The sequence below is a fragment of the Dreissena polymorpha genome, unplaced genomic scaffold, assembly GCF_020536995.1.
Source record: "Dreissena polymorpha isolate Duluth1 unplaced genomic scaffold, UMN_Dpol_1.0 chrUn053, whole genome shotgun sequence".
Classification (NCBI taxonomy): Eukaryota; Metazoa; Mollusca; class Bivalvia; order Myida; family Dreissenidae; genus Dreissena; species Dreissena polymorpha.
Window position 1 is genome coordinate 8,401 of NW_026273367.1, and position 114,320 is coordinate 122,720.

At 37.6% G+C, this 114,320-nt stretch overlaps 2 protein-coding genes and 2 long non-coding RNA genes across 8 annotated transcripts; 2 read left to right on the top strand and 2 right to left on the bottom strand.

Annotated features, from left to right (window-relative positions):
* The first annotated feature begins 23,122 nt into the window (after positions 1 to 23,122).
* LOC127863880 (uncharacterized) lies at positions 23,123 to 30,394 on the top strand. Of its 5 annotated transcripts, none has more exons than XR_008041226.1 (5): positions 23,123 to 23,374; positions 24,514 to 24,644; positions 24,968 to 25,178; positions 26,771 to 26,851; positions 28,655 to 30,394. XR_008041226.1 is itself a non-coding variant. In XM_052403565.1 (5 exons), exons 1-5 carry the CDS (start codon positions 23,588 to 23,590, stop codon positions 28,697 to 28,699), a joined length of 408 nt encoding a protein of 135 aa, XP_052259525.1. In that variant the 5' UTR covers positions 23,123 to 23,587; the 3' UTR covers positions 28,700 to 30,394. The 5 variants fall into 5 exon arrangements, 1 of the variants encoding a protein (XP_052259525.1); XR_008041229.1 differs by having other exon boundaries at positions 24,968 to 25,146; XR_008041228.1 differs by having other exon boundaries at positions 24,973 to 25,178.
* Positions 30,395 to 33,168: 2,774 nt separating this feature from the next.
* On the bottom strand, positions 33,169 to 38,020 carry LOC127863878 (uncharacterized). The gene is made up of 2 exons (XR_008041225.1): positions 35,903 to 38,020; positions 33,169 to 35,067 (listed from the first exon to the last, which is right to left on the bottom strand). It is a non-coding gene; the product is annotated as an uncharacterized LOC127863878 (long non-coding RNA).
* A 3,522-nt stretch (positions 38,021 to 41,542) lies between these two features.
* On the bottom strand, positions 41,543 to 101,114 carry LOC127863883 (protein OS-9-like). The gene is made up of 17 exons (XM_052403568.1): positions 101,041 to 101,114; positions 99,062 to 99,241; positions 94,565 to 94,631; positions 93,564 to 93,640; positions 72,058 to 72,159; positions 70,775 to 70,976; positions 69,467 to 69,604; positions 67,234 to 67,368; positions 66,093 to 66,170; positions 64,742 to 64,901; positions 63,479 to 63,540; positions 61,670 to 61,779; positions 60,046 to 60,172; positions 52,169 to 52,306; positions 43,967 to 44,137; positions 43,094 to 43,206; positions 41,543 to 41,819 (listed from the first exon to the last, which is right to left on the bottom strand). The coding sequence occupies exons 1-17, from the start codon at positions 101,092 to 101,094 to the stop codon at positions 41,565 to 41,567; spliced, it is 2,169 nt and encodes a 722-aa protein (XP_052259528.1). The 5' UTR covers positions 101,095 to 101,114; the 3' UTR covers positions 41,543 to 41,564.
* On the top strand, positions 52,736 to 55,281 carry LOC127863881 (uncharacterized). Its single transcript, XR_008041230.1, has 3 exons — positions 52,736 to 53,128; positions 53,582 to 53,682; positions 55,187 to 55,281. It is a non-coding gene; the product is annotated as an uncharacterized LOC127863881 (long non-coding RNA).
* Positions 101,115 to 114,320: the final 13,206 nt, after the last annotated feature.

Genomic DNA, 114,320 nt, shown 5'->3' on the forward strand with positions numbered 1-114,320 from the left:
TGACCGGCTGTTGGAAAGCACAAAGCGTCTCTACTGCTATTGGTAAGCGGTGACCGGCTGTTGGAAAGCACAAAGCGTCTCTACTGCTATTGGTAAGCGGTGACCGGCTGTTGGAAAGCACAAAGCGTCTCTACTGCTATTGGTAAGCGGTGACCGGCTGTTGGAAAGCACAAAGCGTCTCTACTGCTATTGGTAAGCGGTGACCGGCTGTTGGAAAGCACAAAGCGTCTCTACTGCTATTGGTAAGCGGTGACCGGCTGTTGGAAAGCACAAAGCGTCTCTACTGCTATTGGTAAGCGGTGACCGGCTGTTGGAAAGCACAAAGCGTCTCTACTGCTATTGGTAAGCGGTGACCGGCTGTTGGAAAGCACAAAGCGTCTCTACTGCTATTGGTAAGCGGTGACCGGCTGTTGGAAAGCACAAAGCGTCTCTACTGCTATTGGTAAGCGGTGACCGGCTGTTGGAAAGCACAAAGCGTCTCTACTGCTATTGGTAAGCGGTGACCGGCTGTTGGAAAGCACAAAGCGTCTCTACTGCTATTGGTAAGCGGTGACCGGCTGTTGGAAAGCACAAAGCGTCTCTACTGCTATTGGTAAGCGGTGACCGGCTGTTGGAAAGCACAAAGCGTCTCTACTGCTATTGGTAAGCGGTGACCGGCTGTTGGAAAGCACAAAGCGTCTCTACTGCTATTGGTAAGCGGTGACCGGCTGTTGGAAAGCACAAAGCGTCTCTACTGCTATTGGTAAGCGGTGACCGGCTGTTGGAAAGCACAAAGCGTCTCTACTGCTATTGGTAAGCGGTGACCGGCTGTTGGAAAGCACAAAGCGTCTCTACTGCTATTGGTAAGCGGTGACCGGCTGTTGGAAAGCACAAAGCGTCTCTACTGCTATTGGTAAGCGGTGACCGGCTGTTGGAAAGCACCAAAGCGTCTCTACTGCTATTGGTAAGCGGTGACCGGCTGTTGGAAAGCACAAAGCGTCTCTACTGCTATTGGTAAGCGGTGACCGGCTGTTGGAAAGCACAAAGCGTTCTCTACTGCTATTGGTAAGCGGTGACCGGCTGTTGGAAAGCACAAAGCGTCTCTACTGCTATTGGTAAGCGGTGACCGGCTGTTGGAAAGCACAAAGCGTCTCTACTGCTATTGGTAAGCGGTGACCGGCTGTTGGAAAGCACAAAGCGTCTCTCCTGCTATTGGTAAGTGGTGACCCGGCTGTTGGAAAGCACAAAGCGTCTCTACTGCTATTGGTAAGCGGTGACCGGCTGTTGGAAAGCACAAAGCGTCTCTACTGCTATTGGTAAGCGGTGACCGGCTGTTGGAAAGCACAAAGCGTCTCTACTGCTATTGGTAAGCGGTGACCGGCTGTTGGAAAGCACAAAGCGTCTCTACTGCTATTGGTAAGCGGTGACCGGCTGTTGGAAAGCACAAAGCGTCTCTACTGCTATTGGTAAGCGGTGACCGGCTGTTGGAAAGCACAAAGCGTCTCTACTGCTATTGGTAAGCGGTGACCGGCTGTTGGAAAGCACAAAGCGTCTCTACTGCTATTGGTAAGCGGTGACCGGCTGTTGGAAAGCACAAAGCGTCTCTACTGCTATTGGTAAGCGGTGACCGGCTGTTGGAAAGCACAAAGCGTCTCTACTGCTATTGGTAAGCGGTGACCGGCTGTTGGAAAGCACAAAGCGTCTCTACTGCTATTGGTAAGCGGTGACCGGCTGTTGGAAAGCACAAAGCGTCTCTTCTGCTATTGGTAAGCGGTGACCGGCTGTTGGAAAGCACAAAGCGTCTCTACTGCTATTGGTAAGCGGTGACCGGCTGTTGGAAAGCACAAAGCGTCTCTACTGCTATTGGTAAGCGGTGACCGGCTGTTGGAAAGCACAAAGCGTCTCTACTGCTATTGGTAAGCGGTGACCGGCTGTTGGAAAGCACAAAGCGTCTCTACTGCTATTGGTAAGCGGTGACCGGCTGTTGGAAAGCACAAAGCGTCTCTACTGCTATTGGTAAGCGGTGACCGGCTGTTGGAAAGCACAAAGCGTCTCTACTGCTATTGGTAAGCGGTGACCGGCTGTTGGAAAGCACAAAGCGTCTCTACTGCTATTGGTAAGTGGTGACCGGCTGTTGGAAAGCACAAAGCGTCTCTACTGCTATTGGTAAGCGGTGACCGGCTGTTGGAAAGCACAAAGCGTCTCTACTGCTATTGGTAAGCGGTGACCGGCTGTTGGAAAGCACAAAGCGTCTCTACTGCTATTGGTAAGCGGTGACCGGCTGTTGGAAAGCACAAAGCGTCTCTACTGCTATTGGTAAGCGGTGACCGGCTGTTGGAAAGCACAAAGCGTCTCTACTGCTATTGGTAAGCGGTGACCGGCTGTTGGAAAGCACAAAGCGTCTCTACTGCTATTGGTAAGCGGTGACCGGCTGTTGGAAAGCACAAAGCGTCTCTACTGCTATTGGTAAGCGGTGACCGGCTGTTGGAAAGCACAAAGCGTCTCTACTGCTATTGGTAAGCGGTGACCGGCTGTTGGAAAGCACAAAGCGTCTCTACTGCTATTGGTAAGCGGTGACCGGCTGTTGGAAAGCACAAAGCGTCTCAACTGCTATTGGTAAGCGGTGACCGGCTGTTGGAAAGCACAAAGCGTCTCTACTGCTATTGGTAAGCGGTGACCGGCTGTTGGAAAGCACAAAGCGTCTCTACTGCTATTGGTAAGCGGTGACCGGCTGTTGGAAAGCACAAAGCGTCTCTACTGCTATTGGTAAGCGGTGACCGGCTGTTGGAAAGCACAAAGCGTCTCTACTGCTATTGGTAAGCGGTGACCGGCTGTTGGAAAGCACAAAGCGTCTCTACTGCTATTGGTAAGCGGTGACCGGCTGTTGGAAAGCACATAGCGTCTCTACTGCTATTGGTAAGCGGTGACCGGCTGTTGGAAAGCACAAAGCGTCTCTACTGCTATTGGTAAGCGGTGACCGGCTGTTGGAAAGCACAAAGCGTCTCTACTGCTATTGGTAAGCGGTGACCGGCTGTTGGAAAGCACAAAGCGTCTCTACTGCTATTGGTAAGCGGTGACCGGCTGTTGGAAAGCACAAAGCGTCTCTACTGCTATTGGTAAGCGGTGACCGGCTGTTGGAAAGCACAAAGCGTCTCTACTGCTATTGGTAAGCGGTGACCGGCTGTTGGAAAGCACAAAGCGTCTCTACTGCTATTGGTAAGCGGTGACCGGCTGTTGGAAAGCACAAAGCGTCTCTACTGCTATTGGTAAGCGGTGACCGGCTGTTGGAAAGCACAAAGCGTCTCTACTGCTATTGGTAAGCGGTGACCGGCTGTTGGAAAGCACAAAGCGTCTCTACTGCTATTGGTAAGCGGTGACCGGCTGTTGGAAAGCACAAAGCGTCTCTACTGCTATTGGTAAGCGGTCACCAATAGCGGGCTGTTGGTAAGACAAAGACAATGGTACCAGTATGCAGCATTTTATACTGAGACAAGGTACAAGGACATAGCATGTAAGACAGAGATAATAGTACCAGTATGCAGCATTTAATATTAAGACAAGGTACCAGGACATATCATGTAAGACAGAGACAATGGTACCACTACGGAGCATTTTATACTGAGACAAGGTACCAGGACATAGCATGTAAGACAGGGACAATGGTACCAGTACGCAGCATTTTATACTGAGACAAGGTACCAGGACATAGCATATAAGACAGGAACAATAGTACCAGTACGCAGCATTTAAATACTCAAACAAGCTACCAGGACATAGCATGTAAGACAGGGATAATAGTACCAGTACACAGCATTTTATACTAAGGCACGGTACCAGGACAAATCATGTAAGACAGAGACAATGGTACCAGTATGTAGCATTTTATACTGAGACAAGGTACCAGGACAAAGCATGTAAGACAGGGACAATGGTACCAGTACGCAGCATTTTATACTGAGACAAGGTACCAGGACAAAGCATGTTAGACACGGACAATGGTACCAGTACGCAGCATTTGATACTGAGACATAGTACCAGTACATAGCATGTAAGATAGGGACAATAGTACCAGTACGCAGCATTTTATACTGAGACAAGGTACCAGAACATAGCATGTAAGAGAGAGACAATGGTACCAGTATGCAGCATTTTATACTGAGACAAGGTACCAGAACATAGCATGTAAGAGAGAGACAATGGTACCAGTACGCAGCATTTTATACTGAGACAAGGTACCAGGACATAGCATGTAAGACAGGGACAATGATACCAGTACGCAGCATTTTATACTGAGACAAGGTACCAAGACCTAGCATGTAAGACAGGGACAATGGTACCAGTACGCAGCATTTTATACTGAGACAAGGTACCAGGACATAGCATGTAAGACAGGAACAATGGTACCAGCACCAGCATTTTATACTGCAACAAGGTACCAGGACAAAGCATGTAAGACAGGGACAATGGTACCAGTATGCAGCATTTTATACTGAGACAAGGTACCAGGACATAGCATGTAAGACAGGGACAATGGTACCACTACGCAGCATTTTAAACTGAAACAAGGTTCCAGGACATAGCATTAAGAAAGGGATAATAGTACCAGTACGCAGCATTTTATACTAAGACAAGGTACCAGGACATAGCATGTAAGACAGGGACAATGGTACCAGCACCAGCATTTTATACTGCAACAAGGTACCAGGACATAGCATGTAAGACAGGGACAATGAAACCAGTACGCAGCATTTTATACTGAGACAAGGTACAAGGACATAGCATGTAAGACAGGGACAATGGTACCAGTACGCAGCATTTTATACTGAGACAAGGTACCAGGACATAGCATGTAAGACAGAAACAATGGTACTAGTACGCAGAATTTATATACTGAGACGAGGTACCAGGACATAGAATGTAAGACAGAGACAATGGTACCAGTATGCAGCATTTTATACTGAGACAAGGTACAAGGACATAGCATGTAAGACAGGGATAATAGTACCAGTACGCAGCATTTTATATTAAGACAAGGTACCAGGATAGCATGTAAGACAGAGACAATGGTACCAGTACGTATCATTTTATACTGAGACAAGGTACCAGGACATAGCATGTAAGACAGGGACAATGGTACCAGTACGCAGCATTTTATACTGAGACAAGGTACCAAGACATAGCATGTAAGACAGGAACAATGGTACCAGATGCAGCATTTTATACTGAAACAAGGTTCCAGGACATAGCATGTAAGACAGACACAATGGAAGCAGTACGCAGCATTTTATACTGAGACAAGGTACCAAGATATGGCATGTAAGACAGGGACAATGGTACCGGAATGCAGCATTTTATACTGAGACAAGGTACCAGGACATAGCATGTAAGACAGAGACAATGGTACCAGTACGCAGCATTTTATACTGAGACAAGGTACCAGGAAATAACATGTTAGACAGGGACAATGGTACCAGTACGCAGCATTTTATACTAAGACAAGGTACCAGGACATAGCATTTTATACTAAGACAATGGTACCAGTTTGCAGCATTTTATACTGAGACAAGGTACCAGGACATAGCATGTAACACAGGAACAATGGTACCAGTATGCAGCATTTTATACTGAGACAAGGTACCAGGACATAGCATGTAAGACAGGAACAATGGTATCAGTAGACAGCATTTTATACTGAGACAATGAACCAGGACATAGCATGTAAGACCGGGACAATGATACCAGTACGCAGCATTTTATACTGAGACAAGGTACCAGCACATAGCATGTAAGACAGATTCAATAGTACCAGTACGCAGCATTTTATACTGAGAGAAGGTACCAGGACATAGCATGTAAGACAGGGACAATGGAACCAGTACGCAGCATTTTATACTGAGACAAGGTACCAGGACATAGTATGTAAGACAGGGACAATGGTACCAGTACACAGCATTTTATACTGAGACAAGGTACCAAGACATAGCATGTAAGACAGGGACAATGGTACCAGTACGCAGCATTTGATACTGAGACATAGTTCCAGTACATAGCATGTAAGATAGGGACAATGGTACCAATACGCAGCATTTTATACTGAGACAAGGTACCAGAACATAGCATGTAAGAGAGAGACAATGGTACCAGTATGCAGCATTTTATACTGAGACAAGGTACCAGAACATAGCATGTAAGAGAGAGACAATGGTACCAGTACGCAGCATTTTATATTGAGACAAGGTACCAAGACATAGCATGTAAGACAGGGACAATGGTACCAGTACACAGCATTTTATACTGAGACAAGGTACCAAGACATAGCATGTAAGACAGGGACAATGATACCAGTACCCAGCATTTGATACTGAGACATAGTACCAGTACATAGCATGTAAGATAGGGACAATGGTACCATACGCAGCAGTTTATACTGAGACAAGGTACCAGGACATAGCATGTAAGACAGGGACAATGGTACCAGTACGCAGCATTTTTATACTGAGACAAGGTACCAGGACATAGCATGTAAGAGAGAGACAATGGTACCAGTATGCAGCATTTTATACTGAGACAAGGTACCAGAACATAGCATGTAAGAGAGAGATAATGGTACCAGTACGCAGCATTTTATACTGAGACAAGGTACCAGGACATAGCATGTAAGACAGGGACAATGGTACCAGTACGCAGCATTTTATACTGAGACAAGGTACCAGGACATAGCATGTAAGACAGGGACAATGGTACCAGCACCAGCATTTTATACTGCAACAAGGTACCAGGACATAGCATGTAAGACAGGGACAATGAAACCAGTACGCAGCATTTTATACTGAGACAAGGTACAAGGACATAGCATGTAAGACAGGGACAATGATACCAGTACGCAGCATTTTATACTGAGACAAGGTACCAGGACATAGCATGTAAGACAGGAACAATGGTACCAGTACGCAGCATTTTATACTGAAACAAGGTACCAGGATATAGCATGTAAGACAGGGATAATAGTACCAGTACGCAGCATTTTATAATAAGACAAGGTACCAGGACATAGCATGTTAGACAGAGACAATGGTAGCAGTACGCAGCATTTTATACTGAGACAAGGTACCAGGACATAGCATGTAAGACAGGGACAATGGTACCAGAAGGCAGCATTTTATACTGAGACAAGGTACCAGGACCTAGCATGTAAGACAGGGACAATGGTACCAGTACGCAGCATTTTATACTGAGACAAGGTACCAGGACATAGCATGTATGACAGGGACAATGGTACCAGTACGCAGCATTTTATACTGAGACAAGGTACCAAGACATAGCATGTAAGACAGGAACAATGGTACCAGTACCCAGCATTTTATACTGAAACAGGGTACCAGGACATATCATGTAAGACAGGGATAATAGTACCTGTACACAGAATTTTATACTAAGACAAGGTACCAGGACATAGCATGTAAGACAGAGACAATGGTAGCAGTACGCAGCATTTTATACTGAGACAAGGTACCAGGACATAGCATGTAAGACAGGGACAGCGGTACCAGAACACAGCATTTTATACTGAGACAAGGACCAGGACATAGCATGTAAGACAGAGACAATGGTACCAGTACGCAGCATTTTATACTGAGACAAGGTACCAGGACATAGAATGTAAGACAGAGACAATGGTACCAGTATGCAGCATTTTATACTGAGACAAGGTACAAGGACATAGCATGTAAGACAGGGACAATGGTACCAGTATGCAGCATTTTATACTGCAACAAGGTACCAGGACATAGCATGTAAGACAGGGACAATGGTACCAGTACGCAGCATTTTATACTGAGACAAGGTACCAGGACATAGTATGTAAGACAGGGACAATGGTACCAGTACGCAGCATTTTATACTGAGACATAGTACCAGTACCTAGCATGTAACACAGGGACAATGGTACCAGTACGCAACGTTTTATACTGAGACAAGGTACTAGTACTTAGCATGTAAGACAGAGACAATGGTACCAGTACGCAGTATTTTATACTGAAAAAAGGTACCAGGACATAGCATGTAAGACAGGGACAATGGTACCAGTACGCAGCATTTTATACTGAGACAAGGTACCAGGACATAGCATGTAAGACAGGGACAATGGTACCAGTAGGCAGCATTTTATACTGAGACAAGGTACCAGGACATAGCATGTAAGACAGGGACAATGGTACCAGTACGCATCATTTTATACTGAAACAAGGTACCAAGACATAGCATGTAAGACAGAGACAATGTTACCAGTACACAGCATTTTATACTAAGACAGGGTACCAGGACATAGGATGTAAGACAGGGACAATGGTACCAGTATGCAGCATTTTATACTGAGACAAGGTACCAGGACATAGCATGTAAGACAGGAACAATGGTACCAGTACGCAGCATTTTATACTGACACAAGGTACCAGGACATAACATGTAAGACAGAGACAATGGTACCAGTACGCAGCATTTTATACTGAGACAAGGTACCAGGAAATAGCATGTAAGACAGGGACAATGGTACCAAAACACAGCATTTTATACTGAGACAAGGTACCAGGACATAGCATGTAAGACAGAGACAATGGTAGCAGTATGCAGCATTTTATACTGAGACAAGGTACCAGGACATACCATGTGAGACAGGGACAATGGTACCAGTACGCAGCATTTTATACTGAGACAAGGTACCAGGAATAACATGTAAGACAGAGACAATGGTTCCAGTAGGCAGCATTTTATACTGAGACAAGGTACCAGGACATAGCATGTAAGACAGAGACAATGGTACAAATACGCAGCATTTTATACTAAGACATGGTACCAGGAAATAGCATGGAAGACAGGGACAATGGTACCAGTACACAGCATTTTATACTGAGAAAAGATACCAGGACATAGCATGTAGGACAGGGACAATGGTACCAGTACGCAGCATTTTATACCGAGACAAGGTACAAGGACATAGCATGTAAGACAGGGACAATGGTACCAGTACGCAGCATTTTATACTGAGACAAGGTACCAGGACATAGCATGTAAGACAGGAACAATGGTACCAGTACACATCATTTTATACTGATACAAGGTACCAGGACATGGCATGTAAGACAGAGACAATGGTACCAGTATGCAGCATTTTATACTGAGACATGGTATCAGTACCTAACATGTAAGACAGAGACAATGGAACCAGTACTCAGCATTTTATACTGAGAGAAGGTACCAGGACATAGCATGTAAGACAGGGACAATGGTACCAGTACGCAGCATTTTATACTAAAACAAGGTACCAGGACATAGCATGTTAGACAGGGAAAATGGTACCAGTACATAACATTTTATACCGAGACAAGGTACCAGGACATAGCATGTAAGACAGAGACAATGGTACCAATACGCAGCATTTTATACTGAGACAAGGTACCAGGACATAGCATGTAAAGACAGGACAATGGTACCAGTACGCAGCATTTTATACTGAGACAAGGTACCAGTACTTAGCATGTAAGACAGGGACAATGGTACCAGTATGCAGCATTTATACTGAGACAAGGTACCAGGACAAAGCATGGAAGACTGGGACAATGGTATTAGTACGCAGCATTTTATACTAAGACAAGGTACCAGGACATAGCATGTAAGACAGAGACAATGGTACCAGTACGCAGCATTTTAGACTGAGACATAGTTATAGGACATAGCATGTAAGACAGAGACAATGGTACCAGTATGCAGCATTTTATACTGAGGCAAGGTACTAGTACCTAGCATGTAAGACAGAGACAATGGTACCAGTATGCAGCATTTATACTGAGACAAGGTACCAGGACATAGTGTGTAAGACAGGGACAATGGTATCAGTGTGTAGCATGTTGGAATATGACTATGGTACTAGGGCGAAGCATGTTGGACTATGTCTATGGTACCAGTGTATAGCATGTTGGACTATGACATGATACCAGTGCAAAGCATTTTGAACTGTGACAATGGTACCAGTGTGTTTCATGTTTGACTGTGACAATGGTACCAGTGGGTAGCATGTTGGACTGTGACTATGGTACCAGTGCAAAGCATGATTGACTGTGACAATGGTATTACATATGTAGTGTGTACCATGATGAACTGTGACTATGGTACCAGTGCGTAGCATGATGGACTGTGACTATGGTACCAGTGCGTAGCATGATGGACTGTGACAATTGTATCAGTGCGTAGCATATTGGACTGTGACTATGGTACCAGTGCGCAGCATGTTGGACTGTTACTATGGTACCAGTGTGTAGCATGAACGACTGAGACAATCATACCAGTGTGTAGCATAATGAACTGTGACTACCGGTATAGTACCAGTGTGTAGCATGTTGGACTGTGACAATGGTACCAGTGTGTGGCATGTTGGACTGTGACTATAATGGTACAAGTGCGTAGCATGTTGAACAATGACAATTGTACCAGTGTGTAGCATGTTGGGCTCTGACTATGGTACCAGTGCGTAGCATGTTTGGCTCTGACTATGGTACCAGTGTGTAGCATGATGGACTGTGACTATGGTACCAGTGCATAGGATGATGGACTGTGACTTTGGTACAAGTGCGTAGCATGTTGGACTGTGATTATGGTACCAGTGCCTAGAATGTTGGACTGTGACTATGGTACCAGTGCGTAGCATGTCAGACTGAGACAATGGTACCAGTCAGTAGCATGTCAGAGTTAGACAATGGAACCAGTCAGTAGCGTGTCAAGACTTAGACAATGGCACCAGTCAGTAGCATGTCTGAGTGAGACAATGGTACCATTACCTTGTACATCAGATAGAGACAATAATACAAATACATAGCATGTTAGACTGTTACAATGTTACCAAAGCGTGGCATGTTTGACATAGCTTGTTATATGTGACACTGATACCATTACTTAACATGTTAGACTGTAACAATGATACCAGTGCGTAGCATTTCAGACTGAGACAAAGGACAAGTATGTATATGATTTGTAAATCAAACTTGATTGTTCAATTATACTTGTCTTATTTTCAAAGTTATATATTTTTAGGTAATACCTTCATCAAAATTCTATTTTTAAATGATTTTTGTTTTATTTTTCTATGCTGTATGTTTTGACAGAATTTGTTAATCAAAATTCCTTTGTTAAATGATTTTCTTTTTCTTTTCTTTGTTGTATGTTTTTATGTGAAACATTATTCAAAATTTGATTGTTAAATAATATTTGTCATCTTTTCCATTTTGTTTGTTTATATGTTATATGTAAATCATAGTTTGATTGTTAAAAAATATTTTGTTTTATATTCTATATTGTGAGATTTTACATGATATGTAAATCAAAATTTAATTATTAAATTCAATTTGTTTTTCTTTTCTTTGTAGTTTTTGTTAGCTTGATATGTTAATCAAAATTTGATTGTTACATTTTTTTATTTCTATGTTTTAAGTTAATACATGATATATTAATCAAAATTCAATTGTTAAATTAATTTTTCTTTTTTTTTCTATATTGCATGTTTTTACATGATAAGTTAGTAGAAATTTGATTGTTTAATTGTGTTTGTTTTCATTTACATGTTGTATGTTTTTTCATGATATATAAGTCAAAATCCGATTGTTAAATTACATTTGTTTTCTTTGACATGATGTATGATTTTATGTATTTTGTTTCAAAATAATAGATTGTTAAATTGTATTTGTTTTTTCTTACATTTTATTTTTTTACTTGATAGACTAATCAAAATTAGATTATTGAATTACCGGCAAATTAGTTTTCTTTTCGATGTGATATTTTTAATGTGATGCATTAATCAAAATTTGATTTTTAAATATTTGTTTTCTTTTCTATGTTGCATATTTTTACTTGATACATTAATCAAAATATGCAATAATTATTAAATTATATTTGTTTTCTTTTCTAAGTTGTATGTTTTTACGTGATACATTTATCAAAATTTGATTGTTAAATAATATTTGTTATTTTTACTGTGTTGTATGCGATACATGTATGTTTATCAAAATTTGATTTATAAATTATTTTTGTTTTCTTTTATATGTTGTATGTTTTTACGTGATACATTAATCAAAATTCGCTTGTTAAATTGTTTTTCTTTTCTATGTTGTATGTTTTTAAGTTGTAAGTTAATCAAAATTTGACCGTTATATGTGTAAATTGATGTTCATCAATATTGATATGTTACATGGAATAATTTTTTTTTATGACACAAGGATTCTATTACTTATAAAAAAAAGCTTAGAATCCACACACTATGGTAAGTAGTGACCGGCTGTTGGAAAGCACAAAGCGTCTCTACTGCTATTGGTAAGCGGTGACCGGCTGTTGGAAAGCACAAAGCGTCTCTACTGCTATTGGTAAGCGGTGACCCGCTGTTGGAAAGCACAAAGCGTCTCTACTGCTATTGGTAAGCGGTGACCGGCTGTTGGAAAGCACAAAGCGTCTCTACTGCTATTGGTAAGCGGTGACCGGCTGTTGGAAAGCACAAAGCGTCTCTACTGCTATTGGTAAGCGGTGACCGGCTGTTGGAAAGCACAAAGCGTCTCTACTGCTATTGGTAAGCGGTGACCGGCTGTTGGAAAGCACAAAGCGTCTCTACTGCTATTGGTAAGCGGTGACCGGCTGTTGGAAAGCACAAAGCGTCTCTACTGCTATTGGTAAGCGGTGACCGGCTGTTGGAAAGCACAAAGCGTCTCTACTGCTATTGGTAAGCGGTGACCGGCTGTTGGAAAGCACAAAGCGTCTCTACTGCTATTGGTAAGCGGTGACCGGCTGTTGGAAAGCACAAAGCGTCTCTACTGCTATTGGTAAGCGGTGACCGGCTGTTGGAAAGCACAAAGCGTCTCTACTGCTATTGGTAAGCGGTGACCGGCTGTTGGAAAGCACAAAGCGTCTCTACTGCTATTGGTAAGCGGTGACCGGCTGTTGGAAAGCACAAAGCGTCTCTACTGCTATTGGTAAGCGGTGACCGGCTGTTGGAAAGCACAAAGCGTCTCTACTGCTATTGGTAAGCGGTGACCGGCTGTTGGAAAGCACAAAGCGTCTCTACTGCTATTGGTAAGCGGTGACCGGCTGTTGGAAAGCACAAAGCGTCTCTACTGCTATTGGTAAGCGGTGACCGGCTGTTGGAAAGCACAAAGCGTCTCTACTGCTATTGGTAAGCGGTGACCGGCTGTTGGAAAGCACAAAGCGTCTCTACTGCTATTGGTAAGCGGTGACCGGCTGTTGGAAAGCACAAAGCGTCTCTACTGCTATTGGTAAGCGGTGACCTGCTGTTGGAAAGCACAAAGCGTCTCTACTGCTATTGGTAAGCGGTGACCGGCTGTTGGAAAGCACAAAGCGTCTCTACTGCTATTGGTAAGCGGTGACCGGCTGTTGGAAAGCACAAAGCGTCTCTACTGCTATTGGTAAGCGGTGACCGGCTGTTGGAAAGCACAAAGCGTCTCTACTGCTATTGGTAAGCGGTGACCGGCTGTTGGAAAGCACAAAGCGTCTCTACTGCTATTGGTAAGCGGTGACCGGCTGTTGGAAAGCACAAAGCGTCTCTACTGCTATTGGTAAGCGGTGACCGGCTGTTGGAAAGCACAAAGCGTCTCTACTGCTATTGGTAAGCGGTGACCGGCTGTTGGAAAGCACAAAGCGTCTCTACTGCTATTGGTAAGCGGTGACCGGCTGTTGGAAAGCACAAAGCGTCTCTACTGCTATTGGTAAGCGGTGACCGGCTGTTGGAAAGCACAAAGCGTCTCTACTGCTATTGGTAAGCGGTGACCGGCTGTTGGAAAGCACAAAGCGTCTCTACTGCTATTGGTAAGCGGTGACCGGCTGTTGGAAAGCACAAAGCGTCTCTACTGCTATTGGTAAGCGGTGACCGGCTGTTGGAAAGCACAAAGCGTCTCTACTGCTATTGGTAAGCGGTGACCGGCTGTTGGAAAGCACAAAGCGTCTCTACTGCTATTGGTAAGCGGTGACCGGCTGTTGGAAAGCACAAAGCGTCTCTACTGCTATTGGTAAGCGGTGACCGGCTGTTGGAAAGCACAAAGCGTCTCTACTGCTATTGGTAAGCGGTGACCGGCTGTTGGAAAGCACAAAGCGTCTCTACTGCTATTGGTAAGCGGTGACCGGCTGTTGGAAAGCACAAAGCGTCTCTACTGCTATTGGTAAGCGGTGACCGGCTGTTGGAAAGCACAAAGCGTCTCTACTGCTATTGGTAAGCGGTGACCGGCTGTTGGAAAGCACAAAGCGTCTCTACTGCTATTGGTAAGCGGTGACCGGCTGTTGGAAAGCACAAAGCGTCTCTACTGCTATTGGTAAGCGGTGACCGGCTGTTGGAAAGCACAAAGCGTCTCTACTGCTATTGGTAAGCGGTGACCGGCTGTTGGAAAGCACAAAGCGTCTCTACTGCTATTGGTAAGCGGTGACCGGCTGTTGGAAAGCACAAAGCGTCTCTACTGCTATTGGTAAGCGGTGACCGGCTGTTGGAAAGCACAAAGCGTCTCTACTGCTATTGGTAAGCGGTGACCGGCTGTTGGAAAGCACAAAGCGTCTCTACTGCTATTGGTAAGCGGTGACCGGCTGTTGGAAAGCACAAAGCGTCTCTACTGCTATTGGTAAGCGGTGACCGGCTGTTGGAAAGCACAAAGCGTCTCTACTGCTATTGGTAAGCGGTGACCGGCTGTTGGAAAGCACAAAGCGTCTCTACTGCTATTGGTAAGCGGTGACCGGCTGTTGGAAAGCACAAAGCGTCTCTACTGCTATTGGTAAGCGGTGACCGGCTGTTGGAAAGCACAAAGCGTCTCTACTGCTATTGGTAAGCGGTGACCGGCTGTTGGAAAGCACAAAGCGTCTCTACTGCTATTGGTAAGCGGTGACCGGCTGTTGGAAAGCACAAAGCGTCTCTACTGCTATTGGTAAGCGGTGACCGGCTGTTGGAAAGCACAAAGCGTCTCTACTGCTATTGGTAAGCGGTGACCGGCTGTTGGAAAGCACAAAGCGTCTCTACTGCTATTGGTAAGCGGTGACCGGCTGTTGGAAAGCACAAAGCGTCTCTACTGCTATTGGTAAGCGGTGACCGGCTGTTGGAAAGCACAAAGCGTCTCTACTGCTATTGGTAAGCGGTGACCGGCTGTTGGAAAGCACCAAAGCGTCTCTACTGCTATTGGTAAGCGGTGACCCGGCTGTTGGAAAGCACAAAGCGTCTCTACTGCTATTGGTAAGCGGTGACCGGCTGTTTGGAAAGCACAAAGCGTCTCTACTGCTATTGGTAAGCGGTGACCGGCTGTTGGAAAGCACAAAGCGTCTCTACTGCTATTGGTAAGCGGTGACCGGCTGTTGGAAAGCACAAAGCGTCTCTACTGCTATTGGTAAGCGGTGACCGGCTGTTGGAAAGCACAAAGCGTCTCTACTGCTATTGGTAAGCGGTGACCGGCTGTTGGAAAGCACAAAGCGTCTCTACTGCTATTGGTAAGCGGTGACCGGCTGTTGGAAAGCACAAAGCGTCTCTACTGCTATTGGTAAGCGGTGACCGGCTGTTGGAAAGCACAAAGCGTCTCTACTGCTATTGGTAAGCGGTGACCGGCTGTTGGAAAGCACAAAGCGTCTCTACTGCTATTGGTAAGCGGTGACCGGCTGTTGGAAAGCACAAAGCGTCTCTACTGCTATTGGTAAGCGGTGACCGGCTGTTGGAAAGCACAAAGCGTCTCTACTGCTATTGGTAAGCGGTGACCGGCTGTTGGAAAGCACAAAGCGTCTCTACTGCTATTGGTAAGCGGTGACCGGCTGTTGGAAAGCACAAAGCGTCTCTACTGCTATTGGTAAGCGGTGACCGGCTGTTGGAAAGCACAAAGCGTCTCTACTGCTATTGGTAAGCGGTGACCGGCTGTTGGAAAGCACAAAGCGTCTCTACTGCTATTGGTAAGCGGTGACCGGCTGTTGGAAAGCACAAAGCGTCTCTACTGCTATTGGTAAGCGGTGACCGGCTGTTGGAAAGCACAAAGCGTCTCTACTGCTATTGGTAAGCGGTGACCGGCTGTTGGAAAGCACAAAGCGTCTCTACTGCTATTGGTAAGCGGTGACCGGCTGTTGGAAAGCACAAAGCGTCTCTACTGCTATTGGTAAGCGGTGACCGGCTGTTGGAAAGCACAAAGCGTCTCTACTGCTATTGGTAAGCGGTGACCGGCTGTTGGAAAGCACAAAGCGTCTCTACTGCTATTGGTAAGCGGTGACCGGCTGTTGGAAAGCACAAAGCGTCTCTACTGCTATTGGTAAGCGGTGACCGGCTGTTGGAAAGCACAAAGCGTCTCTACTGCTATTGGTAAGCGGTGACCGGCTGTTGGAACGCACAAAGCGTCTCTACTGCTATTGGTAAGCGGTGACCGGCTGTTGGAAAGCACAAAGCGTCTCTACTGCTATTGGTAAGCGGTGACCGGCTGTTGGAAAGCACAAAGCGTCTCTACTGCTATTGGTAAGCGGTGACCGGCTGTTGGAAAGCACAAAGCGTCTCTACTGCTATTGGTAAGCGGTGACCGGCTGTTGGAAAGCACAAAGCGTCTCTACTGCTATTGGTAAGCGGTGACCGGCTGTTGGAAAGCACAAAGCGTCTCTACTGCTATTGGTAAGCGGTGACCGGCTGTTGGAAAGCACAAAGCGTCTCTACTGCTATTGGTAAGCGGTGACCGGCTGTTGGAAAGCACAAAGCGTCTCTACTGCTATTGGTAAGCGGTGACCGGCTGTTGGAAAGCACAAAGCGTCTCTACTGCTATTGGTAAGCGGTGACCGGCTGTTGGAAAGCACAAAGCGTCTCTACTGCTATTGGTAAGCGGTGACCGGCTGTTGGAAAGCACAAAGCGTCTCTACTGCTATTGGTAAGCGGTGACCGGCTGTTGGAAAGCACAAAGCGTCTCTACTGCTATTGGTAAGCGGTGACCGGCTGTTGGAAAGCACAAAGCGTCTCTACTGCTATTGGTAAGCGGTGACCGGCTGTTGGAAAGCACAAAGCGTCTCTACTGCTATTGGTAAGCGGTGACCGGCTGTTGGAAAGCACAAAGCGTCTCTACTGCTATTGGTAAGCGGTGACCGGCTGTTGGAAAGCACAAAGCGTCTCTACTGCTATTGGTAAGCGGTGACCGGCTGTTGGAAAGCACAAAGCGTCTCTACTGCTATTGGTAAGCGGTGACCGGCTGTTGGAAAGCACAAAGCGTCTCTACTGCTATTGGTAAGCGGTGACCGGCTGTTGGAAAGCACAAAGCGTCTCTACTGCTATTGGTAAGCGGTGACCGGCTGTTGGAAAGCACAAAGCGTCTCTACTGCTATTGGTAAGCGGTGACCGGCTGTTGGAAAGCACAAAGCGTCTCTACCTGCTATTGGTAAGCGGTGACCGGCTGTTGGAAAGCACAAAGCGTCTCTACTGCTATTGGTAAGCGGTGGACCGGCTGTTGGAAAGCACAAAGCGTCTCTACTGCTATTGGTAAGCGGTGACCGGCTGTTGGAAAGCACAAAGCGTCTCTACTGCTATTGGTAAGCGGTGACCGGCTGTTGGAAAGCACAAAGCGTCTCTACTGCTATTGGTAAGCGGTGACCGGCTGTTGGAAAGCACAAAGCGTCTCTACTGCTATTGGTAAGCGGTGACCGGCTGTTGGAAAGCACAAAGCGTCTCTACTGCTATTGGTACGCGGTGACCGGCTGTTGGAAAGCACAAAGCGTCTCTACATGCTATTGGTAAGCGGTGACCGGCTGTTGGAAAGCACAAAGCGTCTCTACTGCTATTGGTAAGCGGTGACCGGCTGTTGGAAAGCACAAAGCGTCTCTACTGCTATTGGTAAGCGGTGACCGGCTGTTGGAAAGCACAAAGCGTCTCTACTGCTATTGGTAAGCGGTGACCGGCTGTTGGAAAGCACAAAGCGTCTCTACTGCTATTGGTAAGCGGTGACCGGCTGTTGGAAAGCACAAAGCGTCTCTACTGCTATTGGTAAGCGGTGACCGGCTGTTGGAAAGCACAAAGCGTCTCTACTGCTATTGGTAAGCGGTGACCGGCTGTTGGAAAGCACAAAGCGTCTCTACTGCTATTGGTAAGCGGTGACCGGCTGTTGAAAGCACAAAGCGTCTCTACTGCTATTGGTAAGCGGTGACCGGCTGTTGGAAAGCACAAAGCGTCTCTACTGCTATTGGTAAGCGGTGACCGGCTGTTGGAAAGCACAAAGCGTCTCTACTGCTATTGGTAAGCGGTGACCGGCTGTTGGAAAGCACAAAGCGTCTCTACTGCTATTGGTAAGCGGTGACCGGCTGTTGGAAAGCACAAAGCGTCTCTACTGCTATTGGTAAGCGGTGACCGGCTGTTGGAAAGCACAAAGCGTCTCTACTGCTATTGGTAAGCGGTGACCGGCTGTTGGAAAGCACAAAGCGTCTCTACTGCTATTGGTAAGCGGTGACCGGCTGTTGGAAAAGCACAAAGCGTCTCTACTGCTATTGGTAAGCGGTGACCGGCTGTTGGAAAGCACAAAGCGTCTCTACTGCTATTGGTAAGCGGTGACCGGCTGTTGGAAAGCACAAAGCGTCTCTACTGCTATTGGTAAGCGGTGACCGGCTGTTGGAAAGCACAAAGCGTCTCTACTGCTATTGGTAAGGGGTGACCGGCTGTTGGAAAGCACAAAGCGTCTCTACTGCTATTGGTAAGCGGTGACCGGCTGTTGGAAAGCACAAAGCGTCTCTACTGCTATTGGTAAGCGGTGACCGGCTTTTGGAAAGCACAAAGCGTTCTCTACTGCTATTGGTAAGCGGTGACCGGCTTTTGGAAAGCACAAAGCGTCTCTACTGCTATTGGTAAGCGGTGACCGGCTGTTGGGAAAGCACAAAGCGTCTCTACTGCTATTGGTAAGCGGTGACCGGCTGTTGGAAAGCACAAAGCGTCTCTACTGCTATTGGTAAGCGGTGACCGGCTGTTGGAAAGCACAAAGCGTCTCTACTGCTATTGGTAAGCGGTGACCGGCTGTTGGAAAGCACAAAGCGTCTCTACTGCTATTGGTAAGCGGTGACCGGCAGTTGGAAAGCACAAAGCATTCCCCTATACCTTGTTTCCCTACATGACTCTTTACTTTGTTTTCTAACATGACCCGTCATTTTGATTCAAAACAATGCTGTAAACATCTTTTCCTGATGTGACTCTAAATATTGTTTTCTAACATTACCCTTAACAGTGTTTCCTTATATGACCCTTAAAATTGTTTCCTAACATAACTCTTAACCTAGTTTTTTAACATGACTCTTAACATTGTATACTAACATGATCATTAACATTGTTTCCTTACATGACCCTCAACATCATTTCCTAACATGACCCTTAATACTGTTCCCTAACCTGACCCTAAACATAATTATTCCCTAGCATGACCCTTAACATCGTTTTCTCACATGACCCTTGTTATCATTGTTTTCTAAAATGATGCTTTACATCCTTTCCTTACATGACTCTTAACATTGTTCCTAAAATGACGCTTAACATCCTTTCCTAACATGACTCTTAATATAGTTTTCTAACATGACCCGTGACATTGTTTGCTAAATGACCCTAAATAATTGTTTCCTTACATGACTCTTAACATACTTTTCTAACATGACCCTTCACATCGTTTCCTAACATGACGCTTAACCCTGTTTCCTAACATGACTCTTAACATTGTTGCCTAACATGAATTTAAGCATTGTTTTCTTACATGACATAACTCTTAACCTAGTTTTTTAACATGACTCTTAACATTGTATACTAACATGATCATTAACATTGTTTCCTAACATGACTCTTAACATTGTTTCCTAACATGACACTTAACATTGTTTTATATCCTGACTCTTAACATTGTTTCCTAACATGACTCTCAACATCTTTTCCTAACATGACACTTAACATTGTTTCCTAACATGACTCTTAACATTGTTTCCTCACATCGTTTCCTAACATGACTCTTAACATTGTTTCCTAACATGACTCTTAACATTGTTTCCTCACATGACTCTTAACATCGTTTCCTAACATGACTCTTAACATCATTTCCTAACATGACTCTAAACATTGTTTCCTAACATGACTTTTAACATTGTTTCCTAACATGACTCTAAATATCGTTTCCTTACATGACTCTTAACATTGTTTCCTAACATGACTCTCAACATCGTTTCCTAACATGACACTTAACATTGTTTCCTAACATGACTCTTAACATTGTTTCCTCACATGACTCTTAACATCGTTTCCTAACATGACTCTTAACATTGCTTCCTAACATGACTCTTAACATTGTTTCCTCACATGACTCTTAACATCGTTTCCTAACATGACTCTTAACATCATTTCCTAACATGACTCTAAACATTGTTTCCTAACATGACTTTTAACATTGTTTCCTAACATGACTCTAAATATTGTTTCCTAACATGACTCTTAACATTGTTTCCTAACATGACCCTTAACATTGTTTCCTGACATGAATCTCAACGTCGTTTCCTAACATGACACTTAACATTGTTTCCTAACATGACTCTTAACATTGTTTCCTAACATGACCCTTAACATTGTTTCCTAACATGACCCTTAACATTGTTTCCTAACATGAATCTCAACGTCGTTTCCTAACCTGACACTTAACATTGTTTCCTAACATGACTCTCTACATCGTTTCCTAACATGACTCTTAACATTGTTTCCTAACATGACTCTTAACATTGTTTCCTAACATGACTCTTAACATTGTTTCCTAACATGACTCTTAACATCGTTTCCTAACATGACTCTTAATATCGTTTCCTAACATGACTCTTAACATCGTTTCCTAACATGACTCTTAACATCGTTTCCTAACATGACTCTTAACATCGTTTCCTAACATGACTCTTAACATTGTTTCCTAACATGACTCTTAACATCGTTTCCTAACATGACTCTTAACATCGTTTCCTAACATGACTCTTAACATCGTTTCCTAACATGACTCTTAACATTGTTTCCTAACATGACTCTTAACATCGTTTCCTAACATGACTCTTAACATCGTTTCCTAACATGACTCTTAACAACGTTTCCTAACATGACTCTTACACATTGTTTCCTAACATGACTCTTAACATTGTTTCCTAACATGACTCTTAACATCGTTTCCTAACATGACTCTTAACATTGTTTCCTAACATGACTCTTAACATCGTTTCCTAACATGACTCTTAACATCGTTTCCTAACATGACTCTTAACATTGTTTCCTAACATGACTCTTAACATCGTTTCCTAACATGACTCTTAACATTTTTCCTAACATGACTCTTAACATTCTTTCATAACATGACTCTTAACATTGTTTCCTAACATGACTCTCAACATCGTTTCCTAACATGACTCTTAACATTTTTTCCTAACATGACTCTTAACATCGTTTCCTAACATGACTCTTAACATTGTTTCCTAACATGACTCTTAACATCGTTTCCTAACATGACTCTTAACATTGTTTCCTCTTATGACTCTTAACATCGTTTCCTAACATGACTCTCAACATCGTTTCCTAACATGACTCTTAAACATTGTTTCCTTACATGACTCTCAACATCGTTTCCTAACATGACTCTTAACATCGTTTCCTAACATGACTCTTAACATTGTTTCCTAACATGACTCTTAACATCGTTTCCTAACATATCTCTTAACATCGTTTCCTAACATGACCCTAAACATTGTTTCCTAACATGACCCTAAACATTGTTTCCTAACATGACCCTTAACATCGTTTCCTAACATGACTCTTAACATTGTTTCCTAACATGACCCTTAACATTGTTTCCTAACATGACCCCTTAACATTGTTTCCTAACATGACCCTTAACATTGTTTCCTAACATGACCCTTAACATTGTTTCCTAACATGACTCTTAACATTGTTTCCTAACATGACTCTTAACATTGTTTTCTAACATGACTCTTAACATTGTTTCCTAACATGACCTTAACATTGTTTCCTAACATTACTCTTAACATTGTTTCCTAACATGACTCTTAACATTGTTTCCTAACATGACCCTTAACATTGTTTCCTAACATGACCCTTAAAATTGTTTCCTAACATGACCCTAAACATTGTTTCCTAACATTACTCTTAACATTGTTTCCTAACATGACTCTTAACATTGTTTTCTAACATGACTCTGTACATTGTTTCCTAACATGACCTTAACATTGTTTCCTAACATTACTCTTAACATTGTTTCCTAACATGACTCTTAACATTGTTTCCTAACATGACCTTAACATTGTTTCCTAACATTACTCTTAACATTGTTTCCTAACATGACTCTTAACATTGTTACCTAACATGACCCTCAACATTGTTTCCTAACATAAACCTATTTTGGCCTATAAAAGACCTAAGAATATACGTAACAGCCTTGTAAGATGTTCAGTGTCTTATAACAGTACTGATATTCATTTATCGGGTCAATGTAACCGACCAAGATGTACATATTGCAATAATATAAACATATGTTCAAGTTTAAATAGAAGTGTTACTGGTTTATCGTATGATTTACACTATGATGTTGATTGTACTTCGCGCAATGTTATATATCTTATTACATGTAAAAATTGTAATAAACAATACGTTGGACAAACTAATCAGAATGTTTCCCGCAGAATGAATAGCCATAGATTTGATATCAGAAATTGTTCAATAAATCCTATTTCACATGTTGCTACACATTTTGGATCTACTGACAATGATTGCACTTTATTAGATTTCTCCTTTGTACCTATTGATGTTGTTCAAAACAATCTAGACCGTTTATGTAAAGAAACATATTGGATACACAAATTAAAAACTATGATTCCTAACGGTCTAAATAATAAACTGCTGTATGACATATAGAACATAAACATAATTTAGATATACATTTGATGTTTGTCTATTACTATGTTTTTTATAAATTATATTATTACTAATAGACTGTTGTATCAGCAATGATCCATCTTTGTATTATGTATTATGTAATATTATGTACTATATATTTTTCCGCCAAACGACGTTACGTTATTGTATTGACGTTGACGTCACTTCCTTTGTATTTGTTTATATTAATGTACTACTGATGGAGGCTACGGCCGAAACATGTTTAGTACCAGAAACATTTAAATAAACAGTGACGTGTTTGTACGATTTATTTAATTTCATAAACTTTGTACAAATATTACGGCCGCACTAGAGGTTACACAATACTAATTCAAATCAAACTCGGTACGTACGGAAACGCATTCTTATAGCAGAGTTGTCGTTCGTGCCTCAACATACATGAATGCAATGAACCGCAGAGTGAGGGAAACGGTATAACTAAAACGACCGAGAATTTTCGTCTATCTTCATGATCGTTTTTGAATGATCTTTTTTATGCCCCCGGATCGACAGATCGGGGGTATATTGTTTTGGGCCTGTCTTTCTGTCATTCTGTCCCAAAACTTTAATATTACAGTAACGTTTTGCAATAACTTTTGAAATATTGAACATAGCAACTTCATATTTGGCATACATTTGTATCTCATGGAGCTGCACATTTTGAGTGGTGAAAGGTCAAGGTCATCCTTCAAGATCAAAGGTAAAAAAATAAATTAATAATACAGTAAAGTTTTGCAATAACTTTTGAAATATTGAACATAGCAACTTCATATTTGACATGCATGTGTATCTCATAGAGCTGCACATTTTGAGTGGTGAAAGGTCAAGGTCATCCTTCAAGGTCAAAGGTCAACAAAAAACAAGCGGTACATTAGGGGGCATTGTGTTTCTGACAAACCCATCTCTTGTTTTAAAATCTTTTTCAGTCTAATACAAATCGTAAAACCGATATAAGCTATCCTTATCCATTAAATTTTCATTATTATCTTACTATTTTTAGTATCCAACATTAAGAAGGCTTATCCTGTGACTAAATTTTAACATTAGATCTATTGCTGTATTGCATATTAATATATACATTTTTATATATATATAAATATATATATATATATTAATACATAGTGCCAGTTACGCGGTCTCGGTAGTTTTCAGACTATACTTACGAGGTCAATATAAAAAACAGGGTCTGTATACAACCCCGCGTTCTAGGCACCTTTAATTACTATGAGTGGGGTGTAGGGGAGGTAATGCAATCAAATATCACAATACGGTCTTAAATAAAAAAACACAATCACGTCTGAAATTGAAATTTTATATACATCGCAATTAATGTCGCTATATATATCCTTGTATAAGACGTCAAATAAATTACGTATTTATATATAATAATATATTAGGTACCCCTATATACCTTAATTGGTGTTTATATCGGAAAAAAAGGGTATGGAGATACATGTGTTTAAAGTGGGAACCCCGTGACCTATTTATATATATATATATTATATATTCATATGTTGTTTTATATACATAATCCATACACTTAAATGTAGCTATCACATTATCACATTCAGGTTTTTCCCATTCAAAGTCATGGTACCTGAGCTATTGGCAAAAACAGTGGAAGAAATGGAAATGGAAAAAAGATCTGATACAAGATCTCCAAGACAGAAGGAATAGACTGCCAAATGGAGATTCCTATAAAGTATGTACAAACATGCATAATAGCATAATGAGAATTAATTCCCAGTGTTAAAAAACAATGAATTAACTTCACCGAAGACCACATTATAACAAACGTGGTTAACATGGTATCTTTTTACCGAAAATGTAATTTTTATTTATAATTAACACATTGTACATGTCTATGTATTTACATCTTTTATCCTCAAACCAGTTTAATTTTATCATAAAAGCAACAACATCCAGGTATACCCAAACAAAAAGTAAAACTTTGGTTATAATTAAAGACCATTGTGTTTATTTGTGGCTCATATATATATTATAATTAATATGTATTGCAAAAAGTTTAGAGGAACTGAAGTCCCAAGAGATGGAATTTTAACCAATCATAGTCAGCGAGGAGTTTGACTACAGTCAGAAGGTTTACTGGGACCCAGGACAGAGACTTCCACTGTTTCAGGGGGTATCAGGAACAGAATGGCGTGTGTGCAGGTGGTATCCGGAACAGAATGGCATGTGTGCAGGTGGTAACACCCTTCAAACTGGAAGGCAGGGAGTGAGTGGAAAATGAACTAAGACTAACTGGGAAAACGGGGCTGATTTCATGTGCATAAATTCTGCACATGCTTATCATGCACGATTCTTTGCTTTTATATTTTTATATTTTTACTTTTAACCCTTTGCATGCTGGGAAATTTGTGGTCTGCTAAAATGTTGTCTGCTAAATTTCTAAAATTAGCCTTTTCTTTGATTTTTTTTCAAAAAATACTATCAGAATAGCAAACAGTTTGGATCCTGATGAGACGCCACGTTCTGTGGCGTCTCATCTGGATCCAAACTGTTTGCAAAGGCCTTCAAAATTCGGTTCCCGCACTGAAAGAGTTAAAGAAGACTTTTAGCAAAAATCCAGTTTAGGCAGAAAGTATTGAGGACTGCACATGCTAGCCTTGTACGACACTTTAGGCACATGTATTAAGCCCTGTTTTCCCAGAGCGAGACTCAAATAAACTTTGTTGACAACACTTTTACAGTCATTGAAATCAGCAGCATGGCTATGCGACAAAGCCATAATTAAACTCCATAAACATTATAAGGATGGAAATTCTTGTAGTGTTTTGTCGTTTAAAAAAGTAACTGAATACCTGAAAAGTACAAGACAGTTCATACAAATTCTTATTAATTTAGCTCATATTTGAATACTTAAAATGTTTTCATCTGTCTTTTGTGAATACCGGGCCTTATGAATTCTGATTTATGTCATACAACTATATGGTGTACTTATGATATGAATATTGTGGATTAATGATGATGAACAAAAAGTTAAAATGAAAATTCTTTGTAATGTTGTGAATGAAGACAAAGGTTATCTTTCAAATTCCAGGAACAAGAAACACTGGTAGAGGAGGAAAATTTATAAAACAAAACTGCCTGTTTATTCAAAATTTTGAGTCTGACAATAACTTGGTTTAATATTTTGCAGTACACCTGGTTGTTTTTATGATGCTGTCCAAATTGATAAAATAAAAAGTTAGCCTTGCTCTGAAAAATGGGGCTTAATGCAACTAAAGTGTTGTCTAAAGATAAGCCACTGCAGTGACCCCACAGGCTAATTAGGAATGACACTTTTTGCTTTAACTGGATTTACGCATAGGAGCAATTTCTTTCTAAATTACTGCAGAGACTAATCTGGGACGACACTTTACGCACATGCATTAAACTTTAGCCGCTCCGAAGCAAAGTGAAAATGGCTTTGTACAAACAGCATAAAACCAGAACAGCCTGCAAGTAACTCACAGTCTGTTCAGGTTGTATGCTGTTTGCTGCTCATCAGTATCTAAGGTTTGGAGATGAAGCCTTAAAAAGTTGAATCTAGTTAGAAAGGTCTTAAATTAAATATAACTTTCTAAAGGGACTACAAATGGGTGAAAATACGTTTCTTAGTGGTAAAGGGTTAAACCATTTTTTCCCAGAGCTCAATTATAAATATTTCCATGGTTTATTTGAATGTTAACTTGCAATTTTAGTAAGATATTTTGCAAAAGATTACGGTCCGTATCAAATAAAAAAGAATTACGTTAAAAAATTATAATATATTTATATCGCTCATTCTTGACTATAAGTGCAAACGTTCATGGTCTCACTTTCCAGTTAATAATACAAGATGAAGTGAATAGAGGCTGGTACATTCAGTTTGAGTCCACATCCGGAAAGCATCAACAAGAAGGAATAGTAAGTGTAACATGTTATAAATAGTACAATCCATAGGATTGTCCGAACCCATGTTTGCTTTTCTTTATGCTTCTTGAGTGACTTTCGTGTGTTTCTCTAGCAAATTTGTGTTTGTATGAATCAGGGGTTTCGTTGTGTCTGTGTCAATTTAGCATAGAAATTTACCAGGTAAACAATAAAACTCACGTATTAAAGCAGTTGCAATTTTATATACTGTGTTGTGTTGATGGTTATTTCATCAATAAGAAACAGATTTCTATACTTCACTTGAAGAGTATTTCTAAGTTTTATGTTATTTCATTTTTGAATGAAATGACTTTCTGCCAATCAGATTTCCCATCTAATGCCTTGATCACTGAAAAGAGGAAGTTTTGACCATCATTAAAAGTCTGGTCATTTATTAAGTATATTTCTACATGGGAACGAAAAAGGTCATATTCAAAAGGCATACTAGTCTTTAAAAAATTAGAATAAAAGAACAAAATTGTTCTATTATTATTATGTAAAGAAGGTACAAATAAAACCATTATGAAGTAAATGTATTTTCTCTAGTTTGATGTCAGGTTTATGGTAGAGTAGAGCTTGTTGGTCAACTCAGATTTGATCAGCTTTTTTTCAGTATTCAGTGTTTTTCATCTTCCTTTTCTTTGAATTTAACATCCCTAATTTCGGCCACATCTTACAAAAATGGGTCTACTGCCATATAGGGCGGGCGTAGCTCCAAACCAGCCTGCGAAACGGCTCATTTAATGCACACAATTAAATAGCATGAATTGCTCAGTTATTTGCGAAAATTAAAGCACTTTCTATGTTGTATGTTGCAAAATAATAGTGTTTTATATGCGAAAGCACACATACACGCACACACACATGCATTTTCTCATTATATACCATTGTCTTTTCACAAGAACTTCACATTTGAAATCTCACGACATAAATTTGATGACTAAAATACTGTTGTTACTGGCGCAATAATCCAAACAAGCAAGTCATGCATACGATATTATTTAAAGTCTTAAGCTAATCACAATTAAAATAATGATTTAAACGCATTTAAATGGTCTTTTAGTTGTACGCAGTGTATAATGTTTGTCTTTTTTTATGCGAGTCATGTCAAGCAAAAATGGGTCTTATGCCATAAGTGGCATAGCTCCTAACAAGCCTGCTCAATAGGGCAGTCTGGTCAGGGGCTCAGCTGTCTGTAGGGCAGTCTGGTCAGGGGCTCAGCTGTCTACTTATGAGACTACAAAACCTTGCTTGACTTTATTACAGACATGGTAGCTCCTGACCAGACTTTACAATTGCGCACCACAATATACCACTTATGGTAAAAGACCCATTTTTGCATGATGCCACCTATTTAATGTACACAATTAAACACCATGAATTGCTAATTTATCTGCAAAATTAAAAGCCCATCTTATGTTTTCTGTTGCAAATGTTTTTCCATATGTGTACACACACACCTATGTAATTGTTATCCTTGCATACAAGGGTCTTTTGACAAAAGCAAAATAATCCAAACAAGTAATTCATAATGTATCACATAATTGAATGTTTTAAAACTAACAACATAAAGAATATTCAGTTAAACGCCAGCAACTCTGACGCACTAATAAAACTTCAGTAAATAAGTGAGTTAAACCAACTATTCTAAAACACCAACTTAATAATAGTTGAGAAATTGGGTCCTTGGCTTATTCTATTCCCTTTTGTTGGTCCTAATTCAGACTTAAGTCCATATGCGTTATTGATGTAAATGCCCCGGTGCTGTGAATGGTGGTGTTGTATTTTCTTATTCAGATTGTGTGCCTCAGTGTTGTCAATGCTGGTCCTGCAGGGACATGAAGGTCACCTGGAAGGAGGGGGAGTTGAACCATGAAAGGGGAGACAAGACTCAGTTGACATCTGACTGTAAACATGACTTATTTGAATGCTCAACAGTCATAATCATTATCAACAGCAGTCATTGTCAATGTTAGAGTGAAACTATGTATGTTATTGTCCCCTATATTATTGGATATTTGGATATTCAAGTTAGTCTGCTAAAGCCTTAAATAATGTTATTTTGTTTATTAAGTCATACTTGTACAAGTGTAAAATGAATAAATGCATTCCAAGCATAACAGGAGCAAAGATATACACTAAGTATGAATATGATAACTTGAGAAAAATATCGATTTCACACAATAAGTTAGACTCCTTTGACAGTGAGTGGGAACAATTTAATGCTATGTCCTCAATACTTAGAATTTAAATTTGATGACTGTTGTAGTTTAAAGCACTTTTTACAAATACTATTTAAAGCGTATCGTTATTCAAATAAAATGTAGGACCTAGGTCAGTCAGTCTGTCCATCATTCTGTCAGTCACACTTTTTTGGATCCTGCCATAACTTTAAAAGTTCTTCATATTTTTTAATGAAACTTAAAATATGGATAGATGGCAATATGGAGATTATGCACATCATTTCATTTTGTTCCTACATCAATAATTGTGGTTGCTATGGCAACAAATATAAAAAAATATATAAAAAATTCTGACAATGGTGGAGTTTCACCGGTAGGGGACCATATTGCTTGGCAATGTCTTGTTTCATCCGCTATAACAATGTACACATTCTTTGCTGTTCTTTCAAACTGGACGATGTTTTTTTTTTCTCTATATGTACTTTGTACATGTTTTCTTTCTTTCCAACACTGAACTCTATATGTGCTAGTAATTGTAAAGTTTTCAAGACACTTCACTTACTTGTTAGTTTTTGTCTGTTGTTGACTACTACTATACATAACTTAAGATACGAGTTGGTTGCATAACATGCTTGTTTTTTTGTTGTTGTGTCATATTTCAAATCATTATTGTTACAATTTATATTGTATATGTACTTGTTTGCAATTGGAAATAAAATGTGTTGGGATAAAAAAAATCTACTAATCAGTTGGTTCCTATATTACTGAATATGTTTAAATGCTAAATGTATGCTAGTACTGAAAATGCTGAATTGTATTTGTATATAAGATCTATTTTGAAGAATCAAAATTTGTTTTATAGTAATAAAAAAAAAAAAATGTTATTGTCCCCTACCGGTGAAACCGGAGGGCAATTATAGTTTGCGCTCAGAGCGTCAGTCAGTCAGTCTGTCTGTCACATTTTTCTGGATCCGGCGAATCTTCATTTTTTTTCATGAAACTTGAAACACGGACAGATGGCAATATGGAGATTATGCATATCATTTCATTTTGTTTCCACGGCAAGAATTCTGGTTGCTATGGCAACAAATAAAAAATAAAAATAATCTGACAATTATGGTGTTTCACCAGTAGGGGACCATATTGCTTGGCAATCTCTTGTTAATTAGTAACCTCTTTGTTAAATTCTATCATTACCTATTTTTCATAATTCTTATAATCCTTTTATTACACTTGTGATTTTTTTTCTTTCTTTGGCTTGAAGGCAATTGCATGCTGATTTGCTACTAAATGTTGTTGTTGTTGTTGCTATGGTTGTTTCACTGTGAAATAAAGAGCATTCTGCAGAAAAATAGTTTTTTGTTGAGTTAACTTCTTTAAGTACACATTGTAGGAGGTATGGCATCAATATCTTATTTGATAATCAAAGTTATGTAAAAGTTAAAATGATATATTATTGAATATTTATAAAATGCAACTAATGACATTTTTATAAACAAACATTAATGCTTAAAACAATAAAGTTTTGATATAAATACATTTTTTTGTTTGCATTATAAACCAGATGCACGGAATGCCATTAAAGTCACTATTTGGATGCAGACTATTTTTTGAAATGCAAAGGAATATAAACTAAGTACACACAAAGATCTCACGCCTGGCGCATTGAACTACGTCATAATGAAGATCTGAAGACGGCTATGAATACCACCGTGATATCATTTGTCCCTTTCAGATAATTACTTTAGTTTTTACATAAACAAGAAATGTGTTTGTCAGAAACACTATGTCCCCTTCCGCGCCGCTTTTTTTTTTTACCTTTGACCTTGAAGGATGACCTTGACCATGACCTTTCACCACTCAAAATGTGCGGCTCCATGAGATACACATGCATGCCAAATATCAAGTTGCTATCTTCAATATTGCAAAAGTATTTATAAAATTAGCGATTTTGGCCACATATATTTGACCTCTGACCTTGAAGGATGACATTGACCTTGACCATTCACCACTCAAAATGTGCAGCTCCATGAGATACATATGCATGCCAAATATCAAGTTGCTATCTTCAATATTGCAAAAGTTATTGCAAATATTAAAGTTGGCGCAAACCAACCAACCAACAGACAGGGCAAAAACAATATGTCCCCTACTATAGTGGATGGGGAACATAAAAATAACTAACAAATCGTTCTATGATGGTGGTAAGACAATAGGTTTTATAATGGCCTGAAAAAATATTAAATAACAAATCCCATCGTCTACAAAATAAGGTTCCTTAACGTAAAACCCCGGGTCTCAATCAGAGCAAGGTAGCTGGCCCTTGGAGCACCCTGTAGCCTCTCTACTACTTGGGTAGGTTTATCCACTAACAACATCTGCTGGAGGGCACTCCATGTTCATCACGTTATACCGCCTTGACTTGTTAGACTTACCATTGTAGCCATTCCTCTGAGCAGAGGCACAAGCAGACTGAACGTAATTGAACATTTAAATTGTGCTGATTGTGTCTGTTACAAAAGTGGTTATCTGATAACTGACATTCATACTTCCTCATTGTCATGATGGCACTGACAGAACCACGCTTCTGCATGCTCAGTGGCGTGCACAGAGGGTAGATCCCGAAAGCCTTGATGGCTAGCATGCACATCAGTACATACAGATCTCTAGGGATAGGAGGATTACTTAAAACAGGCAGTTTGAAACAGGAGGATTATTTTTAACAAGAGGATTATGAAAACGACAGGAGTATTGTTTGAACCAGATTGATAATTGGAAACAGGCAGGGTTGCGTAGCCTCCTTGGGACTTACCCCAGATAGCGCCTCGTTCGCTCGTAAATGTTCGGATATCTTTGCGGGAAATTCACATGGAATAATATACTGTCACACAAAAATAAAAACGTGCATTTAGTATCTCGTCAAATCTACGTTGCCACACAACATCTTGCATTCCAATATTTCCTATTTCTATAAGGAACACTGATTTTTTATGGGTTAACTTTATCTTACTAAATATTTTACGAAATATTCTTTGATTTTGAGTAATTATGGTATTTATTCATCAACGTCCAATGTATTTAGGCAAATCTAGTTTACACAGTCTTTCTTGGACTAGCTGAGAAACCTCAATTATTTGGTTTATTTTTCTTAACCCTTGACTTTGGACACATAATATCCTAACATTTGGAAATACGCCAAGAAACACAAGAAAACCAAAGTTTCGTATTACAGTTCTAACACCTCAATCGTACTGCATAAAAAAGAAACAATATAAGCCGCGCTATGGTTATATATGGATGTAATGCATGTGCGTAAAGTGTTGTCCCAGATTAGCTTGTGCAGTCCACACAGGCTTATCAGGGACAAAACTTTCCGCGTTTATGGAAATCTCCATTGAAAGAAAGTGTTTAGTAAAAATTCGCTTAAGGATAGTTAAGAAGCCAGGCTCATATATTTGGCGTGTTTTATTTGAAGTGATCAATCAAAAGCTTGACGGTATCTAGGGTGACTGGCAATCCTGGAAGGGGTGCTCGGCCACCTGTAGTTGTCATCTGCTAAAATGTCGTCTGCTGAATTTCTAAAATTAGCATTTTCTTCGATTTTTTTCAAAGAATACAATCAGAATAGCAAATAGTTTGGATCCTGATGAGACGCCACGTTCTGTGGCGTCTCATCAGGATCCAAACTGTTTGCAAAGGCCTTTAAAATTCGGTTCCAGCGCTGAAAGGGTTAAGAACGTGTTTTTGCCAGAGCGAGGCTCATATATAACTACAAACGTTCTTGCAACATAGTCTGTCCCACACAAGAACGTCTGTCGGACGTAGGCGCTGGGTTGTCGCATACATTTTCAAAATAATAAAACTTTCTTCAAAACTTAAAGTAATATAATCTTGTTTTTTTATTTAAAATGTTTATCTACTAGAGATATTTAAACAAGTAGTAGTATAATGTTTTTGTTTGACATTTGGTAAAAGGCTAAAAACACACTCCAGCTTAAAACATAACACGGCTAGGCTAGCGACGCACATATTTTAGTTCATTAATTTGTATTTACAATAATTATAATAATATTAATTTTGATGCAACTTAAGTTTCCCTTTATATATATATATTACATAAACCCATGATCACATATTGCAAATCTTTATTATTTAAAATCGTTCATTACTTATGTAATCCTGATTGCACAAGAAGACAATATTTTTATATATAGAAAAACTACTTTTATCATTTATTTTTCCAATAACCATCTGGAATATCAACGTCATGAAATTGACAGTGTTATCAACGTGATATACAACATTTCAGAGACGTACAAGAGAAAAGACTTATATCTGACACATCAAATAAAGTATCAACAACATGAACTATAAGAGAATGGAGACGTTTTACAATATGCACTGTACACCATAAAATAATCATTTGAACCCATAACGTATGACACAATGGTTTGACTAGAATTAAAAATAGAAACACAAAGATATGTAATGTTTTTTGAAACTTCAATTTTAGAAACAGGCTTAAAAGTAGAAATATTATTAGAACCTTTAGTTCGATTAAAATGGCCATACTACAAGAATTTTTTTATTAATAGAGATTATTCAGTATATGTCATATTTTCTCAAAATATAGCTTTGTCCAGTAAATATATTGTAACACGAAAGAACAAGTCGTCTACTGAATGTAATAACTAGGGTAACTGACATTTTGTGAATTGTTCAGGAAAGCATATAAAGCAAAATACAGTAAGAGCACTTATGTTATTTTTTGCGCTCAAAATATTTCAGTGTTGAAATTATGGTAACTGCTCCTTTCTTAATTTTTTATTGTTTTAAAAAAGACATATCAATTTGCAGTTTTGTTTCGTTTTTCAACTGTTATTATAATACTTATCCGAAAATTTGAATACAGAAAAATGTTTATTATTTAAATAAAACATATTTTTGCTCCTCCTGAAAATTTTACAAAATGTCAGTTACGCTACTTTTTACATTCAGAAAATGACATGCGCTTGTTATGTCAATTTCGAAAATTTGATAAAAACATATATTTTTACCAAAAAGGTTGACTTAATATTTTAACAGTTGATGTATGTCACCTTAATAAACACAAAAATGGAAAAAAGTAGAAATGTATTAAAATGTCAGTTACATGACTTATTACATTCAGTAGGCGAAGTGTTAAACAAATCATTCAATTTGAGAAAATGTTGAAGAATGTATGGATATTCAATGTCTCCATGAACATTTCCAATTTCAGTTATCAATAAGTATAACCCTACTATATTAGCAAAATTGGCAACAGTTTCTGTTGATGGAGAAGTAAATAGTACTGTATCAAAATTTAAAAGAAAAAAACAGTAACAAACAATACACTTATACTTATTTAATGAACACAATATTTACCAATATCTCCAATAGAACATTTTGTACACATGGGCATTAAAGGAATTAATCGAGCAATCACAGATTAGAAAAACAGGGGGAAAACAGCAGTATTAGACACTAAAGATATTGAAAAAATATATCAATAATAATTAATTACAGCATTATCTTCAATTGAAATAGCTAATATTGATAAGCAACACAACTATAAGCCTAGTATAAATCTGTCAACAAGTCCCTTTTAACATCCATATAAGTTGACTCCATTACAAACTAAGTATGTCTATTTTCAGTAAAAAAAACAACAATGAAGAGACCTAGAATGCCAACAGTCAAGGCATATAATTACATGAGCAAATACATGTTGCAAGTGAAGGAAAATGGAAAATATAACAAGATGTGTTTGAGAAACACAATGTCCCCTATATATGACCTTGACCCTGTGAAGGATGACCTTGACCTTGTGAAGGATGACCTTGACCTTTCACCACTCAAAATGTGCAGCTCCATGAGATACACATGCATGCCAAATATCAAGTTGCTATCTTCAATATTGCAAAAGTATCCATAAAATAAGCGATTTGGGCCACATATATTTGATCTCTGACCTTGAAGGATGACCTTGACCTTGACCTTTCACCACTCAAAATGTGCAGCTCCATGAGATACACATGCATGCCAAATATCAAGTTGCTATCTTCAATATTGCAAAAGTATTCATAAAATAAGCGATTTGGGCCACATATATTTGACCTCTGACCTTGAAGGATGACCTTGACCTTGACCTTTCAACACTCAAAATGTGCAGCTCCATAAGATACACATGCATGCCAAATATCAAGTTGCTATCTTCAATATTGCAAAAGTATTCATAAAAATATTGCAAAAGTATTCATAAAATGAGCGATTTTGGCCACATATAATTGACCTCTGACCTTGAAGGATGACCTTGACCTTTCACCACTCAAAATGTGAAGCTCCATGAGATACACATGCATGCCAAATATCAAGTTGCTATCTTCAATATTGCAAAAGTATTCATAAAATGAGCAATTTTGGCCACATATATTTGACCTCTGACCTTGAAGGATGACCTTGACCTTTCACCACTCAAAATGTGCAGCTTCATGAGATACACATGCATGCCAAATATGAAGTTGCTATCTTCAATATAGCAAAAGTTATTGCAAAATGTTAATGTTGGCGCAAACAGACAGACCAACAGACCAACAGACCAACAGACAGACCAACAGACAGGGCAAAAACAATATGTCCCCCACTACTATAGTGGGGGACATAAAAAAAATCAATAATAATTGAATTATATGCACCAATTTAAGAATTTTGCGTTGTTTGATAATGCAATTGCAATATTAATGGTGATCACACTTTGAAGATGGTAGAAAAAAATCGGTGTTAAGTTTCATGGTAAGTTTTTTTCAGCATCTTGGTCAACATTTATAGATACGACCATGACACGAAAATGAATAAACTTTAATTCTACAAAGAAATAACAGCATGTGAAAACATGAACAAAGATGAACCCACAACCTAATAAAAAATTTGTTAAAACTGTGTACATTGTTATTTTTTATATCAGCTAATATTATTCTATGATTAGAGAAGAATCAATCTGTGGCCGATCCATTAAAGAAAATTATTCTTTTTTTGTCAACATTTAAGCTCGATTGGTCATTCTCCGCTCGTGTACTACTTACATGCACCCCGGGTATGGTAAATATACTAAAGCATACCCAGGAATTTTGACGCTAAATCGGTCGTTGTGGGCTATTTTTTAAAAATTAATTATGTTCACATTTATGTCTATTTTCTGTTAAATGGCCTCTATATTATCGCAACTCATACCTAAAAGGCATGTTGATGCAGTTGTTTTTTTAAAGAGATTTGTTTAAGATAAAAAATATCGTTTAACGGTAATCAGTAGCGCGTTTTACGACATCGGATTTTGGGCGGGAAGACAACTTGGGTACAGTCTAATATCAACCGGGTACGTTTAAGAATATTTACCGTACCCGGGGAACATGTAAGTATACTTAAGAGTACCCGGGGTACATGTAAGTAGTACCCGAGCCGACAATGACCAATCGGGCAACATTTAATATTGAATCCTTGACATCAATGATTTACTCATCTACAGACAAATGTGATTAACTTCAAACAATTTTTGGTAAAGAAAGTGCAAAATGTAAAAAACTAATAAATAAATACAAGTGGTATGATTTATATCTAGTGCATCAAACTGTGTACATCAAACATGAATCAGGCTACGTGAAAATGGTGGAATGTTAAGAAAATGTGAGTAAAACAAATTTGCAGCAACACTATCCTTAAAAAGAACATACTGTTGTTGAAAACTTAAAAGTATAAATGATATAATGATATGGAATAACAACTATTAAGATGACCTTTGAACAATTTTCTGAACCAAAACAAAACAAGTGTTTCAATGTCAACATTTGATTTTCAAAACACAATTCGTGTTAAAGTTTGATAATATAACTCAAGATTATTTAACCTCTTGCCCACTACTGCAGGCTTATGTAGTAGCATATTTAGATTTTGAAAGTGATTTGGCCCACCTCATAAATCAAATACAACTTATTGTGTAATAAACATAAAAACTGACATCTTCATTAGAAATGTGTTAATGTATTTGCAAGAATAAAATGGCTATTTACAATGAAAAAAATTTGCTATTAGCAACCAACTGTAAAGTCCTGACAAAATTTTAATAAAGTTTTTATATTTTAAACACTGTGCATGAAAACAATTTTCCAATGGTGAACTATATATGCAAAATAATACACATTGTAGTTCATAATACATTATTTAAATATATACAGATTATACAAACTTAATAAACTTCAGTTGATTCTGTCGATAAAGACACAACTTAACAGACAAACAGACAATTGCTACTGGGGATATAACAAACAATAGAACACAGTATGCTGTTCTCCTTTCTGGCACATAAATACAAACACAATGCTCTCAGCAAAAGTTATAATGAACCTCACAGTAAAATATGAAGTACCGGTAACTTTTTATTTAACCGTTTATCTCTGGCTAGAATAAATATGTAACTTTTTTCAAATAAAAGTCAATATTTTATTGTAAACATACCTCTTAATTAATCAAAAAACCTTTCTTATAAATAAAGAATATAAATGTACACCCATGTGTGTGTGCGTGTTTGGCCTGTTATAACTGATTTTTAGTGTATTTGAATATATACTACATAAGGTTTAATTTAGTCTCTAACATAATAACAAAGATTGCACGTTAGAATATATAGGATAAAAGATAGAAACCTACTTCAACAAGGGATGTTTGTAAAACATGCATGCCCCCCATATGGGCTGTCAGTTGTAGTGGCAGCCATTGTGTGAATACGTTTTTTGTCACTGTGACCTTGACCTTTGACCTAATGTAAGTTATCATCCGGAAACCATTGTACTATTTCGAGTCACTGTGACCTTGACCTTTGACCTAGTGACCTGAAAATCAATAGGGGTCATCTGCCAGTCATGATCAAGGGGGGAGTGAGAGGGGGGTATAATGTGGGGTGTGGTAATTTATTACATGTCTAAAAAAAAAAAAAAATTTTTTGGAGGGGGTGGGGGTGAGAGGGGGGTATAATGTGGGGTGGGGTAATTTATTACATGTTTAAAAAAAAAAATTGGGGGGGTTGGGGGGGTGGGGGGAGTGAGAGGGGGGTAAAATGTGATGTGTGGTAATTTATTAGATGTTTAAAAAAAAAATTGGGGGGGTGGGGGGTGGGGGGGGGGGGGGGGGGGGGGGGGGTGCGGGGGGTCTCCTGTGGGGTGTGGTTATTTATAATATGTTTAACAAAAAAAAAAATTGGGGGGGTGGGGGGTAGGGGGGGTGGGGAGGTGAGAGGGGGTCAAAATGTGGGGTGTGGTAATTTATTAGATGTTTAAAAAAAAACATTATTTTGGGGGGGGGGGTGGGGGGTAGGGGGGTGGGGGTGAGAGGGGGTAATAATGTGGGGTGGGGTTATTTATTAGATGTTTAAAAAAAAATTTGGGTGGGGGTGGGGGGGTAGGGGGGAGTGAGAGGGGTATCCTGTGGGGTGTGGTAATTTATTAGATGTTAAAAAAAAATTGGGGGGTGGGGGTGGGGGGGGGGGGGGGGGGGTGGGGAGGGGGGGGTCTCCTGTGGGGTGTGGTCCTTTATAAGATGTTTCCCCCCCTTGGGGGGTGGAGGGGTGGGGGCTAGGGGGGGCGTGCGCCGGGGGTAAAATGTGGGGTGTGGTTATTTCTTAGATGTTTCCCCCAAAAATTGGGGGGTGGGGTGGGGGGGGGGTGGGTGGGGGTGGGGGTGGGGGGGGGTCGGGGGGGTGGGGGTGAGAGGGGGGTCTCCTCTGGGGTGTGCTCCTTTCTCCGCTGTTTCCCCCCCTGCGGGGGGTGGGGGGGTAGGGGGGGTGGGGGTTAGCGGGGGGTCCTCCTGTGGGGTGGGGTCCTTTCTTCGCTGTTTCCCCCCCTGGGGGGGGTGGGGGGTTGGGGGGTTGTGGGGGGTCGGGGGGGGGGGGGGGGGGGGGGTCTAATGTGGGGTGTGGGTCCTTTCTTCGCTTTTTCCCCCAATGGGGGGTGGGGGGTCGGGGGTGTGAGCGGGGGGTCTCCTGTGGGGTGGGGTTCTTTATTCGCCTTTTTTTGGGGGGGTTGGGGGGTAGGGGGGGTGAGAGGGGGGTTTAATGTGGGGTGTGGTTATTTATTTGATGATGTTTAAAAAAAAATGGGGGGGGGGTGATATCCTCTATTCATTAAACATGAAATTTTAACTTATTGCATTTGTTTCCCCTGTATATAAGAAAGATATAATAGTGTATTACCTCCCCTGTCCTGCTTATATTTATATTAATCAACAAAATTAAACATTAACACAATATTTAATATACAAAATATACAAAAAAAAATCATATTCTGATAATATTTTTACTGATCCACTTTATTTTACTCAAAGGATGATGTTTCATTGGACTGATAATTATAGATTTAGGATTACAGACCAGTTGCTTCAGTTATATTGTTCAGAGTTCGCCCTGTTGACCGTGTATGCATTCTTGAGTTACCATCCAAAAACCATTTTACTATTTCGGGTCACCGTGACCTTGACCTTTGACCTAGTGACCTGAAAATCAATAGGGGTCATCTGCGAGTCATGATCAATGTACCTATGAAGTTTCATGATCCTAGGCCCAAGCGTTCTTGAGTAATCATCTGACAACCACCTGGTGGACGGACCGACAGACCGACATACCGACAGACGGACCGACAGACCGACATGAGCAAAGCAATATACCCCCTCTTCTTCGAAGGGGGGCATAATTAAGAGGCATGATTTATTCACAAGAATTATCAGTTACTTCAATAAAAAGAAACCCTTCTGCGTAAAAATGATTTCAAATCTACACACTATTTAATTTTTGGATTTCCAAATATATCTACACGAGGGTTTTTAATGCTTTTTTATTATTGTCTGATCCATTGATATTAAGTTCCAGCCAATGGTAGACACCATGACAAATGAACACCAGTGAGACTCCAAATTCTATCAGACTTTATATATAAACAGGTAAGTTTGCCCTTTGATTTTTATTTTGCAATGGCAACCAGAGATTGCATTTAGTAACATAACATAAAAAATGAAAAAGAAAGACAATCAACAAAACTTCCAACAACATTCATAACCGAGATGTGATTACAAGCAAATATTAAAACCATAGCACTCAGCAAATGAACACAAAGGAAATCAATTTACCGTAATTACTCTATGTTTTCGGACACTTAAAAATAAAAAAAAATTTCGTGTCCGAAAAACTTAGATACGACAAATATTCACAAAATACAGGTGTCCAAAAACTTAGAGTAGAAAATTGAAGTGTCCGAAAAATAGCGTCAATTGTATCAACGACTACCGAAATAGCACGTGCTTGTAAAATACCATGCTGTATAGAATGAATTACAGTTATATATGTTTGCACTGCATTTTAAATAATTTTAAATGCTTAATTTATTTGAAAGAAAGTTACTACAAGGTTCTACTTTGACCAACGAGTTAGAAGATTAGCATGTAATGTACTGATACTCGCTAGTATGAATCTGTCTAACACCTTCAATTGTTCATAAAACTTGCAATAGGGTGCATCACACTTTGAAGCGTTTTGTATTTGTCACAGTTATTTTACTGAGAAGGGGTAGTACCATTGCGGTACATAACTGAACTGTTAATTGGCACTATAAAACCCCTGGTAATTGTCATAACGCTGATGCTATCGGGCCAAACCATTGTTAAATACCGGTTTACAAGGTTATTTACCCAATAACGCCAATGTAATGGTCCGTTGCCCTCAGGCATGCACCTGCTATGTTTTATGATGTTAATTGGGTTGTAAAACCCCATGACCGAAGTGTCATAAGATATCAAAAACAGAACCGAAACATGGTTAAATAGCGATGTAAAATATACTGTCCGAAAACTTAGTGACATTAATTATGGACGAAAACTTGTGTGTCCGAAAATTAAGAGTCACGAAAAATGATTATTTTTGCTAAAAAAGAGGTGTCCAAAAACTTAAAGTGTCCGAAAACATAGAGTTATTACGGTAGTTATTCACATGTAACACCAATTTCAAACATGGACATGCAACTAAAACAAGAGATGTGTTTGTCAGAAACACAATGCCCCTTACTGCGCCGCTTTGATACATTTTTTTTTTACCTTTGATCTTGAAGGATGACCTTTCACCACTCAAAATGTGCAGCTTCATGAGATGCACGTGCATGCCAAATATCAAGTTGCTATGCGAAGGGACATAAAAGTTATGAGCATTTTTCAAAACCAAAATGCGAAACCTAAACGCAAAGTGTGACGGAAGGACGGACAGACGGATGGTCTGATCACTATATGCCCTCCTTGGGGGGGCATACAAATCAACAACTTATCTTGAACAGAATAACACCAATATGAATTAAACATTTTCACCATTTACAGAATGGAATTCAATAACCACATAGGCTGTGATACTTACAAACAAAGTTTGATTATCATTGATTTCTTCAAAGAATCATTAAACACTGATTATATTTTTATTTTCTTTAAACAGTCTTTGGAAGATCAGTTTCTTTGCTTTCTTCTGCCTGGGCTCTAGAATTTGTACTGTCGGCATATGCATCACTGTATGTAGAAGGTTCTAACACTATTCGTTTCTCAGCCTCACCCTCACCCTCACCAATGCCACTGTCTTTAGGCTGCACTACCGCAGAATTTGTCTCGCTACCCCACACAAAACTGTAGTTTTCTTCCAGCTGGTCATGCCTAGCTTGCTCACGATCAACTTCTGATGTTCCGCCCTATTAATTAACAATACATTCGTCATAAGAATATATTAAATATCATTTAACTGGATATCGGTAGTAAATGCTAAACCTGGATTACATTAAGCATTGCACCTTGAAAAACTACATGTACCGGTACATCACAATCCTGTGCGTTTTTTCTCTTATTAATATACATTGTGTTTAAATTTCAAACATGACAGTTTAATAGAGCTAACAAAAACAATATACAAGACCCTGCACAAGACCCTACATGATATTTTATTTTATTCAAATAATATAATAAATATATTTATACACACATATGATAACAGTATTTGGCATGGTAAAGTATAAGCATCTATATTCAAATCATCTACAAAGTCCCATTATGTTTATGATTTGACTAACAGAGATCTAAGTGTTCTGGCCAATACATTGTTTTTGTCTACAATCATGAAAGTGTGTGACAGAAGTATGCAAAGAAACAAGAGGGACAATGGACCCTTGGGCTCTCACCTGAGACCCTTAGGAACTAAGGAACTAAACTGTTATCACAAGGTGGAGATCAAAATAATGAAAGTACTTTATGAAACATAAATATTTAATATCTAGTATATAAACATGTATATAAACCATGGTGACCATGGTTTTCAAAGGACTGAAACCTATTTTAACTCTGCCCAGATATCATTAAAACAAATGTTCTGACTAAGTTTCATGAAGATTGGGCACAAAATGTGACTTCACAAGGTTTTACTACAGCTTATTAAGGGAAACTGCCCCGCCTTCTGGCGGCCATGTTTTCCAGGGAACCAGAACCAGTTTTGAACTAAGCCAAGATATCAATAGAACATATGTTCTGACCAAGTTTCATGAACATTGGGCCATACATTTGACTTCTAGAGTGTTAACAAGGTTTCACTATTTCCTATATACTATAAGGGTAAAACTCCCCCTCCCCTATCTGGCGGCTATGTTTTTTAACGAATTGGAACCATTTCAAGATATCATTAGAACAAATGTTCTGACCAAAGTTTTAACAAGATTTTACTATTGTATAGCCATATAAGGAAACTTCCATGCCCCATGTCATCCATTTCTTTCAATGGACCTGAACCAGTTTTGAGCTCAGCTGAGATATCATTGAGACAAATGGTCTGACCCAGTTTCATGAAGATTGGAAATAAATGTGGCCTATAGTGTTTTAAAAGATAAATGTTGCACATCCAACAAAAAGTTATCAAAAAAGCTCACAGTGAGCATATTGTGCTCAGGTGTGCTAAAAATAAATGCTATGAGGCACTTACTATCATGTCAACGATCATATTTCTAAAGGCCTCCGATTCTTGATCTGAGAGGACATGTAGAGTATCATCGTTACTGTCATAGGCAGTGGTGATAATCTTCACCTGGATCTTGTCTGAAATTTGTCAAAAGCAGGCAATATATGAGCCGCATTCTGAGAAAAGTGCGCAAAATAAATATGCGAAGATTTGTCCCAGATTAGCCTATGCAATCTGCACAGGCTAATCATCAAGGATTCTTTTTTGGTTCATGGAATATTTGGGAAATGCACAGGCTAATCTGGGACAATACTTTAAACACATGCATTAAGCATTTTCCCAGAACAAAGCTTGCATAAATAATAAAAACAATTTCATATGCTCATATTTGAACTAAAAGAATTATTGAGTAGCTTCTCACTGTGCAATTACCAGCTAACATGTTTTCTTCATACAGATATGGCAAACAGGAAATAAGTGTTCCAGTCCTCTATTTAAAGCATTCTTTGGAGAGAACATAATGCTACTGTTGCCATTAATAAAAGACAGGAATGTGATCTTCAAAATATGTGAGGAAAAAAATGGGTTCACCATGTAATTAAACATATAGTGTTATGTATAAAACTATTTGTTAAACAATCTAGGCATTCAAAATATTAAAATCAGCTGAACTAAGAAGGAATCCCAACCCTGAAAAGAATATATGTTCTATATATGATATTTTTTTGGTCTTTTTCGTTTTTAGGATATCTATTCTTAGCAAAAATCCATTTTAAGGCAAAAATTATTGTCCCTGATTAGCCTGTGAAGACTGCACAGTCTTATCTGGGATCACACTTTAAGCAAATGCATTTAGCCCAGTTTTCCCAGAACTAGGGTCATACAGTAAGAGCTCACCTCCATTTCCAAATCCAGCCTTCTCAAGCTCTTGTTTAACACTCTGTTCCAGTGCCTCAGTGTGCTTGTTACCAAGAGCGCTGGCCATGGCTTTTGTCATTTGACCTTTGGGAATTTTGCTGACCTTGACCTTTATCTCCTCAGTCTGACCTTCAACTTTCACCTCAGGTCCTATGGCAAATCAGTAGTGAAATATAAAAACATGAAACATTCAATGCTGAGTTCTCATAACATTAAGTGAAAAAGAATCATCAACAGCGAAGTTTGAAAAATCATGTTTGAAAAGCAATGAAAAGAAATGCTATAACATATTCAACATTTAATGTGCATATAAATAAAAAAAGTCATTTAAAACAGATTTTGCAACGGTTAAGTGAATAAGATTCATCTTTGTAACATGATAGGCAATCATAATACGCAATCTACAACAACTGCTATTATATAATCTTAAAATCCCATCAAAGTTGAATAGATTTGTAAATAATTAAATTTGCACATACAATTAGAAAAGTTGATTATCATAAAGGAGCATGTATTTCCAACAGACCAGTTTTCCCACATTAATTGTGAGTAAACCATGTATCTTGGCAGTAAAATTAAATTGGTTTTAATGCAGAAAGTGAGCCTGAATCATGAAGAAACAAAGTTATAACTAACATGAACTTAACCCTGCTATCCAACTCAATTTAGAAGATCACATTCTCTGTAAGATTAAATATTTCTTCAAAGGGTCTTATGCAAGGACGTTTTTTACACTGCTCATCAAACAAACAGGCCAATAAGCCTCCTACACCATCAAAGGTTTATTCAAGTTGCTATGACGCATGCAGGCTGTGGATGCTAATTCACATCTTCTCCAAACATGCAAACCATATAACATGCCATTATACTTGATTAAACTGACATCTAATAAAAAAGCACTGATGTGGGATAATCATTTCTAATTTCAACTTGCAGATACACACAGCCACATTAACCCTTTCAGTGCGGGAACCGAATTTTAAAGGCCTTTGCAAACAGTTTGGATCCAGATGAGACGCCACAGAACGTGGCGTCTCATCTGGATCCAAACTGTTTGCTATTCTGGTAGTATTCTTTGAAAAAAAATTAAGAAAATGCTTATTTTATAAATTCAGCAGACGACATTTTAGCAGACGACAAATTTCCCAGCATGCAAAGGGTTAAAAACACAATAGCATTTAATTTTAAAAAGAGGTGGATATGGTGTCCGCCTAGTGACCAGAATGTCATGGGTTTGATCTCCCCTGTTCTAATCCCAGGAAATGGACTCAAGAACGCTTCAAATAAGCGTTAGGCTTTCTATGCAATCGAGCTAAAATAAATAGGTTTTAAGTAAAGAATGTGTTCTGAGTACTTATGGAATCTAGCAATGCAGTGAAAAAAATGTAGCACTTTTACTCTGGAGATTATGAGAGTGCACAATTTAATAAATCTTTCACTGATTGCCATTGAAATAAATAATAACCAAAACCATCAATCATAATAACAAGGCAATTTATTATCATAAGTCACTTTTACAACAATCCAACAACAATCATGGATAGAGCATAACACTGTATTAGCTACCTATACTAGTTCTATCTGGGCCTATATTCAACACCCTTTCTCAGATTTTTTTAAAGACTTAACCATATGTTTAACTATTCTATCATAACAGCTAATTAATTTGAACCATACTTGGTAATCAGCCCACACAACTACACACATTTAGAATATCTTACTCAATCTCAAACTCAAATTGAGACACAAAAATGACTCTTGAGTTTAAGACTGATATTCTTAATTTTATCAGTCCAGCGGGCCAGTATCTCTAAGTGCCAGATTTCTAATACTGAATGAATTCTCAATACAGCCTAAAATTTCTGGACTAACATTTATATAGTAAAGGACTGTCTTTTTGAATCTCAAAGGATATATTAGTGATAAATGTTCAGATATCAGTTTAACTTCACCTAACAGTTTCACTCCTTCAAATTTTTTTATTCACACCTGATTAAACAAGCATTTATTTAAATTCCACAATTTTTTGTTTCAATGGCCCTGGTTGGTATTTCAACACATCAAAAGTTATTATGGTGTATACATCTTAATAAAAGTTAAAAACAAAACTTTAAAACTAAAAATCTTGGTGTATTACTGAAACGAGATTATAATTGAGCTGTGTTCAGGGAAAAACAGGATTCAGGGTTATGCCTTATGAAATATTTGCGCTTAAAGGAAGTCTGCTCAATTGTGTTTAATGCAATTTCTTATAAAGTACTTCAGCAATTAATTATTGCAATGGATTTTAAACATAATTTCTTGGGCCTGCTACTGAAGCTACCACTAAGCATTAAGACTATATGAACCTCTTTTAAATGTCAAACATTTTAGCTCTAGAGTGCAAGAGTGTTCTGCAATGGCTTGCTTATTTAAAGGTATAAAGTGTAGTCTATTTATTTTTAAATGTTAACATTATTAATATGGAAAGGTGATTTAAAAAAAAAGCAAAACAGGATTGTGGATAATTTAACACTGAGCTAAAAATTGGATTACACAAGTATTTAGGATGTTTTTTACACCTTTGTACCAAGTCTGATGAGTTTTATCAACATCTTCCATAAATTGTCTGTTAGTCAACAAATTTTATTGAGGAAACCCCAAATCAATCATAATTATCAGGAAAGGCATTATATAATCTTCATATTGTCACATTTGAAATAGAGTGTAAGTATTTGTGACTTAAAACACTACTATCAACATGTACTTCTAATTGTCTTAGTGTTTTTAATAAAGTACTTTTTAAAACAGTGACATATCATGCATCAAAACTAGATTTGAAATTAGATTGAAAACTAACAAGAGCTGTCAGAGGACAGCCCGCTCCACTATTCGAGTGCTTGACAGTATAACGTAAGCCATCATGGGGAAATTGTTCATATTTAATAAGGTAAAGGTAATATAGTCTATATTCTAAGTGGAAGACGACCATAATTGAAACATATTGATCGCTTATGTTCTAAAGAAGTTGTACTTTGTTGACGATTCTGAGTTCAGGTATATTTTCCACAATCTCTTGAACGTTTGTTAAGACATAAAACAAACTAATAAGATTTTATTTCAAGTTTGATAGCAATAGCTTGGGTGGGATGGTTGGACGATCCTTCAAAAATAATGTAAATAAATATTTGTTGATTTTTTAAAACCATGTTTCAAAGAAAAAAAAATCTGTTTGGGTGGGTGGGGGGTTTGGGTGGGGATGGAGAGGGGATATAATGTTGGGGTGTGGTCATTTATAAAATGATCTTTAAAAAATAAAACAAGAGGGCCTGAAAGGCCCAAAGTCGCTCACCTGAGATAACAAGATATTATTGGGACACTTCTTCTGACCAAGTTTCATGAAGATCGGAAAATAATTGTGGCCTCTAGAGTGTTAACAAGGTTTTACTATAGCCATATAAGGCAAAATGCCCCACCCCCTGGGAGACATGTTTTTCAACCAACGGGCATCATTTTTAAACTCGTCTAAGATATTATCGGGAAGAATCTTCTGACCAAGTTTCATGAAGAGCGACAGTAAATGTGGCCTCTAGAGTGTTAACAAGATTTTACGATAGCCATAAAAGGAAAAATGCCCCACCCCTTGGAAGCCATGTTTTTCAAGCAAACATAATTATTTTCGAACTCATCCAAGATATCATTGAGACCAATCTTCTGACCAAATTTCATGAAGATTGGACAATAAATGTGGCCTCTTGAGTGTTAACAAGGTTTTTCTATAGCCGTTTAATTAAGAAAAAATGCCCCGCCCCTGGTGGCCATGTTTTTAAAGCAACCAAAACCATTTTCAAACTCATCCAAGATATCATTGGGACAAATCTTCTGAACAAGTTTCATGATGATCGGAAAATAAATGTGGCCTCTAGGGTGTTAATAAGGTTTTACTATAGCCATATAAGGAAAAATGCCCAGCCCCCGTGGTGGCCATGTTTTTCAACCAAGCATCATCATTTTTGAACTCGTCCAAGATATTATTGGGATGAATCTTTTGGCTGAGTTTCATGAAGATCGGACAATAAATGTGACCTCTAGAGTGTTAACAAGATTTTACTATAGCTATATATATAGCAATATAAGGAAAAATGCCCGCCCCTTGGCAGCCATGTTTTTCAAGCAAACGTAACCATTTTTGAACTCATCCAAGATATCACTGGGACAAATCTTCTGACCAAGTTTCATGTAGATCAGAAAATAAATGTGGCCTCTAAAGTGTTAACAAGATTTTACTATAGCCATATAAGGAAAAATGCTCTGCCCCCTGGAGGCCATGTTTTTCAACCAACCGGCATCATTTTCGAACGCGTCAAAGATATTATTGGGATAAATCTTCTGACCAAGTTTTATGAAGATTGGAAATAAATGTGGCCTCTAGAGTGTTAACAAGATTTTACTAAAGCCATATAAGGAAATATGCCCTGCCCCTTGAGAGCAAGCAAAGGTTACCATTTTTGAACTCGTCCAAGATATCATTGGGACAAATCTTCTGAGCAAGTTTCATGAAGATCGGAAAATAAAAGTGGCCTCTATAGTGTTAACAAGGTTTTACTGTAGCCATATAAGGAAATATGCCCTGCCCCTTGGCGGCCATGTTTTTCAACCAACAGGCATCATTTTCGAACTCTTCCAAGATATTATTATGATGAATCTTCTGACCGAATTTCATGAAGATCAGACAATAAATGCGGCCTCTAGAGTGCTAACAAGATTTTACTTTAGCCATTTATAGCCATATAAGGAAAAAAGCCCCGCCCCTTGGCAGCCATGTTTTTTAAGCAAACGTAACTATTTTTGAACTCATCAAAGACATTATTGAAACCAATCTTCTGACTAAATTTCATGAAGATTGGACAATAAATGTGGCCTCTAGAGAGTTAACAAGGCAAATGTTGACGCCACACAATGGACAATGGACAACACACGACAGACAAAAGGCGATCACAAAAGCTCACCATGAGCACGTTGTGCTCAGGTGAGCTAAAAAAAAGCAAAATTTTTGTCTTTTTTTTTTTATTTTCTTGGGAAGGGGGGGCAGGATTCTAGGGTGGGGCGTGGGGGATGGTTTGGGTGGAGTCCATTGTGGTATGTCAGGTAAGTGTTGTTATGACAAAGTATGAATCAAATCTGATCATAAATAAAGAAGTTATGAAAAATTTATTAAAATTTATTAATTTGACCTTGAGAGTCAAGGTCATTCAAAGGTCAAGGTCAAATTCAACTTGCCAGGTACAGTACCCTCATGATAGTAAGAAAGTATTTGAAGTTTGAAAGCCTTGATACTTAAGAAGTAAAGTGGATCTTTACACAAACTTTAACAAAATATTCAAAGTTACTAAGACAAAAAGGGCCATAATTCCATTAAAATACCAACCAGAGTTATGCAACTTGCCCTGTACAGTCCCTTACGATAGTTAGTAAGTGTTGCAAGTATGAAAGCAATAGCTTTGATACTTTAGAAATAAAGTGAATCTAAACACAAAACTTAACCAAATTTTCAATTTTCTAGGTATAAAAAGGGAACATAATTCTTACAAAATGCTTGATACAGTTGTCTGCTCTTGTTTATAGATTGTGCTCATGTTGGTCAAGAAGTATGCAGATAAATAAGCAATATGACATGGTACATTGAAAATATTTGGGGTGGTACGCAAACTTTAACATAGATTTATAAATATAGAGCATATTTTAAGTAGAAAAAGGGCCATAATCCTTACAAAATGCTTGTTACAGTCGTCTGCTCCTGTTTAAAGATTGGGGTCATGTTGGTAAAGAAGTATACAAAATATGAAAGCAATATGTCAAGGGACATACAAAATATTTGAGGTGGTACGCAAACTTTAACATAGATTTATCAATAATATGCATATTCTAAGTGAAAAAAGGGCCATAATTTTTACAAAATGCTTAATACAGTTGTCTGCTCTTGTTGATAGGTTGGAGTCATGTTGGTAAAGAAATATGCAAAATATAAAAGCAATATGACAAGGGACATAGGAAATATTTGAGGTGGTACGTAAACTTTAACATTCCAACGCTCACTGGAACGGGAACGCCGACGCCGGGGTGAGTAGGATAGCTCCACTATATATATTTCATATATAATAGTCGAGCTAAAAAGTAGTCCCTACACAGGTGACTGTAAACAATATTTGGCATTTTTAGTTACCTTAATTATTTTCAATATTTCATCACTAGGCATTCAATAAATTAAACAAGAGGGCCAATATGGCCCTAGTTCGCTCACCTGAGAGGAGTAGGTTCATTCAATCTTTACCAAATGTCAAACTAGATATTGTCCATACAAACATCCTGGTCAAGTTTCATCATTATTTCATCTGCGAGTCACGATCAATGTACCTATGAAGTTTCATGATCCTAGGCGTAAGCATTCTTGAGTTATCATCCGGAAACCATTTTTCTAAGTTGAGTCACCGTGACCTTGACAGCGATTGTGTGAATACGTTTTTTGGCACTGTGACCTTTGACCTAGTGACCTGATAATCAATAGGGTAATCTGCGAGTCATGATCAATATACCTATGAAGTTTCATGAACCTAGGCATAAGCGTTCTTGAGTTATCATCCAGAAACCATTTTACTATTTCAGGTCACCGTGACCTTGACCTTTGACCTAAGGACCTGAAAATCAATAGGGGTCATCTGCGAGTCATTATCAATGTACCTATGAAGTTTCATGATCCTAGGCCTAAGCGTTCTTGAGTTATCATCCAGAAACCATTTTACTATTTCGGGTCATCGTGACCTTGACCTTTGACCTAGTGACCTGAAAATCAATAGGGGTTATTCGGAGTCATGATCAATGTATCTATGAAGTTTCATGATCCTAGGCATAAGCGTTCTTGAGTTATCATCCGGAAACCATTTTACTGTTTTGGGTCACTGTGACCTTGACCTTTGACCTAGTGACCTGAAAATCAATAGGGGTCATCTGTGAGTCATGATCAATGTATCTATGAAGTTTCATGATCCTAGGCATAAGCGTTCTTGAGTTATCATCCGGAAACCATTTTACTATTTCGGGTCATCATGACCTTGACCTTTGACCTAGTGACCTGAAAATCAATAGGGGTCATCTGCGAGTCATGATCAATGTACCTATGAAGTTTCATGATCCTTGGCATAAGCACTCTTGAGTTATCATCCGGAAACCATCTGCTGGACGGACGGACCGACATGAGCAAACAATATACCCCCTCTTCTTCGAAAGGGGGGGGGGGCATAATGAGAAAACTGCCCCCCTCCATGCAGCCATGTTATTCAACTGACTGGAACCATTTTTAAACTCAACTCTCGTATCAAGGAAACAAATGTTCTGAGCAAATTTCATGCAAATTGGACCAAAAATGTGACTTCTACTGTGTTCACATGTTTTTACTATATACATATAGAGAAAAATGCCCCGCCCACTGGCGGCCATGTTTTTTTCACCGATCCCGACCATTTTCAGACTCATCCGAGATATCAATAAAACCAATGTTTTGACCAACTTTCATGATGATTGGGCAAAAATTGTGACTTCTAGAGTGTTAACATGGTTTCTCTATAGCCAAATAGGCAGAAAAATGCCCCGCCCACTGGCGGCCATGTTTTTTCACCGATCTCGACCATTTTCGAACTCGTCCGAGGCATCAATTGAACCAATATTTTGACCAACTTTCATGATGATTGGGCAAAAATTGTGACTTCTAGAGTGTTTACAAGGTTTCTCTATAGCCAAATAAGGAAAACTGCCCCTCCCACTGGCGGCCATGTTTTTCAACGGGTCGGAACCACTTTTGAACTCAACCAAGATATCATTAAGACAAACATTTTGACAAAGTTACATGAAGATTGGGCATGAAATGTGACTTCAACAGTGTTTACAAGGTTTTTCTTTTTTTGACCTAGTGACCTAGTTTTTGACCCGGCACAACCCAGTTTCGAACTCGGCTGAGATTTCATTGGGACAAAGCTTCTGACCAAGTTTCATGAAGATGGGACAAGAAATGTGGCCTCTAGAGTGTTTACGAGCAAATATTAACGGACGGACGGACAAAGACAGGGCACAAAAGCAAAACCTGAGCAATCAGGTGAGCTGAAAAGCATGTATGATAAATCCGCCATTACAAAAAACAATCTTATTCACCTGTGGGCTCAGAGAGTGTTGCCTGTTTAGGTGGAGTGGGTGGGGTATCATCCCTGACGGGAGGTATGGATTTCACGTCTCTCTCTGCCTCATCATACTCTGCAAACTGCTCCAACTCCTTGTTCACTGCATTGATATCTAAACAGAAATAGCACTTTGGGTAAGAAATGTTAAAGGGGCAATGGAATTTTGTTGCAATAACGTTTGTAACAAGACTGATATCTCAATAGCAAAAATATCAATTACAGGAGGGGGACAAACTATATTTGTATCACCATCATAATAGACTATGGCTGCACACCACACTTTTTAGCCACCAATGCGAATTGGCCCCGGTCAAATTTCTAAATAAAGAGAACATTGCTCAAGTAAGCACCATTTTGAGTGTCTTAATAATAATGAATGTCAGGTTTGAGTTGTGGTGATTTTTCTTGGATGTTTGTAAGTTACCAAAACATTGGTATTTTAACTATAGCTGCATACAGGAAGTAGAATTAATGCAATTCGAAAACAGGTGTAATGCTGGCTCCGGTCAGTATTTCTGTTGAAAATTTGAAAGGGCGTACGGACATTGAACTATTACAAAAAATCTAATCCTTTGACCCCCAATTTTCTCCATTGCTGTTTAGTACTTGGTAAGTTACCAATGTAAAAACATGGTTTCCAGGCACCTTGCTTCTGCAGGAAAGTGGCAGTTTGTTGTTGAAACTGGCTTAAAAAGGCTCGGAAACACACATAATTCTGATGTTTTGATTTGAAATAATCAATACTAAAACATTTTGCCCCAACTCATTTGATTTGAATGTTACTGATTTTTCAGAAGGCACAGCCTCAACCATTCTGGCAATGTGCTTGGTTTATTTTCAGATTTGCGAGGTGACCAGTTTCCAGACATTGGTTCGCTCCTGCTTGTGTACGCGATTGGCCGAGACTAAAAAAACTGTAGTGTGCCACCTTAAGGTAAAACGACAAATTTCCAAAATGATCAAACACCCATGAAACATGCTTTTGCTTAATTATATATTCCTAAGGTTTTGTTTTTTAACAGAGTGTTTGCCCATAACACTATTGTATGACCAATACTGTTCGTAAATCAAGGGAGGTAATTCAGAATCATGTTTACTGGTTTCTGCAATTCTCAAACAGTTCTGTATGAAGAATGTGTTCAATTTGTAGCCGGTATGGACAACTTACTACTCTGTGGTGAAGAAGGGCTTTATATTCATATAATGTCAAAAATTATAGCAAACAATATAAGAATCCAATCAAAACAATGATTCAAAATGGCCGTTTGGGCAGAATTTAGTACGGTTAAGGACCTATGGCCTGGTAACAATCTTGTTAACATTGTTTCCATGTTAACATTGTGCATGCTTTCGCATTGAAATCAGTGTGGAATGTCATTTATTTCAGGTTTTAGTCGTTTGCTTGTAAGGCAAGATGGTCCCTGGAGAAGAACTAAAATACGTCAACAGCCTTGTCAGCGGAAAGACACTCCGTTGCAGTAACTGAAGGTAAAACGACATCTTCAGTGGGCTAGGTAAATGTTGGCATGTTTGTCGGAATGTGTTTCCTGGTCTATACCGAAATGTCCTGGGTGCTTTGTTTAATCTATAACTGCGCCATAACTTACTTTTAGCCATTGTGCGCAATTCAACTGATGATATTTATAAGCAAATAAAAAGTTATTGTGAAGAAGTGACTCTTGCAAGTGCCTCACATTGTTGTATGCCTTTTAACAATGATCTGAGCTTACTAGAAGTTTTACTTTTTCTGTTTCCAAGAAATATGGATTAATATTTATCTCAGATGTCAATTTTTAGGCAATCATTAGTGTCATATCAGGGGTATTTCCTCAATATGTCAGCCCCAATTATTTATGCTATGATTGGGTTATCTCCCTTGCATGGGCCTGTTTAAGGGATTACTTCACAGGGGCCTTAAATGGTGTGTTTTTACAACAGATTAAAGGTACAAATGCTTAACTTGCCTTTCAAGATCATGCTAAGCATGCAATTTATTTATATTTTTATTACTTTAAGCAAAAACATGTGCATTTGTTGTGAGAGCTGTAAAAATCTAAGCAACGCCAAGTATTTATTGGCCCAAAACTGCGTGTTTTTGTGTTGCTTCTTTGATAAAGTTATGATTTAAAGGCTGACCAAGTCACCTGCACTACCATTTGTCATCTCAATGTGATTAAGACTTCATTTAATTGTTGCAATATGTTTCTGTGAGGTAGCTTTTCACTACCATGACTTCTACAATGACCCTGAAAATGGCATAGAAAAAAAAGGGAAAACAGGGGTCGGATTAAACGCTTTATAAATAACAAACAAGCCTTCAGACTTGGTCAAAAATGTATTATATTTGCTTGTTTTTGTCCAAATTTCAAGAAAACAAGTCCATATTTTGCAGTTCTAAGACTTTGCTGGCCCTTAAGGCTGCACACCACACTTTTTAGCCACCAATGCGAATTGGCCCCGGTCAAATTTCTAAATAAAGAGAACATTGCTCAAGTAAGCACCATTTTGAGTGTCTTAATAATAATGAATGTCAGGTTTGAGTTGTGGTGATTTTTCTTGGATGTTTGTAAGTTACCAAAACATTGGTATTTTAACTATAGCTGCATACAGGAAGTAGAATTAATGCAATTCGAAAACAGGTGTAATGCTGGCTCCGGTCAGTATTTCTGTTGAAAATTTGAAAGGGCGTACGGACATTGAACTATTACAAAAAATCTAATCCTTTGACCCCCAATTTTCTCCATTGCTGTTTAGTACTTGGTAAGTTACCAATGTAAAAACATGGTTTCCAGGCACCTTGCTTCTGCAGGAAAGTGGCAGTTTGTTGTTGAAACTGGCTTAAAAAGGCTCGGAAACACACATAATTCTGATGTTTTGATTTGAAATAATCAATACTAAAACATTTTGCCCCAACTCATTTGATTTGAATGTTACTGATTTTTCAGAAGGCACAGCCTCAACCATTCTGGCAATGTGCTTGGTTTATTTTCAGATTTGCGAGGTGACCAGTTTCCAGACATTGGTTCGCTCCTGCTTGTGTACGCGATTGGCCGAGACTAAAAAAACTGTAGTGTGCCACCTATATATCTCATTAGAAATAGCAAAAGGTCATAACTGTGTAACAAGAGAATAAGACCTGTGTTGTTATCACCTTGGAAATGGTGATCAGAAAGATTTTGCAATTATCAAAATAAGTAAACATTTTGACATCTCAGTAGATTTAGTAAGGGGTCATAACTGTTTGATTACCTTAGAAACATAATTGATATCTCAGCAGCAATAGCAGTGGAGATAAGATCTGTGTGCTTATAACCTTAGTAGCAGGCTTGTCATTTCAGTAGCAATAGCAAGGGGCAATAAACCTTTTTTGTTATCTTTGTGGTTATCACCTTAGTAATAGGCTTGATATATCAGCAGCAATAGCAGGGTCAATAGAACGGTGTGGTTATCACCTTAGTAACAGGCTTGATATATCAGTAGCAATAGCAGGGTCAATAGAACGGTGTGGTTATCACCTTAGTAACAGGTACTTGTTCTGACTTATCCAGCTTGTCAAGCAGTCTGTCTATGGCCTTGGTGAGGTGTCTAATGGCCTCCCTGCTGTTATTACCTTGTTCTGACTTATCCAGCTTGTCGAGCATTCTGTCTATGGCCTTTGTGAGGTGTCTTATGGCCTCCCTGTTCTTACCTTGTTCTGTTTTATCCAGCTTGTCAAGCAGTCCGTCTATGGACTTGGTGAGGTGTCTTATGGCCTCCCTGTTCTTACCTTGTTCTGTCTTATCCAGCTTGTCACGCAGTCCGTCTATGACCTTGGTGAGGTGTCTAATGGCCTCCCTGTTCTTACCTTGTTCTGTCTTATCCAGCTTGTCACGCAGTCCGTCTATGGCCTTGGTGAGGTGTCTTTTCTCCTTACCTTGTTCCGTCTTATCCAGCTTGTCGAGCAGTCCGTCTTTGGCCTTGGTGAGGTGTCTTATGGCCTCCCTGTTCTTACCTTGTTCTGTCTTATCCAGCTTGTCAAGCAGTCCGTCCATGACCTTGGTGAGGTGTCTAATGGCCTCCCTGTTCTTACCTTGTTCTGTCTTATCCAGCTTGTCAAGCAGTCCGTCTATGGCCTTGGTGAGGCGTCTTATGGCCTCCCTGTTCTTACCTTGTTCTGTCTTATCAAGCTTGTTGAGGAGTCTGTCTATGGCCTTGGTGAGGTGTCTTATGGCCTCCCTGTTCTTACCTCGTTCTGTCTTATCCAGCTTGTCAAGGAGTCTGTCTATAGCCTTGGTGAGGTGTCTAATGGCCTCCCTGTTCTTACCTTGTTCTGACTTATCCAGCTTGTCAAGCAGTCCGTCTTTGGCCTTGGTGAGGTGTCTAAGGGCCTAGGGCCTCCCTGTTCTTACCTTGTTCTGTCTTATCCAGCTTGTCAAGCAGTTTGTCTATGGCCTTGGTGAGATGTCTTATGGCCTCCCTGTTCTTATCTTGTTCTGTCTGATCCAGCTTGTCAAGAAGTCCGTCTATGGCCTTGGTGAGATGTCTTATGGCCTCTCTGTTCTTACCTTGTTCTGTTTTATCCAGCTTGTCAAGCAGTCCGTCTATGGCCTTGGTGAGGTGTCTAATGGCCTCCCTGTTCTTACCTTGTTCTGTCTTATCCAGCTTGTCAAGCAGTCCGTCTATGGCCTTGGTGAGATGTCTTATGGCCTCCCTGTTCTTATCTTGTTCTGTCTGATCCAGCTTGTCAAGCAGTCTGTTTATGGCCTTGGTGAGGTGTCTAATGGCCTCCCTGTTCTTACCTTGTTCTGTCTTATCCAGCTTGTCAAGCAGTCCGTCTATGGCCTTGGTGAGATGTCTTATGGCCTCCCTATTCTTATCTTGTTCTGTCTGATCCAGCTTGTTGAGGAGTCTGTCTATGGCCTTGGTGAGATGTCTAATGGCCTCCTTGTTCTTACCTTGTTCTGTCTTATCCAGCTTGTCAAGCAGTCTGTTTATGGCCTTGGTGAGGTGTCTAATGGCCTCCCTGTTCTTACCTTGTTCTGTCTTATCCAGCTTGTCAAGCAGTCCGTCTATGGCCTTGGTGAGATGTCTTATGACCCCCCTGTTCTTATCTTGTTCTGTCTGATCCAGCTTGTCAAGCAGTCTGTTTATGGCCTTGGTGAGGTGTCTAATGGCCTCCCTGTTCTTACCTTGTTCTGTCTTATCCAGCTTGTCAAGCAGTCCGTCTATGGCCTTGGTGAGATGTCTTATGGCCTCCCTGTTCTTATCTTGTTCTGTCTGATCCAGCTTGTTGAGGAGTCTGTCTATGGCCTTGGTGAGGTGTCTAATGGCCTCCCTGTTCTTACCTTGTTCTGTCTTATCCAGCTTGTCAAGCAGTCTGTTTATGGCCTTGGTGAGGTGTCTAATGGCCTCCCTGTTCTTACCTTGTTCTGTCTTATCCAGCTTGTCAAGCAGTCCGTTTATGGCCTTGGTGAGGTGTCTTATGGCCTCCATGTTCTTACCTTGTTCTGTCTTATCCAGCTTGTCAAGCAGTCTGTTTATGGCCTTGGTGAGGTGTCTAATGGCCTCCCTGTTTTTACCTTGTTTTGTCTTATCCAGCTTGTCAAGAGTCCGTCTATGGCCTTGGTGAGGTGTCTAATGGCCTCCCTGTTCTTACCTTGTTCTGTCTTATCCAGCTTGTATATGGCCTTGGTGAGGTGTCTTATGGCCTCCCTGTTCTTACCTTATTCTGTCTCATCAAGCTTGTCAAGCAGTCTGTCTATGGCCTTGGTGAGGTGTCTTATGGCCTCCCTGTTCTTACCTTGTTCTGTCTTATCCAGCTTGTTAAGCAGTCCGACTATGGCCTTGGTGAGGTTTCTTACCTTGTTCTGTCTTATTCAGCTTGTCAAGCAGTCTGTCTATGGCCTTGGTGAGGTTTCTTATGGCCTCCCTGTTCTTACCTTGTTCTGTCTTATCCAGCTTGTCAAGCAGTCCGCCCATGGCCTTGGTGTGATGTCTAATGGCCTCCCTGTTCTTACCTTGTTCTGTCTTATCCAGCTTGTCAAGCAGTCCGCGTATGGCCTTGGTGAGGTGTCTGATAGCCTCCCTGTTCTTACCTTGTTCTGTCTTATCCAGCTTGTCAAGCAGTCGGTCTATGGCCTTGGTGAGGTGTCTGATGGCCTCCCTGTTGTTACCTTGTTCTGACTTATATCCAGCTTGTCAAGCAGTCCGTATATGGCCTTGTTGAGGTGTCTAATGGCCTCCCTGTTCTTACCTTGTTCTGTCTTATCCAGCTTGTCAAGCAGTCCGTCTATGGCCTTGATGAGGTGTCTAATTGCCTCCCTGTTCTAACCTTGTTCTGTCTTATCCAGCTTGTCAAATAGTCCGTCTATGGCCTTGGTGAGGTGTCTTATGGCCTCCATGTTCTTACCTTGTTCTGTCTTATCCAGCTTGTCAAGTAGTCCGTCTATGGCCTTGGTGAGGTGTCTAATGGCCTCCCTGTTCTTACCTTGTTCTGTTTTATCCAGCTTGTCAAGCAGTCTGTCTATGGCCTTGGTGAGGTGTCTTATGGCCTCCCTGTTCTTACCTTGTTCTGTCTTATCCAGCTTGTCCAGCAGTCTGTCTATGACCTTGGTAAGGTGTCTAATGGCCTCCCTGTTCTTACCTTGTTCTGTCTTATCCAGCTTGTCAAGCATTCTGTCTATGGCCTTGGTGAGGTGTCTAATGGCCTCCCTGTTCTTACCTTGTTCTGTCTTATCCAGCTTGTCTATGGCCTTGGTGAGGTGTCTTATGGCCTCCCTGTTCTTACCTTATTCTGTCTCATCAAGCTTGTCAAGCAGTCTGTCTATGGCCTTGGTGAGGTGTCTTATGGCCTCCCTGTTCTTACCTTGTTCTGTCTTATCCAGCTTGTTAAGCAGTCCGACTATGGCCTTGGTGAGGTTTCTTACCTTGTTCTGTCTTATTCAGCTTGTCAAGCAGTCTGTCTATGGCCTTGGTGAGGTTTCTTATGGCCTCCCTGTTCTTACCTTGTTCTGTCTTATCCAGCTTGTCAAGCAGTCCGTCCATGGCCTTGGTGTGATGTCTAATGGCCTCCCTGTTCTTACCTTGTTCTGTCTTATCCAGCTTGTCGAGCAGTCCGCGTATGGCCTTGGTGAGGTGTCTGATAGCCTCCCTGTTCTTACCTTGTTCTGTCTTATCCAGCTTGCCAGCTTGTCAAGCAGTCGGTCTATGGCCTTGGTGAGGTGTCTGATGGCCTCCCTGTTCTTACCTTGTTCTGACTTATATCCAGCTTGTCAAGCAGTCCGTATATGGCCTTGTTGAGGTGTCTAATGGCCTCCCTGTTCTTACCTTGTTCTGTCTTATCCAGCTTGTCAAGCAGTCCGTCTATGGCCTTGATGAGGTGTCTAATTGCCTCCCTGTTCTTACCTTGTTCTGTCTTATCCAGCTTGTCAAGTAGTCCGTCTATGGCCTTGGTGAGGTGTCTAATGGCCTCCCTGTTCTTACCTTGTTCTGTTTTATCCAGCTTGTCAAGCAGTCCGTCTATGGCCTTGGTGAGGTGTCTTATGGCCTCCCTGTTCTTACCTTGTTCTGTCTTATCCAGCTTGTCCAGCAGTCTGTCTATGACCTTGGTAAGGTGTCTAATGGCCTCCCTGTTCTTACCTTGTTCTGTCTTATCCAGCTTGTCAAGCATTCTGTCTATGGCCTTGGTGAGGTGTCTAATGGCCTCCCTGTTCTTACCATGTTCTGTCTTATCCAGCTTGTCAAGTAGTCCGTCTATGGCCTTGGTGAGGTGTCTTATGGCCTCCCTGTTCTTACCTTGTTCTGTCTTATCCAGCTTGTCAAGCAGTCCGTCTATGGCCTTGGTGAGGTGTCTAATGGCCTCCCTGTTCTTACCTTGTTCTGTCTTATCCAGCTTGTCAAGCAGTCCGTCTATGGCCTTGGTGAGGTGTCTGATGGCCTCCCTGTTCTGCTGAGTCTCTAGGTCAGTCTCTATACCTTCCTGGGCAAGCTCCTCCTGGGCCTAAAAATAGTTAAACAAAATAATAATTTAACAAGAAGCATGGCAGTACCATCCAACCTGGTTTTCAATGTTTTTCAAATTAAATCATCATCATTATTCTTTTTGCTGGTCTGTGGTCTGGTTTTGGGGGAAAATGAGGGACCACGACACAGAGGTAACTCCTCCAGTCAGGTCTGCTGCAGGCTGATGAGAGTAGCTCATCCATGGAGAGAGACATCTACTCTTTCATATTGTCCAGCGAGCTTTTTTTGTGCAGTCACGATGCAACCTGCCTCTATGTGGGCTGGAGTCATGCCTGGTGACATGTCCAAAACAAATCAGCATTTACTCTGATGTTCGCCAGGAAGGCCTCTTGTGCATAAATACGTGCTACTGTCACGTTCTAGAGGTCAACAATTAATTATCTTATATTTAATCATAAGAATTTCTTCCTAGGTCTTCAAGTTAAATACAAACACACATTCAGGAAACTACCTTCATCCAACTTCTAGTTATTGATTGGAAAGCAATTTTCTAAGAAATAGTGAACTTGATGTTGATCTGCCTGGCCTGAAATGCAATCCAAAGCTATGTCTACTTGTCAGCTACCTACCGGTACACACACACACAATTTCTGTGTGGGTCCTTTCAGTCTCAGTCAAAACCTTGACACAAAATCAAGAATTTGACAAGAAACAATATTCATTTATAAACCATGACTCTGAACAAGACAAATGGCAAATACAATCCCAATCTACGTAGCCATGCAGCAAAGCTTGTTGTATCCAAAGTTTCATTGAGATCAATACAAACTTAAGATATTTGACATGAAATGAATTGTTTCATACTGCCATCCTTCTGTCTGAACGCCTGACTTACCCATGTTTAATAAGTAGGATTTTATCAAATTTGTTGAAACCTGGTTAACAGAAAAGTCTTAATTTTAAATAAATTATATGAAAATTAAGGTAACTACCATCAATATCTACTTCTTCCAAAACTTGAAAATGGCAAAACATCAAATGGAACAGGACAAGATTGGCTTTTCCTGACCGTCTGAACATTGTCACGCTTGAGAAATAACAAGAGATGTGTTTGTCAGAAACACAATGCCCCCTATTGCGTCGCTTTTAAGCCATAAATTTGACCTTTGACCTTGAAGGATGACCTTGACCTTGATGTTTCAACACTCAAAATGTGCAGCTCCATCAGATACACATGCATGCCAAATATAAAGTTTGCTATCTTCAATATTGCAAAAGTTATGACCAAGGTTAAAGTTTTGACGCCGCTTTGAAGCCATATATTTGACCTTTGACCTTGAAGGATGACCTTGACCTGTCACCACTCAAAGTGCAGCTCCATGAGATACACATTCATGCCAAATATCAAGTTGCTATCTTCAATATTGCAAAACTTTAACCAAGGTTTAAGTTTTCCACAGAATGACAGACAGACAGAAAGGCCAAAAACAATATACCCCTGCTCATTCGATCCTGGGGCATACAATTTTTTTACCTCTTTGATAATGGCTTCATACTGCTGCGCCATACTTGATTTCACTTTTTGCTTGTATTCCGTAAGTTTCTGTTTTCTGGTTTTGTACTTTTCTTTAAGTGTATTGATTTCTGAAAAGGAAATCCATATCACAATTCATCATATAGAAAAAGCATTAATCTTCTATACAGGGTGCTATATTTGTTAATATTCTGATTCAAACTCTGTCATGATTTCATGCAATAAACGGTTCCGTTATGCGTATTTGGACCTGTTAAATGCACCTTGCATGATTTTGTTATGAAAGTTCCACCAATTTTGATCCCATTGAGACTGTGTGCCAGAATGTTAACACACACAAACACACACACACATTTGCACACTGTCTAAGGAGAGAATTCAGTCTTTAAATTAACTGGCTATCATGTCTTTGGAATAATAAAGACAACAAATTGTGGCTTATGCACACCAATCATAAATTGTTACACAAGAGGGGTTATTTGCATTTGCACCTATACTGCCTTGGAGCCGTAAAGCATGTGCAATGTTTAAATAACTATTAAAATCATAAATTTAAGAAGATATTTTTGAAACTACATCAGCATCAGACCTGCACAAATGGAAAACAGATCCCTACTTCTTCATCATACCTGATGCAACTGGCAATTATTGATAACTTTGATAATCGAGGTTCCATAAATCATCTTACTGTCACACAATTTTGAGAACCTATTATTCCACATATATAATGGTGTAATATTGTGTTTATATGGACATTTGTAAGATAAACAAATTACTGTACAATTTATTTCTCCTTACGCTCTAGCCAACATCTGTAATTCCTTTCTTTAAATGAATACCGTAATTACTCAATGTTTTCGGACACTTAAAAATAATTATTTTATTTCGTGTCCGAAAACTGAGATACGAAAAATATTAACAAAATACAGGTGTCCGAAAACTTAGAGTCGAAAATGGAAGTGTCCGAAAATAGCGTAAATTGTATCAGCGACTACCGGTTATAGCACGCCCTTGTAAAATACCATGCCTTATAGTATAAATTACAGTTATACATGTTTGCACTGCATTTTAAATAATTGTAAATGCTTAATTTATTTGACAGAAAGTTACTTCAATGCTGTACTTTGACCAACGAGTTCAAAAATGAGCATGTGATGTACCGATACACGCTTGTATGAACCTGTAATTAACGCAATAAAAAAAGCAAACTATGAATTCTTTGTTTGTTCATTTCCAATAGTTGTTGTGTAACACCTTCCATTGTTCGTAAAACTTGTAATAGGGTGCATCACAATTTGAAACATTTAGTATTTGTCACAGTTATTTTACTGAGAAGGGGTAGTACCATTGCGGTAGATTTTTGAACTGTTAATTGGCACTACCCCTGGTAATTGTCATAACGCTTATGCTATCGGGTGAAACCATTGTTTAATACCGGTTTACAAGGTTATTTACCAAATAACGCAAATGAAATGGTCCATTGCCCTCTGGCATGCACCGCAATGTTTTATGATGTTAATCTGGTTGTAAAACCCCATGATTGAACTGTCATTAGATGTCGAAATTTGGTAAAATAGCGCTATAAAATATACTGTCCGAAAACTTAGAGACATAAAAAACGGACGAAAACTCGTGTGTCCGAAAATAAAGAGTCACGAAAAATAATTATTTTTGCTAAAAAAGAGGGTGTCCGAAAACTTATAGTGTCCGAAAACATAGAGTAATTACGGTATGCGCAATTATTATTATGTTTTCCTAAAGGGGAAGTACTATACAAAGATTATCCATTTTTACTACAGAGTTACCTACCTTGGTCCAACTCTTCAAGTTCTGGGTCTTCAAGTCCACTGTCTGCCTCCTTCTCACCCATTCTGAATAGTTTGAAAAACATCCTTTTGATATCAAACTCCCAGCAAAATTGTGTTTATATACCAAAAATGCCTCAAATGTTATTTCTACACATTATAACATTGACATAAACAGTAAAAGTAATGATTAATCAATCAAGTTAAACATGAACATTAAACAAACTTTGTCATTGAAAGATATCTTTTCAGAATGATCCTACAAGTAAATTTTCCCTTGTTGTCTTTGTTTTAGTGGTACGTATGAATAGGAATACCAGGTATTCTATAAGCCTTAATGTGGTAATTAATGCTCTCAAATACCAACAAACAAACTGCCCCCAAATAGGATTCTATGTTTTATGCATTTAAAAGGCCCTTGGAACTTCAGTATTCCAAAAACCTATTATGTTTTAATGATATCATTAGTTAATACAAACCAAACAAAATTACTATACACTCATATGTAACATTTTGTTGTCACTTAAATATAGAAAATCCATTTTTCATATAAGGAACTAGGGATACGTTCAGCAAAGCAACCATTGCATGAAGGTTGATTAACTGATACTTCTACCATAAGATGCAGCTATTTTACCATAGACAAAGAGGGAAATCAACCATGGATTATTTTGCATCAAATTCAAGCCTTTTGTTTTGTTTCTTTGTTTGATTGTTGAACTTTTCTCTGTTTTCAACCATACTTCAGTCATAACAAGGTGATCAGTTTAGCCACTCACACAATTCCTGGATTTCCTAGTTTACCTGTACTAGCATACACTGGTTCCAGTGACAACTGCCCTACTTAAATCAGAGGTAGGGGAGAATGGCTGTAGAAAGGATGCATGACCAATCATTAAACAATGGGAGCAAACAGCTATCCTCAGTTTCTAGTCCATCACTCTACCCAGATTCCCATGCTTTAACCATGAAAGCACAATTTTGGCAAACTTATCATTTTTGCATTATAACGAGCGATACAACTAATAATACATTAATTTTCTCACCAGTATATTTTGTTTTAAGCGCTTAAGTGAAGGTATTTGACGGAAAAGGGTGGAGAAAGGATAACTACTTTTTATGACGCAATTGCCAGTCTGGGTGACTGAGGTGTGATTGTACAAGTACTTTTTATGCAATTAGCTAAGACTATTGACAGTTCATACATTTAACAACAGTTTGTAACCATGCCATTACCAGCTTTCAAAATGAAAAGGAATGTTCTTACTTTTTAAGACCAGGGTGTTCATCATTCTTGTCAACAGCTGGTGGTATATTCCTAAGCCTATCCTTGACTTCTTCATTTTCCTCCTCTTTATCTCCCTTTCCTGAGATTTGCGCATCTTTTGCTTCTTTGGTGTTAAGCTTTTTCACCTGCTCCATAGCCTCTATTTTACAAAATAAAAAACAATTGAAAAAAATGAACGAACAAAAATCTTCACAGGATCCAGATTTAAAAAAAAAACAATTATTGAATGAAAGACAAACAAGCAGGCACAACTGAAATAAAATGCAATCGTCCCATACAGCACTCTATCCATATACCAAGTTTCATCAATGTAGCTCTTTAAGAGTTATCAAAGAATGAAACTAACTATTTTCTGCTCTGCAAGTTTTATGTTTTCAGAGGAAGAACAGAATCTGCTCTTGCATTGCATGTAACCACTTTCTGAGTTGTTGCACGATACAGATTTTAGTTCCCACTTAGTTCTTTAACCATAGCAAGCACAATTTTGTGTAACAAAAAACTAAATAAGTGCAAATTCCCCATATGGCCTTCTATCCACATACTGAATGTAATCAACTAGTTTTTTAAGTTATTTTCAGTTACTAGTATTGCAGAATCCATATTTTCTGGACAAACAGACAAAACTGAAACACCTTCATAGTCTTCATACGGCCCTCTATCCACAAGCCAAGATAAATCAAGCTAAGTGCTTTTTGAGTCACTGCTAAATCCGGATTTGTACTGACAGACAAACACACCAACAGACAAATGGACCAGGAGTCCCCTTCGGTTACACCAGAACTAACAAGAGCACCGCATAATGGGTGCCACGCTCCGCTGCAGGTGCATTTTTGATCAAATAAAAGCTTGTCAGAAATTTTTCTTGGATTCCTAATATTAATGTTTGTTGTTATTTTGTTATTGATATTCAATTCATCTTGGCATATCCAAACAAGCAAACAGTTATGGTGCAATGAATGTTAAAGTAATTTACCATGAAGCTTTAACAAATATATTAATTTCATTCTCAATTGATCGCGCTTTCAAATGAATCCCCCCCCCTGGCCAAATCGACCCTGGTCGGCTGAAATCCGGATTTCCGGAATAATCCGGATAATTGACACCCCTGGTCAACACAAGTTTGCTTTATGCTAAGTCTGTGAAGGCACTTTTCACATTTCAGAGCATTTCAGGTTAAAGGAGACTTGCTAAGAAAATACTAAACATTAAAGCTGAAAGTTGCATCTCTGATTAGCCCATGTTGAGTCAGACTATCTGGCTAAACACTTAAAGCAAGGTTTTCAAGCAACATGCCTGATGTACTTGTATTCTTATACATAACATTGATTACCTTTGAAGAATTCTTTGAATTCCTCTGGGGAAGTGATAACCTTGAACACTGAATTGGACTCTGGCATGGCATCATCACCTGGCACAATACAGAAAAGTACATGTTAGCCGCACTCTTAGAAAAACAGGGTGTAATGCATGTCAGTAAAGGGTTGCCCAAAAATGGCCTGTGCAGCCTGCATAGACTAATAAGGGATATCACTTTCTGCATAAACTGTACTTTTGTTAATGTAAGACATCTTTTAAATAAAACAAAGAATTCAATAAAACGGCTAGTGTTGTTTTTGATTAGCCTATGAGGACTGCACAGGCTATTCTGGGATGACACTTCATGCCCATACATAAAGCCCTATTTTTTTTCTTACAGCAAGGCTCATATTTATATAAATCAACAGAGCTTGATACACAATGCAGTAGATTTAACCCTTAAAGCGCTGGAGCTAAATTTTAAAGGCCTTTGCAAACAGTTTGGATCCAGATGAGACGCCACATAACGTGGCGTCTCATCAGGATCCAAACTGTTTGCTATTCTGATAGTATTTTTTGAAAAAAAATCGAAGAAAATGCTAATTTTAGAAATTCTGCAGACGACATTTTAGCAGACGACAAATTTCCCAGCATGCAAAGGGTTAACAAATCTAGAATTTTACCAGAGAAGTAACAATTGGCCAACAGTTTTAGTATGTGCCTAGGTAGGGTAGAACAAAATGTTTTCAAATATTAGAATGTCATAGTCAGCTTTGGTGATGTTTACTATCTCCCATTAGAGACCTTATGAACCTAGTCACTATACATGCAGTCTCAATCATGATCTTGGGAAAATGTATCTATAGATGTAGTTTTCCTACAATTAAGTCTTTTTAAAATTTAATGTATGATTTGAAATTGGGTCGTGCTTTGTGAAAAGGGGGTCTAATGCATGTGTGTTAAGTGTTGCCCCAGATTAGCCTGTGCAGTCTGCAGTCAGTCTAATCAGGGACGACACTTTCCACTTTTAAGATATTTTCTGTTTAAGGAAAGTATCTTCTTAGCAAAAATCCAGTTTAGGCGGAAAGTGTTTGTGTGGACTACACAGGCTTATCTAGGATGACACTTTAACCAAATTTCCTCCGATAATCCTCAAGATACTTATCAGTAATTACCAGTGTCTCTTGAAGCCTTGAGAATGCTGTTCCACTGTTCACTTAAATCGGGTTCCTCTCCACTATTTATCTCCCCTGCTACATCAGTCTCCACATCAGGTGAACCCTCCACTTCTACTGTGCTATCTTGAGTACCTGCAAGGGAGAGAATCACTGATATCATATACATTGGTGCAACCTGTCATTTATGTCCCCTACTACATCAGACTTCACATCAGGCAAACCCTCCACATATACTAAACTTGTCCAATTATCTTTAAGGGAAATAACCACACATATCCCAGTGAAACCCCATTGATTATCTGCCTTTCAACATGAGACACCACATCATGTGAACATTTCACTTTACTCTGCCTTTAAGAGTATAAGCAAAGAGAGACAATCACTGATGCCATATATCTAGATCTCATCAGTTATCTCCCTTACTACATCAGACCACCAAACCGTAGGTAAAGGCCATTTTTTATTTGCATACGAGACAATTGGTGGTACTATATCAGTCCAAACTTCAGGTGAAACTGCAACTTCTACTGTGCATTCCAAACTATTTGCTATTGAGACAATCTGTTGCAACCCTTCCATTTCAATGACTATAGGAAATTTCATAACTAAACTTCATCTGTTAGTAATGTAGTTAGACTCACATACCAAAAATCAGCTCATTATCTGAAAGCTTTGCGTAAAACAAACTCTGGAAAACTGTTGGAATACAGATAATAGTCCAAGGCCCATAACTTTGCCAAAAATCAACGGGAACAAATTGCACACTTCATCTGTAGGGCATGAAGATAGACCCACATACCAAAACTCAGCTCAATATCTGAAAGAATTGCGTTAAAAAAAAACTCCAGACAACGGTTATTATGGTGAACAATTCTACATCCGATGCCCATTACTTTGTAAATGGACCAGAACAAATTTCACATTTCGTCTGCAACTCATGTAGGTAGACTCTCGGACCAAAAATGAGCTCAATATCTAAAAGAGTTGTGTAAAAATATGTTACCTCTCATTCCAAAAGTCAGCTCAAAATCTGAAAGTGTTGCATAAAAAGCATCTGGAAAACAGTTATTATAGAGAAAAATTATCTATCCACTTTTGTCTCAAATTTCCAAGTCTTTAACTTTCTGTTTATCAAAGTCTTTACCTTGGGTTATAGCCCTTTAAAAAAATATTGCTACCCTTGTCTAAAAAGAATTTGTACTAGCCAAATGTTAAATAAAAAAATTATCTCCCTTTAAAGCTTATTACTTAAAGCAAAAATTTAGATCAGTCAAAGGCCCATACTTTCTTAATAAATAGCGGACCAGACCAATTTTTACACTTCATCTGTAGGTCATGTAGGTAGGTGCACATACCAAAAATCAGCTCAATATATTAAAGCTTTGCGGAAAAAACTCCTGAACACAGAATGCTGGACAGACAGACAAAAAGATGGACAGTGTGACTGCTATATGCCACCCTACCTGGAGCAACAAAAATTATTTATTTTGAAAGAAAGCTTTATATCACTATTGATTTCCAATTGCTTTTGTTTGTGTTTCATAAGCCAATACATTTTTAATTGTTTCCACAAATTGTTGCCCTGATCAAGTGAATTATTAAATAGATTCTATTCATAAAAGTCAACAGCACAGATCAAATTATACACATGTACAAATGTAGTGCCCACATAAAATCTTATTAAAAATTCAAGCCATATGTTACAGGATATTTTGCACCCTGTTTTGTGATTGGAACAGCCCTTCTGGGACTGTGTTCTAGGACAATGTTTATGTAAGATTTGATGTCAATATCCAGAATAAAGTATCAAATCTTGACCTGTAAACATGGGTCATATTTAGTATGTGTATATTGAAAATAAAATGTAACTGCTGAATTGTAAACTTAATGATGTCTTGGTATAGAATTTTTACAACATAAAATCAAAATTAATGTACTCAACCATGGAACACTCAGATACCCACCTTGTAGTCCCTAAGAAAATCAAATTACATTTAAGACCTTCATTTCCAAACCTAAACTACCAATGAGCATCAAACAGCACAAAACCTGAACAGACAGCAAGTGCCACATTTAAGACCTTCATTTCCAAACCTAAACTACCAATGAGCATCAGACAGCACAAAACCTGAACAGACAGCAAGTGCCTTTCAGGCTATTTTGGTTTTATGCTGATTGCATAAGCCTATATCACACTTTGCTTCATAGTGGGAAAAGTTTTAAACCATACCATCCACAATCTGGTTTTCTCGAAAGTATTTAGCCTTCTCCCCTGCCAGTCTCCGCCTCTCGTCTAGCTCCGCCTCAGCCTTCTGTCTCTGTAACTCCGCCTCCTTTTCACGCTCCGCCTTCTCAGCTGCCTCCTTAGCTGCATCACAAAAAACAAAGATACTGATTTTCAAAACAAGACAACAAAAACAAAGACTGTCTTCAAAAATAAGATAACAAAGTCAAAGACTTCTTGAACAACAAGATAACAAAAACAAAGACTGTTTTGAAAAATAAGATTACAAAACCAAAGACTGTCTTGAAGAACATGATTTAAGGTGTGTTGCCTTTATTCAACAACAAATTCTTAAACATAGAATAATGAAGAGACTAAGACCCAGGAAAACATGTGCTTTTGTATTTTTTTTTTCTCAATGAAGAATGAATTACTTATAGGTGTGAAATGCCATGCTAGACTTAACTTTTAAGTTGTTATAAAACATTACAGTTTTAAGAATAGTCAATACACAAACGGCTAATTATGGAAGCAAAGTTATGGCTCTTGTGCACTGCACAAATCATCAATGTGTGCATAATAGATATGGGCTGTGCTCTGTGAAAAGGGGGTTTAATGCATGTACATAAAGTGTCATACCAAATTAGTCCGGACAGACTACACTTTCCCCTTTGATGATATTTTTCTTTCAAAGAAAGTTTCTTCTTAGCAAAACTGCAATTTAGGCAGAAAGTGTCTTCCTTGATTAGCCTGTGCAGACTGCATCGACTAATCTGGGACAACACTTTTCACACATACAATCCCCTTGTCACAGAGCACTACCCATATTTAGTTTCATATTGATACCTCTTATACATATCTTTTATTTAAAATATGACCAGCACAAAACATCCACCAGCAGAATAGATGGCCTGAATAACAAACTGATTCCAGAATACCCGCAACCCCCCCCCCCCCCCCCCTGCCCTGTTTCAGCTCTGTATATATATATGCATGTGCGTAAAGTGTCGTCCTTGATTAACCTATCCAGTCTGCACAGGCAGATAAGGGGCGACAATTTCAACATTAATAGAATGCTTGGTCTAAAGGAAGTCTCTCCTTAACAAAAAATCCAGTGAAGGCAAATATTGTTGTCCCTGATTAGCCAGTACCTAATGCACAGGCTAATCTGGGACACCACTTTACACAAATTCATATATCCTAGATTTCCCAGAATTAGGTTCTAATATTCGCCACCACACTACAGAGCTGTTAGAGGGTTATACTTGAATCAGTCAAATGAAAGAAAACCCACTTAAATATCACACAACCCACCCTCAAGTTGCTGCAGATAGTCCCTGTACTGAGTCTCAGACAGCAGGGGGTTGCAAGTGATGGACACTGACTGAGAGGGTGTGGGGGGCTTCATGAACGGGTGGTGGCAGATGAGCATGGTGTGGATGGTCATGATGTAGGAGCACGTCTCAGGCTCGTCTAGCCTGTGTATGTAGTCCGCTGTACCTTCCTCACACACAAACTGCAGCAGCAGAACACAAGACCATTGTCAGCAGCAGAGCAGACCACAAGCCTTGTTTGCATTTTCTGCTCCTATGGATTACTAGGACTCATTTTCTTAGTTTAAACCAATTTATTTTCGCTTGATGGAAATCAAAAGCCAAAGGCTTATTGAGAGGCTCTTGAGTCAGGAGTTGGTAGAACAAGTACTTAAGTACAAGTGTCTTAAAGGGGAGATCGAAAAAAAAAATCAACAATGGTGATCCAACTTTTGACCTCCTGGTTGCTAGCCGCACATCATAATCACTGCGCCACAGTGACCTTATAAAAGGTGACTTGTTTTCTTCTACAGTAAGGTTACTAATAAGAGGTTTCTCAACAAAAATTATTTAAACTAACAAAAAAAACTCCTCTAATTGATTTTAACCAGCAATGCTTGAACTTTCATTCTTTTGCTATGTAAATATTTTCAAACACAATTATTATAACAAATCTATTTATCCAATCATGTGTGAAATGAAAAAAAAAGCTAGGACTTCATCAATTATGCAATATAGGATAATTGTTTATTTCAGTGCAAGATCATACAAACACTTCATGAGCAGTAATATAATACATCTTTTAATAAGCAGCAGAGCCACAAGTAAAAATATATATTTAACATAACAAAAATGAAAAGTTAATACCATATTACACTGTTTTTTTGTCATAAATATTATGTGATTTATAACGCTATTGTTACTTAACTGCTTTAGTAGGAAAATTGTGCTTTAGTCTCTACAAAATTGTCATTTAAATACATAGTACTTAATTTTAATAAATTTAGCAACTGTTACCATGACTTTATTTGTGTATCTTCTTCAATTAGGCTCCAGGACCTAGTTGTTCATGGATTAAAGCTTACCATGGTTAATTTTGTACATACATTGATTTGATAATCAAATCTCAATGCATCACTGTCTGACATCAGCATTTAGTTTTAACTAATCCTGTAGAATTTAGCCATTCTAGCGAAAAAATTTGTCTCTAAAATTAACCTGCGCTTAATGTAACCAAAGTAAAACATATTGATGAACTCATAGTGGGATGGATCCCTTACTCACCCGCACTTCAGTCTTGCGAAGTTTCTGGTTCAGTTCACACTTGGTTCCATTGACATACTGCTGGGTGTGGTAGCGTTGTAATGAACTTGCTTTACTCTCAGACTGAAAAAAGATTATAATGTGAATTTATACAGTGAGAATATGATATATTTTATACACTTAAACCATACATCTTTGCGAACGTGTTCCCTTTTCATACAGCAAAGTGTTGCCTACACATATTAAAACAAGAGATGTGTTTGTCAGAAACACAATGCCCCCTTCTGCGCCGCTTTGAAGCCATATATTTGACTTTTGATCTTGAAGGATGACCTTGACCTTTCATCACTCAAAATGTGCAGCTCCATGAGATACACATGCATGCCAAACATCAAGTTGCTATCTGAAGCGACATAGAAGTTATGAGCATTTTTCGAAAACCTAAATGTGAAATCTAAATTCAAAGTGTGACGGAAAGACAGACAGACAGATGGTCCGATCACTATATGCCCTCCTTCAGGGCATAAAAATCTGTAGGACAATGTTAGTTCATAAGTACATATCATTATGTGAATAAGACAGAAAACCAGGGTAGAATCCACAAAGTTTAAAAGAAATATTCATTTATCTATTTATCTTTTCTTTGTGAGTGATTATTTAAAAAAAATACTGCTAACTGTTGGTTATATTGTGTAATAACCAAAGGTCTTGGACTTCTGATGCATAAGGATTAAACCGCATGGGCAATAGTCCGAGTAGTTTGATAACAAGTATCACAATGACAAACTGTAAATTATTACTCAATAACTAAGACTCATCTGTAACTTATTTCCATTCTACCACAAAAGTATATAATATCTCTGCGCAAGATTGTAACTATTTTAATCTATACCCTTTTCAACAAAATCGTTCACACAACCATTTAAATGACATAAATACACCATTACATGAAATTAACATTCAAGCATGGAACTAACATTAAAGCATGAGGATATAACTGAAGAATTGCTTGGAGTTTTTAGAACCACTTTCACCATAATGCTCTGCCCATAGTTTGTTGCAGAATAATGCACAATTATTTTTCTTCTTTGTCTATAAAAAAGCATTTAATATACGTAAAATAAGTGACATCTCATGATTGTTTACGGCTGGTGGCTAGCTCAGTTAGTACAGCGCTGGACTACAAATCTGAGGATCTTCAATCAATCATTGGCCCCACAACATTTATAACTTCTGCGGTGATTGATCCCTATTTCTACGACCAATTCCCCCCCCCTCCCACCTAAATTACCCACATAATTGTGTGCATTAATCCCAGGATGATGAATTAATAAACTGACTGTTAAAATATGACTGAAAAACTGTTGAAAACAGCAAAAAAAACAAAAAACATACACACTTAATTGCTTATCAGAACAAAGCAATTTAAAACAGATTCACTTACAACAAAGCATTCCATGACATTAGGAGTCTTATGAATCTAAAGCTAATTGATGCTTCAAGATTTTTTGGCTCATTTCCCCAATATCCCTCTATAAGGCTATTCAAAACATAAATCTCATAATTTGAACTATTCTATACAGATTTTCACTAATTCAGGCTCAAAGTATTGTTTATAATACAAATGTACACGAACTTGAACAGGCATACTGTACATAATATCCAACAAATTTGTAAAGAATCCAGGTCATCGTCATTGTTTATTATTTGGTTTTGTTTTTGTTTCTTAATGTAGATCTATCTGCTGTTAGTTATGATTGCATTAAATGTAAACTTAAAACAAAGGGCCTTTTTGATTCAACAATAAGTCAAGCTATCCATTCTGCTTCAAATTTCCAGAGCAAATAAAAATTGCATAGGTAATGGCAATTTTAATAGCTACGTGTCACTCTAGTATTGATCTGTGACAGGAGTTTATCAACTACATGGATAGATACAGCCGACTGAAATTTTAAATTACTGAATATAAACAATAGCGTAATTGAGTGCGGCCATAAAACAAGAAATCCGACTATAGTAAGGCAAAGAGAGGCCTTATAAATAATGAAGGCTTCATTTTATCCTTGTCGCACTTGATCCCTCGGGTACCAACATAGGCATGTGGTGAGCCACAGTGGGCCATGCAAGAGTTACCACAGAACTTCTGGATTTCAATGTTAACTTATTGACATACTACAACAGTAGTGAAGTTCTGAATAACACTTTAATCATTTCATTTACGATCATTTAGTTTACACACAATTATATCAGGATCAGAAGTGGCATTCATTTGCATAACACAGGTATGTAGCTTTATATATTTATTTATCCAGTTTTCTAAATGCCATTTTTACCATATTTACAAAAAAGATTTACAGTTTTTTTTTCCATATGATTCTTTGTGAAGATAAGTGTTAAATGTGCATATATTATATGCAATATTATATAGTTTGTTGTATTGTTGATTTTTTTTCTGTACAGTGTAATTTTTTTTTTTTTCAAATTATAAAGTCATAACAAGAGGGTCATATGCCCAAATGCGCTCATCTGAGATCACAAGGAACTAAACTGTTTCGAACAGGTAGTGTTCTTAAGGTTACACAATAAAACCAATACCAGACAGCCATGATTTGAACAAACCTCAATCATTTTTGTACTCAGCCCGAATATCATAACAAAATTTTTACTTTTCTCAGCAAGTTTAATTATGAGTGGGTTACAAATGTGTAGCAAGAGAGAAAATCTGACCCACATCATGGTACTATATGTTTTTAATGGACAGGAATCATATCACACTCAGTGGAGAAATCATTAGGCCTTAAGCTTTTTCCTGAATTCCACCAAGTGAATTAGTTTTTGACAACATGTCATCCAGTCACAAATTCGGTCAAGATATATTTGACGCAAAAGTTGTAACCAAGTTTCATGAAGATTAGGAAGTTCAATGTAGCCTATATAGAGTGCTCACAAGCTTTTTCTATAATTTGACATACAAAACCTAGTTTTTGACCCCTAAAGGAACCAGTTTTGAACTCATTTCAAATGTAATTGAAACAAACCTTCTTACCAAGTTTCAGAAAGGTTTTAAAGTAAATGTGGTTCATATGGTTTCACGTTTGCTATAAAGAAACAACTTCCCTGCCCCTTGGTGGCATGATGTTTTTCAATGGAAAAAACAAACATTTTCAAACCCAGCCATGCTGTCAAGCACGTTCATGATGATTGGATGAAAATTGAGACATAAAGAGTGTTCAAAAGCTTTTTCTTTTAGTTGACCTAAAGTCCTCGTTTTTAACTGCATAGGACCCAGTTTCAAACTCAGAAAATATATAATTCAGAGAATGTTTTGAAAAAGTTTCATACAGATTGGGCGATAAATGTGAACTCTTTAGTATCCTCAAGATAAATGTTAAAGACACGCCATGGATGACAACTGACCAACAAAAGGCAATTACAAAAGCTCACCATGAGTATGTTGTGGGCAAGTTAAAACAGAAACATCAGATTATCAAAACAATACTTCAAAAGTACTCTTTTACAAGTTTATTTTTTGCTCCACATATCCAAAGAGATGTGTCTGGGTGATAAATCTTTCATAGAAAAAAAATTCCATGAACTCAACAACAAAAAACAACAAAGCACGAAAAACTGTAAACATGTTGACAACAACATCTGGGAAGGCAGAATGCTGTACAGACACTAGGAGTGACTAATTGTTGTGTACTTTATTTTTGAGGTATCATCCATGAAATGAGGAACTATCTACAAAAATTTACCAATATAGTAACAGTGATGATGTTATCATCTATGAAATGAGAATTTAAAATTTGCCAATATAGTAACAGAGATGGTTTGTAAGTCACCAGGTGCTCATTGATTATTCACAAGCCTTGTTCCATGTGAGTGACATTAGTTGTAGCAGATCAGAGTCATTAGATGTAAATATGAAACCCCTCATGTCTAATAAATAAAAAGGCAATACGCATTAAGGATGTAATTAGTCATTGTTTTGATAACAATCAGAGGTCACAACCTTTTACAATACAGTGCAAGCTTGTTGTTGTTTTGTTTTTCTCAAATAGTTTACACGGCAATTAGGTTATTCAGTCTTTTATTTTGAAATATGATGTGCAACAAGGGATGCTTTTTTACTTGAAATGTAAGTGGTTTCCCATATGATTACAGAATATAATATAAAATAATAAAATAATTCTTTACATGAAGGAAATTTGTGTGTTACCTTGCAAAATATAGTATAGTGTGTGCAATTAAACAAATTTTTATCAGTAAAGAAATTATTTAAAAAACAGTACTGATACAGTTCTAGAGTTTTTTGTTAAGTACATCTTTACATTATTAACATCGCAACTTTAAATATTGCTGAAAAGTATAAAAAAGCTGAAAGTCTCTTACACTTTTTTAGTTTTAAATTGCTTTTATGTAATCAGGTAACAGCTGCAGGTTTGAAAGACACGTAGAAATGTTTCAGAATACATGAATGAACTGTATGATACATATCACCTGCGTCATGCAAAATTGGTATTATGCCATATGCGGCAATCATAGCTCCAAACCAGATCGTGCAATTGCATATTCTGGTCAGGAGCTATGCCATACTCTACAAAGTCATGCAAGGTTTCAATGTTTTGTTTCCCGACAATATAGTTATGCTGGCTGCATATTGCATAATGTCCATTTTCACATGACCTGGTTCATATACTACATTATTTTATTTCTAGCTCAAAACATGTTTCTTGTACAACTTTGTCTTTATTTATAAAAAAAATATTCATGAGCATTTAATCACATATGTATTCATAACCTGTTTAATGTACACCTTTGCACAACAGTTCTTAAATTTAAACATGCAAGAATAGTAATGACTTTCACACTTTGGAATCAATACCCCCATCAACAGAATTGTGACTGTCTGCAATTAGTTTTTTTACATTATCTCACAACGACAAAGCAGGTATAAACGATTTTGTCAAATATTCATGAATTTATATCAAATGTGTAAAAAACTTATTATATATGTATTTCAATATATATTAAAATAAAAGTTAAGAAGAACATGTGTCCAAAAATGCGAAATAAGCCAGATATTTAATTCTGAAATTGAAAACGGCTGTACAGCCGAATTCGCCAGCATGTATACCATACATGTACGATGTGCATCTAAACTTAGTTTAACCGTTTATTTGAATTCCTGCAACGATATCTATTCATACGACACACGAACACTAACTCCGATCCTAATACAAAGACGAATGCTTCGGTTATTGTAGGAAAATATGTACTTCACAATCGGCTCGGGGCGCTATATAATTTGTCTTTGCTGCATTTTATGAAATTCGGTTTTAATGTATAATTTTTCTTGCCCATTTTATGTTATTGTAACATATTTTATCAATATATTACAATTATCAATATGTGCAATCCGCACAGGCTAATTAGGGACGACACTTTCCGCCTTAACTTGATTTTCTGTAAGGAAGAACTTCCTTGAAACTAAAAATACCATAAAAGCAAAAAGTGTCTTCCCTGATTAGCCTGTGCAGACTGCACAGGCTAATCTGGGACGACACTTTACGCACATGCATTATGCCCAGTTTTCCCTGAACACGACTCAATTGATTCTTTTTTTTTAACAAGCTGATGCTTAATGCTGGTTAACTGAAGTTTACACAATTATTTTTAGTATCAATCCAAGGGCAGATTGTTCAAACACACTCACAATATGGTTTCTACACAATGCTCTGTCTAAATGAGCATGTACTATTGGAAGATTCACAAATTGAACACTAGAGAATACTCATAAACTGCAGTATATAGACTTAAAACAATATGGTAAACACTAATGTTATTGAATATGCCAATTAACATATTTATCTTTCTTAACAAAATCTCAAAACAATACTAAAACATAATCAGAATGCAATTTAAATAAAGTCATACAGGGTTAAATTAATGAAACGGATAATGTTTACACGAACTTTTAATAACCTATCATGGAATCATTTCAGGATGACCAACTATAGTTATCTGTAGATCAACAACCAAACACTCATGGCAAGTGTGCTGGTGGATTTAGAAGATATTGCATATATAGATGACATTGGCAACAGTTTAGAGCACCTGGAAGAACTGGACACAGACAACAATAGACTGGGCCACAGAACACACCCGTTCTTTAATGACATTCTAGCACTGAATGTGAACCATCCACTGATTACAGAACTAAGGAGAGAGAGGCAAGAGAGAAAACTGCTGGCTGCAAAAGGTTCCAAGAGTAGGCAAGTGGAGAAGGACTACAATAAACTGATCACATGCATAGATCAAGAGGTTACACTAAAGGAACTTCGTGAGGACAGAGCTACGCTATTAGCTAGGACTGGTGAAAGTGAACAAACAGAGGACAAAGCTAAGCTTCTAGCTGGGACATGTGACAGTGAAGAAATCATTCCTGAGGCAAAAGTAAACCTGTTATCTAGGACTAGTGAAATTGAAAAATCAGATGACATGCCTAGCCATACCAAGAGTGACAAGCAGGTTCTGATGAAATCTGGGCAGAATCAATTGAATGAACTGGAAGGTAAAAAGGATGATTCAATAGATTATGATGAACTTCAACCTGATACAGAAAGGATCATTCCAAAAGGAATTTGCAAGGAAGCTGAAAATACAAATGCTAAAACAAATGTGTACCTTCAGGAAATCAAAGCAAATGTATTTACTGTTGATGAACCAAAGAGCTTTACAGATGTACCACATGACAAGACAGAATCTAGATACCAGAAACTTTCAGAAAGCTCAACCTCTGAAAGCATGTCACAAGAGTCCTCAAAGGGAAGTAAGAAAAGAAGCAGGAAGAAAAATCTCTATAATGTTGACCTCAATGCACTTCTAGAAAAACCAGGCCCAAGTCATATCAATGCTGAAATTAAAATAGTGGTTACAAATGAGGAAGGCCAAGAGAATGAAGACCAAATAGTAGGTAAAGGAAAGGGAAGTAAGGGTTTAAAACACCATACGTCCAGTTTGGGTTACACCACCAATGATTCAACAACAATGACATCAGATTCACCAAAGACCTCCATAAACTACTTACGAAAATTGTCTGAAGATAAGTCAGAGGAAACAAAAGTAAACAGTTTATTGCTGAAGCAAGAACTATACAAACTGAATAAGGCTAAACCATTCCAACAGCTTACAAAAACAAAACTTGGAAAATATGAGGCAGGAATTGAAGGGGACAACAGAAAGAGTTACATCAAAAGCATGACAATGCTACCTGACAAGAGATTTATTCTGTTTGACAAGCATAACAGATGCTTGAAAATGTTTGACGATGCTTTTAACCCCTTAGACAGACTCGTCATCAACGTCAAACACTGCGCACTTGCAGCAGTGTACAGCAACTGCATAGCTGCATCGCTGCCCAAACTTTCTCGTATACAGCTGTACCACTGCGGCCGGTTGCAAAACAGACTCAGAAAAGAACAAACGCTCCCCATTGAGGGCGAGTTCTTCTCGCTGGCGCACTATGACAAGAAACTTTACATGATAGAGCGGAAGCGGCGTCAGAATCTGACGGAAAACCACCAATGGTTCGTGAAGGCGTTGGACTTGAAGAACATGGGCCATGAACCTGAAGTGTTGCGCATCTTTAGCACTGGTCACAAGGACTGCAGCATCCTGGTCAATGGAAATGGGGTGTATGTAACCAACAGGCTGGAGAATGAGGTCATACTGCTGAAACATGATGGAACATTTGCCTACAGGCACAAGGTAACATAGTTTGGACCTATTTATGTAACTAAAGCTTGATTGCAGCAATAGCCTATTGTTTATTGAAACGCTCCGAGTCTGTTTCATTGGTATCTTTAGGGGTAACCTAAACAACTCTGCAACAGTGGAGATCAAACCTATGACCCAACAGTCACCATACTCACTATGCCACAACGAACTCAAAAGGCATCATAATGGTTGTGATTTTGGAAACAGGGTAACAAAATAAACCATGGTTACTGGGGTTCATGAAGAATCTTAAATTTTAGCAGATTCATTAAAGTTAAGAAGTTATAACAATTTGTGAAGGAATATCGATTCTCAAATGGAGGAAATAAGCTGAAAAGAGGAGAAATCACATCTCTGTAACATTCTGCTTGGCCCAACATAAGTTCATCCAACCCAATACATGAAAGCTTTGAACATTCGCTGTAGCTCAATAAATAAACACTATAAATTGCATTATATAAAGCTTTATATTTCAGGTTGAGATGTCACTCCCTGTGGGCATAACGTCAGATCGCTATGGTAACATCTACGTTTGTGGAGGGTCATTGACATCTTTCATCGAGGCAATCAAGCCTGACATGCGTAAATACAGGATCATCTTTAATAAAACCTCCAGTCATCCCGTGGCCATGTGCTTCGACCATGAATGCAACCTATTGTATGTGTCAGATAAAGTCCGAAGCCATATTATCTGCTATCAGTTGCAAAATAACAGCACTATCCAAGGGGGCTTGCAGTTAATGGAAGCAACCTTGCATCAACTTTGAACTTTGGATTTTGCAATTCTGTATTATTTATTGAATGCTCAATGCTGATTTTGGTTTTTATTGTGTGGTTAGTTTGGCAAACCATTTCTATACATGTATCAATATATTCTGTTTCTACTTAGAAGTGTGTATAACATTAGTTACATGATTAGACTAGATTTTATTACTTTCTAACAAATCATACTTGTAAGATGAAAAAAAAAAGAAACTGATAACTAAACAACTTTAATTATAAGAATGATACATGCTAATATCATACATAACATAATGTGGTACATGTAATCTGGGACTTGCAAAACAATATATGAGCCACGCTCTGTGAAAAGGAGGTTAAATGCAAGTGCGTAGAGTGTTGTCCAAGATTAGCCTGTGCAGTCTGAGCAGGGACAACACTTTCAGCTTCTATGATATTTTATGTTTACAGAAAGTCTCTTTTAAGCAAAAATCAAGTTTAGGCGCAAGTTGTTGTCCCTGATTAGCCTGAGGGAACTGCAAAGGCTAATCTGGAAAGACAATTTATGCAGATGCATTATACCCCCTTTTCACAGAGCATGACTCATATATTTTTACTATTGCATACTGGACCAGTTTTCTGATATAACAAGAGCACCACATAATGAGTGCCAACGCTCGGCTGCGGGTGCAGTTTTAAATAAATGAAAGATTGTCAGAATTTTTTTATTTTTTTTTAGAGGTCACAGTGACCTTGACCTTTGAGATAGTGACCCAAAAATGGGTATGGCGTGTACAGCTCATCAAGGTGCATCTACATATGAAGTTTCAAAGTCGTATGTGGAAGCACTTTGATTTTAGAGATAAAGTCAAGGTTTTAGCACGCCGCGGACGGCAGACGCTGGACGGTGGACAACGAGCTGGCTTTGACAATACCTCGGGTTTTCTCCGAAAACAGCCGAGCTAAAAATAACTGAGCAACCATTCAGTATTTACATTGTGTTTATTAATTCAGACAGCTTAAACTTAATTTGTTTCATGACACTGGATTTAAAGAAAAACATTTTCTTTTTGACAGGTTTTTGTAATTCCATTTGATTGTTAATTGTTTCAGCATAATATTATGCTGGGCTTTGGATACCACTTTCTGTAAATCAGTGTAGACTCGCTGAATGATTATGCCCATCAACCATTTTAACTCTTCACAGGCAAGTTAAATATTTGTCTACATTAAGCAATACTATATTACAAACAAATGTGTGTGTTTTTGCATTATTCTTGGTGTTGTGCATACTAAACAAGCCTCAACTGGTAACACTGTACATACAGTCATGGGTATTGTCAACTCTTCCAGCTTGGTCAAATACAAGCACTGGCATTGACAAATCTTGTAGCTTTGCACTTTTAACAAAGGCCGACCATATTCACAATTCAAACATATTATAAACAAGGGCTGTTTGTAAAACATGCATGCCCCTCATATGGGCTGTCCGTTGTAGTGGCAGCCATTGTGTGAATACAATTGTCACTGTGACCTTGACCTTTGACCTAGTGACCTGAAAATCAATAGGGGTCATCTGCGGGTCACGATCAATGTACCTATGAAGTGTCATGATCCTAGGCAAAAGCGTTCTTGAGTTATCATCCAAAAATCATTTTACTATTTCGGGTCACCGTGACCTTGACCTTTGACGTTGTGACCTCAAAATCAATAGGGGTCATCTGCAAGTCATGATCAATCTACCTATGAAGTTTCATGATCCTAGGCGTATGCGTTCTTGAGTTATCATCCGGAAACCATTTTACTATTTCGGGTCACCGTGACCTTGACCTTTGACATAGTGACCTCAAAATCAATAGGGGTCATCAGCAAGTCATGTTCAATCTACCCATGAAGTTTCATGATCCTAGGCGTATGCGTTCTTGAGTTATCATTCAAAAACCATTTTACTATTTCAGGTCACCGTGACCTTGACCTTTGACCTAGTGACCTCAAAATCAATAGGGGTCATCTGCGAGTCATGATCAATGTACCTATGAAGTTTCATGATCCTAGGCCCAAGCGTTCTTGAGTTATCGTTTGACAACCACCTGGTGGACGGACCGACAGACCGACCGACCGACAGACCGACCAACAGACCAACATGAGCAAAGCAATATACCCCCTCTTCTTCGAAGGGGGGCATAAATATAAACACTCATAATTTATTTATGTCCATATGGAATCAAAGTTTAAACCATGAGTGTGGTCTCAGTAAAATATAATTATTTTCATAACAAAAAAAAGCATTAATATCTATAGAAAACCATTTTAATATTTAACAAGAGATGTGTTCGTCAGAAACACAATATTATTATTGCGCCGCTTTGAAATATTAAAAAAATTTGACCTTTGACCTTGAACGATGACCTTGACCTTCCACCACTCAAAATGTGCAGCTTCATGAGAACACCGCTTTGATTTTTTTTTTTTTAACTTTGACCTTGAAGGATGACCTTGAAGGATGACCTTGACCTTGAACTTCCACCACACACAATGTGCAGCTTCATGAGAACGCCGCTTTGAAATATAATTTTTTTTACCTTTGACCTTGAAGGATGACCTTGACCTTGAAGGATGACCTTGACCTTGAAAGATGACCTTGACCTTGAACTTCCACCACTCACAATGTGCAGCTTCATAAGAACGCTGCTTTGAATTTTTTAAATTATTTTTTTACCTTTGACCTTGAAGGATGACCTGGACCTTGAAGGATGACCTTGTCCTTGAAGGATGACCTTGACCTTGAACTTCTACCACTCACAATGTGCAGCTTCATAAGAACGCCGCTTTGAAAAAAAAGACCTTTGACCTTGAAGGATAACCTTGACCTTGAGGGATAACCTTGACCTTGAACTTCCAACACTCACAATGTGCAGCTTCATGAGAACACCACATTAATTTAATTTTTTTTACCTTTGACCTTGAAGGATGACCTTGACCTTGAACTTCCATCACTCAAAATGTGCAGCTTAACGAGATACACATGCATGCCAAATATCAAGTTGCTATCTTCAATATTGAAAAAGTTATGGCCAATGTTAAAGTTGTCGGACGGACAGACGCCATATATTTGACCTTTGACCATGAAGGATGACCTTGACCTTCACCTTTCACCACTCAAAATGTTAAGCTGCGTGAGATGCACATGCATGCCACATATCAAGATGCTATCTTCAATAGTGAAAAAGTTATGGCCAATGTTAAAGTTTTTGGACGGACGGACAGACGCCATATATTTGACATTTGACCTTGAAGGATGACCTTGACCTCCATCTTTCACCACTCAAAATGTGCAGGTCCATGAGATGCAATTGCATGCCAAATATCAAGTTTCTATCTTTAATAATGAAAAAGTTATGGCCAACGTTAAAGTTTTTTTAGGACGGACGGACAGACTGACACACATACTGACATACTGACTGACTGACTGACGGACAGTTCAACTGCTACATGTATATGCCACCCTACCGGGGGCATAAAAAGTTCCTATCATATTCTAAAATAGTTCACTAAGGTCTGATAAATATTGCAAAGCTATAATAGTTTTAAAACACTAAAAGACACAGATTAAAAGCTCAACTCATATTTATTTCTTCATGGTATTATCTTTGTACATTTAAATTTTGTATTCATATAAATTAACAGTTATGTTTTGAAGATGTCTGACTTGAATCACAATAATTATAATACTCCCATATGAAATAAATGTCCGTATTAAAGGGCCGTATGCAGGAATGTTTGACTGGGGTAGCCCAACCGGGGAGGGTGCAGGAGAGGTCTACCCTACCTAATTTTTTTTTAATTTGTCATTTTTCAAGGTGAATTTTAATGCTTAAAAAACTTACAATGTAATATAAATTTATGGAATATATCAAGTAAATCAGCACCTTTATGAAGTCTAAAGCTTTAAACATTGCTGCGAAATTCACACCAATGTTTAAAGCATTAGATTTCAGAAATGTATGATGTTTGATAAAAAAGGAAAGTAAACTTTCACAATCAAAACCTTTCTTAAGAAATGTATCATAAATTATAACTCACATACATTAAACCATAATACTATTTTCTCCTTGACTTCAAACCTCCTATTAAGTTTCAAAGTAAATTCCTAATAAAATGTTTATCATCTACTACACAGTTTAACTTTCGACATCATCAACACAGATGAACCATCAAAATCATCTACATCTGGGACATTAGATTGGACCTTGAACTTTTTTCTATAAGAACCGTTTTCTGTAGTTTTTTTACGGAACTATTTTAAGATATTGAGCGGATTTTTGGTATGTAAGTCTACCTGCATGACCAACAGATAAAGTGTGAAATTCGTTCCGGCAATATCTGACCAAGGTATGGGCCTTGGACTTACGGTTTTTTTTAAGTTTTTTTTTCACAACTCTATCCGATATTGAGCTGATTATTATGCCCCGGTGGGATGGCATCATAATAGCGGTTGTCCGGCATTTCATTTTCAGGACTTTTTTAAAAACACTTTAAGATATTGACCTGATATTTGGTGTGTGAGTCTACCAACATGACTTTTTTGGATGAAGTATGACTTTCGTTCCGGTCATTTGTTTAAACATTCTTAAACAAGAGGGCCTGAAAGGCCCAAAGTTGCTCACCTGAGATAAAAAGAAATGACCTGTTCTTTGCAGCCCAAGATATCAATGGAACAAAATTAATGTTCTAACCATGTATCATGAAGAATGAACAACAAATGGCCCCTTTGCGGCCATGTTTTTTTAACAGACCTGAACCATTTTTTAACTCTTCCAAGATATGTCCAAATTTCATGAAGATTGGGACAAAAATGTGTCTTCTAGACTGTTCACATGTTGTCACTGTATACATATAAAGAAAACTGCCCCACTCCCTGGCGGCCATGTTTTTTCACTGATCATGACCATATTTAAACTCGTCTGAGACATCCACATAACTAATGTTTTGACAAATTTCCTGATGATTAGGCAAAACATGTGACTTCTAGAGTGTTCACAAGCTTTTTGCTATATAAATATAAGAAAAAAGCCCCCCCCCCCCTCTGGCGGCCATGTTTTTTTACCAATCCAAACCATTATCGAACTCAACTGTCCTAGGTGTGGTAGTGCGGTCTCCTTCGCTTACGCAAATGAACCGGTCACAGGACGGTTACCAGTTATGTAACTTTGTGAGCACTTATGTAATGCGAAATTATTTATATGACAAACTCTTATTTCCGGTAAGGATGACAATACTGACTGGTTGTAATTCAATTAACTAAAGGCGTTCAGTCAGGGATGCTAAAATACACTCAAAGAATTTATTTATAAGTGAAAACCAAGGCAGCTTTAACAAAAATAACTAATTTTTATTCCAAGAACTCAGAAAATGAAGAACAATGACAGAAAATTAAGAACAGGTACAAGCCAAGTCTAAAGAATCTAAGTATCGTTACAAAAATGAACAACATAAAGCAAAGACCTTAATGAATGTAAAAAGAAGTTCAAAATCTGTCAAAAAAACTGATATAAATATAAGTTACTGTAAGTCTAGAAAGTGCTTCAAAAATCTAGTTTACAAAATAAATAGGTCTAATTTAATCTAAAGAACAATATTTATGGAGATTAGGAAACTTCAGTGAATCAAATGTAAAAATAAGAAAAATTTACTTAAGTTTTTGAAATAGAATAAAGTCTTTCTAATTTAGAAAATGCCAAATAAAAATAATCTAAATAATAAGAATAATTTTGAAAATAATGCCAAAATGTCTTGATGCTGGTGTTTAAAATAATTTTGAGTTTAATTATTTCAAAATTCCAACCTTTTTCAAGAGCTGTTAACTTTTCAAGAAAGCATCAAGAGGTGTTTAATCAGCCAAAACAGCTTATTTTATACAGTTCAGAAGAGATCAATGGTAGAGTAGTCAATTTTCATTCTGTGTTATGAAAAATTACATAATACAGTTAATGTCACATAATATTGACATAATAATACTTTACTACACAGGAAACAAATGTTCTGACAAAATTTCATGAAGATTGAGCAAACTAGAAAGTTAACAAGATTTTACTATTGCCATATATAGCCATATAAGGAAAATTGCCCCGCCCCTTGGCAGCCATGTTTTTCAAGCCAAGGTTACCTTTTTTTAACACACCCAAGATATCATTGGGACAAATCATCTGAGCAAGTTACATGAAGATCGGAAAATAAATGTGGCCTCTAGAGTGTTAACAAGGTTTTACTATAGCCATATAAGGAAAAATGCCCCGCCCCCTGGCGGCCATGTTTTTCAATCAACGGACATCATTTTCGAACTCGTCCAAGATATCATTGGGATGAATCTTCTGACCAAGTTTCATGAGGATCGGACAATAAATGTGGCCTCTAGAGTGTTAACAAGATTTTGCTATAGCCATTTAAGGAAAAATGCCCCGCCCCTTGGCAGCCATGTTTTTCAAGCAAACGTAACCATTTTCAAACTCATCCAAGATATTATTGAAACCAATCTTCTGACCAAATTTCATGAAGATTGGACAATAAATGTGGCCTCTAGAGAGTGAACAAGGCAAATGTTGACGTCGCACAACGGACAACACACGACACACAACGGACGACGGACAAAAGGCGATCACAAAAGCTCACCATGAGCACGTTGTGCTCAGGTGAGCTAAAAACAATCTAACTTGAAAACCAGCTGGGGGGGGCCTGGGCCCCCGGGCCTAGAGCCTGCATACAGGCCTGATTATTATGGGAATGCAAGAAGTGGTGGGCATATGGAAAGATCAGACTTTGTCAGGGGGAAAACAAAATGTCCACTTGTTGGACTTTTTTAACATTTTTTGTATTTTCACAGATCTCAGATGAAATCAGCAAGAAGATAAAGCAATCATGATTGGCTTGTGATTCTAAAAAAATGAACAAGCCAGTTACGTATTTTACCAGTCTAACTAATGCTAATTTCAATATTTATTTATTTTTTTAAATACAAAACATGGCCACAAGTTTTGCAGGGAAGAAACCATTTGGTTACTTCAATAAACAAGAGGGTCTAAATGCCCTAGGTTGTTAACCATGTAAAAACGTAACTGTTATGTGCAGATGTGTAATGTTCGTGTTATAGCTGCAGCTTTTATCTACATGTATTTGTTTATTCTGCATGACACAGATTTGATATGGTATGACAAAATATATACGAATAAATAAAAGTTTTCAATACAAATATACCGTAATTATTCTAAGTTTTTGGACACTTAAAATAATATTAAAAAATTGTGTCCGAAAATTTAGATACGAGAAATATTCAAAAAATTACCAGTGTTCGAAAATTTTGATACATACATGTTATGGTTGTTTGTCAATAATTATAATGAAATAAAACCAATTAAAAAATGTGCAATAATTTTTATTGTGTTGTACTCTTCTTTGCCTGCTTTAAATAAAGTACAACTTCACTTATTTGCAATCTCTTACCTGAAATAGTATATAAAAAACGTCATAAAAAACAACCATACTGCTTCCTGAATACCATTTCATTTCGAATGCTGTTGGGTGAAACCATTGTTTATTTTACAGGTATACATGGTAATCTACCCAATAACGCAATTGTAATGGTCCATTGCCCTCAGGGCCTTCTATGCCAGGTTTTATTACATTAATCGGGTTGTAAAACTTCATGATCAAAGGGTCCCAGATAAGCGAAAACAGGGAAGAAATCTAGTAAACTAGCGCTGTAAAATATACTGTCCGAAAATTTGGAGTCATTAATTATGTATGAAAATCCGTATGTCCGCAAATATAGAGTCACGACAAATAATTAATTTGGCTAAAAAAGAGGTTGTCCAAAAACTTAGAGTGTCTGAAAACTTAGAGTAATTACGGTATATACATATACAAAAAAAGATAATGGTAGGGTGGGGGAAGTTTTAACTCAAGGGCCTGGATTTGAAAAGACTCATCAAACAGTTATTATAGGACCAACATTATGATGTTGCACCACAAACAGTACTTGCACTTTTAGAAAAAAGATATAAAAAGTTATATACTAAAAACAAGTCTATGTAAGTCATGTGTCCCCTGGCCCTGAGGCATGGTAAGTTTTATCCCTGACAGGGGCATGATTTGAACAATTTAGTAGAGGAACTATACCATGTAACACACCAAATATTAATCCCCTGACGCTTGTGCTTTTAGTGAAGATCTTTGAAGTTATTTATCATACAAGTCTATATATCATTTGACCTCTTGGGCATGGCACGTTACTACTACAGATGCATAATTTGGACAAACTAAGCAGAAAACCACTTAAAGATTTTATATGCAAAATAAAAAAACTTTGGACCTTGCAATTTCAGAGTTATAATCTAAATATAAGGAAAATTAGTCACCAATAGGGAGGAGACAATTTTGACGCCATGACTAGCAAAATCTTGGTAGAGGAACACTATACCATGTTGCATGCAAAATACCATATCTCTCTGCCTTGCAGTTTAAGAGAAAAGTTATAAAGTTTTTACTATATATATATTAGGAAAACAAATAACACCCCATGGCAAAGACAATTTTTGCCTCAATGGCATTATTTATATAAAAAAAACTTGAAGAGGACCATACACCAAATGTTAAGCCCCTGACCTGTGCGGTTTCATAGAAGTAATTATAAGGCATTTGATCTATGGGGCGTGACATTTGTGGTTTTAGAGAAGAAAATGTTTGAAGTTGTTATTGTTAAAAGCTATTTTTGTTCTGGTAACTTACACGTGCGACACACTGGAACAATATTAACTACTTAAGGGTCACCTATGGATCATTCTTGTGAAGTTTTGTTAAAATCTGTCATGGGCTTAAGCATAAGTTGTTAAAAGAAATAAATACACATCACACCCATGCAATAATGGACAACAGACATCATGGTATCCTAAAAGCTTCCCTGTCTGCTCACATGTGATTATAAAAAAAGCTTTGTTGCAATTCCATGAAAACAATTATGTATCAAATAAGCCAAAGACCATATGAATTCCATGCGCACAATCCAGGGGACATATTACATTAGTAACCTGTATCCGACAAGTATAACTTTACTTCAAAGATGGTCTTTCAACTGTGATATGACATTATCAAATATGTAAGCTGACTTCAACAATCCACAATGTAACATCATTAAACTGTAAATTGACCCCCATACAAAAGAACAAGTTGTTTGACAGCTCTATGACCAAAAACTTTAATCAATAATTTAATTTTTAACAGGTTTTAAACATGAGATGAATTAATGTGCTTGCAATATCATTCAACAAACAGTATTAGGCAATATATTAAATAAAACATTCAGCTAAGTGTTCCACTGCATCAGAGATATCTTTCTTGCTAATCCTGTTCCCTGGATGAAAACCTCTTATCATAGATGTATATCTCATGCCAAGATTTTGTTGTTGATAGCATTTTGTAAGATTTAGGTAAGACACTGATTTGCTGCATTAATAAAAGAAGGACATTTCATCCTTTAAGCATTTACGATAATGATATGTTCCGGTGTTCAAAGTATAATTTGAAGTTTTCAGTGTTTTCACATGAAAAATTAATAAACAACATCTTTTCAGTATTTGTCTAACAATGCACTGAAAACAATTCTTTGATAAACCTGGGGACAGGGTCACAATCCAACATGACTGTACAGCTTAGAATAGTGTGATGATACCTTTATCAAATATCAAGTTTACATGCTACTGACTGAAAATCAATTGGACAAATAACAATGCACAACATTGGATACTTGATCTATTCAGTGAGGCAGAAACAATTTAATTAGTTCTGTTTCAACATATTTTATAAGACATGCTAGTAGAGTCAACATATCCAAAATCAAATGAAAACCTGCCTAAAAAGTCAAGCCAAGCAAAATGTGTGTAATTAAAAATAATGAATAATTTATAATACTTGTAATTTCACTTATTTATCATAACATAACATATGAACATGCAAATCTTGACACTACTTTCATTGCTTTGTACACATTCTGTTAAATAAAAGGTTAAAAACCTCACATAAAGCTAGTTTGGCACAATATCAAGCACCAGTTCATATTCATATATTCAAAGAGATAAGAAGAGCAGTGTCTAAGTTGGTCTTGTGCCAAAGTTAGAGACTGAGTCTGCGGGGCACATTACATTTTCCGTTCAGTGTAATTTTGCAGAAACTGAAACTTGCCATTATTTAGATCATAGCAATAATTAAAAAATCACCAAATTTTTAGAGCCCATTTACTATCCTCTGTAAATTACACGTATCTCTTTAACTAGCTAAAGGTCCCCTAAAGGGGAATCGTCGTTGCATTTGAAAACCAATATTGGCCAATTAGAGCGCACACTTTGAATGAGCGACAGCACTCATAGGTAGCAATACCTACAGTAAAATCATGCAGATGACATGTGACATAATTGACATAAATGTGTGTTTTTTTGTGGCAGTTTGTTGGCTTTGTTATACCTACAAAACTCATTAGTTATTACAGCGAACACTTCCACAATGAAATCTTGGCCAGTTACTCAGAGGACTGATGATGGCAATCATGTGTAATCCTCATGGACATTGTGCATTTCATGCATAATACTGTCAAAATATTTATTCGACTCATAAAGCGTTTTAACAAATTATCATTGCCTTCATTACACGTAAATTCAAATCTTAATATTTTGTTAAAATATATCAAATGAGCACAGTTAAATTTCTTATCCAAAACACACTTTAAAATTGTAATCTATTTCATCAAATCCTTAAATATTCACATATGCCAAATTAATTTTATACTTAAGAAAAATGGCAAATGTCTGTGTTTATAAAATTCTTGAGCACTTTTATCGTCAATATTAACCACAATTCGCATTTAAAATGGAATATTTGGGATTATCAGTAAATGATTCGAAACAGCAAAAATAGTAAGTATGCAGTAATTGATAGTCAGGTTGATACGGCTGTATTGCCTATTGTGGAATTGTTTGAATTGGGATTATACGTATCAGTGTGAAAAAGAGTCACAACAATTAAACAAATATATCATTATCAATGACTGTATAGCTGTTTTTTCTTGAAGAGTCATACAGCACCAAATGATTTAATTGAACACTACAAATGTAAAAAAAAACAAGGGCTGTTTGTAAAACATGCATGCCGCCCATATGGGCTCTCAGTTGTAGTGACAGCCATTGTGTGAATATGTTTTTTGTCACTGTGACCTTGACCATTGTTTCAGTGACCTGAAAATCAATAGGGGTCATCTGCCAGTCATGATCAATGTACCTATGAAGTTTCATGATCCTAGGCATAAGCGTTCTTGAGTTATGATCCGGAAACCATTTTACTATTTCCGGTCACCATGACCTTGACCTTTGACCTAGTGACCTGAAAATCAATAGGGGTCATCTGTGAGTCATGATCAATGAACCTATGAAGTTTTATGATCCTAGGCATAAGCGTTCTTGAGTCATCATCCGGAAACCATTTTATTATTTCGGGTCACCGTGACCTTGACCTTTGACCTAGTGACCTGAAAATCAATAGATGTCATCTGTGAGTCATGATCAATCTACCTATCAAGCTTCATGATCCTAGGCATTAGCGTTCTTGAGTTATCATCCGGAAACCATTTTACTATTTCGGGTCACCGTGACCTTGACCTTTGACCTAGTGACCTGAAAATCAATAGGGGTCATCTGCGAGTCATGGTCAATCTACCTATCAAGTTTCATGATCCTTGGCATAAGCGTCCTTGAGTTATCATCCGGAAACAATTTTACAATTTCGGGTCACTGTGACCTTGACCTTTGACCTAGTGACCTGAAAATCAATAGGGGTCATCTGCGAGTCATGATCAATCTACCTATGAAGTTTCATGATCCTAGGCCTAAGCGTTCTTGAGTTATCATCCGGAAACCATTTTACTGTTTCGGGTCACCGTGACCTTTGACCTAGTGACCTGAAAATCAATAGGGGTCATCTGCGAGTCATGATCAATGTATCTATGAAGTTTCATGATCATAGCCCCAAGCGTTTTTGAGTTATTATCCGGAAACCACCTGGTGGACGGACTGACCAACCGACCGACATACCGACAGACCGACGGACATGTGCAAACCAATATACCCCCTCTTCTTCGAAGGGGGGCATAATTAGATGGGGGGCAGCCCTTCTGCACTCATCTCTACAGACCACGGACATATGAAAAAAAATCCTGTGGACAGCGCAGACTAGAACCTAAGAGTTGTCACCCTTTTGTATTAATCTACCAGTTGTAACATGTACTCCAGTTACTTTTCCAATGAAACCAACACAAAGGGTAGACACACATGAACTCTGAACTGCAAAAATGCAGCAATTTCTTGTTTAAAAGTTACAATACATACCTTAGGAATCATAAATATTGTACTCTGGTAATGCAGGTAATTGCACTGCCTTTGAAAATACTTGAAAGAGAAATTTGAAGAATGACCTACAAAGTGAAATTACACTGCTTTCTATAACCTGGAATAGGTCACAAAATGTATAAGTCAAGAACTACAATAACACTGTCTGTAAATATGACAAATCCATGACTGGCCACAAGTTCTGTTACCAGTAATCTGTTTATTAAAACTGACCTGAACACCAAGCCAAAAAATCAGACTGCAAGTAAAAACCTGTGTTTTGAACCAGCCACAACAGACATTAATTTGGTGGGTTGTTTTGTTGTTTAGTTCTCGACCTAGTAGTTTCCCTTGTTGCCAGAGAGCTCAGAGAAATGACTTATCCGAGAATTTGGTGTATTTCGTAAAGCCCCATTAATCTTTAGAAGCAAATAAACCTGACCCTATTTTTTTTCGAATCCTTTGAAAATCATGTACCATATAAACTGTCTGTATCTGGAGAGTACTGGATTTCAAAGTACTACTTTATACCAAGGAGTGGCTTTTTTGTTGACTTTATATCACACTAGGGAAAATACAGTAATGAATAAAAGCAGTTTCACTGACCTGACTTGAGTCCCCATCATAACTGTAGTCAGACTCAAAGTAACCGAGCAGGACAACCTCCCCCTCAATTCGTCCATCTGTAATACATCAAACGTTGAAATGCAGTGTTTTTTGTTATGAATTGGTTTTTTCCTTCACTACTTAGATACCCACTTTGACGCATTTGTAGTCACTTAAAAAATCAAATGAAATTAAAGTTTTTCTAATTAAGTTCAAGTTTTAAAGGCTTCATGTCCAACCCTAAGATACTGGTTAAAAGCAAACAGCATAAAACCTGAACAGACTACAAGTTACTCGCAGGCTGTTATGCTAGTTGCATATGGCAATTTTCACTTTGCTTCTGAGATGGAAGCGGTTGATCAACACTGTTTCATTTGCAAGAACATAACATGTCATAAGATATAAGGTAAAACACTTGTTTTATAAATTGAGAATTGACATTATACAATGGCATTTGGTGATACAAAAGAATCTTAATTTTCAATGTTTTTATTAACTTAAAAAGAAAGGCTTATATGCTGACATTTTTATGATAAGTTACGTTTATTTATATAAAGAGTTAAATATTAATGTGAATGAGTTGTTTATTGTTTAACTAAAAGGATCAATAGTGCCAGCATGCTTCACGTCAATCAATAAAATTCTAATAAAAAATAGCTTTACAAATTATATATCTCTTATTTCATGTTTGAAGGTGGCATCATACAAACAACACCATCATTATATATGTCATCTGTTCTGGCCACATCTGTATTGGCAAGTTGTTTTCAACACAAAAAGTAGTGATGAAACAGCTTAATGTATAACTCACCATGAATTAATTCCTCTGACACAGACATAGTTAGTATTTATTCAATATTTTGTTTGTTTATTACAAGAAATGACTGCAGTCAGGCATATAGCAATTCTTTATGTTATTCATAAAAATAAAGTATTAAACAAATAACTTGAAACTTGATACAAACAACATTGATGCACCCGCTTGAGTCAGATGCACTTACCCTCCGCCAGATGGAACTGTTTGATATACTTCCCATAGCAGAACTCATAACTCCACCAGTCCTTTGTCTGTAATATAACACCACAGGTAAAAAATAAATGTAAACACATACAAGAGACTATTGCTGGGAAAATGGGGTTTAATGCATGTGAATAAAGTGTCATCCCAGACAAGCAGTCTGTGCAGGCTCCTCAAGAATGATACTTTCCACGTAAGCTGGATTCTTGCTATCATGAATAGAGCTGTAAGGATACATTCGAATATTCGAATTACTCTAATACAGCTATGGACGAATCGTATTCGTTATTCGCCAACTCCCGAACAGAATATTTGACGAATACAAACGTGGTTTCAAGTTTGAAAGTTTAATCATCTCATCTTACCATACAAATGAAGGTTCATACAATAACCCCCTATATTTAAATGTTCTTCTCCTTATTCCGGCGTTTTTTATCATGTTTATCCCACCCACTATGTTACACAGTGAGATTATCAACAAAAAAGGCGGTCATCGGTGGAATATTTGAGTTGTGGTCAGTATTTATGGGGTAATGAAAACTATTTCTTGTTCAATACTTTTTTTATTGTCACACTGTTTTTATTCAATATATCAAATGAGCATATGTCAGATAGGTGACATTGAAATATCATATACATCACCTATCTGGCATATGTTCATTAAAAAAATGTGAATGGGTACTGTCACTAATGTGTCAACTGTTGACTCTTAATTGTTCTACTCAAGGATTTTATTGGTACTAGTGATGTTTTCAAAACTAAGTTCAAAGTTTAAGCAGTTCTAGTCAGTGTTTTGTGATTTCAAAGTGTTATATTTCATATTTTCAGTATGCCATGATACTCAATTAATCAAAATGTTGACAAATACTCATAGTTTCATACTATATAATGTCATGTCAAGTTGTCAGTATTACTTTTGTTCATTGAAATTCATATTCGCGAATAAATATTCGTATTCGCCACGCTGTATTCGTGATACGTATCGTATTCGTCACCTATTGTATTTGTTACAGCCCTAATGATGAAACTACTTTTAAGCAAACAATTCCATCAAAGCAGACAGTTTCATCCTTAATTGACCAGTCGCCAAATTATCGATCGCTCCGCCCACATAGTCACGTGGTCTAGTGATTAGAAAACTCCGACAAGCAGATCGCAATTATAGCGCATTACGTGCGTGAAATACTATACTTGTAACGATGTATCATGCTCTTTTTATTAAAGCCGCACACTAAACTAAACTGCTTTGTACAACTTTAATACAATCATAAATGCTTTAGAGAGAAATGGCGTAATCAAAATTAATGAGTTAACTATCAGAAACGTTTCTGATACATATTATAGGAAGTTGATGAAAAAATAGTGGTAAAAATGAGCATTTATTTCATATTGATTTTGAACTTGTATTAAAATCGTCTGGCAGTGAATCCGGTTGCTATTCATATATAATTTTGAAAATATTTTTATTAAATGCAAATGACACATCCATATCATGATGGGTTTTTGTTTATTAAAAATATTTAGATCTTTGTTTTATTGTGTTATTTTTAAAAAGACACCGATTTTTTAAATTTAGATATAAATTAAATTTTGATTGTAACCATAATATAATACAGGCCTTATTTCGTGGTTTCATTAATAGATCTAATATGCATTTTTATTTCATTTATGTTTAATGGGAATCTGCTACATTTCACTATCGAAAAATGAAATTTTGGTATTACGGTGCTGTTCACGAACATTAGAATTGAATACATTTAGCATATCATGCATTTGTTTATTTATAGCAAGATGGCCCTTATATGTTAATTGCAATTTTCACATTTCTCCCCGTATCAATATAGGCCTATGTTGCATTAGAAATGTTGTTGTTGATGTTGTTGTTAGGCCTTACATTTTACACTTGAAGTCGCTTTAAGCTAGCTAAGCCGTGTTGAAATCAGCTTTTTGTTGTTTTAACTTTAGATAAAACAATATTCAAGTTAACAATTTATAATGATTTCCATTGTTTATGATCCACAGAAAATAAATATATAATTGGAAATCATTTAAGTAATTAAATATTTCTTTTCTTCTGTACAGTACCTAACAATGTCTTAATGTTCATTCATTCTGAGATCCACGCAACATACTGTTATTTATTAATCATCGACAATTACGCTGAGATTAATAAGCACGTGTGGCAATTATTATGTTGCCCAAACTGCTTAACAATATTGTGCATCAAACGGTATAACACGTTTTATAGAACACACACCTGGTGTGGTTAAACTATGTATTGTGTTTGTTTTCTCATTACTCGTTCATATGTTCAAGAAATAAACATAAAATAATAACCTTTTATCAAGTTTGTATAGCACCTACAATTTTGAATAATGATTGAACAGTAATGATCATGCATTTGATATAAAATCTGTGTAAACTCTTAAAAATTACGTCCATTCCATATGTACAACACGCTTTGTTTGTCGGACAAAATGGCGGCCAGATAAGCGTTGCTGAGGGGTGTGTGAAAATTCGATATCTGATTGGCTGAACGACAAAATGTGGGCGGAGTTGGCGACTGGTCAATTAGCCCGTGATGACTGTCTGGGATGACACACAAGCATTAAACCTTTCAGTGCGGGAACCGAATATTAAAGGCCTTTGCAAACAGTTTAGATCCATATGAGACGCCACAGAACGTCTCATCAGGATCCAAACTGTTTGCTATTCTGATAGTATTCTTTGAAAAAAAACACGAAGAAATGCTAATTTTAGAAATTCAGCAGACGACATTTTAGCATGCAAAGGGTTAAGCCCAGTTTTTCCAGAGCACGACTCATGTAATGTCATACTGAGATAAATTGCTACACCAGCTTTTTAAAAATCTACTTCAACCAATTGTCATTTTTCTTTGCCCTTACTTTATGTAACAATATTTTTTAGGTATGATCTAATAGATTTCCTTTAAATTGAATATAAAGTTTTCTGGATGGGTTGAGACAGAAAATTGAAACATGACCAATTGACATAAATTTTCATTTTCATCATGTTCAACTATAAACATACAGTTGCACAACAATTACCAGGTATAGGACGTACTCTTGTCATTTTTAAAATAATACTTTATATGAGCATGTGATTAGCTAAACCTTTGTCTTCAAACCCCATTAAACATTAGAAGACTTTCAAACTTTTACTGAAAATTAAGCATAATACGTTTTCTAGCAAATGGGAGCTTTTAGTCCTTTTTATTTCTACTGCTTGCAGAAAACCACATTATAAGCCAAAATCTTCTATGTTCAAAAAGGATGTCTATCAATAAAACTACTGAATGTCCTTTGATATTAATTATTTTAAGCACATTTTTAAAATTCGCCCGGCAAGGTTAGCCACATAAAAGTTCCCCATAGAAGGTCCCCAGCCCCATTCCTTAGGAGTTTTGAACATGCCCTGGTAGTTTGTTTTCAACCTATTTTCCCAGGCTCAATTGCATTAAACATTTAAGGCTTATTCAAACGCTCTCAACTCTGTTTCCTGGGCAAAAAGCAGTACTTGGTATCTATTTAGGAGATCTAAACAACGCTCCTACAGTGGGGTTAGAACCAGTGACCTCCCAGTTGCAAGGAAAACTTGTTTGAGAAGATCAGGGGAAATGTTAGTAACATATCAGCGCATCACTTTACTAAGGCAAGGACTTTACTCCATTGGTTTGAGCAGGCCAGGGAAATGATAGTAACATATCAGCGCATCACTTTTCTAAGGCAAGGACTTTACTCCATTGGTTTGAGCAGGCCAGGGAAATGATAGTAACATATCAGCGCATCACCTTTCTAAGACAAGGACTTTACTCCATTGGTTTGAGCAGGCCAGGGAAATGATAGTAACATATCAGCTGATTACTTTTCTAAGGCAAGGACTTTACTCCATTGGTTTGAGCAGGCCAGGGAAATGATAGTAACATATCAGCTGATTACTTTTCTAAGGCAAGAACTTTACTCGATTTGTTTGAGCTGGCCAGGGAACATGATAGTAACATATCAGCTGATTACTTTTCTAAGGCAAGGACTTTACTCCATTGGTTTGAGCAGGCCAGGGAAATGATAGTAACATATCAGCGCATCACTTTTCTAAGGCAAGGACTTTACTCCATTGGTTTGAGCAGGCCAGGGAAATGATAGTAACATATCAGCTAATTACTTTTCTAAGGCAAGGACTTTATCCCATTGGTTTGAGCAGGCCAGGAAAATGATAGTAACATATCAGCTGATTACTTTTCTAAAGCAAGGACTTGACTCCATATGTTTTTGGGCAGATCAGGAGAAATGTAAGTTACATATCAGGCCATAACTTTTCTACAACATAAAATCAACTTCCTTGCGAGCAAATCAAGCAAAATGTTTGTTACATATAAGCCCTTTATTTTTCTAAGACATCGACTCAAATCCATTGGTTTAAGAAGATCAGGGAAAATGTAAGTAACATATCAGCCCCTTACTTTTCTAAGACATGGACTTGACTCCATTGGTTTGAGCAGATCAGGAATGCCGGTCTCCATGGCGACCTTCTCCGCCTCCTCTTTCAGCTTCTCCTGGTCCACTGCATTGGGAAACGTGCACTGGTACACCTGGCCATACTTAGATGTGAGACGAACGCTGCTAGTGTCCTCTGCAGCTACCTGTAATTAATAATAATAGTGTTAATTATAAGGAGAATTCCCACAAGAACACGAGCTTTGAAGCAACCCAAAAGCTATATCCCTTATTGATAACATGATGAAATTATTGTCAATTGATATTTGACAAAGTTACAGGCCTTGGACAGTATCTAAAAGTGTTCTTGAAAAAATTCAGAAAGTGTTATTTTAAAGAAAATTCCCAAGTCCAAAGCCTGTAAGTGTAACTTCCTAAAAAAATCAATGGACTGGAACTAAACTCACACTGCATCTGTAAATCATATTAAAAATCATCTACATATCTGAAAGTGTTTGGTACAACAACTCAAGAAAACAGAAATTGTCTAAGTACAAAACCCATTACTTCCTAAAAAATCAATGGACTGGAACGAAACACTTCATCTGTACATGTAGGTCATGTATACGTAGACTCACATACTAAAGATCAGCTACATTCATGAAAGCACTTCGTCAAAAAATTCAAACTGAAGTCCAAGGCCCATATCTTTGTCAAAAATCAATGAACCAAAATGAAACTCACACTTCATCTGTAAGTCATCATAAGTCATGTTGGTAGGCTACCATACCACCAGCTACATGAAAGCATTTCTTAAAAAACCTCCTGAAAACGGAAAATCTCTAAGTCCAAGGCCAATTCCAAGGAAATTAAAACAATATTTGTTCTCAAATGATCATGCACTCGAACGACTTTTCCTTTACCCACCCCATCTTAAAAACAACTAATCAGAATTTAATTGATCTCAAAACCAACCCTTGAAGGCTAAAAAAACGGATTTCTGAAATAATCCGGACACTTGGCACCCCTATCAGACAGGAAAATGGACAGAAGCCTTCAGTGGTCTGAACTTTGTTTTATTTTTTAGATTCAATCTGAACCAATTTATGTAAAATAAAATAAACAAGACTATTGCCAAGAAATAAAAGTCCCCTACCGGCTCCACCATTGTCAGAAATTCCACGATTGTCAGAATATTTTTTTATTTGTTGCCATAGCAACCAGAATTTTTGACGTAGGAACAAAATGAAATAACATGCATAATGTCCATATTGCCATCTATCCATACTTCAAGTTTCATGAAAAAATATTAAAAACTTTGTAAGTTATCGCAGGATCCAGAAAAAAACACCATTTTCAGCAGTATTTCTAGTCTATTTGTTGCCATAGCAACCAGAATTTTTGACGTAGGAACAAAATGACATGCATAATGTCCATATTGCCATCTATCCATGTTTCAAGTTTCATGAAAAAATATTAAGAACTTTTAAAGTTATCGTAGGATCCAGAAAAAAACACCATTTTCAGCAGTATTTCTAGTCTATTTGTTGCCATAGCAACCAGAATTTTTTATGTAGGAACAAAATGAAATGACATGCATAATGTCCATATTGCCATCTATCCATATTTCAAGTTTCATGAAAAAATATTAAGAACTTTTAAAGTTATCGCAAGATCCAGAAAAGTGTGACGGACGGACGGATATAAAAACCATAAGTCCCCTCCGGTGAAACCGATAGGAGACTAAAAATGGTTTTATTTGTGTTAATGCATCTGTTTTCATTAAATTCAAGGAAATATTTTACAGCGCTGATTTTACAAAAGATTCATGAGTTACAGTACATCTGAAAAGTTTAGTCAGTCATATGTTGACAACAATCACACTAAATATATTATACGGATCACAAACTATGCCCTTTCGTGTCAAAAAACATGAAATATCAAAACGCTTCAGTCCGAAATATTACTCTTCTTTTTCTAGCCTGAAAAAAGCGGAAAATCTTACATGTTCTTTCATGCTAACGGGTTCATTTTTTATGTCTATGCCATAGCGCATCATCTTGAACTCTTCTATATCAAGAAAACAAACTGAAGATTTCAAACACAACAGGAAAACTAAAAAATATTGGATTGTTGACATTTGTTTCATTTTACCATCGTCAGCCTTTAAAATAATGTGTTGTTGCAATCGCACATATTAAGGTCAGAAACCATAAAATCGAATGTCAGACAATCTTTTCACGTTCTGATAAATTGACCAAATAGAAAAAATCGTTTCAGATATGAACATTTTCGTTGTATTTATGTGTTTGTTTGTTTTTGCAAAGAATCATTAAAGCTTAACATTTGCCATGCTCTAAATTATCCATAACATGCGTCTTTTAATACATGAAATTATAAACCGTTAAAACGCGAAACGATGGTATACTTTGGAAATTGTGTTTTTATTGTTATAGTTTTGTGATGTTGCGATGATTGCTTTTATAAACTTTAAAATACATCAAGTATCATGTCACCATGGATGGTCGAGTGGTATAATCGGAAGACCTTTACTCCAAGGATCAGTGGTTCGAACCCAGGTGAGGATGATAAATGTCAAAACATGCCAAACATTTGTGAACAGGTCGCTTTATCGAAAGAATTTCATAATAAACGTTCATTACCTAAGTGTATTGTCCTTACTATGAAGAAGAGACGTAATTATAGAATCTACGTGGAATCAATTTTCAAATTTTATCAAAGAGTTTTACCTGAAGAATACCTCTGATTTGACTATACAGTACTCAGTATTTTGTACAAATTGTCAATAATCTGAACATATATTTTCACGAATTACATTATTTTCAAACTATTTATTTAGAATGTTAACGGACCTGTTCACACAGATTTTGGAATGTTTTGAAATTTGTCAGTAAATGCTATAAATTGATACCGTAATTACTCTAAGTTTTCAGACACTTAAAGGAGCCTTTTCACGTTTGGGTTAATTGACAAAATTGAGAAAAGTTGTTTCAGATTCGTAAATTTTCGTTTTAGTTATGATATTTGTGAGGAAACAGTAATACTGAACATGTACCATGCTCTGAAAATAATAGCCATTATATGCATCTTTCGACGATTTAAAAACTTCAATATTATAAAGCGTTGCAACGCGAAACGAATTAATAATTTGGAGAGTTCTGCTGTTGTCGCTATATTTTGTAGAACTACGAGGATTACTTATATAGAGTATAAAAAAACACTTGTCATAGTATAAGGAAGGATGGGCGAGTGGTCTTGGTCGTAGACTTTTTACTCCAGGACCCCAGGGGTCAGTGGTTCGAGCCCTGCTGAGGTTTACTGTTGTTTTTTGTTGTTGTTTTTTATTCTTGATTTTTTGCTGGAGCTTATTAGATCGAATGTTTACATTTATCAAAATAAAGCATTTAATGACAAACTTCAAAATATGCCAAAATCTGTGAAAAGGTCCCTTTAAAATAATATTTTTTCTCGTGTCCGAAAATTTAGATACGAAAATTATTCAAAAAGTACAAATGGCCGAAAATTAATTGACATATATGTTATGTATGTTTTTCACTTATTTTATTGAAATAAAACCAATTAATAAATGTGCAATAATTGTATTGTGTTGTTAGTCTCCTTTCTCTGCGTTAAATAAAATCAGAGACGTAGATAACTACGTGTTATCTACGTCTCTGATAAAATACAACTTCACTTAGTTGCAATCTCTTTCCTGAAATTGTATATAAAACATTATAAAAAACATACTGCTTCCTGAATAAGATATCATTTCAAATGCTGTTGGGTGAAACAATTGTTTATGATCGGCATCCATGGTAAACTACACAATAACGCAGTTGTTATGGTCCATTGCCCTCATGGCATTCTGTGCCAGGTTTTATTACATTAATTCGGTTGTAAAACAACGTGATCGAAGGGTCCCAGATAAGCAAAAACAGAGCGTAATATATAGTAAAATAGCGTTGTAAAATATACTCGTCCGAAAAATTAGACTAATTAATTATGGACGAAAACCCGTATGTCAAGCAAAATAATTATTTGGGCTTAAAAGATGGGTGTCCGAAAACTTACAGTGTCCGAAAACTTTAAGTAATTACTGTAAATGAAAACATCGGATCTTATTATTATTATTATTATTATTATTATTATTATTATTATTATTTTTATTATTATTATTATTATTAAGAAAAAAAAGTTGAGACCCCTTTCTCTTGTTGCTTTATCAGTATTTATAATTCTTGTTTCTGCCGCGTTCCAAACAGCGTGCAATTGTGGGCGAAATTAAAGGCCCGTTTTAAAATAGCAGCATATGTAATGTAAAAAAATAAAATGCGACCAAACACTGGTCGAAACTGCTGCTGCATTCGAAATATTGTGAACATACCCGTAGCCGGGGGGGGGGGTGCGTTGGGTGCGTACATTTTTCGACGAGTAAAAAATATTTGTACTATAAGTTGCACAAAACTTTCCCGGAATCCAGTGAGTCTTCGTATTTAAGCGTTACAACAATGTTGAATTCAATAGGCTACCGACCGGTCACCCTATAATTAATATCTAGATGAAGTCATTTCCAAGATGCATCAACATGATTTGGGCGACCGTGGACAAACAGGCCTCTGATAGCGCGTGATTTTTGGCCTGGGGCGTAGCCCTAAGGTACGGTGGCATAGAGGCGACATTCACATCTCTTTTTTTTAAATTGCCCTCCTCTTGTTTCTATCTCGTGGCCACGAGTTAGTTATGTCGTGGCCACGAGATAGAAAAAACAGGAGTGCAAAACTAAATTCAACCGGAGTGCAATTAAAACAAGAGCGGTGCAGTAAATAAAGGCAGAGTGCATTAAACAAAAGAGGAGAGAATTTTCGCTATCTCGAGATCCCGAGTTAGTCAGCCAATCAAATTTTGCGTAACATGTGTAAATATTATGTACGCATATATATAGCTGATCAAAGCAGGTAAGGCTCTGATATAACATAAAATACTACTATTAGTACTACTATTACTACTACTACTACTACTACTACTACTGCTGCTGTTGTTGTTGTTGCTGCTGTTACTACTACTACTACTACTACTACTACTACTACAATAGCTACTACTACTACTACTACTACTACTACTACTTCTACTACTACTACTACTACTACTATTACTACTACTACTACTGCTACTACTACTACTACTACTACTACTACAATAGCTACTACTACTACTACTACTACTACTACTACTACTACTACTACTACTACTACTACTACTACTACTACTACTACTACTACTACTACTTCTACTACTACTACTACTCATCCCGGTCCTCGCCGGACGAGCGGCATTAGCAAACCGGGATGGACCTACCGGCATAAGTGAGACTTGGGCTTTAGTGGATTTTCTTTTGTATACACATTACAAAGGAAGTATGAGTGTTTTCCTGGTCTGTTTATTAGTATTATGTAATAGAAAGCTATTTTAGGCTTATGAAAGTGATTTATTTGACGCGAACAATAACAGTTTTCTGCGGTCATGTTGTTGTTGTTGTATATCTTCACCACCTATCTAGACGAACCTCTATCAGATCAGAGTTGAACAAAAGGTTATCGTTCCCACAACCAGTATTGTTTTGTCCCCCACCGTCTATGTACACTGTAGTATATACACAGCTATTGTCTTGTCTTGCAGTCTCTGAGCTTCTGCACTCAGCCGCTAGGGTCAATCCGTATCAATTCGGACAAAGAGGGAAATTTGGACAAACATCGTAAATGCATTTTACGTCACACTAAACCTAGCCCCAGGCCTTCAGTGCCTACAGCGCTTTGATTATTAACAAGTTAACACACTGAGGTGTCTGCACCACTACCAGCGTGCGTCTATGACAAATATATAGTCGCCTGTCTTCATTGGCACTTGTAAATATCCACTATGGATTCCAGCACACCTTGCCCGACACAATATCGCAAAATTCCCACCTACATACCCGCGAAATGGAATTAGAATATTTGTTATAAATATACATGTGTTTTCTGTTAAATGAAAAATTATTAACCTGGCACTCTAATCCGTATAAGATCGAAATTCAATTAAATATATTTGATACTAAATGATTGTTTTGTAGCCTTCGTCATCGTTATTAATGTCTGTTAAAGCTATAACTGTAATAGATTGCATATGGTAATGATGAAGCCTTATTATTGTTAGTTGAACTATCAGTCCAATAACCTATTTCGACAATCATCTAAATGGTTGGAAAAACTATTTGATTAATTTGAATAAATAATCCTTTAAAAAAGAAAGTACATTTGAGATCATTATTAACGGAATGTTATGACAGCTTCCAAAATGTCTGAAATCAAAAGGACACAAATATCAACCATTGCGGAAGACCAATGAGTCACTGGTTAATAATTTTGCATTATACCACGATTTATAACAATTAAAAATTGTGTACAGTATTTCGATAGACTGCGTTGTCTTTTTGTTTTGTCCTCGTACAACCATTTTCGGATCAACTAAAGAGTTTTCCAGCAAAGAATATATCAGCTATGCTCAAGACAGGTTAACTTTTTTGTTGTGTGGCAAGAAAACAGATCATTTTTACAAATCAATGTAGCTTTTTTTGTAGTTTACTAACACTAAATGGCATCTGTTCTGCTCCACATACATAACATTCCACAATGTATTAATTATGTCAAACTTGACACTAGGAAATATGTCATACTCTTAAACAGATGTTTTACTTGATTTAAAACGTTATAACATGTGATCAGATGGACGTGAACGTTCAATGTTCATTAACCATGTGATAACTAAAACGAATCTTGAGCAAAATGGGCAAATAAGTCCATCTTTTTTCTTCAACGTCCTGGTATACATTGATAAGGACTTTGAGACCATAGGGACAGTAGTTTGTGGTGTAGGGTCTTATACCTTAGCCTTAATTGTTATATGTTTCTGAAATTCGTTATAAAAAGATAACTAATTTGTTAAAAATTGTTTAATAAAAATAAAAGTAACCAGTTATACCATTTTATTTTCTGTTTAGTATTGATGCAGATTAGGGAAGTCCCAGTTTTGTTAATCAGTGTTTGTTGTACAATACACTATAAGCACGTTTAGAGCAGTGCAAGGCCTCTGGTATTATCCATAGTAGCAGACAAACAATTGTTTTGAAAAAAGGCAAATATTTCCTTTTATTTTTTCTTGATTTATGAATGGCAGAATTTTGGAATGGTAAAGTACGTCAATTTCATCAAGATACAAATAAATAATGATATTTTATACCGTTCTTATTGTTGATTGTACATTCTACAAAAATTTATTGCATAATGTAAACAAACTGTGTGCGCGCATACCAGTGTCGGATTAAACACCGTATAACATAATGTATATCCGTGACTGATCATAAAAAGGTGGGTTTAAAAAAAAACGGTATTGGGGAATACATGTATGTTATATAATATTCATGTCGATCAGTCACAGAGTATAGTCATCACCTCCCGCACTTACCCCCTTCGCCACTTCGTCGCTCAATAACAATCGTTGATGGGAAAATTCGCACCCTCTTTTCAAAACCCTGGCTACGGGCCTGTGTAAAAGACCGTTCTCCTGTCCGGACAGTGTTTTTTTTTTAATTATATAGAATTGCTTTGATGGAAAAAAACAAGGAACGCAAAATGTTTAAGGGCCATGGGACTTGGTGGGGATCAGTGTTCACAACGGACAATACAGTCTTGCTTTGGTTTGATATATTGTTGGAGGCGGTCAGCGTCTCGAGGACTCATGTCAAATATACTCGCATCAACTTGATCAATAACTGGATTAGGTCGGTTCGGACGTCAGGCATACCAGCACCCCACATTAGAACCATTAAGATGTAAGCGCAATCAACCTTGAGGGACATATTTATTTATATGCATAGCTTGCTCCAATATGACAATAAGGTGTGTTAGCATTTTTGGTTGGTTAATATAAGAGAATGAGGTAACGGTTAAATAACGCATAGAACTGAAACTATAAGTTCTTAACACAATGCACACTGTCAGATAAACATCCCGAAAAGGGAAATACAAGAAATTATCTACATATGGGCCATGCTCTGTGAAAAAATGAGTTTAACCCATTTATGCCTAGTGGACTCTCCCATCCTTCTAAATTGGATCAATTTATTTCAAAAATTAGGGATGTCTAGTATACTTATTTCTATATTTAGAATATTTCTTACAGAAATTCCTTTAAGCAAACAGCGCAGACCTTGGGTCTAGGCTGTTTGCCAATGCCTTTTTTCTAGACGCTATGCATAAATGGGTTAATGCATGTGCGCTAAGTGTCATCCCAGATTAGCCTGTGCAGTCCGGACAAGCTCTTCAGTGACGAAACTTTCCGCTTTTATTGCATTTTTTATTTCAAGGAAGACTTGATTAGCCTGTACGGTCTGCAACCCCCTTATCACAGAGCACGGACCATATATAAAACAGCTTTATCGGAAGAGTTCTACACTTGTGTGATTGACAAGTATGCCATTCAGAAGTGATTGCTCCATCCATTTTAATTTGTATCGAACAACTGTGCATGCGAATTCGTTCTTTTCCATTGAAACCCGCAAAGATACAATCGAGTCATCTGTTTAACCCATAACCCGAATAGCAGCTAACGTTATTGTCACGATGTATTGGAGAAAGGAGATTATTGTCTGAACAAATACATGTATTAAACAAAAAATCCGATACCATCATACTTGTAATCTTTAATACTGAAATCCATTTGACGTTGAAGAGGATTTAACAAACGCTTTTAATAGTTAGTACTGTGCGGCTATACTTACACGAATGTAATTCAGACGGGTTTAGAAAAAATGACAGCTATATCTGCTTTTGCTTCCATTGTAAGCACTACCACTAGTTCTATCCCGGGCCTACCACTAATGTCCGTACCAATTTTGCCACCAAAATAAATCGTAACTTCTGGCAAGTTGACACCTACGGTACCTCCAGGAGTAACCATATCGGGTGGTATTTAATCAGTTTGCCTTTCGTTTGCATTGCCCATTGGATAGTCATGTCTAAATGTTTTGTAACACTTAAATCTTTGTTGCAAGTACATTCGTTCATTTCGATTTCTAACTTTCTACTTATCAAAATGATCAGGCCCCGTGTTCACAAAACAGTTTTTTTTTTTGCAATCGAAAATCGATTTTGCTTGTCATTAAAAATGGATTTCCATTGTAGTTGATAGGCAAAAATGAAAATCGATGTCAGTTAGAATCTTGGCTTGATGATTTGTGGTGTCATTCACTGAGTTGATTCTGATTATAAAAAGATGAAATCCGCTTGCCAAATACAAATGAATTCGTGAAATTCTTCAGTTTGATCTACTTCTGAGATAAGAACATTTAACTTCAGTCGGACAACGAGCTACTGAAAGGTGTAAATATCTAAGCACGAATAGAAATACATATAGTCCCATCAGCATGGGGCTATCATATATATGGGTATGTGCCACAATTCGAGCCCTCGTGCAAATTTCTGCGGACATACGTACGAGGCACGTGGATCTCGCCTTTCAGGAGATCGTTGACCGACTGATGAACCATATACTCTTCTCACAGGTGAGTCATCGGATTTCATTTCTAGATCATTACTGGTAGGTTTGGTCTGTCTCGAAGAAATACTAGTAGGTGTCGCTATTCCCCGTTAAGGGGTTGACGCGTATACAGGCGTATCACAATACTGTCATCACATGAAAGATAAATTTCCCTTTTAATGATTTGATAGTTTTCAACGTACATACGTAAACTAAAGTCTATACAGAACACGCACACGTTCAATAAAAAAAACCAACAAGATGCTACTATACCGGGTATTTTAGTTATATAAGATACCAACTTAGTTAAAAAGTCAGCAACCTCAATACATCAGATTGTATCCAAAGATATTTACCCAAAATATGTAATAATTAACGAAATCCAATAAATTAATACCATCATTCTTACAAAGTGTATATGTACAACAGTGTTTTTATACAGTAAGACAACTCGCGATTTAAGATGTGATTTCTTCTTAAAACAATGAGTGTTTTTTTCCACAATAATTCTTATGCTTAATTCACTAAAAAAATCACGATTCAAGAATCTTAATTAGGCCAACACTATTTGTTTGTTTCCACTAACATTTCCATAAGATAAGGTAAGGTCGGTCTTTTTTCGTTATCATATATTTATTCTACTCATTTTTGCAGTTAAAAAGTTTACATATATTTCACTGGCATAATAAGTCAAGATCTCTTTGCAACACATGTTTCTGCATGATCTTGCATCATGTTGAACAAATTAAGAAAACGATAGTAACATCCACCTGAAAAAAACCCACACAAAAAGTGTATGCTTGGCATCGAAAATAAACGTAATTACATCGCATGCTCCAATTTCGTTTTTTTTTTCTATTACACGGAAGATGGTAACCCTATAATAAAGAAAATGAACTTACTTATGTGTAATTCAGAGTTTATTTACAGGTCGTCTCCGAGTCTTCACGACTACAGTATATACGGACCTGTCCATGTGGACTTTTAGGGAAAGACATTATATTTGGAGCCAAAGTATGTCAAATTTGCACCAGGTATTTGCCAAAGAAATAAATTTGATCCAAATCAGTGCATGGTAGCCGATGAGGGTGACTCTCGCATCGGTCTTGACGTGCACGCTCCAGCTGCTGACCGGGCTTGCACGGTTCTTCAGATATTAAGATATTAACGGCCGTATATATGTAATGCCCTTTGTTGATAAGGTGATTTTGATAATGATTGGTCATTTCAAACTTAAAATTTACTGGGCCTCAAAAGTTGATGGAGAGTAAGATGGTTCTTTTTTCCTTGTTCCTTATTCAAGCTTAACATGTTTGATACAACGTTTTAAAGAAAATCATGCATACAATTTTTAAGTAAATCAAAACAAACTAACTCTTATATTTTTACTTTATATATTACGTTACAAATTTACGTTTCTTCTTCGCTCTTGCATAAATCTTGTTTAAACCGAACAGGCATTTTCTACTTCAAATGCTAATTCACATCAACAAAACCTAAAGCCTATAACATGATTTTATATTTGTTGTGATTTAAAAATGCAATCTAGTACATTTCAACATGTTATATATTTTTTTTAATCTAATTCCTTTTACGTGGCTGAATAAGGAAAACAGGGATCAGTTCCTTATTAAAGCCGAATAAGAAACTGGCATTTGCTTACTCAAACATCAGTGTTATTGATCCAAAGTGTACCACATATACAAAATATCATTGTATTTATAGGCAATATATTTTTTTTAAATGCTGCAATTTATTTCTACTTAATTTAACTTCATGATTACCCAGTTCCTTATTTAATGAACCAACTGAGACAAATACATCAATACAAATCATTATAAATGTAAGTTGGGTATCAAACACATTTACTGCAGTACATTCTTACTTGGTTGCATTAAATGATAACGCAGTTCTTTAGTCGGTTTGGAAAAGAAATAAGGAACTGGTTCCTTATTTTCATTATTTAAATCGAACACAGTACTGACATTTTATTACCAAAATTTAAATTAAAATAACCAAAAAGACAATGGAATAAATGAAAATCATCCTTATTCCTTGTTCAACTCGAATAAGGAGCTGGCCTTTTCTTTCTAAAAAATAACTTTAATGAACCAAAAGACCAATAAATAAATGCAAATCATTGTAAATGTAAGTTGGGTATCACAATATGTATTACAGTAAATGTTTATGTATGGTAGTTTTATTTAATTGAAAACACAGTTCCGTTTTCGCGACTGAATAAGAAAAAAGTAGTCAGCTGCACTTACTTCGGAAAAAAATTGATTGGTTGCCACCGAGACCATTGCTATTGTTTGGGTTCCCACGACCTTTGATCGTACGCAAATGTTGAAGGTCGCCGGATGTACCGTTTGCATCCAATAACGAAAACACGCGATCGAAGATAACAAACTATTTTAAGAAAAACACATAATTTCAGCAGTATACGACTTGTTTTTTTTTTTGTAATTAAAAACATAAAACAGTGGCATCTCGACGGAACTGTCTAGTCTTCTAACGGAACTTTGGTCGCTGCTTCCTGTACCGTCTCGCCTTTATGGTGACGTAAGTGACGTCGCACTGACGACACCACTGTCCTAAATAGTGGCATTCGGTACGAAAACAGAGCGCAACTGTTTCACATCGGCGAAGGACTGTTACCTTCGAGGTCATCGCCGTTTTGTAGATCCCACGGTCAATAATCGTGGGCCGAGGGTGAAGTTCACAGGATGAACCGTTGGCCTGCATGAGCGAGACAACGCGTATTCGCACTCAAACAAATCTATGAAGAAAACACACTAGTACAGCCAGTATGCGCGCGGGTGTTTGAATTGTAAAATGAAATAAAATATTGAGGCATATTGATTAAACTTCTAAGACGTCTACTTGAGGCACCTGGACCGCTGCTTCCGGTGCAGTCTTGCTTTTATTGTGACGCATTGAAATCGCTTTGCAGCCTTAATCATATCCCCTCGTAACAGTTTACGTATGAAAACGGAATGGGATAGCTAAAACATGTTTAGTATTCAGCTATCGGAAAGTCTTCTACAGAGGTTAGGGTCAGATAAAACTTCAAGAACTGTATCAGAGAGATAAATAACAATTCTTATTTAAAACACCGCCAATAATAACAAATATAAAGATGCGCTATGCGAGATTAATCCGAATTTAAGTATCGAAATTATGGCCTCCGAACAAATTTGTGTCAAGTTACCTTATTCGGGAGCCTGTTTTACGGCGAACACTTTCGGATATTTTATTTGTTAGATGTTGTGTGTGTTATTTAAGCTTGATTGTGTTATATGGACGTATTTTGTAACATTCTACTGTTGTACTATATTTTATTTGGCGATAAACGCTGAAAACAAGTATTATGAATACGATTTTAAGAAACTGGTATTTTATGTTCTCACTCATACATAAATTTAAATTAAAAAAACATTACTGAATGTCAATGATAATCATGGTATATGTACGTTGGAAATTTAAATACCGATTATAATACATTTCGACCTAGTTTTATTTAATATTAACCCAGTTTCTTATTCGACTTGAAGGAACTGGAACTTAAATATGTATTCTTATTACATACTTTAGAAAAGCGTGTTTGTTGAAATTTACTATTTGTATGGTAACAAACATGCGTTATAACATGTCGTATATATTTGTATGTTCCTTTAGGCATTGTAATGACCTAGCTTTTTGTATAAAAATCAAGTATTTAACATTATTTATAATATCAAAAACGGTAACTTAACATGCATCTAAATATCGCTATAAGTAAGGGAGCCCTTTAAACGTATTTTCAGTGTTCTGAAAACCGTATAATGAATATCGAAGCTTAAATAAACAAATTGAAGAACATGTTCGATAAAATGGCGACTCCTAACCGGACTGCTAACCCAAGAGTTATTCCGACGAATCCTATTGTCATGCCAGCATTTCTAGACTCGAAAACATTCGCTTCATTCAACTTATCGAAAAATGTGTTTTGGCACATGAAGACCCGTTTCACTTTTGCCTCGTCAATCTTATACGCAAACTCATGTTCCAGGAAAGTCATGTTATAGATAATAGCGGCATTGTTACTAGCGTCTGTCTTGAAATTGTCGAAGAGGAATCCTTTGCAGAAATGGATCTCTGCCATTGCAAACCTTCTTGGACGTATGAAGTCACAATCTGTTGGCCCTATGCAGGCACCCCCAGAACGCGGCGGTGAATACTCTATGTACAACGACTTACCAGCGATAATTGTGGCATAAGGGCTTCGACCGGCTCTCAGACTTAAGTGTCTTTTATTTAGATTATAACTGTTCATGTTTTCATGAAATCTTGAAAATGCGTTTTGCATGTCGATCAACTCATTTGACTCAGTCAAAACACTGAATGATAAAACCATCTTATCGTCTGTAACCGATGCACTAAGGAGTTTTGCTTCGTATATAGAGTTCGTCTCTGTTTTAAGTTGTTGTGCTATTTCACATTTCACCCAATCGACGGCTAAATCCATGCCCTTGTAAGAGCTCAAGACTGCATCGACGCGGTATTCTAGTAAAAAACCCTTGATTTTGTCGTAGATTTTAAGACACCTGTGACCGACCCTTATCTCCATCTGTGAGCAAGTTTGTGTCACGCAGTCTCCCTGTAAACACATACTAAAATATTTTATTATCTTGATACCATACTTTGAAATTGTATGATATTGGATTAGTAAAATACAAATTGAAACGTGCGAAAAGGTGTTTACTATGTTTTACGAATACACGATAAATAGAAACATGGTATGAAATATATATTACATGTACGCATTTATTCTGTGAATATTTTGATAAAGGTACACAATCATTAGAGCGTGAGCATTAAATGTAAAACAAACATTCAGTTATTTACATGTTTTTGTTAGTTTTCATTGCATACTTTGTCCGTTCGATGACCATAAATATTCGATTCACCGGTATTTTCTTTTCGTAAATTTTAATAATGAATGCTATATTTTAGTATTACAGGAGCAAAATGACATAACAAATAGATACAACAAAAATCAACACACAATGCAAATTGACACGCTTATTATGAAGAAACATTTGGTGTATTCCGTATTGTATCAACAATCAAATGTAGATTTTGAACAACATCATAACATGGAACAATTTTAGTTGCAATAATCCAACTCCCAGCTATTGATCCTCCGGGATGAGCTGTACGTATGTTCCCATAAAAGCTCAGAAGATTCAAGAAGAACTAGGAAGAATGTTTAAATCTGTACGTAAACGTTATTTTTAGATGTAAAATTTTTGATCAACAAAATTATACCTCATATTATCAGTACAACTTAATTATGCATTACTTAATAATAAAAGACCTTACACAAAAGTAATAAACGATTTCAACTTACAATCTCTGCAACAAGCACAGAGTCCGGTGTACACGCGTCATCCGTTTCGTTGGGTTCAGTTTCAGATAGGTGGTTCTTGTTATTTAACACGAACAGTAATATCGACTGTGCTTGTGGGCAGACAATGTGATGTCCATGCTTACACAAGAATGGCATACTAGTAAACCGCTCGGGTGGGTCGCGTATAGCAAAATCACACACAGCGCAATACACATTTCTGTACAATTTGTTGAACAGGAACATAGGCGCTGATGCAGATGTTGAAGTATTTGTGCACAAGACATTAATGTCAGCTGGAA

Coding starts and splice junctions, on each gene's coding strand:
- LOC127863880 (XM_052403565.1), top strand. CDS start 23,588: ATGGAGCTGCACATTTTGAGTGGTGAAAGGTCAAGGTCATCCTTCAAG. Junction 23,643..24,513: donor GTCATCCTTCAAGATCAAAG/GTAAAAAAATAA, acceptor TATCACATTCAG/GTTTTTCCCATTCAAAGTCA. Junction 26,852..28,654: donor AGCATCAACAAGAAGGAATA/GTAAGTGTAACA, acceptor TTTCTTATTCAG/ATTGTGTGCCTCAGTGTTGT.
- LOC127863883 (XM_052403568.1), bottom strand. CDS start 101,094: ATGATGCGCTATGGCATAGACATAAAAAATGAACCCGTTAGCATGAAA. Junction 70,977..72,057: donor TTCGCAAGACTGAAGTGCGG/GTGAGTAAGGGA, acceptor CTGCTGCTGCAG/TTTGTGTGTGAGGAAGGTAC. Junction 66,171..67,233: donor CAAGGCTTCAAGAGACACTG/GTAATTACTGAT, acceptor GTATTGTGCCAG/GTGATGATGCCATGCCAGAG.